Here is a 144,179-nt window from a genome sequence, read left to right on the forward strand (position 1 = left end):
TATACAGATATAATTTATTGGTTTGTAATTATCTGAGTTAATCTATGATATCTTATAAAATATTGATATGAAGTTTGTCACTTTCTATTCTTCAGGTAACACAACTCATTTAAATGACAGATTATTATTCACAGTTAATATTAATAGTTCAGCTGTTGCTTATTTCGGTTGCTTAAGAATTCCTGAGGGAAAAAATCCTGTGGGCTTATCCTCCAGAAAAGAAAAGCTGTGGAGTAGGAATCTCTCTGACCCCTTCTGGAATAAATGTTGACACAAATAATTATTTTTTTTTTTCTCCAATAGCATCACCTTAGTGAATGCTTCTTTTACAATTTTATCACCTATTGGACCTACATATTTTCTTGAAGGCTTTTTGTTCCCATTTTAGGAGAAAATAGAAAAATAATTTTGTTATCTTATTAGCTTTCCTTCTCTTCTGTGTGTTTTTATGTGTGAACTCTTATTTGTTGGGTTTTTTTATTTAAAAAAAAAAAAAAGAAACTGGAGAGAATTCTGTTCTGTGACAACAGACAACAGAGCTGAAGAAGAACTTTGGAGATTTTAGCAGAGAGTAGATAGCAGCAACATGGTTCTTGCAGGTCAGCTATGGAGCCCTGAGATAAGAGATTGCCACTGCAGCAGCAGAACAATAGTGAAACTCAAGACACTTCTGTTCACCCAGCAGTGTACATATTAGGCAAAGACTCTTTTCCATTCCTCCTTTCTTTGAGCTTGTCTTTGACCTTGAACTTTGATCCTTATGCTAGCTCATTTGAACTGTTTTGGTTGGCTTTTTTTCCAATAAATGCAACCTGAAGTCAACATTCAATATGTAAAATATCATCCCAGAAAAGCTGGCAAATTTAGAAGTCAGTGAAAACAGATCTTTATAATGGAAAGTGAGAAACTGACATAATTAGAGACAGCACTACCAGTTCTGCCTAAAATTGCTAGTGTTAAAGGAACCCATTTCTAGCTATGAGCTTTCAGGAAGTTTCAGCTTCCAAACTATAACCAAATCTAAATAAAATTATTTCATCCAGGCAAAAAACATGTCAAAATTCAACACCTTTGCACCATCACTCCACATGCCTTTTCTGAAAAAGTTGTTCTGCCACAAAAGGCTCCTAAAATTTCCTTTCTACCACTCTTTCTTTCTCCCTCTTGCTGAGATTTACAGGAGCTTCACACTGGAAATCACTCCCCAACTACTTATTCATACAAATGCTGTGCTGTGTGCTATGAACCCTTGCCAGAGACCTCTGGGAAAGGATTGGTGCTTTCAGAGTCCTAAATTTCAGGGAGGTCCTCTGCAAAACTGTGAAACTAATCTGAATCTTACACTTAGTTCAAGTTTCATTCTCTGACCTTGCGCTGCAGATCCTATGAATAGAACATTGTCCTCTCTGTGCATTCTCAGTAACTGGACATTTTCTGGGTCTGTGGATTTGTACAATGAGATATCTACTCCAATCTGTGTGCATAATGCTCCAATGCCTGCCAGGAATGGCTGCAATATTGACGCCTTTCAATGTAGATCACATCATTCACAGAGCAGAGTTCAATAAAATGATACTGTAGTTAACAAGTTTTATAACACAAAGTTACTTTAAAACATGGAACTAATCAGGAGGAAGCTTGTTTATGCATGTCACGGTTACACTGAATTGTCAATAAATAAACAAAGATTCGCTTCACATATTGTCATGTATATCAAGTAAGTCATTAATCTAAACTAATGAAGCTTAAGATATATGACAGGCAGTTTTTATGGGGGTCTTTCTTAATGATATGTTTGCTTTCCATTCTAACACCAAGAGAGCCCATTATCTAGAAGGTAGCACATTATAGGCAAAAAGCCTCGAATCCATTGCTTCTGTCTTTGTTCCTGGCTCACAGTAAGTAGTGCTTACACTCACATTTCCATACAGTTCTCCTAGATGAAAAGCATTACTCACAAATTAATTAAAAAATCCAGATAAGAATTGCAACTGGAAAATAGTGTGTCCGTTGTTTGATCTTTAGTCAGTTAGTTATTTTCTTAGATAGCTAGTTAGTTAAGGATTTTAGATCTGGCCTGGAAGCCAAAAATGAAGGCTGGATTCAAACAGTCTCATATGAATGTCCATTTTAAATTTATGAGAGTATCAATTTTACAAAGCTTTAAGTGATTGCTTGCTGTTGACATGAACCTACCTTTGTTATGAGGCAGCACAGAACAAACCCATTAAAAATGCTTCAGAAAGAAAATAAACTCATCTGCTTTCCTGTAAATTTCCAAGAATAAGACTACTGTCTTCTTGTCATGAATTTGCCAGTTTGATATTACAGAACAGAAAAATGAAACGGTAAGCTGTTTTTCATTTTTTTCTGAAAATGGTCAGAATTAATACAGGAAGACCAGCTATTAACAGATCAGCTTTTTTTCCTGTTATGCAAGGTGCTCAGACATAAGTATCTAGTGCCAGTCTGGATGCCTCATGGTATGAGACAACCACCCAGGACAAGCAGCTGTGACACCAGTGTGAAGAGAGACCTGTACTTGCGCAACGCCTGGAGACCAGATCACATCTAGAGCTTCTCAGATAGCTTTAGACAACCTAAATCAAGCACGGGATGTTTTCCACATTCCTGTGTTTGAAGGAAGGTGTTTCCAGAGGTAGATACTAAATCTTGGAAGGGAACAAAATCTCCCTTCAAAACCTTCATATTCCTCTTGGTAGTCTGTATCATAAATTATTTACCTCACTGTTAAAAAGTGTTGCCCTGTCTCTAATTTCACTTTAACTCTTTTAACTCCTAGACATGATATTTTGCATTGCATTGCCAAAATAAAGACCCTGATTGTCTCTCTGTTTCCCTGGAAGTACTGAAATGCTTGAGTGTTTAGTACTCACATCACTCTGGGGCCACTGAATTTCATTTCATGCAAAAGAAAATCTTGTGAAGTGTTGCAGAAGATGCTCTTTTAACATGAAACATAACTTTGCACTGATATTACAATTTCCATTGATCCAGGTTGCACGAAGATGGTGTGACCATTTGTGGAATACATATATGCAAGTGTATATATCCCATTCTTATGTTGTGAGTTCTTTTCTATAACAACCTTTCATTATGGCTTTGCATCTTCTTTTTATAACAAGAATGTGACACCTTCTGGAGTCACTGTTCCTGGTGAGCTCTGAAGTGACTATGCACAGCTGATCATTGTTGACTTTGAAGAGGTAACAGATAACAACAGAAGACTGAAGTATGAAATTCCTTGGCGAAATTTTAGCAGACCATTCAAAAAAAAAAAAAAGTACAATGCACAACTCTCAAATGTAAACTTTCCAAATCAATGGAAACCAATAAACCACCACATGCAAGAAGCTGAGAAGCTAATCAGGCTAGAAAGACTGAGAGGCAAAATGGCAAATATGACTCAGATCAATATCAAGACTTCTGTGGGTGACAATATTCTGCATTAATGACTGTGTTTGGGAGTTCAGTGTCTTTCTATCTGTGTAACTTCCCTGTTCTTGTTCTACCGTATACTTTGTGTGTGTGCATAAGTGTGTGTGTGTGCACATATAGGAAGTTGCTTCACTGAGCTTAGCTCCTTGCTTTGCTGACACAATCGAGGTTACCAGAAAAATTGGTTCCTACAGCCAAGTGAATGCAGAAGGTATTGCAGGAGACAGGCTGAGATCTGGTCTGATACCTAGGACAACTCTTTCTATGTCTACACAGCTGCACTATGGTCTTTTTAAAATGCCTCCAAATAGTATCAGGCATGCCATCAATATCTGAGAGATCCAGAATTTAAGAGTCATTAAACAGACAAAGAAGACCTAGATGATAATGGACTCCATGTTTTGAATTCATCATAAGATACTCTTGTCACCATTAAGGCCAGGAGGAAACAGGCTAGATGAAACAATAAAAGAGAAAACTTAAATGAAAAAATTATAATAGTGTGTTTGACTCCTAGCTTTCAAAAGAGAATATCTAATGATCTCATGTGATTTGGAAACTTCCAGGAGAGCACAGCCAACAAGAAATTAATTGTTCAGAGTTTGCTTCTTTTATGTCTATAAAATCATACCTCTGAACAGTTGTTGATAGTACCAAACTGTTCCCCTGTCATCAGCTGCATTCTGATTTAAGGTGTCAATACATGCCTATTAGAAGGTTAAAACCTGGAAGGAAATATCTTCCATATTAGCTGAAGTTTAAAACAAATCTTCTGATGGAACATTCAGGTTTTACAAATTAATATGTTTCATGTGGATTTTTTAATTAGAAATTAGAATTATTTCAGATTGCCTTGCAAGATTGAAATATTTCATTGAACTAAGGAACCTTAAAAATTTTGCTTGAAACACTTCTTAAAATTGGCTGGATTTCTTTGGAATGTTGGAACCCTCTGGTTCCTAAGGACTGGTCTTTGCAGAACTATTTTTCCCATCCAAACGTCATCCAAAATCTAGTACCTCTACAAAACTCGAGGCATTCTGGTCAGCTTGATGTTTGATCACCAATGACTTTTATGGACTTAGGCCATTGTCTGACAGAGATTGAAGTGTGCAGTTAATGTCAAGTGTGGATGTATGCCATTAGATTCAGTTGCATATGTGTTACACAGATGCAGCAGAATGGATGTGTCTTGGGATATTAAGGCTTTAGTGCCTTGAGTAATAGCACCCTTTTAGGAATATCTTTCAGTATAAAATAAATGTGATGGCAATCAAACACTGAGATTATCATAGATTTTCAGGCCTGAAGCAAGAATTCAAAATAAGTTGTCCTATGCACTGGAAATATCTTATTATAGGCATTAGATATCCAAGGATCATTGTTAGGTACTTACTTTACAAGAAATATCACTCTCCAGATTCTAAGTCTGCATAGGCATTTACCATTGTTAAGAAGCCTTCCACTACAAAACCTACCTTCCCTTTAAATGGTTGTCTAAAATACCTCTTACTTTTCCTGTTTTGGATCACAGAGAATTATTTGTGCTGGATCCTTAGCTCATAAGAAAAGAAATAAAATGTTATTTATCCGATCTCTTTCACTAAATAGAAAATCTAGCCTTTAGAACTGCTGTAGGACTAATTCAAAGTATCTGAGACTTTCATTTAGTGTAAGCCATCTGAACACCTCATTCTCACACAATAAGGTTCTGTGGATCACTATAGCAAATATGTCTGATATTTGTTCCCATTCGTACACACTTGGCCACTGATGTAATGCATGCTGTTATCAAATTCCCATATGTATAAAGTATAAATATTGGTAGTTGTTCAGTATGAATGGATATCTAATCGATATCAAAGAAAGCAAGCTTTGGAGAGAAAATTTTTTCAAAGCTTTGCTGTAACTTTGCAATAAGAGCGTTTTTTCACTCTTTTACTTTATTTTCTGGGATTAAAAAAAGAATCTGTTGTATTTACTACATAGCCATTTACATTCTGGCTTTGGATTTTCAAGAAGATGAAAAGTCTGTTTCCATTAGCACTAAAACCAAAGAGAGGCTTTCACCCTAGAAATGTCAGGCACCATTACTTTCTGTAGAGTCTGAAAGCACTGCATCTGTTGATGTCAGAAATGGGCAATATGTCTATCCATAGAAGAGCAATGAGGCCTGTGAAAAGAAATTGAAAAAAGTAAGGCAAAATTGTTTTAATTGATGGCAAGTATCGGCACTGGTAAAAAAAATACCTAATTTCTGTTCCTTGAGGAAGAAATATATGACTGAAAGAAGCTACTTGAGCAGAGTTATTTATTTTGGGGAAAGGAAAAATATGGTTGAGGCGATGTGATTTCCAAAGTTTGTAACACATTTCAGAAGCAATAGAAGAACACAATGTTGGCATGTGATATTCTACTTCAAGCAGCACTTCAAATAACTAGCACTGACTTGAGCTTTATTTGTTGTTGTTGTATACTCCAGAATCTATTTTTTCAGAAATATATTATCCTTAAGAGATGGATGTTAAATGTTTATGAGAAAGTACTGAAGGAGTAAAACACCGTAATTGTTAGCATGTTAACTTAACCATACATTTTTTTTTACTATTTAAACAATTCTCATTCACATCACATACTCAGCTTGGTTTGGATAGAGGTACTAATGTATCTAAGGCTTTGCAAAAGTATTCTACATACATTTTCAACATGTATTCAACCACAAATACATGCATCCATCCTTTTGTTCTCTTTCATCTAGCCTGGACACTCAGGAGTAGCTGCTATGTACTTCACTTTTTCACTGAGACCGTATTCTTCTCAATAGTCAGATGCCTTACCTGTGTGAGTTTTTATAGATTCTGTGTCTGAAAATAGGCCAATGCAGGATAACCAAGTCAAAAATTATGTGATCCAGCAACATATGCTCTCAGATCTGCCCTGCTATTTAAACATGTTTTAAAATATAGTCTTTACATAATAGCATTTTCATGTATGTGGACTAAAAACATTAAAAACCCACAGATGTGCATGGGAAGTCTGGTATTTTTCACAGCTATTAATTATTATAAATTTATTTTATTCAGCAAACTAAACTGACAGTGATTTTAGGTACGTACTCATATCTATTGCAAGTACATTTGATTACTGTAGTTGCCATCATGGCCATGAGTCATATCAAAAAGGGATTTTTTTAAAACATGTGCAATTCATTCTCTTCAGCCTAATTATAGATACTTCACTTTAAATATAGGCTTTGCTTGGAAAATTCTTGTAACACAGCTCTGACCGCCCACACAATAGACTTTATTAGTTTTGAGTTTAAAATAAATGTAGTGAAGTGAAATTCAGAAATTAGTAAAATGAAAGGATAATGCTGAAATACAAGATGTCCCTGAGAATTCAAATAAAGACCTAACCTAATCTTTTTTTTGCAGTCATTAAAGATAGTGTGATATGGGACACAAAATCACAGCCCTCAGAATCAGATTCTTGAGACAAAGAACAAAAATACCATTATCAAGTGTGCAAAGGACTCTCTGGATTGTGCCAGGAGCATTCCTCAATTGTCCCATAAGCTCTTAGCATCTCTATTTATAGTCTATTGGAGAGAGAGAACTGGAATATGCAGATGTTGGACCCACTATGTATATCGTAAAAGTTGCCTTGATTTCACTCATTTTGTCTAAACGGCTAGTAAGAGCTACTCAGAACCTTTGATAAACATTGCTTACAATTATGGAACCTCTCAGTAGGGTTATTTAAAAAAAAAAAAAAAAAGAAGTCACAAATTCACAAGTGCACTCTGTGTTGAATGCATTATGGTAATTGAATTGTCATCATAGCATTGTCACTGTGCATCCGTGGCTAATTGAAAATATATTTCATTGCAGTTTTAGCCATAAACAACATGTGAAAAACCTTATTTGGAGGACTGGGGTGTGGGTTCTGCAGTTTCTGGTACTTTTTTGGTTTCGATGTGAGCTGTAACCAGAAACACCAGAAATGAGAAAGAAGAACACATAAATGAATAAATTTAGATACATACTTGTGAATTTCAAGAAACTTTGGGTCTAGCTGAATCTTAAATTTATTTTCCTGTCACTGATACTAGCATTGATCTAAGCAGGAAAAATTTAATAACAATTTTCTATTGTCAATCATTTTAAAAGAGTTATGTACTTTAGGCCTGAATAGCACATGCAATAACTCACAGCAGAGCAATCCATATGCTACACATCTCTGTTAATCTGTCAAGTAAAAATGCTAAACCAGAAGCAGATGAGAAGTATAGATTTATTGTGACGACATATTTTGGACTCCTTTTTTGCTTTTCTCACCTAAAAACTTCAGCATGCTAGATGTTATTCTTAGGTAAATACTTATTCATGACTTTATGTCATGAATTCCATGGAATCCTGCACTTCTTTCATGTTACCCATGTTTGGCTTATTCATTTCTGTTAAAAAAAAAAAAAAAGAGTTATTATTTTCACCTTAATCTCTGGTTAAGGAGATAGGAACATCCTAACCAAAGAGATGGACAGGGTTTTCAATGGCAGTCTTTCTCAATTCTCAATTCTCAATTTATTCATGACTTTATGTCATGAATTCATCTTTTCTTACCAAGACTCTCAGCAGAGACTGCCAAAATCACCAGTTCAATATTCATTGCAGGTCATCCTATAATTAATGTAATATTTATTGTTAGCTCGAAAGAATCATAAATTAATTGAGTAGATGCAAAATACAAACATAAGTCTGCAAGGGAATAAATAAGAAAGTATTGTGGGTATTGCTTTAAGCTCTTGTTACAAATTAAGTTACAGAAAGCTGATGTAGTACAACAAGATATTTTTGGCTCACTGATACAACCAAAATTACTTAACTTTTAAAATCTGAACAAAATCATAATTACTTATATTTAAATCTAAATAAAATGAGAAGCATTGATGAGTTTGCCTCAGAAGGGCACACATGCAGATTGGTCTCAGCCTTCTAGGTTGGAGACCTAATCAGAGCATGAGTTGCTGGCATTTCATATCCCTTGTCTCCATTTTTGCTGACTTAGCTGAATTTAGGACACAGCCTATGTTCACACACCTGTCTATGAGCCTGCAAATGGTCCTAGTTTCCCCAGCTTAGTCACAGACTATGTGAATGTCAAACCCTCAGTCACGATCACTAGACATAGCCAGTGTGGTTAAAATTCCTATTTTATGGAGCCCATTTCTGGTTGCAATATTAAAAATCATCAGGCAGTTTCCTGTTCTCATGTAAAGTTAATCTTGCTATAGCCAATGTGTAACAAACAGGGTGTGCGGCTCTCCTTGCAGCAGCTAGCCAAGAAGTCTTCTGTTGCCTATCAGAAACCCGTGGAATCCTGCACTTCTTTCATGTTACCCGTGTTTGGCTTATTCATTTCTGTTAAAAAAAAAAAAAAAAAAAAAAAAAAAAAGAGTTATTATTTTCACCTTAATCTCTGGTTAAGGAGATAGGAACATCCTAACCAAAGAGATGGACAGGGTTTTCAATGGCAGTCTTTCTCAATTGCACCTAACCGAGCAATGAAATGCCCAAGACACATGTTGACCATTTTGATTCATCACTCAGCATTTCACTAAGCTGCTCACTGATCATGTACTGATATGCCTGATTAAGACCAATTGCTGTTGCTGTGATGACTTTTAGGCATACCTTCACTCTTCCATCCATCTAGAGAGTGAAATTATACTTCCACAATCACCACTTAGTTCCTTATCAGTCAGTCATGGCTGTGGGCTTTATTAATGCAAAATAATTCTCTCATCCTCTTGTCTCCTGACATCACTTTCCACTCTGGTTTAATGGTGGAAAGCAATGAAGAAGCAGTATAGATATAGTGTGTGTCAGATAATCGTGGTGGCTACCAGGCAGCCAGATCATCAGACCCTTCAAAGAAGGAAATAGAATTACTGATATGAGAAGGCTGATATCAGATGAAGATGCTTTGTCTAGGAGAATCAAAATGAGCTTTTACTGGTTAAGAAGAAAGATAGCTGATGAAAATATACACTAGAGAACATCCACAAGTCTGCAGAGGAATATAAATAAACAACAAACAAATAATGAAACCAAATGTCAAAATTTATACATAAATTGTAAGCAGCTCTATGAAACCTACATACGTGGTTATATTGGAATATTGCTGTATTTCCATACCACCATCTATTTCCTTGACATATTTTTCAGAGAGATATAACCCCTTTTCTGACTCTTAGCACCAAAGGCATGCTTAAATATTGGCTGTTACTAGAGAAAGAGATTTCTGGATAAAAATGTGACAATGGAATCCTAAATTCCATATTTAAATACTCAGGAAATTCTAAAATGAAGCCTACTGCTTAGGCAGTGGTCCTACGTTCATGAATAACAATTAACCACCTAAGAAAATCAAATTAATTTTAAAAACATTGGTTTTAATGTGCGTGATATACATGCATGTTATAAGCAAAATATCTGTTTTGCTCTCCAGACAAATTTGGAGATTCCCAATGAGCTTGTTATAGAGAACAACCATATTTCTATAAATATTACAACTTCGATATTTTCACAGGTATTTCAGAATTAAGGTCCTTTGGTAAGCATGTTATATCTTCTACTACTTTATATATCCGCCATTTTTCTGATATGCAGCTTTAAGTACTATAATGGTATATCGTACAGGTTGCAAAATTGTGCAAAACTATTTTAGTGCAGTCAGTCAAGATTTTTATTTGGCATTAAAAAGGTAATATGGTCTACAACCCATGTTTTTCTCTATAAGTTCTTTGGAAATGTAATAATGAAGAGACTAACAAATGACCTAATAATTGCTAAGGTTTCTGAAGAACCTGCACATAGCTGTGCAGAAAATGTAAGCAGCAACTACAGAGTAAATACAGCTAAACTTCTTGCACACTTAAGTTCTGCTAATGGTAAAGACTCAGGATTTAGTAACACAGTGTATTCCAAAAAGTCAGAGCTATCCTTGTTTCAACCCTATATAGTATTTGTTACAAAAAAGTAGTGGAGTAGTTGTTCTGGATGAGGGATTAATGAAAGGACTGCTTCTATGGTACCTCACCTAGGGTATAGATATTCCAACAGCACTGCAGAGCAGTGGCAGAAGATCACTGAGTAGCTCAGGACGAAGTAGTGAGCATTTCTGGAGGAACCCATAGCTAAACAAGGACAGTATCACTGACTGGTGGTTACTGATGATGCAAGAAGCTAAACTAATTCCCGTGTCAAACCACACAGAGAATGGAAAGTTAAAGATTTCAGACTATCTAGTCCAAGGCAGAAAGATGGCTAACAACATGAGTGGGTGAGGAGAAGAGGAAAAGGGCATATTGCTAATTGATATTTAATTTATTGTTTGAATGTGCAGCATCTGTAAAAAAGGTGACAGGTTGCTGTCTTCTACTGAAAGTACTGGTTTAGGTAGCCGGGGGGCTGTGGTGTTGGATTCCATGTAAAGACATCAGGAGCTACCTCCATTTTTGACAGAGTTCTAGACAGCTTTGGGATGGACCCACCGCTGCTCAAAGCTGAGTCCATTAGCAATGCTGGTGGTGCCTCTGAGATAACATATTTATTGAAAGGTAAAAAATGCTGCATGGTAGATGTGAGAGAGTTAAAAAATGTTCAAGGCACTAGGTAGACACTAATGTAAGAAAGAGGAGGAGGAGGTGCACAAGGCAGCAGGGAAGATATTCTCCTGGTGAAGGCCATGGTGACACGCATTGTCCCCCTGCAGCCTATGGAGGACCACAGTAGAGCAGATATCTACCCTGCAGCCCATGGACAACCCCACACTGGAGCACACGGACATGCCCTAAAGTAAGATGCAGCCTGTGGACAGTCCACGCCAGAGCAGGCTCTTGGCAGGAACTGAAACCTCTGAAGAGGTGCCCACGCAGAAGCAGGTCTTCTGGCAGGATCCACGGCCCATGGGGGACCCACGCTGCAGCAGTCCATTCCTGAAGGACTGTATCCTATAGAAAGAACCCATGCTAGAGCAGCTCTTGAAGGACTTCAGCCCACGGGAAGGACCCACATTGGAGTAGCTGGTGAAGGTCCGTATCCCATTGGTGAAGGACTGTATCCCATGAGTGGGATGCCACACTGGCACACTGGAGCAGGAGAAGAGCGTGAGAAGGAAGGAGCAGCAGAGAAGAAATGTTACGCACTGACTGCAACCCCCACTCCCCATCCTCCTGTCCTGCTCAGAGGGGAAGAGATAGAAATGCTGGGAGTGAAGCTGAGCCTGGGAAAATGGTGGAGGGTGCAGGGGGAAGGTGGTTTTGGTTTTATTTCTCACTGTCCTTCTCTGTTATTAATTGGCAATAAATCAAATTATTTTCCCCAAATCAATTATGTTTTGCCCAAGACAGTAAATGGTAAGTGATCTTCTTGTCCTTATCTCAACCTGCAAGCTTTTCATTGTATTTTCTCCCCCTGTTCTGCTGAGAAGGAGTAGTTTGGTGGCCACCTGGAGGCCAGCCAAGGTCAACCCACAGGCATATGCAAAACATTAATTAGCTCTCATCCTGAGAAACCATTTTTGTTACACTCTAAAGAATTATGTATACAAATTAGGAGTAAGCAAATTCTAAAAAAAAGCTCAGCTTCTATGCATGAGTAGAACAGGAGTCTTCACAGGAAAGTGTGAGGTGGCATTAGTGAAGTATTTAGCCCACCAAATGTTACTACAAAATAAAACTTCATTAAATGCTTGTGATAGCTCAATAAATCAAACAAGGTGACTACTGTTTAATTGAAAAGGGAATACACAAGAAGAATGTATTAACTTATTGTATAAATTTATAAGTCTGATGAATAAAAAATTTACCTGTTGTGATACCAGCTAAGTACTGTTAGTGTAATTAAGACAAAATTAGAAATATTTTTTGTAATCCATTCACTTAATTATTAATTAGTTATGCTTGGGAATGGTTTGCTTTAGTTTGTTGTGAAGAAATTTTAATCAAACTTTTGTATTTAATTTTTGCAACAAATTTTTCTGCCAACCAAAAAAAAAATCAAGAAAACCCACAAGTATCTCCTTATTTTCTTTTTCACACTAGCTGTGACATATTTAAGAAGATAATAAATAGGTAAAGAACTAGTCAGGTTATACACCTGAGCACACGTAGATAAGTCTGAAAGAATGACACATTGTCCATAAGTGATCTTGGTGGAAGTAACAAATCTGAAATCTTCTGTAAAGATTGTGCAAATGGCACAAATAAGCTTCAGTAAGTAAAAAACCTGTCTATGTCCTACATTCAGATTGGATCTATTCTTCCTGCAGAGGACGTCAATAAACATCCCCTGCCTTCAGAGCCTGAGGGTAACTATTTCCCCTGATGAAGAAGCAGAACCTCTTCTCTCACACGTGTGTACAAAAAGGCAGCCAGAAGTTTCAGTAACCCAAGGTACAGCTGATCCTGTTGAGGAGCTGGGCAGATGATCCTCTGAGGTTATTTTCATCTGTGTTTTCGAAGATCTTGGGAAATCTAATGATAACATCCATTTCTTCATAACAATGGGTATGTGGGCTGCAGGAGGGCAGTGAACAGCCTGAAAGTGAAGATACTATTGCTGATGAATTATATGCCTGCTGAAAATCCAATCTGTAGCCAGCTTGTGACTCTCTAAGTCTTCTTATTGAGCATTTTTATTTAATTTTGGCTACATTTTATTTTTAAAACTCAATTCACTCACAGCTAAGTAGTTCATATTCTAGTTTTGTAAATAGCTTGCCTGGTAAAAGCGTGAGAGATCCTGGCAGCAAGCACCCACCTTCAATGTTTTGATTAGTTCTGCTTGGCTTGTATCATCAGTTGACTGAATGTACAATTGTGCACACTAAACAGAGTAATGTCTTTATGGTGACTTGACAATTATTTAACCACTATGTTGTACCCCAAACTCTATCCTTCCCAAATAAATAAAGCAAATCTGTCATTATCCATCTAAAATAAGATGCAATTATTATTGTGTAATTCCTGTAATTCATAGAAATTCATGTAATTCAAAGAAAGACATAATAAAGTACTTCTAACATGCTTTGAGTAGAACTGGCAAATGCATGTCCTGCTGTGCAAAGGACTCCACACAGACATTTGATGTTGGTTTTCAGGAGGTATTGCTGTTCAAAAGTACTCAAAGTCTGTTGGATCTCTAGACATTTTGAGTCTCTAAATCAGGCCCCACCTACTGTGATATCTGTAAAGGAGAGGGTGAATTGTCTGAGCTTCCCTGCAAAGGATGCAGAGTTATTCAGCTCTTTGTAAAATGTTGGGGTTTTGTTTTCAAGTAGTGGATAGATTAGTTCTTCTAGATTGTGGGTGGAGGGACACAGACCACAACTTGTGATATGTCATAGAAATCAGAACATAACTTTTACTATTCATCTGTGCTGAAATAACACACACACACACAAAAAAAAAAAAAAAATGTCCATGTCATTGGGGTTTGGACTAGATGGTATTTAAAGGCCCCTTCCCATCAAAACCATACTGTGATTCTATGATTTTGGAAATATCTTCACAATTTTTCTGAACTTCTTTGCAGATAAACTCTCAGCTTGAGTCTTGTAGATGTGCTGATTCTAGGAAACCAGACACAAGGAGACAGTGACACTGTGTCACTGAGGTACCTGATTTGTACCTGAGCTGCAGTGCTCATCTCTGATCACTGAATGAAGAGAGGGAGGAAGCCTCTCCAAAACCAGGAGATTAATTTGGTGTCTGCGGAGACTGACATCTTAAATTTGATGAATAAGTAAAGTATTGTGTTTGGTCCTGTCTCCATCTTGCTTTCCTTCATGTTTGCTTACATTCTCAGGACATAATTAAAGCATTGGCTGAAATAACTTGACATTTCACAGAATGCTGGTCCAAATGGAGAAACTATTTTCCATGAGCTATGTTGACTGTTCATTAAAAAGAACCAAGTGCTGAAAGGAGTATTCATTCCCTACATCAGGTTAAACTTACCTGGTCTTTCATCTGCCTACTGAATTTATTAGGATTTCATAATAACTGAAAAAGAGTTTATTAAATTAATTTAATTAGAATTAGCAACAAAAGTGTTTAAAACTTTATTACCTTTCCTTTTGAACCATTCTGTCAAAATAAAGAAAAAAGATCAGTACTAAAAAAATGTCTCTGTAATTTTTTAATAATCTGTTGAAAGATACTTTTCTCAAAAAAATATTTGAGGTAGCTACAGGAGCTACTTGCTACCCAGTTACTTTGTGTAGGTGGGCTCCCAGGCTGTGCACAGGCTTGTTGAAGACAAGCTCATGGTACCTGTGCTTTGCAATTCTCCTTGTACATATTTGCCTGCAGGACTGGCACTGTATCTCATGTCTTCGAGAAATGCAACTCTTCCAGGAAAAAAAAAAAAATTATATATATATATATATATATATATGTATATTTCCAGTTTATCGCTGTTGCTTTAAAACTTCAGAATCTGGCAGCTGTATGAAAAACATATTTCACTCTTTGTCAGTGTTCGTTTTAATGCTTTTTTGGAGATGTAGCAGCAATTTGCAATCAGACAGCTCAATGCAGTTGGAAATATTTGATTTCCAGAAAGCTGAAGATCTGGGCTCCTGTGGAGCCTTAAAGCCTGAAGCTAATATATAGGTCCTAACCTTACTTTCATTTAAGTCATTGGCAAAATTCCCATTGACTTCAAGTGAAGTAGGATTGGCCTCATTTCAAAAAAGGACTATTATTAAGTTTTACATTTTAAATCCACAAACATAAGGAGCAGACAACATTATCGTGACTGAGCATTTTATTTTCAAATGCATTTGACAGTATATTCGAACACAGAAATGTAGCTTATCTTTTAAACTTTCAAATTGCTAAGTTGAGGAAAGTGGGAGCTTCTTTCAATTAAATAATGCAGTGAAAATTATTGGGAGAGAATTGCATTTGGCAGAACAAAATACTGTATTTATCTCGGTCTAATCCATTCATTGGTTTATGGCTCTAGAATCCTCAAGCAAATATCATAAATCCACATTACGTCCTTACATGTTCTAGCAGATTTTGCATTTGGGTCTCAGAGTTAGCTGAAAGGTGTGTTAAAAACTTGTGTAACCCCACAGTTTCCTGTCAGCCACCCATGTGAGAAGCCTCTGGATTGCTAATGATTACAGTGAAGTTTTGGATGAAGGTACAGACCAGAAATTGGCTCCAGACATGTCCACTACAGAGGAGAAGACTACAACAAGTAAACTGAAGTCTCCCACAACAAACAAAAACACTTTGGAGGTTTCTGACATCACACTTGTGAGAGAAACTCAGTTTTAGAGGCATATATATAAAACCCAGAGCTGAAAGTGTTGCCAGGATGAAAGGTTGCTCTGGCTGGCGCTGTTCACCTGGGCGATGTCATTTCTTACACATTATCCTGCTTATTGCATCCTGTGGGGGGTTGCCTGCTCTTCGGTGACAGTACCTCCTTATGAGCACTGTGCCAATGAAAGGGCAAAAGAGACCTGCACCAGGTGCTCCAGAGGACAGTGAATTGGATCCTGGTTTGGGTCTAGGCACGGTTCAGCAGGAGAGAGGACTGGCCTGCATGCTTCCCGAGCCCTGCTTGAAGGATCCTCTGGCAGTTGTGCTGCTTTGAGGCTCAGGTGGAAACTCAAGAGGTGTGGGACTGCGCAGCTGGATCCATTGTGACAATAAACAGCTGCTGCTTCATCACAAGAAATGGCTGGATGAGACCAGATGTGCCTGGCTCTCCAGTGTCTGCATGGACAGGGATCTCAGAAGCAATCTCTTCACCATCTACCCTGTGGAGCCTCTGTTGTCTGCTTACCCAGTGCTTCTGGCTGTAATGGACTTGCTTGGGGTACAGCTGAGCATGCAGTCCTGTGAATCCAGAGGATACCTTCTCCTCTACCCCAGCATGTTTGGATCTGTGCATGAATGAGGAAGGATGTGGTTAGGGTCTAACAACAGAAAAACACTAATATTTGAACAGTGCTCTTCCTCTCTGCCTTAGATGATTGAGTTTTGCTTGCTCAGCTGTGTATACATATGTATGACTCCTACGTTGTGCTTGATTTCCTTTTGTATTATTCAAATAAAGAAAACAGAGAAGATTCAAAGGCAGTCAAGAGTAGAGATGTTATATCCTAACTTCTCAGAGCTAACTGATTTCCAAGAACACACCATGAGAAGCTTGTGGTGATGGCTTGTCAGATGCATGAGCCAAAGTGTAACTTGTGCTGCCAAGGCCTCCAAATTCCCCGATCTGTCTCCTCTCATAGAGACAGAGGATGAATAGTGACTTACCACTTTCAGAGGAAGAGATCAAGGCACCTGACGTGTTACAGGTCTGCCAGAGGCTCCAGCAGTCACGGACAGATACTTAACACTGGCCATGAGAAGATGAGAGTATAAAAAAGCCCTTGATTGTTTGCCATTAGGAAGAAGTAACAAAAAATACTCATTTTATAATTGGCTGCTCAATAAACAAGTTTACTACAACATTCAAGCTTCCTACCACTTGCATGCTGAGTTCAAAGTGACAGGATGAAGCATCTAGTGAAAGCACCAATAACTGAACAAGTGTTGATTGGTTAAAAAATAAACCCTAGTATGCTGCGGGCTGAAAGAACCTGACTGTGTTTACAATATGGAAGATTAACCTGTTCATCCACTGCTTTCTACTACAGCAACTACGGATGTTGTGAGCACTATAACTGAAGGAAAACTATTCTGCTAATTTTTATACTGATGAGCCTGTTCAAGCAAATGATAACTGCAATTTACCACATATCCAGAATAACTCTTCTCTGCAGACTTCAGTATAGACCAATGACACTTTCCTTAATCCATCTGATTTCATGTTTGTTTATCATAATACAGAGAGGACATGTACTGAGTAAACAGGTTGTTTTAGAAAGTTAATAACTCCTGAGTTATTAGGTGAGACTTCGTGCCTAAACAAACATAGAATCATAAACAACCAGTCATAGTCAGTTCTAGGAAGCAATCACAACTGCATAACTCAGTTTATCCATGTAAGATAAAATTCCTGTAAAGAGTCAGTTTCATTTCAAGGTACAATGACAAAACACTCATTTAAAAATATTTTTTAAAGGCTTGATCCTATTCCCCTGAATGGGTGATTTGCCACTGAACCAGACACTGAATCATCGGAGTCAGAACATTAACAAAGTCTGAAAAGAACTAACGCAGAATGTGTATTCGTTAATATTTCACTATATTATACACTTTTAGAATTTGCGTTTAGAAGTACACCTGTGGCTTCCTAGAGATATTCAGTGTCTGTAATAAGGGGAAAAAGTGCTGGGAGGATATTCATTCGTTTTTCACTGAAAAATGTATACTTTCTTGTTGATGCAGGATGTAGCAACTAAGTAATCTTCGATGTTTCTCTTTGAGAAAATTACAAATCTCTCTCTAGAACACCAATTTTAAATGCTGGCCTGTTATCTACAGTTGCTGTTTCTTACCATTCCTTTTTATAGCAACATTTTTTTAAAATGGCTTTTGAGTCAGTGCCTCAAACTAGTAGCCACTGTCTCTTTGAACACTCTTTAGTCTGCCCAGTGCCTAAATTGCTGACTATGCCTGATCTAGAAGATGAATTACTGCAATGAAAAGTATTCAACCATCAAAATGGCTGCTGTCTTTGAAAAAAACTGCATTAAAGACTGGAAGTGGCCTAGCCTAGATATTCCCAGTCTTAGCAATGTATTAAAGAAATAAGAAATGCATTTACCATTTAATATGTTAAAGATTCAAGAGCTGGTGGGATAAATGCATCAGAAAATACAGTGTGTAACTTCCTTGCCTCTCTCTATGTATTTGCTTTTTCATGGACTGTTGTTTACACTGAAATGTCCTGTCTCTATACAGAAGTTATGCTACCTCTGCTGGTAAATCTGGCTATCTTAATCTGTTTATGTGTTGATCCGGCAAAAATGTGCCTGGTACATCCTCTGGTGGCAACACCTGGAAACATCAGGTGGGTGTGCAAAGAACTGGCCCTCCAGTTTCCATCCTCCTATATTAAAGCCACCTTTTCCCCACTTAGGGACAGGTGACCTGGTGGGCAAGCGTGTCCAGAAGGAGCTGTTGGGAAGCAGCAGACCACCTCCACCCACAACTGGGCTGCCCCGGGATGGGCTGCCAGCCACAGGGCTGTCCACTGCATGAGTTTTAGGGACTGATGGTACAATCACACCACAGCTCTCCGTTTGCACCCCTTTCTGCAATCCTGCCACCTCAAACTATTAGGGTTTCGTGGAACACAAGCTAAGTTCTGTAAGTTTTGGTTGTGATTCATTTTCCCCAGTGTGCCCCTCATGCCTGAGGAAACCACAGCAGCCATTTGTGAAGCGCTGGCATTCAGGGCACACACAGGTGGCAAAACCCCAAACCAGGGAAGGAGATAATATAGAGGAGAACGTGCTCTCAGTTCTCTGTATTTAATGCAAAGAGGAGAAATAAGAATTATTGAAGCAGTTTTCCACTAAGATGGATGAGCTTAACTGAGCAGAAGGTGACAGCCTGGATGCTGAAAAGCAGCACTGTGAGGTCTCCTCATCTCTCCATGCTTCCCAGGCAGCCCAGGTGCTGCTCCTCCTCACCACTGGAAGCCAATGAGCAGGACGGTGTCACTTACAGATCAATAACATGCACAAGGAAAGAAGAAAGAGCTATAGAATAGGTGTGAAATGATGCTAATTTAAAATTGGCTAGCACGTGATCACCTGAGGAGCATGTCTAAATAATTCCTTTTCTGACCAGGAGGTTTTTTTGTTTTACCCAAAACATTGTTATTTCCTTTTCTTCTTTTTTGCTCTTTTAACTTCATGAGACGGACAACATACAAAATGTTTTACTGTACTACTTTCCACTCTAACAGTGAAGAGAGATTAATTATTACTTAATCAGCTGCTTTCTTCCTAAGACATGTTGACGAGGCCCATGAAAATAAGCTGTGCACATTTTTCAGTCCCAGAGAGTAGTTTGGGCTGAGGGTAAATTTCTGTCCCCCAGGGGTGAGTCCTGGGAGGGAGACAGAGCAGATGGGAAAGAGGGGCATCAGGAATCACTGGAGATGGTGCCAGGTGGGATCAGTAGCACCTGGTCATCACCACAGTCCTCAGGTGAGATGGTGGCTTCCCTGTACCAGAGAGATTACAGACTAAACAAGATGAGGAAAAGTGCCTGGTACAGAAACTAGTGGAGGTGTGCACCAGTCTTTCTTCCAAGGAGAGGACTGCTGGCAGATGAGATCACAGCCTTGAGGTGAGTAACAGGCTGTTAGGAACAGGACAAATTTCAGCGTCTCTGCCTGCGGCAGCTGCCAGACCCATCCCTGTCCCCAGGGAGGTCCCTGATGTGGGACAGGAGATGCCCTGGTGCCCCTGGCTGCTTCTGACTAAGGTGGTGCAACAGGAGGGGCTGCCAGGACCTGCTCTGCCACCCTGGGGAGCCCCCAGTCCTCATGGTGTCCTGCTGCATTACCATGACCATTCCCTGAAGGACCCAAGAGGGATGGGGTCAAAGTAAGAGAACATGGTCACTGAAGCTGAGTGTGGTCAGCATGGAGGAAAAGCTTTCTAAGGAGACAGGGAAGGCTCACATGGGAAGTCCTCTAAAGCGAGTTACACAAATACTCATCAGCCACCCTTGCCTCAGTTCTGGGACAGGACTAGACAGGGCAGCTCAACATCCCTGTGTTTTTACAGCAGCAATAGGCTTGTGCACAGCAAGAGGAGACCTCTGGGAGCAAATGCTTTTGTCCAGTCTGCTTGGAAATGCCTCATCAGACTTCACCCAAGTAGAACCCATGGGAGAGTAGATGAATCATTGTTTTGGCTACTCCTATACAAACCTCCTTCCTGAAAAGAATGAGCATTTTTATTATGTCCTTCCAGCTCAAGACCTGAGCACCTGGATCCAGCAGTGAAAATTCAGACCTCCAAAAGACCCATCGAGGCCACTGGGATGGCTCTGCCTTTCTTTCCCAAAGCAGAGCTGATCTGACTGCAGGTAGCATTGAGCCCAGCCATTTCCAGCCATACCAGCAATCCCTTTTTCAAGAGACTGACTACATGGTTTGGCAGAATCAATGCCATTTTGTAGTAACTTGCTGTGAAGAATCAATGAGAGGTGTCTGTAACCCTGATATTTAAATATTTATCTGAGAATTTAAGTATTTGAACTTTATTTTATTCAGAATTCATTATTAGAAGGGAAAACTGTTAGACACTCCGGGTACTAGATTTTCTTACCACAGCTCTGGCAAGAGGAAAACTTCTGCAAGTGCATAACAAACATCATAAGCAGACAAGTCACTTTTAGGCCACCTTCTATGGCTCAGAGATGACTTGTCTGAGGTAGCATGTAAGACACAGGTCCTGAATAGAGCTTTGAAGGAGAGAAGAGTTTGGACCATCCCTAATGATCCTCCAGTACCTGGAAAACAGGAAATAAACAAAGATATTCCTTGTTTAAAAACACATATCCTGAAGATCTGTGAGTCAGAAAAAGAGAACAGACCCATTTGTCCCGCAGCTGGAGCTGAAGGAGTAACAGAAGCAAGAAAGACTTATTTCTGTCAGGTGATGCCTGAATGTGCCCAGAGTAGAGTATTTACAGAGGTGACTCAGTCATTTTCAGAGAAATGTGTTACACTTTGGCCAAATGCAATCCATATACCATCCGATCAAGGCATCTTACGCACTTAAGTGAGTAGAAAGGGATAAACATTTTTCCCAATAAGTGCATAAACTCTTTTATATATCTATAATCCCCTGTTTAATCATTGTATTAAAAATGTATAAAAGCAGAAAGATCTTTTTCACTCCTTTTACGTCCACAAAGAGATTCCTGTGTCCCTGTCAGGAGTGGTCAGCACCCTTTTTTGGCTCTTCACTTAAGACCCATCATCTGATTGCAGATTCTGCATTTGTTTTGATTGATTTGTGTCCTGTTTGTTTTCCTTCTCATCTTTTCACTCAACTGCCTCCCTAATTGTATGCCTAATCTTCAGATATACAAATGAGCAGGGACAAATTTTATCTCATGAAGTTCAGAGTTCGTCATCAGTTCTGGCTTCCCCCTGGTAATGGTTGGAGGAGCTTCTACTTAAGCTGCTCTCTTTTGCAGTTTCCAGGGCTGGTGGTGCTCTCTTAGACTGCATCTCCATCTTGTGCCTGGCTGAGGTACCAGCCTGGATGTGTCGAGCCTGCTAACTCCTTGCAAGATCAGGCAGCTTCCAATGGCCGAACACAGATCTCAGCTGGCAAGTAGCAGGCAATGGTGTTACCCAGTTTGACAACCATGAGCCACAGCTGTCTCTTATCCACAGTTGGTGCCTTGCCCTAAGCTACAGATGCCAGCCAGATGTGGGAGGCAGCCTTGGCATCTCTCATCTCCTATCCAGGCTGATGCTGGCAGCCACACCACTCAGCTTGTGGCACAGCAATGGCAGAGAAGAGCTCCCGCAGACAGATTGAGCACAGGCAGCTGCTGATGCCTGCCTCTCCCTGATCAGACCAGTGCTTGTCTAAGCTCCTCTTTCTATTCTACTGGTGGCTGTTTGGCTGCCAGCACCAGGGGAGCAGAGGGCTGCCGAGCCGAGCCAAGCAGCACACCCACTCTGCCCCATCTCTGCTGGAAGAAGGTAACAGGCAGTACCGTCTCTTGGTGAGGTCCAAATGAGTGACTTCTCCTACTCAGTCCACACCCCTGTCTCCTAGAAAGCAGTTTCCCAGAAGAGGCTGAGCAGCAGAGCCTTCTCATACCATGCTCCAGGGCTGAGGTGCAAGTAACTGAAAGGCAGCTGGGAGCAGCATCCTAGGGCACGTGTGTCTCACCAGCCCCTCCCCACAGCACAGTATGGATCAGTGTGCCAGGCTAAATACCCTCTGAAAGGACACAGTGCCAAGGCTCAGGCTGAGGATGGCTGTTTCTAAGCTAGCAGGTTTGCCAGGGTTCAGTACAAGTCCCAGACACATACTGCCTAAATGACATGGTGACTGTATTGGCCTAACATCATTGTAATATTGGATGCTTCACGTATTTTTCTCTCATGGGTCCTTGATATTAGAGAATGACAGCAGGTTATTGGACACAATGTGGATTAATGAAGGAAATTCTACTTTCCGGGTTGTTCAGGGATCAGCTGAAATTACCTGAAGTATTCGTTCTGGTCTTAATATCATAAACTTTATTACTTCACTGACGTTGGTGTTACTGAGGCTGTAGTCAAACAAGATGGTAAACTTGTTTTAAGATGCTTATTACAAGATCAAAAACCCTGTGGCCATATGACACAAAACACTAAAACAACTTCAGTCTGTCAGTTCAAATTTGTTCCAAATATTTTGAATTCTTAGTACAACTTCAATCTGTCTTGACAGATCAGTTTTTAGCTCATCCTGCCCACTCTAATTTTATGCCGAATACACATCATCTGTTTACCCATAGTTGGGATAAAGCCTGGCATACATCCATACCCTGTACTCTGGCTAATTCATCAGAAATATGCCTGTTCCTTATTCGAATCAGATTTGTACCACGGGATGATCCAGGAGCACACAGATCTTACACTGTGGAAGCACAGCCTGCATGCACCCTGTTGACAGAAATGGTATGTGACAGAAAGAATCTAGGAAGAAAGTTAAAAGTAAAAAAGCTGTATGAATGCTGATAAGCAAAAAAGAATGAGATCTGACTTAAAAAGAAAATAGCACGTGAAACAACAGATGTGAAAACCATGCACAAAACTGCATGTAATGCAAACGTGGTTACACATAGTACCAGATGTAAAGCATTGAGAATACAGATTAAAGGTAATTCAAGACTAGGCAGAAGGTCAACGCAAGCTTCTCGACTTGAAGAAGGAATTACTGGGTGAAAATCTGTGGTCTATTTTATGAAGACCAGGCCAAATAGAGTGAACCTTTCCACTTTAATGTTGTTGATTGGAAGTAATTGCGAGTCACTTGAGTGAAGCAGTCTGGATTGCACATATGGACTCGAATTTTTTTTACTACAGCTCTGAATGTAAGGCTGTACAGCTGGAAACAAATAGGGAAAATGCACCAATAAAATGGGAGGACACTATCTGGAGGAGATGAAGAAAATCTCATTAAAATCTAATGAAAGACAATTTAAGAGACTAAGGAGATAAAAAAAATACCACATGACCTCATTAAATTAGTAATCGAAAAACTTCTTGAGAGCAGATTTAGACTTGACAGATTTCTAAGTCCTTTCCTTCCTCTAGCTAAATGTCCTCCTCTTACATGTGCAACTGTTTTGTTTCAGGCTACAATAGCTCTACCCCTGCATGTAGATGAACATCACAGCTAAAATGTCAGTTGGAATTTGCTGGTGGGAAGGAGACCATGTTTTGAGTTTTTTTCTCACCTTCTTCTGGCTGCTGGGGAAAGGAACAGGCACAAGGAAAGTGAGGAGAATAGGGGTATCTCATCACCTTGTCTCTTGTTGCCTAAGGAGCTTGCCAAAATCAAAGATATTTGGGTTCTTCTTTCTTAGAAACTGGGGAAAAAGAAGTATTATAAAATAAACCATAAGAGCAATCTCATCATTAATATGGATGTCTTTCTATATAAAAAGATTAAGAAAGTAATACCAGATTGCTCTTTTCTAACTGGCTAATTAGTAAGATGAGATGTGTATTCAAGATCACAAAGTCTCTGCTGTTTAGACACAGTAATGTAACCACACACTGTCACTCTTGTCATTTACAGGACAACTGCCAAATACTTTCTCAAGGAGCATTATTTCTCTCTCTCTCTCTTTGAGAAACAAAAACAATTATTTAACAAAACAAAGGTAGAATGCGGGTTGGTCTAGAAAGGAACTGGAGACTAAATGAAAAGAGAAATTTAGCTGATGTAACAAAAGTCCTATAGAATGTGACTAAAACTCATTGAAATTCAAAATCTTGGTAATTTAGAGTATACTGACATATAATAAGATTTTGTTCTGCTTCAGAAAAGTACTAGAAATATCAAAAAGGGCACTCTTTCCTTACAGGTAAAACAAGGACCCATCTTCCAAGGGCTTCACTGGATCCTTACTTTCGAGACTCCAAGATTATACACGCTGTAGGCTCTTGTCTCAAGATAGATTATCCATCCAAAATAATGTCAGGATTTTTGTAAACTAAAACATTTTGACTGTACAGAAATGCAATGAATGCCACAATTTACCACTCACATAAAAGGACATGGGATTCTGCTTATTCAAAAAGAAATGCAACCTACTGGTTACACCTCCACTTCTTAAAAGTGAAAAAATGTCCTCGTCACTCTGTCCTCCAGCTTCACGAATTTGACACCTACTATTATGGACAGCAAAAGTTTCTGCAACTCATAACTGCAAGACACCAATTGGATCTTCCTTCTCTGCATTTACCAAATGAAAAGGGTTTGAAATGAGCTTGTTAGCCTTTTAGTGATTAAAAACAAAGTTAATTGTGATGGAACACTAACTACAATTATGGTAATCAACTCTAAAATGAGAATGAATCCTTAATATTAGATTTAATTTTGTTAATGAGAAAGTGGATTTAAGAACTGTTACTTGATTAGCTAACCAAGAGATGTAAAGCAGCAGGGAAAGCCTGAACACAATATAGTGCTAAAATCCTTTTGGGAAAGGGTAAATAATATAATATCAAGTGGCTCACAAAAGGCTGCTGTGCACTGTAGCCACTCACTACTAAGTGCATTTGAGAAAGAACCCACAGTAGCAGTGGAAGGCGTCTGGACAGGAGAAGCAAGAGGAAGTTGTATCTTGGGGCAAACAAACAGAAGCAGCATGATGCAGGTGTCAAGAGGCCTTAGAGGGAGGAGGCACAGTTCAAATTTACGGGTTATAGGACACAATCTGCCTGTATACTGGTGCTCATTTGAGGCGCTGCAGGCACTACCTTGTGTAAACCAGTAGTATTCACAAAACTTCACAAACTTCACTTGTTCACAGTTTGTGAACACAGATAACAGGGACATCTGAAGGTGGGTGTCTAAATCCAAGCAATACTTGCTTTGCAGGCAGCAGCAAGGGCCCTGAAAGCAGAGGATTTTTTTCCCCATCCCATTCTTGGCATTTCAGCACACTGAATACCTAGGAAAGGCTGCCCATCATTGTGCCTTGGGGAAATCTTGTGAGAAAAGTGTTTATGCCAAACAGGTATGTAAACATCTGCCCATGCAGTGCACACTCATTCTGGGCTGTCCTATTGTTCAGGAAAGGGGTGTTCATTGCTTTAGAGTAATAAATTATTACCTTATCTTTATTATTACAGAGGAAGCCCCTGGGGTGTATACCTGAGCTCACAGTGCTCACAGCTCTCAGCTTTGCATTTCCTAACAGCACTGACTGCATTAAAATCAAAATTAAATTCCACTTCACAAGTAAGAAGCATCAAAACCAACAGGACTCCCTGAAGAACTGGAGGCAAACAAGCGCTGGGACTCATGGTGTTCCTCAAAGCCACTGGTGGCTCTGCAGCCACCAACTCGAAGATCTCTGATGCACCTGCAGCCATGCCAGGCGAGCAATGCCCCGAACCACGGGTGCACTGAGCACCCACTGGGGTCTCAGGATTGTCTTTGTAGCCACCCTGACTTGCTGCTGTCTTCAATGCGTGTTACTGCTGCTTTGTGGCACCACATGACCTGCATAGTTGGGATTCATAACGACTTAGGTAGTGGCAATTTGGATTTGATTTCCAGCTTTTGTTTGTGAATTTTATCTGAGTAGGTGTGAATTCAACAAATAGCTTAATCTACCGTGTTTTTTTTTTTCCATTTTTAATAGAAACTAGCCTCAATTTTCATATATGTAATTTTTCTTGCAGAGTATTTATTTCCCCACAGATCCCTCCCTGAACAAGAGGCACAGGTTCAAAAAGAAAAACAGATGCCAAAGTATGGTACAGAGAGTTATCCACAGATACGAATTTTCTTTCTTTGCCTTTAATGCTGGGGACCAAACTCTGCCTGAAGCTCTATAGTATGCAGACATCTAGTGGCTGGATAACATAGTGCAATTAAACATCTTTACAGGACACTTGTAAAAATCGTGCACAGTTATATCATAATCTAAAGGCCAGATATCTTGAGTCCTATTGAAAACATTATTTGGCTCTGCAACCCCTTTCTTCATTCATTATGGCTCTAGCCACAGGTATTTTGAGATGCTCTGGCCTCATGTGTTTCTAAGATTTCATTTTAAATAGTGTGGAACTGAGGTAGTCATCACATAAAATGCCAGGAAATCAGGAAGGTTCAAAATGCTGCAGCACATCTGCTAAATCACAGCCTATAATTCCACACTGAGATTCATGCACTCGATAATCATTACTGGCTTCCCTGCCAAGAGCACACAGCTTCAAGTTTTTTTTCTGTTTGTTTTTGATTTGTGTCTCAAGTAAACATCTCCTTATCTATGTGAATTACTACATGTTTCTAAGCCACAGATAAATCTCTGCACTACCTTTAGTTTGCTTTTTTTTTTTCCTTCTTGCTCAGCCACACATACGATTGTCCAAATAAAGAGACTGAGATTTTTTTTCTAATTATCACAGCATCACAGAGTCACAGAATGTTAGGGATTGGAAGGGACCTCAAAAGATCAGCTAGTCCAATACCCCTGCCAGAGCAGGAACCTAGATGAGGTTACACAGGAAGGTGTCCAGGTGGGTTTTGAATGTCTCCAGAGAACGAGACTTCCCAACCTCCCTGGGCAGCCTGTTCCACTGTTCTGTCACCCTCACTGTGAAGAAGTTTCTTCTCATATTTAAGTGAAACCTCCTGTGTTCCAGTTTGCACCCATTGCCCCATTATGAATCAAGATAATGAAATTCACTTTCAGCTGACATATAGTACATGAAAAAAAACATACGGTATCTTCACGACATGATGTTAAACACACATTTTCCAAAATAGCTTTATACCTTCTATTTAAATGCTGCTGATATAGTGTATCATATGCAGTTCCATGTGTTTCGCTGACTTATCATAGCTTTCATCTGTTTCGTGCTCACCACTGTTGTATGTTTACATGGGAGGCACTTCAGAAAGCATTGTTTGTAGTGTATATTTTTAATAAAGCCTGAAGGATGCATGGAGTTTGTATCTATGTAAGATCAAGGTGTTTTTGTCTCCATCTCAGAAACAAACATCAACTTAAATAATAAGCGCAAGAGTTGCCTGTGCCCTTGAAGCTCCAGCTTTTTCAAGTGCTTCACTTTTTAAGAGAATGGAGTTTGTGTTATGACTTTATTTCTTTATTGTCTTCCAGGGGTGGGTGGGTAACACAACACAGGGGATGTAGTAAACAGTCAGGGTTTGGGATAAGGATTGTTGTGTCCTGCCCAAGGATGAGCAGCCAGCTCCCTGGCACTGGTGGAAGAGGGATAAGAGAGCATCAGGTTTAGGAATAAGGCTTGCAAGTTCTGATTTGGGAGTTGTCTGTGAGGAATAACCCCAGGCACCAGTACAGGTTAGGGGTGGACGTGCTGGAAAGCAGCACTGCAGTGAAGGACGTGGGAGTTCTGGTTGAAAACAGGTTGACCACAAGTCAACAATGTGCCCTTGTGGCCAAGAAGGCCAATGGTATCCTGGGGTGCATTAGGAGAAGTGTGCCCAGCAGGTGAGGGAGGTTCTCCTCCCGCCCTGTTCTGCCCTGGTGAGGCCACATCTAGAGCACTGTGTCCAGTTCTGGGCTTCCCAGTTTAAGAAGGACAAGGAATTACTGGAGGGAGTCCAGTGGTGGGCTACAAAGATGATCAGGTGCCTGGAGTGTCTTATAAGAAGAGACCGAGATAGCTGGGTCTGTTCAGCCTGGAGAAGAGAAGGCTGAGAGAGGATCTCATAAATGTTTATAAATATCTCAAGATTGGGTGTCAAGAGGATGGGACCAGACTCCTTTCAGTGGTGCCCAATGATAGGATGAGGGGCAATGGACACCAACTGTGGCAGATTGCAACCCCCCCCTCCCTCCTGCAGCACGGCACGTCTCCCTCTTCCTCTGCTACTTGAGGCTAACAGCTTCTTTTGTCTGGCCCAGAGCACCCTGGCTCCTGGGACATTAAAAGAAGGGAGTGCCAAGGCACACTGAGCCGCGCCCAGTGTGGGGGATGTTTGAAGGCTTCAGGGGCACCCACACTCAGTGTGGGGGGTGCAGAGAAGCTTATACAATGCCTACAGTCAGGTCTGATCAGATAACAAAATGGGACTCTCGTCGAGACTCCGCCTATTGCCGCGGGTCTCTTGGAGCACGAGCTTAGCCACTGCCACCAGGAGAGCCCCCTCCCTGGGATGGAGACTCCGCTTGCCTCGCCGCCACAGGTGTAAGTAAACCTCTCGCAGGATTGCGAGTATATTTATACTTTTCGCGGACATTTGCACAAGTAAATTTATTCCTCGCACAATCGCGAGTGGCCGCCGAGAGCCCCTCGCACAATCGCGAGTGTATTTTCTTTCCGTGCACATTTGCACGTGTAAAATAACTCTCGCAGGACTGCGAGCGTATTATAAATTTACTCTCACACAATCGCGAGTGCACATTTTCCGTACTCACTACGAGTACGTGTATCTCTATAAAAATAACCCCACACCGTGTTCAGGCAAGTGTGTACTCCTCCGGGACTCGGGGACGGCTCCGGCATTGTTTTGGTGAAGCCACGTGCATGCACTCTGTGGACCTCCTGTTGTATTAGTGGCTGCCCCTCTCAATAATTTCCTCCACTGATATCCGAACCTGTATTTAAGTCACTTTTGGAGTGCTAAAACCCTGTGCCTCGCTGGTCTAATAAAAGTTGGTTTTGGACCTTGTGGTCCCTAAAATTGACCTGTGGGTTGCCTCCGTGACACCAACTGAAGCACAGGAGGTTCCATCTGCATATGAGAGAAACATTTTTACTTTGAGGGTGCCAGAGCACTGGAACAGGCTGCCCAGAGAGGTTGTGGAGTCTCCTTCTCCAGAGAGATTCAAGATCTTCCTGGACGCATTCCCATGTGAACTGCTCTAGGTGAACCTACTTTAGCAGATGGGTTGGACTAGATGATCTCCAGAGGTCCCTTCCAACCCCAGCCATTCTGTGATTCTCTGTGATTCTGTGATTCATCGGCTGGTTTTACCCAATGACTTCCAACACAATTGAGCTGAGATGAAGTAGAGAAGGAGTATTTCAAACCATATGCCTGCTAGAGAAAAGGACACATAAGGAAGTTTCTTTATGTTGTTTTGACTTTATGCTGTCCTCATGCTTTCTTATTTCTTTGTTATTCAAAGCCTGAATAGCTCATTGTGTACTATATAGGGAAAGTTATTTTCAAGATTATCTAATATTTTCCATTCTCAGACCCCATCTTCAGTCATCTGCCTGATATCTGGGCCTCTTCAACATGGGGTCAGGCTCTAGGGAAGGCCAAGCAGAAATGAAGAGGTGCCACTGCATCTGGACACAGTGTTGAGAGGATGTGAAGATGCTGAATAGAAGAGCCACAAAAAATGACCTAGCACTGAAAAACAAACCTTTCAATGGAAGTCATCATCTCAGCAAATTTGTCACGGAGAAGACTGAAGAGTTGACCTGACTACTAAGTCAATGCCTCATTTTTAAGTTTGCAGATAAGGTTATAGCAAGTTCTCCTAGACAGGGACATCATACATTACAGGTCAAGATGAAGAGTCTCTCTTTAACATGGCTGACTGCAGAGTCTTCTTCTCATGTCTGGCACCATACGGATAGCCAGTCTGTGATCAGAGAGGAATATCCCCCAGGTGATACAGGGCAGAAGGCATTTGCAAAGTGTCAGGATAAGTTCATTAATACATCTGAAGCATTCAAACAAAAACTGTAAGAGAAAAAGCCCTGAGAGGAAAAGAATGATTATGTCTTCAGAGCAAGTCTCAAACAGCATTCAGTATAAAGGACTTGGAACTGAATAATGAACAATAAGGGAAAAGAGAAGGCACTTAGCAAATGCTCACTGTGCAAAGAGAAAAGTATCCAATCATACAAATGCCATCTGTATAGGCACAGTGCTGGTGAACTGATGCTAGGCACACAGTCTTCATTTTAAATTGTCTGTGTTTCAAAACTATTTTTTTTCTATGTGTATAATTCTAAAGATACGAATATACCCACAGATGTTTGCTTACGATGACAGGTACAGTTTCATAGATAAATGTGCACATAAACATTTCTAAACACATCCTGCATGGTCCAGCCTCAGGTGTGGTGGATAGTCCTCCAGCTGCCTGACATTTGGGCAGGCAGCACAGGTATATAAAGGAAGAGCACATCTCAAAGGTTGACTCCATGGCTGATGATACCACCAAGAAACCCAGCCAAGGAAGAAAAGGCAGGCCAAAATTTGCCCACTTTCCAGAGTCCTCAACCAAAGAAAGGGTTTTCCCTTTTTCCTCTGCAGCTATCATTCACCATGAGGTTCTCCTATTTCTACAAGGAAGGAAGCTTCATTCACACTGGAGTTGATGTGAAAGCCACAAAAGAATTAATTTGCACAAGGCCATTACTGCACCAGAGCTGTGCCTACCAGTCAAACTCAGTGAAGGTGAGCCTGAGCTTACAGCAGCTGTACCCTGACAGGTTCCAAAGAATACTGGTGTATATGATGTCTTGTGAAGCTGCCTGTGCATGGATGTCCCCCTCCTCGTTTCTTCTGCAGTCTCAGCAAAATCAGCTGAAATTTCTCAGTAAAATTATTTTTTTCTTTATGTTGTCCTGTTGGTAAGCACTTCTAACTCTTCAGGAATGGTAGCCTTTGCTGCAGGGGAGTAATTTCAGGGTTGTGCATACTGCAGGACAATGTTTAGATTACCTAAAAAGCAGTGCAACTTAAAGAGTTTGGTGGTGGGTTCACTCTGTTATTTACTGCATGGGGGAAATATGTCAAGCTGAATGCTGCTTACCTTCTCTCCAATTGCCCATACCCATTCATGAAGCAAACTTTCAGGCACTTTCCCTCCCTGAAAACCGTTTACTCTGGGGGCTGTGTCTTGGAACTCCGGAGACAAATTTTCAGGCAAGGCATGATAACCATATGCAGAGCAGTCTTTCAGGAGACAAAATTCTTAGAAAATAAAAAAATTAATGGAGTAGAATAGCAAAAGGGCTGGCTTAGGCTGGGTACCTGCGCAGAGGTCCCCCTGAGCATAGAAAACTACAAACCTTTATAACTTTACAGACCATTCATACCATGATTCAGCCCAATGGCAATATTTCACTTTGGGACCTTCTTGCTTCTCATTGGATCTTTTTCATTGATTCCATGTGGGCCTTTGCTTTGTTCAGCTGTTGACATTGTTTATGGTCCATAGCCTTGCAGATACTGTTTTCTCTGAATAAATCCTTTCTTCTCAGCGAAGTGCAACATACGCCTTATAAGTGTTCGGTGTAGTTTGTAATTGCTTTTGGTAAATATGAGCAGAACTTTACAGCTTAAAATTTTAGCAAATCCAGCTTACTAAGTAACATGAAGCAAAGAGTAAATAGAAAATCAGACAACCTTATGTCTCTAAATAATTCATTACATTTAGTATGCATCTACTTAAACCAAATTATTAATATTGAGCTTGAATTGGGCTCATCCACTGACCTGTGAATAGTAAAACGATTGTCATACAGCTCACTTATTTAGCAGGGAGAGCTCAAAGTGAGCTCATCCAGGCTGTTGTATTTATAGAATAAGGTGGTTGACTCATAGTCAATTGCATACAGTAGGAAAAGTATGCACAAGACTCCCTGTGCCCACAAGTTACCGGCGTTCAGTGTGCTGTCCTGCTTCTTGTGGGTCTCCTGGAAGGAGTTCTTGGCCTGGCTGCAGCTCAGGCCCTTCCCTCCTGTGGAGCCTGGACCAAACTGCTGCTGGTGTGGCTGGGGGAGGTCGAGTGCATGCACCACAGCCTTCAATTAGCCTCTGGGATTCAGGAACACCAATGAATTGGCCTTTAGGAGATAGACAGGGTTGCTGGCCAGGGACCACCTTTATTTTCTCTTAGATTCAGTGTCCTAGTTCATGCCTGTTTCTATACACAGCTACCCTACCACGCTTGCCACTGTAATGTCTGGGATCACATCTGTCCTTTAACCCACACCAATTTATGCCTGGTCATCTGCCAGGCCTATTTTGAGGACAGCCCTAGTATTCATTATTGCTCTGCCTGTGCCTTGCTCTTCACACAAAGGAAGAAACATGGGAGCCAGAGCTGAAGGCAGACACATGGACATGTGGTGCTCTCTGAGAGGGTTCTCTGATCTGAACCGTCAGGAGCTTGGGATTGCAGCCTGGGGTGCAAAGCCCATTGCACCATAGTCTGGATACAAACTAAGAGCTTAAAGCCTCCAAATTTTCAATGAAGCTCCGGAAAACTGCAGAGAAACCCAAAGAACAAGTCAGCTGCAGAGGGAAGGTCATTGACAGCAGATGTCCTGCCCCAGCTCACCTGCCTTCTCCCAAGAGCTGGATTTCTTCTTATTCCTTGTACCATCCTAAAGTGTAACAGGTGGCTGCACAGCCAGTTTGCACCTTGTGAGGCCCATAGCTGCTTTAAAGTATTATGTCATTAATTTCTTGATCAACAAGTGTGCAACTGCTCAACACCTCCTTTGAAACTTCTGATTCACGTTTCTAATAAATCTTTTAAATTATATGGAGCATCACAGACATTGATACTTACCTTTAAAAATACTACCAGTGCAGACAGCAATCTGATTTGGAAGAATTTTAGCAGCTGAAGGTTTGAAGAGGAAATTATAATTTTAGGGCCTTATACCACCCTCAGAACACCTTTATCAGTTTTTATGATTTCTTAAAAATGTTAATACAAAAGAAGATGTGAAGAACTCTAACTGGAGAGTAGCAGAGCCTCATCACACCAAATAAAACCTCTCCTGGGCGCAGTGTAACTGAAGCAATACACAGAGAGCCCTTCCTGCAAATTTCTACCAGAACCAGAAATAATTTAATTTTCCCAACACACCATGAATGTGGGTTGACCAGTCTGTAATTAGAATGGGTGTGTATTGTGAATGAGCTTGTTATAATTAGATCTACTTCTAAAGACAAAATACAGTTATAGGTATTTTCACCAGTGGTTTGTTTTTGTTTTTTTTTCTTTTTCAAAGCCAAGTCTAGAAAAAAAAAAAGAGTCAAAAGAGTCTGACAAATGTTGAGACAAATTTACTAACCCCAGTTCCTCAGTAGTAGTATTTATATGACTAGAAGTTCACTGCATAAGGCAATGCGGGAAAGAACAGCAAACACAGGAAGAGAGTACAGGAAAGGGAAATAGTGGACTTCCATTTTTCCGTGGAGACATTACATCATTTGCTTTGCCATGTATCTGTATTTCGCAGCCAGAATAATATCAGCCAGCTCCAAGATAAGGAACACATTTATTTAGAGAATAAATCTAGTTCAGATTTCATCACAATGTCAATATTTGCTGTATTAGTATTACAGTTCCTCTCAGTTAATACTCAGTAGTTAACAATGTGTTTTGTGCAAAGGGAAAAGATCTTCTAAACTAACTGTGCATATAACCTGGGAATTGCCAGGTTCAGAACATGTTCCACTCCACTATCAGAGGATTCTTTCACTGCTGTTCATTGCTGGGTGCAAAGAGATCAGAATAAGTCTTCAATCAGCAGAAATCAGTTTACTTCCACCTTGTAGGGCTCCGTCTTGCAGTGTTTTTTCCAAGATTTTAGTGCCAAACATGACAACTAGGATAAACGAGGAGGCTCCTGTCAGTAACTGCGGACAGTCCAGCCTGACACCCACAGGCCATTGCAGCAGACTTCATGCAGACAGTCCTCCCTGCCTTGTGACAAGACATGGGCTGGCAGGAGGCCAGGCTCTGGTGACCAGATCCTCGGGGAGCTTGAATTGCTTGACTAGGTAATGGGGTTCATAGAATCACAGAATGTCCTGAGTCACAAGGGACCCACAAGGATCATCGTGTCGGACTCCTGTCCCTGCATATGACAACCCCACAGTTCACTTCAACCCCCCATGTGTCTGAGGGCATGGTCCTGTTTCTTCTTGAACACTGTCAGTCTTGGGGCCATGACTGCTTCCCTGGGGAGCCTGTTCTAGTGTCCACCACCCTCTGGGTGAAGAACCTTTTCCTCATGTCCAACCTAAACCTCCCCTGGCACATCTTCCTGACATTCCATTGGGTTCTATCATTGGTCGCCAGAGAGATCAGCACCTGCCCCTCCTCCTTCCCTTTTAAGGAGGCTATAGACCATGATGAGGTCTCCCCTCAGGCTTCTCTTCTCCCTGCTGAACAAACCAAGTGACTTTAGCCACTCCTCATACGGCTTCCTTTCCAAACCCTTCACCAACTTCATAGCCTTCTTCTGGACACTCTTCAGTAACTTTATATCTTTTTTATCCTGTGGTGCCCAGAACTGCACGCAGTGCTCCAGGTGAGGCCGCACCAGTGCAGAGCAGAGCAGGACAATCACCTCCCTCGCCTGGCTGGCAATGCTGTGCTTGATGCACCCAGGACATGGTTGGCCCTCTTGGCTGCCAGAGCACACTGGTGGCTCATGTTCTACTTGCCATCAACCAGAACTCCCAGATCCCTCTCTGCAGAGCTGCTTTCCAGCCCCTCGTTCCCCAGTCTGTATACTGTTATATTTCATTAAATTTGGGCAGCAGGTAGAGAGGGAGTTCCTTAAACATAACACGAGGAATACAAGTTTCTGTAGACCCAAGGAGCAATTTGCCAATTGCTACTCTGTTAAGCCCAAAATAAACAGATGACTTCACAGTGGGCTGCTTGCTATACATTTTCTACCCATTTATTGCAACACATACTGTCAAGGGAAGTTGTGTGTCTCTCCAAAGGAAATACGTTTCTGCAGTACACACAGTTACGAACACGTGAGCATTCAGCAGTATCCCTTCCCCCTCACCCAGCTCACATGTGGTGTTTATGTGGGTTTGTCACAATCAGTCACTGGAATAATCTCCCCAGGGAAGTGGTGGATCCTCCAACATTGGACACTTTTAAGATTCAGCTGGACAGAGTGTTGGGCCATCTTGTCTAGACTGTGCTTTTGCCAAGAAAGGTTGGACCAGCCAATCCTTGTGGTTCCTTCCAACCCGGTACTCTTTAATTCTAGGATTCTGTTGTTTCTGCTGTCCCTAATATACACATCAATGACTCAGAGAACTCATAACTCATTATTCAGCAGCAGCTCTCCCCACAGCACTTGATGAGGTGGATTAGGCATGTCCTCTGACACTGCACTAACCATGGCCTGGTGATGACTTGGTGATTCATTACTCACTGATCTGCACCAAGGGAGTGACCTGCCTTTTGTGAACCCCCAGTTTGCACCTCCATTGTGCCCTGGCCTGGAGCTTGCCATCTGTCCCTCTGGTGTTCTTCCATTCACACAGGTCTCTGCATCAACCTGTCCTCCTCATGCTAGTAAACTGGGCCTCACCAATAGCTATGGTGACCAAAACTATAGCCCACCACATTACTGACTCTGTCCTTCGGATTTTGGTGTTTTGCAGGAATCAGAAGATATGAGTTTGACTAGCTGGCTTGGACTACCGTTCCCTTAATTGTTCTGTCAGATATATCACGTGTGGCCCCATGTGGCAAGCCCCACACTGTGCAGTGAGCTCAGGACATGCAGAGCAGGTCCCCAGACCACCATCCTCACCAATGTACAGAACAAATGAAACTGTCATAATCCACAGGAGAACACAGGCCGATCATTTTCTGCCTGAATTAAACATTTCTTTGCAAAGTTCCATGAGTTGCCAAGTAGAAAATAATCCAGATTATTCTGTTTATTGTTATACTGGTTAATTTTCCTTATTTCAGAATTGTCCTTTTTTTCACTAAACTTCCTAGTAATGCAAATGTCATTCAGCTTTATTCAGATAAACCATGTTAACTACATAGGTTTGGCGGAGAAGTGTTCCTTTCTGCCCCAAAGTTAATTCTGAATTTGTGGAATACTCTCTGTGAACAAACAATGTTTTTATTAGCTTTATAGAATGCATCTCCCCTCTACAGAAAAGACGGTTACTGACAGCACAAGAGATGATACAGAAAAAATTAAATCTAGCATTTAAAACAATAATGAGTATTCCTACATATTAATATTCATACCAAGCTTAAAATTCGTACTATTCGGATCACAGACCACTATTGAATGCTATGGCAAAGAAATTATATAAGCAATGATAATTACCATTTAAAAATAGCTACTAGTGTGAAGTGGAAGATTTAACGTGTTTTCTTCTTTTAATGTACAGCCCCATTCCCAGAATTTCACTGGACCGTATGGACAGACCAACTGTCACAGCTGTCTATCAAGGCTGAATTAGATGAAGATGAACAATACAGGCTTTGTGGTTCAACTGAAGCAGCAGCCTCAAAAGTTTCCATTTCTCATCCACTGGCACTGTGGGAGCATTGTCCTCCCCCACTCTGAAAAGAGAATGGAACAATTATGTTACTGAAATTCCTCCGCAGTGGGTCTGAAAGACTGTTTATGTCCAGCCAGGGAGACAGGGAAAACTAAAAGCAGGGATTTCATGACAGCAGGTGGGGGCACTTTCAGGGTATGTACTTCAGTGACATAATGGCCCTGATTCTTCTTTTTTAGGGTAAAGCTAGTGCTGAAAGATTTACTAGCAATGGAGGAAATGGCAATAAAAGCAACTAATTAGATGCAGTAGTAAAATTAATAAGTTGAAACAAAGCTTCACAATTGGCTTTCTGAATCAATCAGATAATTGATTCTAATGTGGAGAGCATGGTGGTAAACTATTATAAAAAGCAAAATACACTTGTCACAGAGAAATTTTTACCACTTACTATTTTAGGGGCCCTACCAAGTGAAGTGCTGAGTACATAGCTCTCATGGGAGTCAGGTGAGCTTGGGAGATAAAAAACAATCACCCAATTTGACCCTCCTAATGGCAGCAATATTCATTAGCAGCAGAGATAAATCAATACTTGGTTTCATGCAAACACATATTCACATGCTTCAGCATAACGTTACAAAATCAGCTGCTCAGGTTGCCTCAGGCTCCTGTGGTTATTTTATTGCCAACTGTAGCTCAGTATGTACACACAAAAAATCCATTAGTGCTTGGGTGCAAATGGTCACCTGGGGCTACAATTGCTTGCAGGGTCAACACATTTCTAGAGAGCTCCCACTCTTCTTCTTAAAGAGGAAGGGTGTGTAGAGGCTGTCAGTCACCAGCAGCGTTGTTAAGAACTCAGCATCCACCCATGAGACAACCTGTGCCATGATTTCCATGCGTTTCCTGGCTATTGTCCAGTACCCCCAAAAGCCACCTTCTAAGGGAGGCTGTAAGCCCTTCACAGAGTGGCTGGTTATAGCCACAGTTACAGTTTATCTACCCAGGGTTTGGTATAAAGGTGTAATGTTAAAGAACACGTAATAATAACAAGTTATTCTCCATCTCTGGAATAAACTCTTGGTGTGTTTCTCTGTGGGCTGCTGATATGAGGGTGCAGGGACCAACCCCCTCCCTTAAGTGAAAAGAAAAGCCCCTCTTGTGTGGACAGAAGATAGTGGATCAGGGAATTAGACTGAAAAATCTGACCAAGTAAGCTCAAAGAAACAATAAACTTTGTGTTCTTAAGGTTCTGCGTAGGCAAGCTAATGCTGTGACACAATGACACTTTCTCAATCTCAATTAGTGCTGAACTAATTAACAAAACTGTTTTATACACTGCAGTGAGTAGTATCTCTCTTCTTTCTTGGATAATCCCTAGTGTGATATAAGGGTGACTGAGTATCTAATTACTCCTTAATTGAATGCACATTTTGTATGTTTTTCACTAGTTCGAGTTTAATGCTTTTGGTCCAAAAATCAAAGTCAGTGAAATTAAGTTGAACTGGGATTTGGGCAGCTATTCTATTAATGGATTACTTTTGGAAAGGAGCCTAATTATGAGCCAGTCTGGAGATTTCAGTTGTGTTTGTTATAGAAATGTTTAATGTATTGTCTGGCAAATGACTGATTGTATTTATTGATAGTGTCATTATTCATGTTTACCCTTTACTCTTGTTTAAGAGTAATTTTTCTACCATGTTAAATTATTAGTACCGTTCCACAATATATGTAGTCAAGTAATACACTATTTAGGCTAAAGATCTATGTAGAAACGAAGATATCTGCTTCTCTTAGTCTTCTGAAAAGTTTTGGAAATATAATATTTGAGTTACAATTGCACAAATGTGCGTGTGTATTATAATCAGAAAATTGCCTAGATGCCTTGCTTGTTTATGGATTGTATTTCTGCCTCTGAAATCTCCTTTGCTTGGGTTGAGTCCTACATATACTAAATAGAGCCCCACTGCTTCTGGTGCAGACTTCTACAGATCAGACAACCATCCCCAAAGAAAAGCTTTCAGCCATAATGTGTATATACCTGGGATATGTGAGAGCTATTATTTCAATACCCATGGTTTAAAAAGAAAAAAAGAAATATTAACAAGGTCAATCAAAATTCAGAAATTGTCATCAGAATGCAAAAAAAATCATTATGCTTCTAATAATATTTCTTTCTAATTCCTTCATATAATAATTATATATATATATATATAAAAATATATATATGGTGTGTGTATATATATATTTATATACTTAGATTCTTCACAGAGAATGAATTTTCTTGTACAAAGCTGGGATAAATGCGAGACTGTAACTTTGTCTCAGAAACAAGGAACAGTGGCAGGAGCAAAGATAGGGCCAAGCTGGTATAATTTTAAGAACCAAAAGTCCCAATGTTCTCCAAGTAATAGACAGACTACATTTAAAAGAGAAGATATAAGAAATCTTCAGTAAAAAGGATTATTTTTCAAAGTCTTCTAAAAGTGTTGAGAAAGTGCAAATGAAATAGGATGGCCATGATAATCTGCCTTTCCCTCTGATAGGAAGGAAATACTGTAAGATGTCCCACCGCAGCAGCCTTAGGTCAAGATCACTACACAAGATCAAAAACTGTTCTGCTGCTTGAAAGTAGTCAGTTTTCTTTCTGAGGAGCTTTTCCACCACTTCTTTTGTCTTACCATGTTCCTGATCATTATTGTTTCACACAATGTCTCTATTTTTTCCTTGTAGAAGCATCTTGCCTCCTTTTCCTTAACAGCAGGCTAAACCAAAAAGTTTAAGAGCTTAAAAAAATCAAAGGACATGGGTGGCAAAGCCACACATGGGTGGCAAAGCCACACATCACCCTTATCTGATACGTTTCCCAAAACAGCACCTCAAAGTATGGTCAGGCATGGATTCATAGTCTCTAAGAAAAATTAAAAAAACCGACTACCTTATGAATCCTTTTCTTTCCTGAAGCACTTCACATTTCTTCCATTAAAAGGACACAATTTATTGAATCTACATCTGTTTCTGTGGGCATTTAACAAACTTAACAAACAAACTTAAGTTACCTTTGTTTCTCTTGAGCTCTTTTAAAAATTACAGCAGGTTTTGCTTTGTAGCCCTGCTCTGTCATAAATTGTTGTGTTAGTCACATAAAGCTGTGAACAGTCAATGCTGGTATTTTCTTCCTTGAGTGACAATTATCAGTTGCAAAAACATTTTCAGTAACCCAAATAACTTTGTTGGTTTGGTTTGCTATTTATTTTCAAACTGTCACTGTCTGCTTAGCAAGAGTTTGTTTGCATACTTTCACTGCATTGTTTTAATCAATAGTAAATAATTAGAATAACAAATTCTGTAACTACCCAGATCCTCAGTTCCAATGGAGTAATAATGTCTTTGACATTTGAGAGCTGTTACACTACTATATTTTACATGTAGTAATCTAGAGTCTCTATGTTTTAAAAAACAGGTGTAGTTTTATCAAAGATGATTTAAGCTTCCGACCATTTTGCTTCAGCACCAATGTGCAGCATTTTCCCCTTAAATGAAAATAACATGGTGGAGATTCAGTTTGCATTCAGACTCCAGCTTTTGTGTTGAAATTGCCAATAAACATGCTGTGAGCGTGGTTTTTATGACAGGCACTCCCAACTACATCATCACATCCCAAGTAGCAGTGTACAAATCATACATGGTTTCTAGTAAGCAGCTGGAAGTAACACTCTTAGAATGCTTTTAATAAAAAAGCTGATGATTAACAGTGCATTGTGGATAGCAAAGAATGTGTGATGCCAATAGAGAGTCACAAGTGAAGAAATGTGGGAGCCCTTGTCATCATGAAGTATTGTATTTCAAGCATAAGCAGGGTCTGATTCCCCAACTACCTTATGACTTTATTAGTTTTGAAAAGGAAACACAGTATTTTGTTTCTTCTTGGCATCTTCTTCACATGCTAAGGAATTCCAACTGTTTTCCATTCCTCCACCAATATTTGTGTACTTCTAGAAGAGCTGAGTAAAGGACTGAACAAGGGCAATTCCAATGTGGTACAAACAAATTCTACATTCTACAAACAAATACAACTCAAAATGGTTTTCTTCCTCTTCCATCCTACGATTCTTGGGCTGCCTCGTCTACCATAGGCCTAAATTGTGGCTCCTGTGTCAGAGATATGTCACACAAGCAACAAAAGTGCTTTGCTGCTCACTAATTTGAATCCTCAGCAGAGGGAAAACAAGTCAGACTGACATCACAGGGTTAGCCTAAAATCTCAGTGCGCACCCCCTCCCATTACAATGAAGTAGTGGGAAGCAACCTGAAAACGCACCATGTTTCAGCCATTCCTAGAGCTCTTGGTCCCATGAACGCTCCAAAAGATTTGGTGTGTTTCCAGCAGGTCTCTGATTATGGTGTGTGGGTCAAAAGCCAAAGGTGTTTAGCCCTCTGTCCTATAGTCTCGCATTCAAAGGTGAGCACATTCTCAAGTACTCTGAAGTGGCAGCAGAGTGCTGGGCACTATACATAAGCTCTTAAAAACAGAAGAACAACAGTCAGCTTTGTTGATAACACGAAGCTGAGTTTCTTTCAAAGACTGAAACCTAACAATTAAACCAAGCACCTTTTAAGCACAAAACCTAAACTCATGGAGGCAAACAATGACTGATGAAAAATCACTCACAGAAGCAGCATAAATACTTGTATTTTATCAAATCTAGGAAATTGGTGTTTGTATTTCTAAAGAACTAGTGTTGATAATCTTTGTGTTGGTTTTGGGGTTTTCGTGGGTTTTTTTTAAACCAGGAAGAAGAGAAGAATAGTCATAGTAGCCTAATGATGGCTGCTGAAAGCTCACTCTGGCTCTGGATCTACACAACAGGAAAGCATAAAATCCCCAAGTACTGGAACGTCAGCAGAGAAACTTCTTTCTGAACTTCATGAACTACAAAGGCTACTAGTAAACTGAGAATAAAGGTATACATTGACTGGTAAAGTAAACCTCCACTGAAATGCAAAGGTAACCGAGATCTGCCTAGGTGAAGAAATACAGACCAGAGCATCCTGCTACTCTTCCCTCTGTTTCTCAAAGGCAAGGCACAGCTCCATAGCTTACTCTGTATTTTAATTTCCCTTCATATTCTGTAATGTAGTTACCATACAATATGCAGTGCCAGACAGAGGGGAGGGTACCACTACTTGTTTAGTACCAGCTCATTCCCACTGGCAACACTGTCCAATGTCCTACAGAAAGAGCAGTGTAGTTTTGTGCCACAAGAGCAGCTCAGCAGCTTCAAAAGCAAGTTATTTGCACTGTTCACTCCCTAAATGCACCGGCTACAGTCATCACATTGCTCCCTCTCTTCGCTGTGAAACTAATGCTGTGCTAATTTCTGCTTCTCTGCTCAGAGCTCTCAATTTCACGCAGATAGTCTCTGCAGTATCAGTCTCTGTTCCTCTCACCCTAAATTACTCCTTCCTGTTCCTCAGGCCTAGCACAAGCCTGGTATTTTAATGATGTCATTTATTTGTTTTCCTCTAATCTTGAATGTACGACTAGGAAAATGGTAATTATATTAAGAATGGGTTTTAATCCAAATTAATTTCTGCTATCCTAAGTTACGGGACATTGGATAAACTTGGAGCTACTTACAAGCTGAAGTCTACCAAATACGTATGTGTATGTATGAATGTGTACATGCATTTGTGTATATACAAATTGATGCTTTTTCAGGAGTTTCTGAATCAGTCCCAAAAAAATGTTCAGGAGAACTGGAGTAATGTACATAGATAGATGGAGTAGGTATAAGCCATCATCACACTTGAAGGACAATTCTTTATTCACAGATATGAAATAAATTGTGTCTGAGATGTGCACTTTTCAGACAAGACACTGGAAATAAAATTCCTTAGTTTATTAATTATGCTGAGTGGAAAATAAATTAAAGTTTATCACTTTCAAAAGATAATATTCTTACAATATTATTTTAGCTATTTTTTAGAACTAGTTCTTACTGCCTTCTCAATAGTCTCAATGATTTCAATGACTTCTGTAACAGGTATTTATTTGACCTCCTCATAGTAAATAGGAGCAATGCCATTTAATTATCCTATACATGGAATCATGCTTATACACCCTGATGTATAAAGGGATGAAGACATGGAGGCATGTCATACTGAATTCAGTATCACCATCAATTCAAGTTGATACTCAGGTGTTTGAAATCAGACATCTTGCTCATTCAGAGATAAAGCTGTTCCGTTGATATAACAGAGGAGAAAGGGATGTCTATCAAATCAGTTAGATAGGAAGCAACAAGGATTAAAGAGAGGGTAATAAAACCATTGGAAACCACAAATGATGCTGTCTTCTGTGCCACTGGAAAAGTACTTATACATTAGGTAAGGTGGCAAGCCCCAAAACATGATAGCCTGCTGGAATACTCACAATACACATGTTAAAAAATAGTGAGTCAGGACTCAAATTGCCAAAATATTAGCCTTTAATGAAACAGAAGATTTAATGTTCTCCTTATTTGATTACTAGGAGTGGTAGCATTTGTTGTCTCCATGGGTGAGCTTTGCTGCATAACAATAAGAATTACAAATCTTTTTCCAACATCTCCTGAGATTATCAAGATATAGCCTGATGCCCACAGCAATGGCTCTGAGTCAAGTATGAAGTATCTGTGGTAACACTGATGAAGTCACAATGTTATCCTTTCTCTTTTTTTCCTTCAGAAAATGATCTGGGAGTCCTTGTAAACAACAAATTGAACATGAGTCAGTAATGCACCCACATGACAAAGAAAGTCAAAAGCCTCCTGGGCTGCACTAGGAAAAGCATTGCCAGCAGGTAGAAGGAGATGATTCTTCACTTCTGTTCAGCAATGATGAAGCATCTGGAGTACTGGGTCCAGTTCTGGGTTCCCTGATTCAAAAGAAACACGGACACACTGGAGTGAGTCCAGCAACAGGCCACAAAGATGATAAAGATGAGAGAGCTGGGACTGTTCAGCCTCAAGAAGAGGTTTCAAGAGGGATCTCATCAATGTGTACAATTTTATGAGAACATGTATAAAAGATGGTGCCAGACTCTTGAGTGGTATCCAGTGAAAGGAGAAGAGGCAATGTGTACAAACTTAAATACGGGAATTTTCATCTAAAATTAAGAAAAATCTTTTCCTGCAAGGGTGGTCAAACACCAGGACAGGTTGCTCAAAGAGGTGGTGGAGTCTTCATCCATACAATATTCAAAACCCAGCTGGATGTGGCCCTGAACAACCTGCTGTAGTTAATGCTGCTTTGAGTAGAGGATTGGACTAGTAGGTATCCAGGGGCACCTTCTAACTGCAACTATTTTGTGATTCTGTTGTTCTTCACTGTCTAAAACTGAACTCAATTTTTGCACCTTGCAGGCCTGAAAGCAAATCTGCACTGAGCTTTCCCTCCAAATTCCTTGACACCTGACTGAATCTGTCACTACTGGATATGATTTAAAGAGGTTAGAAATGAGAAAAATAATGGCTTTTTGGAAGGAAACATAAGTGAAAACTTTGGCAACTGCAGGAGAAAAAGGATGTAAAGACTGTTCTGTAAGGGATGTATTTCAAAAACACCCATACGAGAGAGTCTAAAGGTGCATTAACCCCAGGCTAAACAAGACAGATGCATTTTTAGCAGAAAAATCAGAGCCAGAAGAGGCCAACTAGGTAGCAACAAACTTATTACAAAGCCCACTGCATTAAAGAGAGCAGTGAAGCTACAAGTTTCATCCTCCTGAAGGCTCCCTCTAGTGCCTGGCCAAACTTTGTTCTAGAACTGAAGGGTGATATTTCCAGATCCAGGCTTTCCCACAATAAAGGAACATTAAAAAAAAAAAAAAAAATCAGTTCTTTACCTGAGATTACACACCACAACATATCTCGTTTGTGTCACCTCTGCTTTCAATTTGACAAATTACCGTAAATTTCATCAAAGATCAACATAAGCCAATTGATCATGAGCCACATAGGGTTCAGTTTCATCATGGTTTAAACCAATGCTGAAGAGTAGATGTTCTGAAGACTTTGAGCACAGCATGCATACAGCCTGCATTTTGATTCCGTCAAAACGAATTAGACCTTTCAAGCAACCTCTTTCTACTCATGTCTACTGAACACTTCTGGAAACATTTGTCTCCTCCTTTCCCTAACAGAATGATGAGGCCATGGAGTCCTTCAAGTGGCTGTACCACACTGGCTTGGAATAAAAGAAAATATTGAAAAGTCTATTAACAGGAGTTCCAGCAGCCTTGGCAGAGGTACATCATGTCAGAAAAGAGGTCCACCAGTGTGTTAGTAATTGTAATATTCAAGACATGCCAGACCTTTAGAATATAAGGTAATCTCCTCTTTGAAAGGAAGACATGCTCCCTCTTGGATCACTATGCAGATGCCACCCTGCAAACTAGTACCTTCATATCTGCTACTGAGTCTTCACAGAAATATACAGCCCATATCAGCAGCCCCAGTTTAAGGTCCGTTACCCATTCCCATGAATTAGGACAAGTGTCTTTTCTGAGGATGCCTGAGGTCTGTGTGAGCAGCTCCTGCTACTCAAAATCTTCTTCCTGGAGAGAACTCTGTGAAAAAATCACTACAAATAGGCAGGATCGTTTTCTTCCCTTTCTCCCTTTTTCCATAGAAGAAAGGTGATCAAAAGCACATGATTTCTTTTTACACTTTGTATATCTAGTATCCAGCTCCCCAGAGATAAACCCAATACCAAGGACATATTGTCAACCCTTGATTGGTTTAGTGCTATTTGGACTGATGCATTCAAAACTAACTGGGCAAAAGAATTTCTGGTAAATAACTCAGCCAGGTGTAGAGAGCCAAGTGCCATTTCTCCTGTGGGCTACACAACACCAGGAGTCACAGTTCTTTCTCAGTGCTTGGGAGTCCGTAATTAGCATAGCCTTACAGTGAGGACTATCATTTTACATTAAAAATTCTATCATTTGAGAATTAAAACTGCAGATTATTTTGTGAAGCATGGCCAAGATAAATCTTATTATTTAAAACAATACTTTTAAGTATTGACAAATGTAATAAAATTTCGAACATGAAAGCAAAAGGGAAATTTTTACATTTCAATTCCAGCATTGTAAAGGAAACCCTTTCATGCTTAAAATTCAAACTCAGCATGTCAAGTAATTTCACTGTTACAAACGTGAATTACCTGCACTGGCCTGAAGGTATTATTCACTCTCTGAGAAAAACTGTACTTTAATATTGCTACAATTTTCCCAAGTAATTTCTATGCAGAAGCCAGGATGAATTTGAATCATCCATTTCAAGATTAAAGTGACGACACTCGGTGACTGCAGAGAACCATGTAATTGAGAATTGGGCTTAGAGATGTGTCCAAAATTAAATATGGGAATGAGAAAACAATATTAATACAGGGACTAATGTTTCACTTTCTTAGATTAAATCTGGAATGCAGATATTAAATAGGGTTATAAAATACAAATAAACCCTTATTTTAGAAATGTTTAGATGCATATTGAATGCTTATGCTGTATGGAAAGACCATGAAATTGTTGGCCACTATCTCAGCCCATTTAATAATTTCTGTCACATGCAGGAGGAAAGATGATCATCCCACTTAGTTTTAATGGATCCATTTTTGGAAGCATCAAATTATTAATCTCTTTAAGGGGTTATCTGCTGCCTGATCATTTGTTAACTTCATATGAAGTTGGTGGTCAGACCCAGAGCATGCTCTGTAGAGGCTTAACTCTACAGCAGAGCCTGATGTGAACTAAGGAGTTCCACCATTAACGTAGACAAGGCAAAAATTTAAAGTACAAATAAAGGTCCTTACCCAAAAGTGTGTATCAAAAATCTTTCAGCAGCATGCCTCCAGGTGAAACTCTAGATGTATTGGTTCTCTTGTGAGCATACGGCTTTGAAGAAATGTGCTGAGTGAGAAACTGACACTTTTATATAATGGATCCTACCAGCAAAATAGGGTAATGGAGAGTACCCAATGTTTTTATTATTTATGTTGTAGGATGGTAGATGAAAAATTTTACAATGTTAAAAAGTAGCAGGACTTATTAAAGAAAGCAAGTGAACAGATTTGTTCTTTTCTTGAAGACTTCCCACATTAGCTGTCTTACTATGTGTATCAAGCTAAGGTCACTTCATTACAAAATCAGCCATGAATGTCGGTGTCTTGACTCACTACCTTCAAGGTAACTAGTTGTCTTGATAGCAAATTTTCTTTAACTCTCTAAGAATCTCATTACCATGTTTTTCACTATAGTAAAACATTGACTGACTAAGTATAATGAGGTTTAGGAATAACTGTTGGGTATTGAGGGAATTTACCTTTACTTGACAAAGGCTAGGGGAACATGATGTGGGAGGTTTTAATAACTCAAGTGGGGATAATGCAGGTTCACTTGTGTATTAACCCTTTTGCACTGAATACAACATCATCCTTAAATTCTTGCTCTCTGAGCCACTGAGAAGTAGCAACTACTTCAATGACTGAAATACTAAAAATTAGCCATGACAGAAGTTAATAAGTTTCCTCTTTTATCTGCACTCATTTTGCTCAAGATTTGGTCTGGCTGGGAAAGAGAAGCATTGTGAAGCAGGGAGAAGGGATCCAAAAAAAAGGCCTCCTTTGAGAATGAAAGGCCTCCCTCCAGAACTACACTGCGGTTTTCAACAGATAACAGTAGAAAGATTCACCAGTGACCGGTCTTCTAAAACACAGTAAGAAATCAAACAGTGAACCTCAGTTAGTGGGGGAATCTGTCACATAACCTAACCATGCTGTGCTGTTGCTCACTGCAGTAGGAGAAATTTAAAGCTACAAGAAGTAATTGTGATCTGACTGTGTGATCCACTGCCTACTGAAGTAAATATAAACATTTTAATTAACTAAATCACATATTACATTCCAGCTACTGAAGAACATAATAGTAACCAAACTATTCCAGCCACTAAAGAACAAATAGTAACCAAACTATTATACTAGAGATAAAATAAATTGGTACAGTGTCAAAATTTGAATTGTGACAATATATCATAACATTAGTTGAAATGAACTCAGTGCATTTTCTCCTTTAGCTAAATCTCCCCTATGAAAATTATTTAAATGTTTTGATTTTTCCACTAATCTTCTACTTACCTGAATAAAGATTTATTTCTCTTGTTCTCCCTCTTCTGCTACTGAAATGCAGCCCTGATGACTCTGTCACTAAGTGGCTGAGTTGGTCTGAAGTTATCTCCTAGGATTCCATCACAGCCCTCTAAAAGTTCTGCACCTTTAACATGGGTCCTCAGCCTACGAAATTCCTCTATCTGAAAGGCAGAAAAACAGACATGAAGATGCTGAGACACATTCTTCAATATGGGTTTAATAATCAAAATAAGCCCTGCCCAGCCACTTCTGCAGCTTTGAAAATTGGAGTGTTCAGGCACTATATGCTAAGGTCAATATACATCATTAATAACATTTTTAAATAGTTGTTAGTACTGTCAAAACATTTAACATATAGAGAAAAATAAGAATTTTCATGCAGATGGTTTGGTAAACACCCTTTCTTTTGCGTAACTTATTTCAGGATCTGTAACTTTCTTAGCCATTGTAGATTTCATACTATTAATCAATCTCACAGTTGTGACATGAGAGTAATCATTCTGGTCTTCACCAAAGAAGCGCATTTCAGGAATAATTTAGTCAACTATAAATTGTTTTGAATTTCTTCCAGTGATTTATTTATTGCCTAAAATTGTCGCTTCAATTAAATAAAAATTATTTTCTAAGTCAGGAGAATTCTGAAAAGACTCTCAGCTTTAGAAGAAGTCTGTTGACATTTTATATGGAAAATGTGGTTTGTTCAATCAAAACAACATACCACTCCAAAATTTCTGTAGATGTGGGTGCTAAGTGCACTCAGAAAATCAAATACAGTCAAAAATCAACATAAAACATTTCAGTTGGTGCAAATGAAAAATATTTCTGGTTTATAGACTCCTTTGAGATTTTTCTAAACCTAATCTGTTGTAGGGAAGAATATGAGCAGCTTCCATCTCCATCGCTGGTATCAGCATATCAGCATCAAGCTCTGTGCAATAAAAAATTGAGAAAATCCATGTGTATCTCAGTAACATCAGACCTTATTGTTCAACAGTGCCATCTTTAAGAGTCTGGTATTCCAAATAAGTAGTTAAACTACTAACAAAATTGTGATTGTTTTTGCTGTGGTATATTGGCAAACTCTCTTAGCTGGATACAGCAAACCTGCCTGAAGGCTGAAAGGCCTCCCTGGCCCGAGCCTCTGCTCTTGTACTGACCCTGGGACACCTCTCTGACCAGCTCAGCTGTCACTGGAAACTGAAGCTACACAGAATGTGAAGTGGAACCTGAAGTATTTAATCATTTTATCACGTAAGAAATTACAGAGAGTGAATTTCTCCATGAAAAGCACTCTATGAAGGATTACAGGGAGAAAGGAAGTGTGATTCCACAATTAAAAGAAATGAGGTACTAAACAGCAGGTAACGGTATTTTTATTCTTATATTGTCTTTAGAGAATACTTTCGTACTGCAACATGGAAGACAACTGCCTTCATTGCTTTCTGCTCTACAGCAGAATTGATCCAGACTTATTTACTTGATTTAGAGGCTAGTTCTGCTCTGTCATGTCTTCCCAAAAAACAGTGTGCTTGGAAATCAACACTCAGCTTCCCGCAGCTGAGATATAAGGCAACAGCTTAGACTCAAAATATGAAAAGCAGATCAAACTGTAAAGCTCCCTGAATGTGCTCTTAGAGGCAGATCCTTATTTTGGAAGGTTGGGGTTTTTATGTTTATTTAAAGCAAACTGAAAACAAACCCAATACAGGCTAGGAATTGAAAAAGCCTTCAGGAGTCATGTGCTGGTAAATTGCTGAATGAGTTTTGTAAAGATACTGTCTTTTACCATCTGAATCAACTCCGGAAAGCCTGAAATAATTGTAGTTTAGGAAGGAGCTCTTTACAAAAATGTGGCTTTTGTTTGATCTTCTGAGAATGAGAGACTTCAAACACAGATGAAGGAGAGGGAAGAGCAGACTCTCTGCAAAGCTGGCGTTTGTGAACTGTCGCCTACTATAACTACAAATGCTCTGCCCCAGTTCCCACAGTGAAATATTTCTCCAGGAGAAAGCAGCTTCCAGTTTCTTCAGTCAGGAAAGTAGGACTGACGCGATCCCTGTGCCTGCTCTTTAGTCTTTAATGCAGTCAAGAAATGTAGCCCTACTCCAAGGGGCAATCATCAGCCTCCTCGTTCAGTCCTTCACATCATGGTTCAGACCCCTGTGACACTGATCCTCTATACACATGGTGCTCTGCCTCACCCTTAAGAAGTGCTTCTGTCAGAAAAGGACACTAACGGTGCTGACACTACTTTCTCCGTTAAATTTCCACATGATTAGGCAATATGTGTGCCCCACTCACTCTTCTTCAACTCATATGGAACACTTATCATTTACTCGCAACCCCTTACAAGTCAGAGCTGTGAAGTACACCCTGTAGGACTGCCAAGGAAATAGATATTTTTAGAGGCACGCAGCTAAGCGCCCTTGGATATTCACACACTTTCCAAAGGAATAGCCATTTATAAAAGTTTTTCTCATGCCCAGAAGACACTAAGGATGACCTAGGCCTGTTCATATCGAAATTCAGGATCAAATTCCAAATGGCGAAGGGGTAAATCCACAATGTTAATAGTCACATTTCTATGAAGTAAAAGCTTTTAGTTTATATTTTGTAGAATTTTGTGAGAATGGGTTTACCACTTCCCTGTATTCAGATCCTGAATACTGCATTCTTTTTCACTTAAATATTTGCTGAAGAAGAGAACACACAAAACAAAGAATTTGCATGTTTTCTATACAAAGGTTTCTTCTGTATGAGGAATAGAAGCATTATCCTTCTGCTTGAAAATTTCACGTGCCTCCATGATACCTTCCCAGGCCACAGACCTGCTTCCCAGTGAACAGAATACCATGAACCTCTCAGAGGCTTTATTTCACACACTACATAAATTTTGCAGAATTCCAGCTCTGTATGCTAGTTACTATTTATGTCCTTTAGGAGGTCTTGATTGTGAATGAGGTGGACAAAAGGACCAGAGACCTTGCAGTCCAGTACAAAACCAGTTTACTCTGACAATGAGTACCTCAGAACAGCTCCTCGCTGCATCATCGTTTAAAATCCCTACTCTGAGTGGCTTAGACAATGCACTTTATCTGTATTTCAGTGAATCACAAAGCACATTATTCACATATGTCAATTTTTTAAAAAAATTAGCAGAGAGAAGCACAAGCAAGTCTTTTCCAATAATTTCCTGCTCTTTACTGGCCTAATAGGAGGGAGTTTTCTATTTTCTCCCATTGCAATTCAGCAGTGTACATGCATGGGTGAGGTGTCTCACAAAAGCAATCAACACAGTTCCTTCTGGGTTGGATATTTCAACACAAGAAAAGTGAGAATGATAAAACCCACAAAAAGAGGGCAGGAATATGCAAAAAGAGCAATACAGGCTGCAGCTTTCCAGATAAGCACCTTTCCAATGAGGTCACTAATAAAACTCCAAGCAGCAGATTTGCAAAGCCCTTATACTCCAGGGGAGAAGAGGTACCTGCACGCTTTATCCAGACCTCACAGAAGGACCCACGAAGGAAACAGCTCATTGGTGGAAATGAAGCTTCATGTTGAAGAAAATGACTCCAGGAAAGCACATCCTGGTGCTACAGCCCTGGCTTGCTCTTTTGCTACTCATATAATCAACAGACACAGATCCCAGCCGCTGAAGTGAGGTGCAATATGGAGATGAATCTCCTTTCACTTAACATTGACTTAGTTCAGTAGAAAATCAACTCATGAGTTGAACTTTACTGTCTACAAATGCCTTCAAGAGAAACAGAAGAAGATTCTCTACTTTGCAATGGTCAGCCTATTATGCCTATGTCAAATCAAAAAGATGGGCTCAACATGTTATAATTACACTAAAATTTACAGCAGTTTAATGAGTTATCAAGTTTTAGTAACCTTTTCATAAATGCTCTATTTTCTCTCCACCTGCTGTATGGACTGTAAGAGTTTCATTCACGGGCGGTTCATGGTTGCAGAGATACAGTGATTTCAAATGGGGTCCATCTTATTGACACACCCTGTAGTTCCTTCGGCATTGTTTCAAAATAAGCAAATGGGAAAATAAATGAGTGATTATGAACCAGAATTGCAATTTTATTCATTTTTCACCTTATGACCCACAGTTTGTTAAGCTAATCAATACTGCTATGTTAATTACAGAAAATGAGAATGTGAATAAGTATCTTATCTCAAATATATTAACTAGCTTCATCAGAGCAAGGTAATAAAACCCCTTCCATATCAGACTGTGTTGTTCTTTATTGTTACTTGTTATTGACACTCCAAAGTTTATTATTTTATGGACTGAAAGATGAAAATAGAAAGCCTCGAATTTGTCTCTTACTGGCTACAACCACAGATGCTACTAGTATTTATAGAAGTCACTTGAAGTTTCATTAGCTATGTTCATTAGTATCCCACATAAGAAAGTTCTACGAGTTAATGACACATGTAAAAATAATGTATTTAAATCCATTAGAAATGCATTTGCACAGAAATCTATGCTTTAATACTACAAGCAAGCTTAATAAAATTAAATGCCTTTACCAGCTTTCCATGGATGATTCAGAATGGTATATGCTATGTTACATCTTATTTTCCACAGACAAAACCCCTTGCATTTCTAATCTCCCCTTAAATGGAATCCCTCATAGGCACTAATGCTCACATGCACAAAAGAGACCAGATAATTGCAGGCAAAATGCTAATTACAAGTTAAAATCTTGGATGTCTACACTGTAACGAAATATTCTGGCATCCCAAAAATATTTTAGGCATCCTGGAGAACTCTCAGTCCCTTTTGACTTTAGAATCTCAGAATCATCATCTCTCACTTACTTGTCCTCATATTTATTATCACCTGACATCTGAAAGCAGTATCTGATATAAGTAAAAATTTTATTCAACTTTGGCCAAAGTCCTTAATATGCTTAATAAGTTTTTTTCTGCACAGCCTTAAATCTAATGCTGCTGCATTCATAGCTAGCAGTGAGGGTTTTTCTTCTAATTGATGCTGATCTACAAGTACAAAGTTTTGTGGACCATCTTGGCATAAATCCGGTCCAATCTCTCCCTGCTCAGGTGCCACATCTCACCCACATACTGTGTCAGTGGCAGGAAAAAAAGCCCCTCCATGACTTGTGTGCCCTTCATCACTGCAGTGTTCTTGTTGGATTGGTTTATACCAGTCAAAGTAACACAGCAACGGAAGCCAGCTACCCCTCACCCCAAGGCAGCCATGGTTACAAATCACATTCTTTTACCCACACACTATGGGTCACTTTTTTTCCCAGGCACAGTATTCTCCTCTGGAGACTTATCCCCTTCACAACATATTCCAACATCTTGTTTTCTTGTGGTAAATGAGTACATAATAATATTAACTAAAGTTGCACCTCTCTGTTTAATTCCCCTTCCTTTCATACTCTCACCATCTCCTACCACGTGGATGGCTTGAACTGTGCCCTCCTCCGTGCATTGATTGCATTAAAATAGAGATTAAAATTGGAATAGAGACTACAAAATCTGCAACTAGCATGAAATAAAACATCATACAATATCTCAGTGTAATCACTATGGTCTTTATACTTCTGATCAAGTCCTCTTATTTATCCATATCATATCTGGAAAACTAGCTGCCAAGTTACAAAATGCATTCTGTCTTTAAAAGTTATTCTGCATCTAATAATGCCAACATTTACTCAGTAGTAAGCAGCCACAAGACTTATCCTTTCATAAGCATGTAAGTACCAGATCCATGATGGGACACATAGAAGTTGCAGCTACCATACCAATAAGCTTATTGGGAGCTGTTGCTTTTATCCTATTGTAAGAATGAGAATTTGTTCTTCATATGAAAAGAAACACTGCCAATTTCAGACAGTTAATTTTTTTAAAATACTGTGCTGGGATTCCTAGCAAAATTTCAGGTTATTAAAACTGAAATGATTCAAAACTGAATTATCACCTTTTATACTTTTTTCCCTTCTGTTTGCACATGCTTCAGAGTAGGCAATGAAAATTAATGCATTCAGCTTCAGGGATTCCCAATAGTTTCACTTAAATTAAACCCACATTCCTCCAGCTGGGATTCACAGACTGTGGGAAAATATTCATCAAGTGTTTTCACTGGTTTTACTGGGCTTATTTGTAGAGAGATTTCAAATATTTTCTATAGAAAGGCTCACATGACTGTCAGATATAATTAAAAAAAATACCTTTAGAATACATACGTGTGAAATGAAATTTAAATAGGTAGTTTCCATTTGACATTTATTATAAAACAGAATTTAAAAAGAGCAAGGTAAGTGTTAAATATAGTTCAATGCAATATAGCTAGCCTGTACTATGTTAATATTTTTCATTCTCCAGGACATAGTGTCCTCCTGTGCTTTTCTGTTCCTTTAACATCAAAAAGCAGTGATATTTGAAAGCTTACAATTACAAAGAACTGAACTTCTTTTGCCCATTGACTTCTTTCTTTCTTCTTCTTTCACTTAAATAAAGAATTATTTTAAATGCAGATGATAAATGGTAACAAGGTTTTTCATCTCTGACCTTTGCGTTGCTTTCAGTGACTCAAAAGGCTTAACCTTTACTTGAAAAGCCATGTACTGATCTAATGGGATCTTCAAGGAGAACAGATATAATGTCCTGATATATGTATCTGCACGCTATAACCTTTAGCTCATAACCATATTCCAAGGCCACTTTAAGCACAGCTGTTACCTGCACTTGGGACACGGTCAGAGGATAACGAAATAATATCCAGGTGACACCTTCACTGCAGGGTGGAATGGTCAGAGAGCCCTCATACACCCAGTAGTCACGCAGAAGAGGGTCTGAAATTAAAAGAAATGTGGAATTTTAATGACATTAAGGAAGGTAATTACGTCTTTCAATTATGACAGCTTATGATAGCCATGGGCTTGCTCGTATGGTGAAGTTAGTAGGGAGTCAGCTAAGGTGTGAACTGATAATCTGTCAAATTTTGTCCGCTACTTTCTCATGTGAATGTACATGAGCTTGTGGTCATTATATTACAGTAACTACCCCCTGCAGGTAAGTATTTAAAAGATAAAAATGCCACTTCATACATAATGAAAAATAACATGTACACAACTCCTTAAACTAACATAGCAAATAGATGTAATAATACAGTGGGAAAGAACTCCTCTTAGTGTCAAAAGCTCCAAGAGATATCCCATTTTGAATGAAGCGGGGCTGTGGTCACGAAATTTTAGCTGACTTCTACATTTATTATTTGTCTCAAGGATGAATTTCTTTATTTTTTTCTAAAAAACAGTGAAAACAGCTCAAGCCAAACATTTCAGTTTGCAGTTCTTGTGACATTCTTTGAGATGCACTGGTGCCTTCTAGGTGTGGAAAAGTGAATGGAATTTCACAGGTGAAAAAAATCAAGGCTTATTTAAGAATAAGTTTATTTTAATAAGTTTACAAACTTACTAATAGGTGTATAAATAGAATAACTGTTAGAATAAACAGTTGCCTAACAAGAAAACATGCAATTTTTTGTCCAAGCAGAGTTTACCTCTACATAGAAGTTTCATTTTAACGATTTTAATTTTAGTTCCTCAAAGGTTCCAGTCACACCACACTTCATAAGTGAGACTGCACAGGGCTGCCCTTTGCTGCTGGAGGCCATACTCACAAATGACTCCCTGACACAGCTAAAGGAGTACAGAGAGGAAACTGCCTGGTTGTAAAAGAGGGAACAAGAAACAAACCTAGAGAGGAACGGGAGGAAAAGGGTGGTTAATCACGGCACGGAGAGCTAAGAGGAAGGTTGTGACTAGCTTGACCAGGACAGAATGGAAGACTGGAAAGGAATAAACCTGCTTGGTTGACCTAAGCTGTTACTGCCATTTCACTACTAGCTCAGAGGAATATCAGTACAATTAAATCTTGCTAGTGAACCCTGTGATTGCCAGTGAACGGATTTGGTTTGTTGGTGTAATTTTCCTTCTCAGGGAGTTACACAGCAAATCCATTGAGAGCAAGTTGCATTATCAAACACTCAAAAGTTAAGAACTGCAAGAATTAATTCAGCCCATCCTGTGCATGCATTGTGACACCATCTTGTTATATGATCACCTATGTCTTTTCTAGAGAACCTTTCATCATTTACTTGCAAAGATGGATGATTTTCTTCTGAAAAGCATCTAATAACATTTGGATTTCTCAGTACAAAATGCGGTCCTTGGTCTTCTTTCTCCCATGCTATTCAAATCCTGCTTGTTAGAAGGACCGCATTTTCCCATTTTTCATATTTCTAATGCACTCGTTTCTTCAGTGTCTGAGTGCTTCACAAACATGAATTAATTTATCCTTCCAACATCCCAGCTCGGTGAGGAAGGACAGATTACCCCCACACTTTAAAGCTGGGGAACTGAGGCACAGAGGAGTTAAGGTCAAATGCATCTATTCATCTGAGGTGTTCAATATGAGATGCTTAGAACCTGATTTCTCAGAGTAGTTAACTTTCTATAGCACTTAATGCAGTCAGAGCACTGCTCCCATTGACTTCAGTTGGAGGTGTAAGCACTCAGCACTTCTGCAAATCAGACCCCATGATCTCAAGTCGGGCACCTAGAAAATGAGGAACACATAGTTAGAGATGACTTATGAAAATTTTGGTTTAGGTGACTTGATCAGCATCACACAGGAACTGCAAGGCAGAGGTCCTGTAAAAAATAACTTACGGTCACACAATCAAAAAGATTTTTTATAATGTATATGCATGAAGGGGCACAGGCAGCCTTAATTCCTGCAATTCCTAATTGCTGAGCACTTGACTTTGCAACCTAAACAATATTATTTCGATATCATTAATATAGTTTAATGCAGACCTAGATAATTTGGAAAATTAAAGATCTTGCCATGGAAATCAGCTCAGGAGGATTCCTTATGAAATATTTGCCTCATATAAACGCCCATTGTCACTACTCATTGTATGCAATACAAATGTCATTGCATTATGGCTTCTCTTTTGATGCTGCCAAAAGCTACCTTGGTAAGCTGGTAACCTTACACTTCCTATTTTATGCTGAAGTAGAGAAAGGAGGACACAGAGCTCCCCCTCTAGGTGGGACGATAAATCCTCAAGAATGCTATTAATAGCTGCAGCGTTGCCAGAAGTGCAGAGACTACAGCATCACATCTCACTCATAACATGAAGGTGCAGATTCATCCTAAATTCCAAATCCTAAATTCCCTATCCCCGTTAGCAGCACTAGGTGCAAAATGCATTACTGCCTTAAGGGATATGCTCTCAGGCTTGCAATTAGACTATGCTTCAGACCAAGATGGTCTCAGCCTCTGCAATTAGCTTGTAATCCACCCACACAAAAGGAAGCAAAGGCACCTACCTGGCAATAAAGAGTTGGGATTAAAACAGGGTATTGTTTTGGACTTTCCCTGAAAAAATGAATACAGATCAATCTCATCTCTGGTTTCTTATTAAAATGATGATGAATTGAGAGGTAAAACACACTGTGTCTTCTTATAACATTAAGCCTTGAGTTCCTGCGGCAAAGCAACGTCATTAAGAGCCCCTATTTAATCACCATTGCATTTGTCCTTGCAGCTACACAGACACCTCTTTTTTTAAATTCTATTTTATATTTTACTTCTAAGATTATCTCAGCAATTTGTTAACTTTCTGCCTTTAGTACCTGGGCTTCTTCCAGGTCCCAGCCTTGAAATTCTCTACATTAAATTCAGGGGTTCCATACAAAATGAGATTAAAAAAAAAAAGGGCCAAAGTGAGCTTTTTCTTGACTGATGTGGATAATACTTACTAAATAAAGCTGGTTACACATATTTAATGAAAGAAAATTTTATGTGAGCCAAAACTATGTTTGATGCTGACCCTCTGAAAGTCATTAGTATAACAGGCTCACAATGACAAGACCTTTCATGGCCCTCCTCTACTTGGCTGTCCTTTCAGTAATAAAACTACACAGTTTCATACACTATTGTTTTCTTTGACACCTTCATAAAAAATGAGTTTATAATATTAAGCATCATGCCCAAAGTTTAACCTATATTATTTGACAGAAAGAAGATTTTCAGCTCCCTTCTAATAATAGCTTCTAATTTTTCGACACTTCAGCATCCACTTAAGTGCATGTCTAATCTCTCCAGACCAATACAGAACGTCTCATTAATACATTTCAAAATCCTCTGAAATCAAAGGTAAGTATGATTATTCCTATGTCACAGACAGAGACCCTGAAGCAGAGAGATGGAAGTAACTTGCCCAAGGTCATTTAAGATAGTATCAACATTCTGGAGAGCACTCATATCTCCTCAGTGCTAGGCTTATTATCCGTCCTTCATGTCCTTCAGGATCACCAGACATAATCCACCTGACAAGGCAGCATTGTGTTTTTGCTGATTACCCACTGTGAGTTAATATGGGTGCTCAGTTCATCTATTCTTTTCCACTACAAATTAAAACCAGATAAGTTTGAAGATACTGCTGCTGGTGTTCACTAAGCATGTTGCAGTGCTTGCATTCACACTGACTCTGTGATAATCACTGAAAAGGCAGTATTTGCAATCAGTTACTAGCATAAGAGATCAAACTTCTTGGCCACCAGAAAAGGAAGTAACTACAAAGACTGTATTTTATCTGAATACCGTAAAATGCTGAGGTTCTGATGCAGAACACCAAATGATGGCTTTCACATGTGGCTTTACAACAGGTACATCCGAAAACCTTCTCTTGGCTCCATGTAGACCCTTCGCTCCCTTTCTCTCTGGTCAGTGAAGGAAGCATTTCTTCAGACAATGCCTTACCTTGTACTGGATGTCCTGGAGAATTTCAGTTACAGCCTTTAGGCCCACATGCTCTTTTCCTATCTGAAATACAGCAAGCGAAGATGAGTTTCAGTATTGTGCTATTTCAGAAACCGTGAGGCAAGACAGAGGTCAATCAGGACAGTAAGTTCTATACTTGTTTTTAGTTAAGCTACACAACCTTGTGTTAACCAAATACACTGATGGATGGCAACTCCTAATAATTAAATCATTATAAAGCCACCAGTCAGAAGTAATCGAGGTGCAGACAACTGTAAAGCAGAGACAGAACCCCGGAGAACAACAAAGAGTCATAGTTGATTCTGGTAAGTTTTGACTAACCCTGTTTTGCAGCATATACTGCATGTGGAGTCAAAATCATGCAGCATTATGGCATATAAATGCCAAGGATACAGTTTGTCCTTACCAGTTTTTGTCAGAAAAGTACACAGAAAGGAACAGAGTGAACAAGCACGACAGACATATTTTTGAATTTGTTCCCACAGTGTTGCAGATCTGGCCCAAGGTATCTTGGGGGTGTTTTTTCCTGCCTGCAGAGCATGGAATGGCAGATCCTCTCCCTCATGGCAACTCTGGGATCCTGCTGTCAAAACCAGGGTCCCGGCAGCCTCCAGCACTGCCTTTACTGAGCAGCTTTAGGGCACAGAAGATGAGGTTTCAAAAGAAACCTGCTATCAAAATAGGAGATTCTTCTTTTCCATGAACATTGTCCACTCTGCCCACTGACTTCAGCTACTTCTGGTCTAAGTCACCCATCCTAGGACCCTAGATTTTACCTTCAGAAAATTGTCAAAATAGAAAGAATGGGAAAAATAGTATTTATACTGTGTATTAAAGAAACGGGGAAAGAAAAGTACTCTTTCCAACTGATTTCTTTGCCAGTGTGTACATATATGAGGTGAGGAACGAAGTAGGCACGAGTGAGAACTGGAAAGCTGGACGCTGAAAAACGTGTTTGCTCCTTGTTTCTCTTGGAATAGAATGGCACAGTAGTCACTGGAAGGAAACAATTAAACACCAACAAAACATATTTGCTATTTCTAGGAATTTTAGAGTATTTTGTTTCAGAATGGGGTTTTAATTTAAAATCTTTGAAGTGTGTAAAAGATATTTAAATCATTTGAATGATGCTGTTTCTCAATTAATAATCACCAAGGGCTGTCCCTTAAATCAGTGAAAATGTTTTCACTGACCTTATAATGATGCGTTGGAGAACAGTGGTGCAAAACTACTGTATTTCCATGCTTTTAACAGGAAAAAAATGGTCAGCACATTTTCTCTCCCTGTTCCTTTAATAAATAGCATAAATACTATTTTTTCTTGGTCAACTTTAACTATAGGATGCCTTTCTTGGCTAATGAAAAAGCCCTTTGGAATGCTTAAGAACTCTTGATGAAGGTGAGACCAGAAATGGAAAATATATAATTGAAGTTTCAGATTTATTTAAGAACTTATATATAACTTTCTAACTAACTCAAAGGTTACCTCTGCTGGAATTAGAAGGTGACTTACACAAGCAATTATCACACAGCCCTCTAGGATACAAAACCAAAGACTTTCTAACTTCCATTTTTAGCAGTTCTGAGCATTGGAGCTGTAACCAATGCACCTTTAAATTCAAACAGAGGTAAAGCTCAAAGGCACTCAAACTCATTATGAAATACAACAAATTAATAATATCACTGGGAAAGAAAATCCATTTGATCTATGCACAAACTCTAAACCTCTTCCTCCAAAGCCATTTAAATAGAGCAGTTTGCATTTCTCACAAAGAGAATGAGAAACGGATGTTTGAGGACTAAAACAAAAAATCTTCTTTATGGGGTGGTGCAGCCCTTGAAAAACCTCTAACAGCAATCAGTTTATGGGGCTAACTTCCCAGATTGCATTACACCTTTCCCCCAGCAAGCTCTTAGCCTCCTTGTCGGAGGCTTTTCTGAGGGTCTGTGGCGAGACTCGTTACACTATGTCTGGTGTCTCTGAAGTAATATGACCCCACCTCACATTGTCCCTGTGTTCAGAAATGCACAATCCTATTATACTACCAGTTTTTGGCTGTGCCGATGGGTTAGAAAGGGCTTTTTTATCCTCTTTCTTTCTTTCTTTCTCTCCTCAGTACATTTCCTCACTCCCCGGACAGTAGGCCAGGTCAGGAACGGAGAAAAACACACTATGGATGTAGTGACGCACCTGTACCTCCTGACAGCCCTCGTTCTGCCCTCAGAGGAAAGAACAGTGGATGTCTTCCCATAGCCAGAGTCACAGAGAGGGATTGCCCACTATGCATTATCCCTTCTTTAATTAACATATTTTCAATATCCCATTTAAAGAAGAAATACTTACATAGCACATACGCAGAAGACAGGACTTGAAAAGTATCTTTTGAATATAGTACCAGCAGTCATACGCTGTTTTATTTTATGAAATCATTAAAAATGAAAGAAAATGAAAGGGATCACATTTTCCTCAGACAAATGATAGTGCATTATAAGAAGTGCAACACAGGAAACTTACCTGCACAAACAAAGCAATAATAGCTATGCCGTGCTTCTTCCCTACAGCCTCATCAATGCTGCTGTACAGTGTGGAGTTCCAGTGCATTAGATGAAGCTAAAACAAAGCAGTGCAAATAGACAAATAAACATATTTTGTTATTAAAAAAACACCAGCAATTAACTTCAATTAACAAAGGCTCAGCATGTGTATATGCATGCATGAATATACATATGTGCATGCCTCTGGCATAAGAGGATTCCCCACTGCTCTGGCAGGGGGATTGGAGTAAGTGATCTTTCAAGGTCTCTTCCAGTCCCTAACATTCTGTGATTCTGTGATTCTGTGATTACTATTACAAACATCAGGAACCTGCCCCCAAAAAATAGCTGCAGAGAAAGGGATGTATAGCCCGTTACCAAATATCTACAACAAAGGTGTGGATAACTATGCCAGTGATGCTAATGATGATTTACCAGCTCACTCACTTTCAAACCACCAGTGTTGCCTCTCCGCCAGCCAGCTCTCTTCCACAGCAGGGGCATGATTATGGACACCAGCTGTGCAAACACAGGTCTGACTGGCTGACTGTACTATCTTAATGTCACTTGTCTTACATATTACCCAGGATGAGTCACTCAAATGTCAGTAGTAAGAGAAGTGACTTCAGGAAAGGTTAAACATAGAGAAAGTCAAGCAGAGTAGAATGGCTGGAGGACCACCTGAGGGCCAGCAGTGAAAGGGATGCTAAAGTGTAAAACACGAGCCCTCAACTGCCTTCTTCTGCAGGGTAGCGGGGCCTGTAGGAGTTAATGCATGAATACAGGCCAGGCAGCTGGCACTGGGTGGTAAACACGGAGTCTGTTATGGTGAGGAGGTGTCACCGCTGACTTGAGAATCGGTGTCTGAGAAAAGGGCTGGAAGACAGACCAGCAGGAGGTTGGAAAGGGAGGGAGGGAGGGGACAGAGGAGAGTGGGAAGGGAGACAGGGGGAGGAGGGGAAAGAGAAAAGTGCTGGAAAAAGGAATGACAGCTGGAAAGAGAGAAAGAAAGTGAAGGAAAGAAAGAAAGCAAGAGGGAGAGGGAGAGGGAGAGGGAGAGGGAGAGGGAGAGGGAGAGGGAGAGGGAGAGGGAGAGGGAGAGGGAGAGGGAGAGGGAGAGGGAGAGGGAGAGGGAGAGGGAGAGGGAGAGGGAGAGGGAGAGGGAGAGGGAGAGGGAAAGGGAAAGGGAAAGGGAAAGGGAAAGGGAAAGGGAAAGGGAAAGGGAAAGGGAAAGGGAAAGGGAAAGGGAAAGGGAAGGGAAGGGAAGGGAAGGGAAGGGAAGGGAAGGGAAGGGAAGGGAAGGGAAGGGAAGGGAAGGGAAGGGAAGGGAAGGGAAGGGAAGGGAAGGGAAGGGAAGGGAAGGGAAGGGAAGGGAAGGGAAGGGAAGGGAAGGGAAGGGAAGGGAAGGGAAGGGAAGGGAAGGGAAGGGAAGGGAAGGGAAGGAAAGGAAAGGAAAGGAAAGGAAAGGAAAGGAAAGGAAAGGAAAGGAAAGGAAAGGAAAGGAAAGGAAAGGAAAGGAAAGGAAAGGAAAGGAAAGGAAAGGAAAGGAAAGGAAAGGAAAGGAAAGGAAAGGAAAGGAAAGGAAAGGAGAAGGGACAGCAGTATTTACTGAGAGGTAATAGGCATTTCAAACGCAGGTTTTTCCAGCACCAGTGCTAAAATGTAATTGCTGTGGCTGGGTCTGATAAAATTGCAAAACTTCAACAGCCAAAGCACAGCTGCTTTGCAGTTTATCTGCCAACAACTTTTGCACATTTCACATAGATAAAACAGTTTAAAAAGTACAAGCTCTTAGATTCAAATCCCATTGTGAAATTGTGATAAATGTTTTGCTCAGTCACGTGTCTAAGCCAGGGGTGTCAAAGTCATTTTCACCGGGGGGCCACATCAGCCTTACGGTTGCCTTCAAAGGGCCAAATGTGATTTTAGGACTGTGTAAATATAGGAGTAGTTATATTATATTTGACACCCCTGGTCTAAGGAGTTAAAAATGTCACTCTGTTATCTAACACTGTTTCTTCCTTCAGCAAAATTAGTTTTTAAAACAGATAGTGTCTCTTCCTATTTTGTGTTTCATTTCTAGCCTGTAATGGCCTTATTGCCATATACAGCAGGCGTTCACTCAGGCACCTCAATATTTCAGAAGATCAGTTCCTCAAGTGATCACTCTCCCCTTATTTAATCCCTGACGAGAATTTTGGGCACTCCTCTTGATGACTGTCATTTCAAAAATCAATACAAAATTTTAAATGAACGTATTATAAATCAAATTAAATTCCAAATTATCACACAAATAATTCTATTCATGCTGATCAAAGGCATCAGCTGTGGTAAAAACATGAAATTTTTTTCTTAAAAAAAATATAACAATTCATTTGCACATGAGAAGTCTAATACACATGTACTTGCCCAACACTACAAAGCTTCTAGACACAAATTTCCCCTGTAAGAATGAAGCCATCTCACTATTGCTGATGCCATTACTTGGTGCCAGGTATTTTATCATCAATAAAAAGCTCTATTACACATTTGATTTGCTTTTGGCTTTTAAATTAACAAAACCAGAGGATCAAATAATGAGATTTCAGTCTCCAGTGCTCACTTTAGCAGACACAGAACTACCACCACCCAAGAAGATAAAGAGAAAGCATTGCATCTTCCAAGACAAGACTGGAGTTTGCATCAGCTATCCACTAGAGGGGACTAAGGGAGTCCCACAAGCCTCCCCAAAATCTTGATGTTGGAAGAAAAGGGGAAAAAATAAGGCTGGGGTGACTGCAGCGGGGATGGCAATGTCCTTGGTGAGGCAAGAACAGCACCGCAGGGCACCGCGACTCGGCTGGTTGGAAATGTCAAAGAAAGCTTGTCCTTTGGAGGCTGGGACAATAGAACTGAGGGCGATCGCCAAATGTAAAGAGACCATGACTTTGGCTGTGTCAACAGGCGGGTCTTGGCTAAAGCTACCATGGCATTCAGCAGCATGTTACGCTCCTTTGGAGGTGAAGTTTAATCTGGCATTTGTCTGCATTCTGACAACAGTGGGGATTTTCTTAAGATTTGAAAGGAAAATGTCGAGCCTCAGCATGAGGAAAATGATCAAGAGCTTCAGAATGTACCAGCAATGACCCCAGTTTATCCAGAAACAAGTTATTGTCCTGTCTTAGGTAGCAGGCTCATCAGGGGAGAGACTTTCCTGTGATACAGCTTATCTATCAGCTAGAAAAATGACAGCAAAACCTCTGTGTAATACTATAAAACATTAAGAGGTCTAGAATTAGTCTGTGCAGCGGCATGAGCAACCTGACAGGAAGATATGCTGCAAAATACACTTGGCTGCTGCATGCAAGGGGAAGCACAATGCCAAATGTCCTGCAGCTGGAACTGTTTTCCAAGGAACATACTCACTAGCCAGCACCTCTTCCCACATCTACAGGGGCACTGGGAGAGTAAGTTAAGTATTAGCTACCCATTTTAGAAGTATCTTTAGGTCTCTGCATTCTCTCTGGGTCTCCATCCTTTCTACCCTCTCAACAGAGGTTAGGATGGTCTACAAAAACAAAAACTAAAACACAAAAATAAATAAATCAATCAATAAATAAACTCAAACAAAATCAATCAATCAATCAATAAATAAACTCAAACAAACAAAACAAAAACCCAAACAAACAAAAACAAACAAAAAACATAACACAACGGCAAAAAATGAATGTACTTAAGGCTAATGTAGACACCGTTTAACTAGCTTCAGGTGTAGTAATCAACATTACAAAAGGTACTGAAATGGGCACTCTGCATTTCTGGTCAAATGCTTCCTGTAACTTTGAGGTTCTGCTGAAGGAGGCTTTAAATACCCAGTAGGCTCCTTGGAACAAGAATCATCATTGTGTACTGGGTTTCTAAAGCCCAAGGTAGAACTGACTTCTGGTCTGCATTTAAGATTCTCTTGTGTTACTTCATCAGAGGTGGCAATAGTTACAGATTAGTGATCTTCTTTTATTACAGCAGGTTGTAAACTCACTCTTATAAACACTGTGGTGCCAAATACTATCAGCAGGTTCATAAATGAATTGGACAAATTATGGACAAGAAGTCCAAAAGCAGGCACTGAAGAGAGCAGGCAGAGCTGTAGCCTCTAGCACTCCTCATACTACGACTGTATGTGACTAGGGAGTACAACAAGAAGTGGTCAGGCTTGTGTGCTCTCCCTACACAGCATCTCCTACTGGCACTGCTAGGGACAGAGCACAGGCCAAGTGCAAGGTCCTGCACCTGGGTCAGGGCAACCCCTGGTATCAATCCAGGATGGGAGATGAAGGGACTGAAAGCAGCCCTGCAGAGAAGGACTTAGGGGTACTAGTGGATGAAAGATTGGACATGAACCAGCAATGTGCGCTTGCAGCCCAGAAAGCAAATCGCATATTGGGCTGCATCAAAACGAACATGGTCAGCAGGTCGAGCAAGGTGATTCTGCCCCTGTTTGCTCTGGTGAGACCCCACCTGGAGTCCTGTGTCCTGCTCGGGAGCCCTCAGCACAGGAAAGACATGGACCTGTTGGAGAGGGTCCAGAGGAGGCCACCAAGAGGATCAGAGGGCTGGAACACCTCTGCTATGAGGACAGGCTGAGAGAGTTGGGGTTGTTCAGCCTGGAGAAAAGAAGGCTCCAGGGAGACCTTTTTGCAGCCTTTCAGTACTTAAAAGGAGCCCATAAGAAGGATGGAGACAGACTTTTTTAGAAGGGCCTGCTATGATAGGACAAGGGCTACTGGTTTTAAACTAACAGAGGGGAGATACAGGCTAGACCTGAAGAAGAAATTTTTCACAGTGAAGGTGGTGAAACACTGGCCCAGGTTGCCCAGAGAGGTGGTAGATGCCCCATCCCTGGAGACATTCAAGGCCAGACTGGATGGGGCTCTGAGCAACCTGATCTAGTTGAAGATGTCCCTGCTCATTGCAGAGGGGTTGGGCTAGAGGACCTTTGAAGGTCCCTTCCAACTCAAACTGTTCTATGATTCTATGATGGACTGCTGGCCTGATTCAGCAGTGTATTTATTATGTTCCCGGGTTCTGAATCAAGGTGATACTCAGAATAGCTATTCACAGAAAAGGTTCTGTCATTAGGGATTTACAAACTGAAATTAGACAACCAACCTAATGGAAGAATAATAATTAATACCGTAATATTTCCTAACAACAGGTCTCACATCTTTTGCTCTCCGATAAGCTCATGCACGGACATTTAAATAAATGAACGGATGTCAATATGCACTTAAATGGAACTCAAATCAAATGAATTTTTCTACTGAGTAGGAAAAACATAGCTTAGATAGGGGCTGGGTAAGTAAATGAAAAAGTGATTCAGAAAGTGAAATATTAGCAAGGAATCAATAAGGCTGCAGCATTTGTAGCAAAAGCGTTGCTTTCAAATCATGGTTTATCCTGTGTGATTGTGTGGTTCTCTGGAGCTCTTCTCCCTTTTGTCTGCTCTTTTTTTATTTGTAATACAACATCGGATGAAAACATCAGACAACAGCTAAAAAAATGGCAAAAGGTCTAAAAAATTACAAAATTTGACCTCTGGAGAGTACAGTACAAAAACAACATGGCCTGTAACTCCTGTTAATATTTATAGGAATCAAATGTGCACAGACAAAAGTCCCAGTGCTTTTACAAATCTTGAAACAGTCAATAGAATATAATGCCTGTGTACACTGACAACTTCATACCCAGGCATCTGTATCTTATATGTAGCAAGAGCCAGAGAGATTAATTAGATTAAACACTGTATTTTGGTAACATTCAGTTTTACATTGATTTGAGACAGCTATTTAAAAAGTGCACACTCACAAGGGGTGTCAGTCTCTGATATGAACACAACCATGTGGTTTTGTTGTTTTTTGTTTTCATTTCTTTTAATAATCAGCTGCAGTGTACTGGCAACTCATCATTGTGTGGTTTTCATCTGGAGTACAAACAAGATGCACATGTCAGTAACCCAGGAGAGGCTCTGCTCAACTTGTTAGCTAATGTTTTGATTTTCCATAGTTATGACTGTTCTATACAAGCAAAACGAATCAGCTATATTGTTACCAATTATCAGAGGCTGCCTAACCATGCCAGGCAGTATATTTTTACAAAATAATCAGAAATCTGTGAGAAACTTCTTAGCACCCAAAAATCCATTTTTCTCTTGGAGAAAACAAACAAACAAACAAACATGGAGCCTTTTAATATTCCAGCTGTTAATCAAATTGCAGCAGTGACTTCATTAAAATCAGATAAACTGAAAACTCATGAAGGCAAATGATAATAAAGTGCTGATGAAGCTGATTTGTTCTGTGAACAGCTGGAGAGACTCTCCTTCAGAGGGAAGATTAAGAAATTATTCCAGAGCAAACCCTGCAGGTGGATTATTCTGTATGGAACAAATTCTGAGGATCTTCCCAATTTTCATCCAGTTCCCCCCACACCAAAAGACTGCTGATCCCATTCCTGATGTCGTTGCTTAGGAAAAGTTGACACTGATATGAAAAAGAGGCTTGTCTCAAACCAAGACTTTCTCAAAATTGAGTAAGGACCTGCGATTCTGACTTTAAAAATGATAAACAAAGGAAAACCCTACACTTAAATACATTCATTTCTCTAACACAGAAATATCCTTTATGTCAATACAAAAAGCAATGGCCTGGGATGGTATATTTTTTTTACACAGAATCAGAGTCCCTGGGATGACAGATTCTGGTAGGAATTAGTCACTGTATATGACATAGAATATTTATCAGTTCTGGAAGCCAGTTTCTCTCAATGAAAACCATGTATATTTTTCCCCTGTCTGGGGCACTGACTGCTCTGTGGAAATCTGCAGGGTCTTGAGCTCACTGAGAACAAAAACGATATTTTAAGTTCTGTTGCTGACTTTACTTTATTCCCAGCTCACACATAAAACCATATAATGACAGGAAAATTTAAGTTGGAAGTGGCCTCTGAAGTTCAAACACCTCCTTCCCCTATTCACAGCAGCATCAACTCCAAAGTCAGCTACTAATTCCAAGTCAGATCAGGTTGTTCAGGGCCTTGTCAGACTAAGTTTTGCATATCTCCAAGGATGGAGACCCCACAGACTCTCTGGGTAACCTATTCCATGTTTGACCTCCCTCATTGCGAAGAACTTTTTTCACTTTGTACCTAATCATAATCTCTCTTGTTGTAACCTGTGTCCCTCGTCTCTCACCCTTTCATGCTCCCCAGGAGTCTCTGTTCAGGAACCCAGGCATGAATTGCTCATGACCACTAGAGAGACCTTTCTTCATTGACTCCTGAATGACACATCTTTCTCAGATCCTCTGTCATTCACCTATGTGAGTGATCATGTTTCACCTAAGTTTACCCAACTCTTGCAGTATCAGGAAAGTCACTACTAGCTCTGTGCCTTACTGTGATATGCGGGTGTGCATCTCTCACCCAAGTGTCAGACCAAACATAAGACGGGCTCATTCCTTATAGGAAAAGAAATAAGGATAAGAAATCACAGCTCATCTTTTGTTATGACATATCTGATTAATGCTAATGGGAGAAGAAGGTCTCTCTGCTCCAATATTTCTGCACTCTCACATGATCTTAATGTTACAGATTTGCTATAAACCTGCACAATCTGGAATGACTTGCTACCAGAGAAAAAAGAGTCCATACCCTATAACTGCTTTCTTTGTGGATACTTATTGCTACACTACTAAATCCCTAATTTGTTTTTGGGAATCTCTATAAAACAATGCAGTGTTTCCACTGGCTAAGCCAGGCAGTTTGGAACAAAGCACAAAGCCCACACCTCACCAGACTCAAAGGGAATTGTAGCAACAGCCAAATACTTCCTAACCTCCCTGACACCAGACCCAGACTCTACAGGGGACTTTATGCACAATAAAATCACCAGCAGCTGAGGCAACTGGAGGAAACATGAAACACCTGCCCAGCCTGGATGTAGATCTACTTCAACCTAATGGGCAACCAGAGTCCATTTTGCAGGAAGTGGTGATATGGGGGGGATCCTTCTGTTGCACAGGCTTCTGTTTGTGCTCTACAAACAGTGGCAGACCACCATTTTTAAATAATTCCTCTTTAGATCTGCATGTTAAACTATGAGAACATCAGACTCCGACACCATCGTCAGTAGCTTTGCTTGAATCCATGCTGCTGTTGCAATTGCCTATTGTACTTTCTCGACTTTCTACACTCTTAACTCTTTACTAAGGAGCTAATTATTACAAAAGCTTCTTTCTTCAATGCATGCTGCATCATGTGTAAATTAATCTTCTGGAAAGCTTTGTTGCTTGGTCAGAACTAGGTTATACAGCTATTTCTTGTCAGCTGTGCAACTAGCAATTACAAGCACCAGAAAAGTCTGCTCAGTCTGGTAACATTACAGGACAAGAAGGCATTTAAAGATGAGAGATATGTTATTGCTCTCATATCTTCCCAACTCCTACTTCAATTCACATAGGCTGCACCTCAAAAGAATTAAAGTTATTATTAAAGAATAGTGCATCAACACATCTTAAACAGAGTTCCATCTAAAACCTGTTAGTCTGGGAATTTTGAGCACATTGCATTTGTTATATTTTTGCCACTGCTGAGAAAACAAGCAGAGTTGAAACTGTTTTGATTCCACATAAACGCCACCACCGAGACAAATCTATATCCTTAAGGTAAAGTAAAGCAGCTTTAGCGCGGTTCTGCTAACAACTGTAGAGCTAAGAACTGTTCTCCTGGACTCACCCAGGTTTGTCAGAGACCAGTATATTCCAGTTTCATTCCAAACATGCCACAAAAGCTGAAGAAGGAACAGTACAAATGGAAAACTCTGGCTACCGAACTAGGGCCAGCAGAACGTCTTTTTCCTAGTTTGAGAGGGATGAAAAGAAGCTGAGGATTTCAGCTAGTAATAATGGAAGGCAACACTGCCTAGTTGTACAGCAATTACGTGTAATTTCAACAACACAAGTATTGCACAAAAAAAATCTCATGAGGACAAAATGTGGAAAAATTGTGTCTCGCTATTATACATGTGCACAAGAATTTATGAGTTGATACTTGACTTGGCACCAGATTGTTTCAGGAAGCAATAGACTAAGCTGTTGGCAGTGACCATAACACAGAGTAATTAAGTTCCAAATCCCCATAAGGGGACTGAACCAAGGATACGGCCAGGGCACACAGCTTCAAGAAAAGTTATTAGAAAAATAGAAAGTTAGTTATTAACAGCCTGAAGGAGAGGTTTAGGAAATTGAAGTTAATGGAATTGATAGAGAGGTTGTTTGAAAAATATCTTAGGAGAAGTAGAGTACAGGCACATACTGCATGCCACCAAAAAAAAGAAACAAAACCCATAAAGTAACAAAGCCTGCATTGTTAAACATTACAGTTCAATCAAGGTAAATATGCTTCCTCTAAAAGTGCAAATACAAATAAAAGCAAATTACTACATCACGAACTCTGGGCAAAATCAAGAAAGGGATGACGAAGTAGCCAAGGGAGTTTGGTTTTAATCGGTGCACTTGGTTTATACCCTAGACTGGAATTTTTCAAGGCTTCTATTGTGGATAGGTGCCAAAATGGCACTGAATTTCAGTAGAAATTAAATCTTCTTTAAAACTTCATACATAGATCATTGTCATAAAAATGACATAAAGGGAACTCTGTGCCTATCTTTGAAAGCAAAGCTAATTTCATCACTGAGACAAGCTGAAAGCAGTGCCAAGAAACACAGATGACAAGACTGTTAGCATTAAAAACGCCCGATTAATGTAACGTGGGAGAAGGGAAAGCACAGCTTCTGCTGAACTTCTGCTTGTTGCAATTTACTGGAAGCGATGAAGACGTAGCAGGTCTAGTCTGTGGGTTTAACTGTCAGGCTCCAAGTACATACAGAACAAGATGACATTCCCCAAACAAAGAAGTCTGTAATCTAAAATCAGAGAAATTAAGTGCAAACAAATAAAGTTGGAGCACAGTACAAGGTATCCTGGAGATACTGTTTAAACAACTTCACAGTCACAAGTGTGAGATACTATGTCTCAGGTCAGAAGCTAAATTCACAGCTAAAACATGCAGAACAAATGGTCGACTGTGGCATCTGGGTAGTCCAGAACCCTTGCTGACTGGTGCTCTCCTCTCTGTGAACATCTTTGAAAGAGGGCTGAACTGTAATGTAGCTGTAAATGGAATTATTTTAGTTAGATCAGAAACGGAAGAGTTGCAAAGACACCTTCCAAAATCTACTCTCTTTCCAAAAAGCCAGCCAAGCAACAGCAAAAGTAGTCTAGGAAATTGTGTGGCATGCCTTTAGGTGTGCCACTGAAAAGGTAAGAAAAAGTGGGTCTACTGAATTATTTGCAGCATCTCAGGAAACACTCTCACAGTTGCTGTGACCTGGGAAACGGCAACACTGGCTGTACATACAGACTGGGGAATGAGATGATGGAAAGCAGCTCTGTGGAGAGGGATCTGGGGGTTTTGGTCAACAGCAAGCTGAACATGAGCCAACAGTGTGCCCTGGCAGGCAAGAGGGCCAACTGTGTCCTGGGGTGCATCAAGCACAGCATTGCCAGCCGGGCGAGGGAGGTGATTGTCCCGCTCTGCTCTGCACTGGTGCGGCCTCACCTGAAGCTCTGTGTGTAGTTCTGGGTGCCACAGGATAAAAAGGTTATAAAGCTACTGGAGAGTGTCCAGAAGAGGGCTATAAAGTTGGTGAAGGGTTTGGAGAGGAAGTCGTAGGAGGAGCAGTTAAAGTTACTTGGTTTGTTTGGTCTGGAGAAGAGGAGCCTGAGAGAGACCTCATAGCAGTCTACGGCTTCTTCACAAGGGGAGGAGAAGGGGCAGGCATTGAACTCTTCTCTCTGGTGATCAATGGCAGAACCCGAGAGAATGGCAGGAAGATGTGCCAGGGGAGGTTAAAGTTGGACATTAGGAAAAGGTTCTTCACCCAGAGGGTGGTGGACACTGGAACAGGGAGGCCCCAAGCCTGACAGTGTTCAAGAAGAGACTGGACAACGCCCTCAGACACATGGTACAAACTGTGGGGTTGTCATATTCAGGAGCAGGAGTTGGACTCAATGATCCTTGTGGGTCCCTTCCAACTCAAGACATTCTATGATTGTATGATTCTAAATCACTTGTGCTAAAGAAGTATCTACATTGGTAAGCCATGCTAAAGAAGAATAATAAAAACATTGCCACATCTAATATTAATGAGGGATCTGTGTTCCCTTTGAACAATCTAATCACATGTAGTAGCCTCGTTTCATGTACGACAAAGATCTGTTGGTCTATTGAAGAAATGAAATTAACAGTGGAAGTACATATGTATATGCAGAGATTCAAAAGCCTACAGCTACAAACAGCAAGCTGAAAAAAATAATGGGAACCATAAAATATCCAACCAAGTGTTCTTCTTTCTGTTCTGGCAAAAGAAGCTAAAAGGCTAAAATAAAATTAATTTAAATGTAATAAAAAAGGGAAAAATGGATTTTGTGTCCCTCTTCTAACCAGACAGACTAACTCTTAAGGGAGAGGCTTCATTTCCACAGTATACAAGGTTAGGAATCAGAAGGTGGATGCAAGGAGGCTGACACAAACCCAAACACCACAGCAGTTCTCTCAGCAGTCATGGGGAGGCAAGATATGGGCATAAACTTGATAAATCTTCATGCTTAATGCAACCACAACACCAATGTCTTTACCCATCCCAGTTTTTGTGAAGGACACCAGTTGGCAGAAACCTTTGCGAATGACACCTAGACCCCTTTTGTCCAGGCCTTGAACAGAAGATCAGAATGTTTCCTGGTTTGCTCACAGAGGCTGCTGGCATGTGACATTAGCTTCCCTGCTTAGGAAAACTGTTGGCAAAATATTTAAGGGAGTGGGGGAAACTGAGGATGCTGTAATTTTTAATTTGTGTGTATTTATTTTTTCTTCCCGTTCGAAAGCACCGACACTGCCTATTTCTACTGGCATGCACAGAAGATGAAAAGAAAACAGGAATTAAAAAATGAACATTTTTCCAAAAACAAAACAGGAATTAATGAAAAATGATCATTTTTCCAACTATAATAAAATTGTACAGGCTAAGAAAAGGAACGAAAAAGCCTGAACAACCTAGTCTCTAGATTGCTGACTTTCACTATCAACCCAATCAGCAAGAAAATTAAAAGTTCCACAGTTATTACCATCATTCACAGGGTCAGACCCTTCACTGTGCCAAGTTTCTGCTCAGCATGTGAAGCCAGGACCACCACAGAGCAGCTTATTGTTCCCTGATACCACAGCTGGTCCCAGCAAACATGTAGGCTGAGGTGTCCTGGGTCTGCTCTCACCTGTGGTAACAGCAACAAATACACATTCAAGACTTTCTTCTTCCTTCTGTTGAACTGTGAAGGCCAGGAAGTAAAAAGCAATTTTTAGTGCAGGACCCATCCTGCTTTTACTCTGGATTCTTGCCACCCTGAGTGGGCGTATGTGTGAGTCTGCATGTGTTTTTATAGCTCTACATTTAGAAAGAGTGAAGCCTGGAAAAAGGACTGGCCCATGACAAACAGTTGATATTACAGACTGGCGATGCCAACAAGAAGACAGAAAACACAAAGTGCTATGGGTTAAGTACTTAATTCCTGGAAGTATTCATATGACTAAGCATTTAATATAGGCATGTCCAATTCCACAAAGTGTTGCTGCAATCTGTTGTCCTGGATTTAAAACCAGACTGTTTGTATGCAGAAAGATTTAAATCACTGATTTAAATTTCAAAGATTCTCTAATGGATTCTCTAGCTCTCCTTCCTTGCTAATTTAGTAACTTTTATTAATAACTGATTTGAATCCCACAGTTCTCTGTGTTTCAAAGCTAAGGGTCTCTCTAAAGAACTGAGAATCTGTAGCTGCATATTATTGTCTTAAGTCATAATCTTGACTGGTCTCCAGTGAAGAGTCGCTCTTTCACATTACACTCCTCTAGGAAACTGTCAGGTTTTTTTCTGTAATGTTGGCAAAGCTTCCATTGAAATAATAAACCTTGTTATGCATCTCTAGCAGTTTTCTCTTGACCTGCAAGTTTGTAGGTTGCCCGATGGCATTACTTTTCTCCTCTTCATAAGAAGAAGAAAAGTATCTTAAAAACCCCTAGGCCTATTGTAACAAGACTAGGCATAATGTAATAGGAACTTCATAGAAAAACAATAGCTATACAGAGACTGGACATGAGGCAAAATGGCCTCCCATAGTTCCTTAAAACCTCCAAATTGTATTAAACTTACTGTTTCCCAGTCCAGTTCATTACATGGCCTAATGCTGGCACAGCAAAAAGGCGGGAATGACCAGTGAAGCCATCTCACTGGCAACAGCGTGGCTTATGGAAGGGCATCAGATAGCCCTGTGGTTGAATTGCTGAATTGGGATTTACAACATAAATTAGGTATTTCTAGTATTTCTAGTCTTACTAGAATTCAAGCATCTAGGAATCACAAGTCAGTTCTCTGTCAGTTCTGAAAAAGGCATCATGTGTGACCGTGGCCAAACAATTTAATCTCTTTGAACTTGTTTTCTACCAGTTCATTGGCAATAGCAAAATTTGTCTCCCTTGCACTTATGTCTTAAGGATTACATGATTTCTCCTTGTGAAGCACTCAGGCATGACAGCAAATACTTGTTGAAGCCTTCAAAGGTTTTCAGCTCTTAGATGATCTGTAAGTTTTATCCTTTACCTCCTAAGAGCTTTGTGTGCACCATTAGCATAAAGAATATAAAATTTGGCAGTGAGCATCAGAAAGCTATTACCTCCCTCTTGAAGTATTCACTGATGCATTGGAGCCAACCTAGGAACTGGTCCTGACACAAGCATACTAAAGTGGAAAGAGAGAAAATAAGGATTCTCACAGCTTAATCCACAAGTGACAGGTCTTAGATAGAAAAACAGGTCTAGTGGTTGGGGCAAAGTGCCAAGGAAAACCAAACAGGAAAACCAAGGCACCAGGAAACTGAGGCAAAATGCGAGCAGAGTGCCAGCAAAAATCATGGCAGAAATTAGAAAATAATGTACTACTGAAGCAATTCACATCAAGGGCACACAGCCAAGCAAAACAGCAAGGAAAAGACTTCAGCAGCCTTCTTGTTGTGCTTAAACTTGGGTTTACCTCATCTTCAGAAATCCTGTCTTCTAAGTGACTACAGAAGCTCTTTTCCCACAGGAGAGTGAAAATGTCAGTATCAACCTTGTTAGAACTAGGAATTATGTTTGCAATAAAGGATGTCATTATAGCAACATCTGTATCAATGTATACAGGCAATGCCACCATAGAATCACAGAACAGAATCATAGAATAGTTTGGGTTGGAAGGGACTGTCAAAGGTCCTCTAGTTCAATCCCCCTGCAATAAGCAGGGACATCTTCAACTAGATCAGGTTGCTCAGAGCCCCATCCAGCCTGGTCTTGAATGTCTCCAGGGATGGGGCATCTACCACCTCTCTGGGCAACCTGGGCCAGTGTTTTACCACTCTCACCGTGAAAAATTTCTTCTTCATGTCTAGTCTGAAGACACCAAGACACTTCTGTGAAAAACCGGAGTAAGGAGAAGACAAAGCTGTAATTCTGCTCAAGAAGTAGAAAAGATTCACATATTTTAAAAAAGTATCAGAAGCTACATTGTTTCCACTGCAGACAGGGATTGCTAAGGGCTATTTTGCCTTCAAGATTACTTGCCTGTCTCCGCGAGGACACAGTGCCACCAAACCAGTTACTAAATCTGAATGTTGCATCTTAGCCCAGCATGACTGCAGGAAAATTTTGTGCACAATGTTCCTTAGATCAAACTGCGAAGACTGTCATCAACTCCCAGAAGAAATAAACCAATAAGCTGAGGTAAGATGGAACAGGAAGCCCACAGAAGGGCTTCCCTCTTGAGTCAGTCCTCATTTTCTTATTCTCATTTCCTTCACCCAACTTCTCTCCATTATAAGAGTTTTTCTCACTAGAAGAGTTTTTCTATTCTGCTCAGTCATTTGTAGTTTGGACCATTTATTTCTTAAAAGAATACTGACATTTTGCATCCTGGTAGAAGATACAAATCACAAACTATCGCAACTTCCACCTCAAAAGAGTTGTAGGTGCCTATGAGCCACAAAGCTTCTGCACACATGACCGACTGTAAATAAGGTAACTCTTAAAAGAGAGACAAAAGGATAAAGCAGCTTCGGTATAGAGTGTTAATGCCACACTTCTTTGACCTGGTGTCTGGCAGCTTCTATGTCTTCCACAAAATCCAATAAATAAATTGCAGGCTTTGCAGAGAAGGGAAATCACATTTGCTACCTCTCTCTGAAGATGTGTATAGCTCTTCCACAGAGCTTAACTGAGCACTTCTCAGGCACTAGTCAAGCAAAAACCATGTATGTGCCAGCACATCAGGCTATTTTTGCACCAGCGTTTTTTCATGAATCCACAATACAAAGCACATAGATAAATTCTCTGAAAAATTCAAACTATATGTGACTGAGCAAAACAAGGGCCAATCCAAGCACATCCTGACAAATTACATAGAAACAAAGCATACCTCAGAGACTTCATGTACTTATTTAGGTCAAATTAACTCTCAACCACAATAAAAATATAATACAGAAAGAGCTTAGCAACGAGCAATCTCAAGAGTCATAAGTTGCTCATGTGTGCTTTTACAATGACGGTAATTTTGTTTTAGCTTGTTGTTGGTATTCTGTTTCCCAGTATATGGGAGGGGATGGAGACCTCCCGGTTCTGTACCACCAGAAAAAAATCCCAACAGAGGTCACATCAATTAGGGGACCACAGAGCGTATGGTATATAGAAAATGCAGAAAAGTACTTAAACAGCTGCACGTATGAGGCTAGGATCCCACATCATACAATTCACTGGCAGCCCTAGAACTGGTGCTAGGGCCAATTTTGCCCACAGAGCACTGTGTAAAGCTAAGTATTATTGTTATGTTTGTAAGTGGCATCTACATAATGAGTAAAAGATTCTGCTTCTGTATAAATCAGTGCAGATTCAGAAAACTGAAACATCTGCTTAGATACTGGCCTGATTTTCCTGTGTTTTTCCACAATTCTGCCCTCAGAAATTAGATAATGTCCAATGGGCATATCCACTTTTAACTGTTACTAATCTGTTATTCATAACCTGTCAAGGCTATAGCTGTTACATGAATGTCATCATTTTCTTATAAGACACGTTGTTTTAATCACAGCTCACAGTATTCATCTGCAATTATTCCAAAATTTAGAAAACCAGCCAAGCCTTTGAGTAACAAGATAATTTTCCACCAGAAAACTTGGACAATTACTGAGCAGTTCCAGACCCCAGCATGAAGCTGCATAAACTTTTATGGAATCTGTTCTTTTTGCCTCCTGTTAAATTCATGACTGCCTAAGCAAGATATTCTTCATTCATAGCTCTAGTGCTGCCAAAGCGAGAGGAATCAATTTTTGTTTTTTCACAAACAGGTAATCAGTGCAATCAGATAAGGCAACAGGTTTTAGTCCTTGGTTTAAAAGCTTTTCTTTTAGGGTTTATGACCAGGATCATAGTCCCATTAAAGCTACTGGCAAAAATCCCCAAATACCCGAACTGAACTCACATATTAGAAACTACTGTCATTATGGATTAAATCCTGCTTGCTGTTCACACCAATCCAGCCCCCATGCAGTGTGTAAGATTCTGGGTTAGGAGGGAGAGGCACACGATCTCCCACGCCTTCCATCATCATTACAAATACTGTTCCATATTTTTAACCGAAATAATTTGATAACAAGCTAATAAGAAACTGATTAAAACAGCAAGATTAAATAACGTTGGCAAAGAATATTAAAAGCTGGCAAAGAATAAAATTTCTGTGATGAAAGCATGACACCTCCTATCAAGAAATGACAGAAAGAGGATGCACAGTGTGCAGGTATCTGATTTCAGAGAAGGGCACAGAGAAATTCCCACACCAAGACTGTAAAGACTTGAGTAGGTGAACTTAATATTAACAGCCTAACCTGAGGCCCTAAAGCTCTTAACTCTGTTTGATGATATCCTTAGGCAGGTACATGAACAAAGGAAAACTTAATGGTTTAAATCAGATAGAGGGTAGGATATGGTTTTTTGTATTATATTTAACATTACTGCAGCAGGTATTTCAGTAACTCTGAGTCTACAGAATGAATTAGCCTGCTCTTCCTTACACAATAGAAAGGAACATCTTTTTTCTCTGTACAGAACCGATTCTGGCCCTTCAGGCAACTGGATTTTCTTCTGTTCTACTCAAAACTGTAGGACAGACAATAATACAGTTATTAATCTTCCTGCACATCTTGGAAACATTTTTTTTAAGGATTTTCTGCCAATCCTCTTCTACTGAGAGTTTTCACATGGTTCACAGCTAATATAATCCTACATTTTAAAGAGGATAGATTACAGAGAATTATCCTCCTGGTCATATTATGAGTGGTGAAAGGAACCTTTTTATTTTCTCAGATACAGTTTATTTCAGAGCAGGAGCCTGGAAACAACTGTTCTCTCATGGCCAGATTGTGCCTTTGGTCACACCACCACTTGATTAACTAGGAGGAAGAGACATCTTTAAGGCATAATATTCCATTTCTCTTCACTGTAGAAACAGTGAAAACTTTTTTTCTTCTCATAAAACAGCACTGAAGCCATCATACAGCCCATTTTCTCATGTTGTCTTTCCTGACTTTTTTGACTGTAAATTGATTTTGCCTGATACTATAATATGCTGTGTTTATACAGAGATCAGGTACAATGGGCCTCCATTTTTAGCTACCTCTATTTTAACTTTGTTAATAACAAAAATAAACAGCAGTCATTTGCTGTTTCTGTCCCACTCTATCTCCCTCTTATCTATCAAAGGTAAGGGAGAGAGTCAGAGCTTTCTTAGTTCTTCATTTGTTCTTCCTCCTTCTCTAATCCATACTCTAGTCATGAAAAAGAGCAATAAAGATGTCAAATAGTTCCTCTCTTACACCTAAATCAGGTTCGGGTAACTCACATGTGGGTGTGGATTTTACTGCCCTGTGGAAATGTGTGCAATAAAGCACAATCTAATCTTTGGTACCTTGTTTCATTTGCTGGCAAGAAACAGTCTCTCAATATTAAGACCATGACTAAATATTTAGCACAAATGGTGGCCAGAATAACTTTGGCCAAAAGGCAAAGGAACACTGTTTATGTGCAGCAGAAGCACTTGGTGAGAAAGATCTCTGGAGAAGGTTGTACAAATGTCTCCTTCCAATTTCTGGCCAAAAGGCAAGAACAGACTTCATGCTCTTGTTTTCATGGAACAGAGAGAGGAATATTGTACCGATACATAAAGCCCTCTGCTTCTCCTCTGTTTAAAAAGATGTGCTACAGTATTTACCTTTGACAACTATTTATTTTGTCCTGCTTTCCTGACTGATTGCAAACACAGATGTTTCAGTGAAAATTATAACACTGTTGTATTAGTGTCAACATTCTGGTTTCTTCAGTCAAGGAAACTGGAAAACACATCTTTGCTGAACTTCGTATAATAACAAAAATAACGGTGAACTCAGCCTCAAAGCCACATGAACAACTTTTTTTCAACAGTGTGAATTATTTCAAGAACCTGTTCCAGAGGTTACATAAGTTTAGTAGTCCAACCTAATTCACCAAGAACCTATACATCCTAACCAGCTGTCTAGTAAGAAATAATAGATTTTTGAACTAAGATACACAGGATATTACCCAACTAATACAGGATATTGCCTAATTTCTATAAAAGCAGTTATGGTATCAAAGGTGAAGTGACTATGGAAGTAACTGAAGCGTGCTCTTCCAAATTTTGAAAAATAACACTCCTTTTTAAAGTCAGGCTTTAAAAAGCCCATTAAACTGATAATCTGAAGCTGTTCCACAACCATTTGATCCAATGTAATAAAATAAAGCCTTACAGTCTCCAGTCCTAAAAAAAAAAAGACTACTGCTCTAGTCAATAAAGAGTCTTAGACAGTAATCTCGAATAGATCTCTTCAAAGTCAAAGTTGATATCTGTAGAACTGCTCAGGTGTTACAGTAATAGTGTAATGGAGTATATAATCTGGACCTAGTTGGTTGTATTGTTAATGTACATGCTTAAACCAAGCACCTATGTTTTCATATTACTGATTATCCCCTTGACTTGTCTTTCTCCCATAAAGAGAGGAGAATTTAAAATCCCCATCACTTGCTTTGTACATCTTTTCTAGTTTCTTAGGAAAATGTCCTACTAGATTTGTTCCACTGGCACAAGATCCCAACTTACACACTTGGTGTTCAATGTATTCCTAGGCATGCATTTGTGCACAAAAAACTGACAGCTTACATTGCATTTAGTACAGGACAAGTGCACAAACTACTTCAAACTGCTTGAATATAGCCAAAATAGGCACCCAGCGCTGTTTGTGTTCAGTAACTAACAAAGCCAGCGAAAATCAAGCCAAATATACGTTCAGAATAAGCTGATTTCCAACAACTGTATTAACTAATGCTAATGTTAACAGTTAAGAAAATAGATTTCCTGGTCCCTTGATCAAAGGGATTGTTCTCCACCAAAAAAAAAAAAAAAAAAAAGAAGCCAAGGGGTGAGGGGCAGCAATCCCTGGAATGGAAACCGAAAATCTTCAATTCTGGAGTCTCAGATGCATTTCATAAACATTTATAGTGGTCACAAGCACCTGTTTCATTTTTGCTCGGGTATAATATTTGATTTGGACAACTGGAGATGGATTTAATAGAGCAGCTCTTTGTGCATATAGCAGAAGGAAATGCAGCTCAGCCATCAAACAAACTGCCCATCCCTTACTTGCAACATGGGGCAGAAGATGATGAACTGACTTAACGAATACACCTGTGTGCAACTGACCTTGGATACGACAAGCTCTGCTGTCATTTTCTGCCAGAAGACACCACCTGCATAAGGATCTTTAAGTCAATTTTTTTCTGCTACAGAATTTTTGCATCAGTAATTATTTCTTGGAGATCTGTCTAGCTAAAAGCTGCTTAGATGCAAGAGACAGGATATCACCAGCCTGTGCACCTCCAGGTGACGTTCTTCAATTGTGCCAGAATTCTGTTTGTGCAGCTGCCATGCTGCTTTTAAAGTAAGCGAAGAATGAAATCCCTTCATGACTGACTAAGTTTGTTGTTTTGCATATCTGGGTCAAGTATATTTTTCTCTGGACTGATTTGGAGTAGAGAATTCTGGGGTTTCTACAGATCATCAACAGACTGTTACCATACACCACCAAGACTGTTCGCAAAGTGATTGTTAAAAAAAAGGAGACAGGAGAACCTCATAGACTTCCACGTATAGTTCTTGACATAGTTCATATCAGTATTTCTTGATCACCACATGCTGAATCAACCTTGAGGAAAAGCACTAAGCAGGGCTGTTTCATAATGAACAAGCTACTATCTGCCTCAGAGGAACACTGCAGTATCCTGAAGATCTTACTGCCCACATTTTATATCCTATGCCAGGTAACCAGGATGCAGAGGTGGTTCCTGTACTTCCCTTTGGTTGAAGAGTCTTCTCCTGAGTTGCCAGAATCTGCCTCTAATCAACCTGCAAAGCCTCTGTGAGTCACTTAAAGGGTTTTTTCAATGAACAATGCAAAAATAGCAAACAGCAGAGACCAAGATCTGACCCACAACTCTTAAAGAAAGTACCTGAACAATCCTAAGAATTAGATTGATGGTGTAAGTGCACAGGCTTTTTACACTTAGCTCTGCAGTAGTTGCTCTAATCTCTTTATACCCTTCTCTGTAAAGCAGTTCTGTTCCAGTAGTCTGGCATTCATTAATATAACGCTACAATAACAAATTTCCTAGCACCAAACAACAGAAAGAAAACAGCAACAGAGTTTCAGACTCATGAGGGATTATGATTGACTGATAGATAAAAAGATAGATAGGTAGATAGGTAGATAGGTAGGTAGGTAGATAGGTAGGTAGGTAGGTAGACATGGCAAAAATAACCCAAAGAACTCTGAAAAAATCTTGAGTTTCTTTGAAACCAATAGCGCACAACAAATAAAAGATGCAAAGCTGAAGTCACCGAACATCAGGGTTGGCATCTGTTAAAACCAGTCTTGTAGCACAGGGTCTAAGGGATACTCCAGGCCACTTTACAAGTGTAAGGAATGGTACAGTGGAAAGTGAACATGATGAACTGGGGGGCAGGAAAAGTAGGTCCCAGCATTTTGGGTTGCCTAGGAGCCCAGACTGATACCCATGAACAGCTGAATGTTTTCAGGCTGAATTATGACTTTGTGTTTCAAAATTTTGTAATTCACTGAGATATTACAGAACATACCCTTGAATATCGTATAATCTTCAATTTTCAGGTATGTAAAGCTATTTCACGAACAAATTGCTCCACACTTACTCCAAATTTACCTAAGTTGTTATTATTCACCATGGAAATATTTCCAGTGGCTAGTTCTCCCCATCTATAGCTATTAGTCAAGGTGACATAGGAAGTGTTGAAACAGCAGATCTTGTTAGAACACTAATATTATTAAGACAGAAGTTAATAATTCTGCAAGTTAACTTTATGACCAATTAATCACACAATGTGATGAGTGCTGGAGGCATTCTATTCCAGATGCATATCCTAATTTACCTGCACTAAAGCACACCTCAGCAAGATAGCTTTGTGGTTGAAATATAAAGCAATAAAATGCTGAGCTCAAAGAAACTCTCTTTTGAACTACCAGGAATCCAGGCTATGAAATAAAATCTTTTCTGTTTAGCAGGTGTTATGCAATGCAGTGTCACTCTTACCTCCATGGGAAAGGCCTTAAAATTAACCGTGTGCTCAGAACCACGCTGGTTTTCTCTCCCCCAGTGAAATCGAACATCGTGTAGTTCAAACTCATGTCCTCGAGGTAATGGCCCCCCTATTAACACTGTGAAAGAAGACAAATGGTAATGAACTTGACTTTCCAAAGCAGACAAGCCACTGAACATACTCTCCAAATACAATGGGGAGATTGTTGCAAGCTTCTTTATTATCAGCGGTACTAGAGAGGAGAAAAATTGACAGACTTGACATCTTTACTTTTGAAGTACAGTGCAAGTACAGAAGGCAACTTTAGGCACTGTTTTATGAGGCAGAACAGCTGGTCACAACACAAAATAAACACACTGTACCTTTATCAGCCAGAAGAGTGAATGTGTTTATTGCTCCTATCAAGACAGTAGCTGTGTGCTCTAAACAGATGGCGAGGTCTCTGAATTGAACTGGTAACTACCTCCAGCTTGTCCGAATGCTTAATCTCCATCACCTGTTATTTGCTGTGAGTCACAGAAACTGACAGAAAACTTTTGAATACCAATATTCTGCTAGGTGTTCAGTCATATACCACCTGTCAGGCTTCTGCAATACAGAATGCCTTCATGTCCACATATAATCAAACCTACACACAGGAGCAACAACATACCTCATCTACTTAAAAACAGCTTCTAGGCAGCCATGACTTGTTTTTTTCCTTCAGTTATGTAAACAGCAGGAATTTCTTAAAAGCATCTATCCTCAATTGCAACATACACAAAAAAATCATATAACAGCTCCGTACTTTTGCATTAATAGAGACTTCCACCATAAGTAGTAAAAGCACTCAACTGTACCTCGCGAGGCCCAATCTACTTTGGAATTAATCAACGGAAGCATTTTGCCCAGGGATTTGTGAATATGCTTCAGATCATAACCTGTAGGCAACTTCCCACTGAAATAATTGAATACTGGCTCCTAGGCAAGGTCAGATTTTACTTAAGGGCAATTACAATCTTCCCTAGAATCCATTAAATCTAGCTTACATTTCATAGACTTTGAATGAATCTTTTACAATCTCTGCTAATTGATTAGGATTATTTAACTGCATAACCTATGGCTTCAAGGAATTACAGTTCCATAATACAAAGTTATTTTGACACACAAAGTAAACAGTCTTTGTTTGGAGCACAACACATAGTGAAACACTAAAAACATAATTCAGCAACTGTACAAACATAAAAACAAAAGTACAGAACTATTAAAAATCTGAAAGGATACTGATCAGTTATGGTTTTCATAAGCAATTACGTTGGAGAAAAAAGTAAAATATACTGATTAATCCTCCTTTAATAATTCTTCAAAACTAATCTAACAGCCATTAGGGTTTCTAAAATGAAATGTCTGGAATATAGTTACAGATCAGATTTGCTTCTTAAACTTGTTTTATCTGTATTCTATCTATATCTATATCCTACAGGGAAAATCTACAGATCTGATGAACATTGTGGGGAAACAACCAATTAAAAGTATTTAGGGAAATCTGGACAAATAGAAAGAAACATGATACTTAATTAGTGCTGTTTCTTAGGAAAATGAAGCATTTTTTTCCTCTGTTTTAAAATGTTGCTCTTACAGAAAGTGTAACTAGAACTGATATTATCTATATGATGTAGTTCTGGATCTGCAGGAGCTTCAAAGAGTTTATTTCTGAGGCTTAAATTACAACATTGATATAATGATAAAAGTATTTCAAAGCATTGAAGCACGTTTATCCTCCCTTTGCCTTTCATCCAATCTTGATCCTTGTCAATGCATGAAACACATTTAACTTTGCTTTGCCTTTCAGCAATAATTGATCTGCATTAGAAAATTATTCTGAAACCATCATCCACTGTGCAACCCACTGCTGTCTTAAGAGAAGTCCCTCTGTTAACAGGATATCCTCTAAAGCATTTTTAAATATACAATTGCGTTACAGAGTTGGTCATGCTTCTTCCACCTAACGCATAACATATGTACAATGATCAAACTTGAAGCAGCCTGCGAAAATGTTTGCAATTAAATAATAAGGATTTGGGAATTCCAGATGGACTGCATGTCCTGAATTAAAGGATAAAACCAATCACCAGTAATGACAAATTGATTTTTAAATATGTGTCTTAATCAGTTTACTTTTTTCCACAAATAAGTTTTTCTTTGACTGTTAACATTACAGAAGATGAGGATCTCTTGCACATAATTGCACAGAGTTTCAAAAGCATTTAGCGCTCAACAGTTCCCATTAAAATAATCTGGCTAAATGGATTTGTCATCAGAGATCCCTCGTGAGGAAAAGAAGCTGCAGGAGTTTCCGCAATCCCTGAAAATTTGCCAGAATACTAGGTCAAACACAGCTTATTAACTCTTTTCTCCTCTTGGCAGGGTTAACAAATGTTGTCTTCTCCCTCCCAAAAACGGAAAAATTATCCCCAGTTTACAAATGGGAAATGGGAAATTATGTAACCTGAAATCTATGGAAAAGCTGAAACTAAAACAAGATTTCCTAAATCATAATTCCATACTTCAGTCATAAGCTTTTATTCTATTTCACATTTTCTCATATTTCAAGACTCATCAGTCTGGCATCACACTACAATCAAGTCTTTCCTTCTAAGTCTCCAATGGTTTTTGCACATGCATTTAGGTGTGCTGGTCCCATCCTATTAACTATTACTTCTGAGTTACAAACTGCCCTTCGGAAAGGTAGGGTTGAACAGTTGCATTGTGGCATGCAAGTGATGACAGCGTTTTCGGTCACTCTCACTCCCTCCACGGCAGAATTCAAGAACCTTCCTGACCCTGCAGACAGAACCTGACTTCTTTGGAAAAGAGTTTTGCTCCTGACGAAGGCAGTAAAGCTGACTGGAAGTACAAAATTTCTGTTCTATTGAAAACCTGCAAAATTCTGTGGAAAAAAAAAAACAGAATTCATCGTGGAAAGGAAATTATAAAGAAAAGTACCATTATTAAAATAACAAACCCTTCCTTCTTTAAAAATTCAGTGTAGAACTGGACTGAGTCCCTCACTCCCAGGACTAATGGGATCTCAGAAGGAAACACAAGTGGAATGTCTCGTGGTTTGACAATGTTCAGCTGCTTAAATGCCCCCCAAAGGCTATTACTAGCTAAGAGTGGTTAGAATAACTTGGATGCTCTTCCAAACACATGGTAAGAACTACCACAGTGCTGGAAAGCACAAAGGACTTTTTTTCTTCCTACTTTCTTGACACTTGTCTCCTTCATACAGAATAGCTTGTCTAGATGAAAGGTCAGAATAAGATACTGTGATTTGACTTAAGTTGGAATTGTTTCTTTTGTTATTTGCTTCTAATTCTTATTTGATGAATGAGAGCAAAAAATGTTTTAAGAAATGCGGACTGCCTTGCTACCTGCTCTTCATCAATACTGTAAGCATGTATACCTGGAGTATCTAAAGCCGCCCAATTCTGTAGTTTGTATTCACATGCCACCCAAATTTATAGAAGATGCTCTTTTAAATTGCATAGTCTTTGGACCAAGGGCAAATTTTGTCAGGTTGGCATGACAGTGGCTGAGTAATAGTCTGGACGGCTTCTGAATGCAGACAACTGTTGATGCCGGTGAACTGGAGGACACCACCACAAGAGGAAATTCTGGACATGCTTTGAAGCAATCTGACTGACCATTCAGTTCGGCGTCAAAACTTGGAGCTCTCATTGCAAGCTTATTCCTTTTTCTACTGAAGTCAACAGCACCAGTCTGACCAGCCCCAAATGCAGATATTGACCTGACCAACCTTTGCACAAACCAGCTTCAAGAAAAAGGATTGAGACAATCAAATGGAGATTTGTGGCATCAAGTGGCATCATCTAAGCTTTGTTGAACATCAGTGGGATTTGGTGTCCTTTAGTGCCCAGTGAGCACAATCACTCGCTGCTGGGCACAGCTGCTGTTCCAGTGCGCCGGGATACATGTACACTCTGAAGGCAAGATAATCTTTAGCAGGGAAAGCAAAGGCCGCGTTACCTGATTTTGACTTCAGGGCAATCTGGATCGAATGCCCGTCGTTGATCACTTCACAGTCACGACACACGACGTAGTTTGGTGACAAACGCACTTCCAGGAGCGAGGGATCATATTTAGCTTCTCTCGAGTTCAGGTTAATGGGCGACTGGTACTCCCCGTTAGCATCAGGGAAAATGAGCCCCCACTCCACTCCTGAGACACAAGGGAAGGCTGTTACGGGGAGACCCGGCTGCCCCGCCAGCCGGACCCTCTCCGCCCGCACTGGCCGCCCCGCCGCTGCCCACCGGTGCGGGAAGGGGCGGCCGCTCCCCGCACCTCGTCCCTCCGGCCCCGCCGACCGCTACCGGGCGGCCCCGCGGCGCTGCTCTCCCGCGGGCGGTGACGGACCGGCCCCCCGCCGCGGGCCGGCGCTTCCCCGCTTCCCGTGGCTGGCGGCGGCCGGGGGGCGAATTTCCCTCCGCTCCGCCACCGAAATCCTCCCACCGCCACCACCTCCTCTTCCCCCGGCAAAGTTTCTCCCCGCCGGAGACGCCGCCCGCTCCTCACCTTCCTCGTAGCCCCACTCCGGAGCCTCCTCCCGGCGCGGCAAGGGCTCGTCGCCCTCGATCAGGCTCCTGTCAGCCATGGGCGGGCGTCCTGCGAGCGGCCCCGGCTCCCGTCGGCCGGGCGGTGTGCGTGTGAGTGCGTGTGTCTGTGTGAGTGTATGTATGTGAGTGTGTGTGTGCGAGGGGCGAGCCGGACTGCCGGCGCTCCGCAGCGTGTACCGGCTCACCCTCCGCCCTCCCGCCCCCGCCGGCGGGTGTCGTCGTGTGGCGGGGCAGGGGGCGCGGCGCAGCCGCCGGGCGGGACCGGGAGCCGGTCGCTGTCCCAGGAGTGCGGTGGGGCGGGCGAGGCTGCAGCCGGTGGAGGGGGAAGAGGGAACCGGGCGGCCGCGGGAGCCGCAGCTCTGGGGAAGTGTTCCCGCAGCTCCCGCTGCCCCTCTGTACTGGACACAGGCGGCCTGTGTGCCAGGGGACACCCGGGAGAGCAAGTTCAACACGGGGAAGGGCAAAGTCCAACCCAGGCACCAGCACAGCCTGGGGGATGACTGGCTGGAAAGCAGTTTTGGAGAGCAGGACCTATGAGTCCTGGTGGAATATGAGCCAGCCATGTGCTCTTGCCACAAAAGAGGTGAATGATATCTTGGGCTGCCTTAGGCAACATATTGCCAGCAGGTAAAGGGAGATGATCCCTCCCTTCTATTCAGTACTGCTGAGGCCACATCTGGGCTACTGGGTCCAGTTTTGACCGCCCCAGTACAAGAGAGGTGTTGAGCTACTGGAGAGTATCCAGCGTAGGGACATGAAGATGATGAAGGAACTGGAGCGTCTTTCACATGAGGAAAGGCTGAGACAGCTGGGACTGTTCAGCCTGGAGAAGGGAAGGCTCAGAGGGATCTCATCAATATGGTACCAATACCTGAAGGGAAGGTGCAAATAGGACAGGCTCTTTTTGGTGGTGCCCAGTGACAGGGGCAGAAGCAATGGGCACAAACTGAAACACAGGAGGGTCTCTCTGAACATCAGGAAATACTTTTTCAGTGGGGGGGTGAGCAAATGCTGCACAAGTTGCCCAGGGAGGTTCTGGAGACTACCTCCTTGGACATATTCAAAAGCCTTGTGGACATGGTCCAGGGCATCCTGCTCTGGGTGGCTCTGCTTAAGCAGGAGACTTGGACAAGGTGATGTCCAGAGGTCCCTTCCAGCCTTACCCATTCTGTGATTCTATGGAGGGATGGAGGCCCTCAGTGATGATAAGGGAGTCACTGAAAAAGCAGGGTAACCCTGCTCTGTCCCTTCTGTTCTGAAGGAGGATCAATGCCTCCACAGTCTTTATAGTCAGCCCTTCATTTAGGCAAAGCCTCCTGCAGAATATACAGGAAAGTCTCCCCCCAACAAAGGAAGCCTCAGTTTTGGCATGTGAAAGGACTCTTCCTTCTTCCTTAACAACAGCCATGTATGAACGTAGGGAACACTCATTCTATCAAGGGAAAAAAGGACAGAAGAGACCTCTGTAAAAGAGATCTCCCCTAGGCAGCAACCCAAACACAGCAAGACGAATGGAAACCCAGCACTCACCATCTGCAATCCCTGACAGCAACCAGGAAAGGTAAAAGAGGCAGTCAAATAGAGTCGCTACAATGATAAGTGGAAGTACCCTTTGCTTACCGTCCTTGCTCACTTACAGATAGAGGACAGACCTCCCTGCATTCTAGTATCCCAAGAGGAAAACATCCCGATCCTGTGCAGTTGATCCACAGACTTTGATCTAGGTGTGCACCTCATTGTGCTGTACTGTTCCCCAGCTCAGCAGTGGTATCTGTGCAGGGCTGACATTGTAGTAGAAATTGTCATCAGTGTGAAAGTGACATGGAAGGAGAAGGAGGACTGACCTGGAACTTCATTACTGAAGGAAGAGAGTACTGATCCCTGAGTGGTGTGCAAGGTGAAATGAAAATAGGACAAAAGATGTAGAATGTACTGGGTTGGGGGTTTTTCAAGATCAGAACAGAAACACAAGTTTCCTTCTACAGGATCATTAGTTACTGTCTTCACTGTTGATGACTGAAAGGAGTATATACTGCCCAAGCAAACTATGACCATGGTGCAGCTTATTGAGGCAAGAAATCAAATAGACCTTTTTCTTCATATACTGAGCACCTGATATCAGTACCAACAGAAGACTCCAATTTTTTAACATGAACTGTAGTCACGTGAGATACGTTGTATATGCATACCTGTCTCCTCTACCTCCCTGGCTTTGTTGGTTGCTGTTTTCTCTCCTAATCACTTGTTAAACACACACACTAGTTGTTCCTATTCATGTCATTTACTTTGAATCATTGCTCAGCCATATGGAGGAAAAAAAAAGACCAGATATTCCCCTTAAACATCCCTGACTCTGTTCCATCTGACTGGAAATTCATTTTCCTCTTCAAACAGTCACACAATTTGAAAAAAAAAACAGTCCTAGGGGGCTGGGTTTGTCCCCTTGCTCTTTGAAGCACAAGTACTTCATTCATGCCCTCTATTAATTCCTTTCCTGCAGTAGCTCTCCTGTGGGACATCTGTTCTAGAATTTCACAGTTATGAGGGGCAACATAATCAGACCTGAAAGTTCCTGTTTTGTGATAAATACTTTTCATGGCTTTCCATACTTTCCATTGCTTCCATTCATAACGCAAGAACTAAGCTACTTGATATTAGTTGCCCTTCCTTTCAACCTTCCCGTTCTTCCCAAATCTCTCTTCGATATTACGCATAGCAGGTAAAGCCTTGCTGAATGATGGGCATTCCTTTATTGTTATATGTCTGCTCAGTATTTTCTGTGCAAATATCCTTCTGTAGTTGATGTCAGGCATAGCATGACTGATCAGCAGTTTAGATCTGCTCAAGATTCCTACAACATATTTGATGGTAAAGTGTGTAAGTAACAGAGGAGTTCAAGGGTATATCCCGACAGTGAAACAGAGCATGGGACACATTTAACTCCAGCCACAAATACAGATATCGACCTGACTGATCTTTGCACAAACCAGCTTCAAGAAAAAGGATTGAGACAATCAAATGAAGACAATGGCGTGATCTAAGCCTTGTTCAAGATCAGTGGGATTTGGTGTCCTTTAGTGCTGTAGGCACTCTTGAAAGTGTTGTGTTCTCTGTGAGTCCATTTTTGTTCCCACATACAGTGTACTGGCGGTGCCCTACGCACTGGCTTTTGCCACATGTTGTACTGTGCAATCATCTGGTTGTGGTGTTATGTCACCAGATATAGCTGTCCCAAGGCATCCACTTCCACGTTACAGGTCTTTCCTCTTCAATTAAGTGCACTCTTTGCAGGGATCATATGGTTTATATCAGCTGTCTGTCTCTCTCTTAAACTAATCTTCTATTGATCTTCAGAAATTTAATTATTGCTAGATATCTAAAGCTTAATTTTGTGCAGAAGCTCCCACTAGTTGACTTTACTGTAAAAAGATGTTAAATATATAACTATAATACACATAAATACACTCTTTATTCTGTAAAAATGCACTGCTTGTGGTATTTTTCCCCAGAGATTGCTTGCTACATTGGCTCAGCGTATTGAAAAACGTGTAGGGAGGCATAGTTACAGCTCTCAAGCTCGTATCAAATTGATAGGTGAAAAGAAGGAGAAACTCTGCCAGCATGACCCTTGTGACATGTCACCTCACCAGCAGAAGCAAGAGCAGGCCACCTCTCCCCTGAATCCCAGTTCAGCCTTTAATTCTGTGGAACACGCTGACGTCTTGTTTAACTGGGATTAATGATCACACCCTTTGATGATAACGAAAAAAAAAAAAAAGAAAAACAAAACAAAGCAAAACAAAACAAACCCTCAGGCATAGATCCAGGGCCTAACAATCCCTCTTTAAACTCAGAGAACAGTAGTTCAGAAGCAGCAGAGCTTCTGATATTCCCTTTTGTAAAATAGTAAGCAGTGGCATTTTGAAACATGTTTGGGATAGTACTTAATCCTGTTGAGACTACACACAACAATTCTTGTATTTCCTATATCTAGATATATATATTTTTTTATACATATACAGTTACTGTTTTTTTTTCAAAAGACAATATAGCTTTCCTAAACACCTTAAAATTTATATACTGGCAAAACCAGGCCTGAACGAAAATTCCGCATCCAAACACTGTGACATTTATATGCATAAATTATCATTAATGACTAGCAACATTTTTTAAGGCATTCATTTTCAACAACTGTACTTACTGCTTTCATCACTCTGAAGGGGAAAGAAAATCCAGTGCAGAGAACTGTACAGGTCACAACGAAGTCTGTAGAAAAATAGAAGCAGAATTCCCTACAAGTTATTTTAAACTATAAAGTCTTACCTGCAAGATTCTCTGCAGGATGCAGAACTGATGGTTACTTCTCTGATTTGATGGATGAAAAATTCAGATTGTGAGAGGATCTTTTTTATTATTATTATTATTCATTTTTTTCTTTATTACATTAATGCCAGAGAAGAGTAGCTGATGGCATACAGAACTTCATATTAGAGGTAAATATTCTCTGGGATATTAGACTATTCCATTTGGGACAATTTAGGGTACATTTATTCCTCTCTAAGCCAGACTTCAGCTCTTGCCAAAGTGTCCTGAAAGACAAGGCAGTGTCCATACAGCAGCACAGACAACTGAAGGGATCAGCAGCATCCAGCTTTTTCAGTGAACAGGGCTTCCTATTTTGTGTTCTATGTTGGACTACGAGGTTTGCCAGCAATCACCTCTCACGTAGTCTTGTTTCTATATTTATTTTTTGCCAAGTTACTCTCTCAAATAAGTTTCCAAACTTAGAAGCATAAGCAGAAAATTTCTGCATATGACCATTAAAATACAAGCTTATTTATAACAAAATTGAAAATCTCTGCACATTTTAAAAGGAACTCGTTCATTACAAGGAATAATATTTCAGTATTCTTGGAATAATATTATTTGCCTATCATTTTTCATTTTTTCTGCAGCTGAAGTAATGTGTTACAAAAAGGAAAAGGATGGTCAGGTAGTATAAATAGTCCAGAATTAAAAAGGTAAAGAGAGAAGATTTTCAATAAAGGCACCATTTATAGCAAAGAGAAACTGTTTCCAGTGAACTACTCCTGTAAACCTGTCAGGTTTACATTGGCAAATGTCGTCCTGCAAACATTGCAAAATATGTCAGCTGGATCCTGATTTCCCCCTTATCCACACCAAAGGGTAGTTTCAGTGGCATTGTGTGTTTTATGGTCTGTAAGTGTAAATTTGTGTTCTTGGCTTTGCCAGCTAATAGGATAGAAGGCTGGTCCTGTGCACACTTTACATGTTTCACTTCATAATATACATGGTTTTGGGTGGAATTTAAAGATCAACACATTGATCTGATAGTATGTACACAAGTTTTTCTACACTAGAAGTATAAAAGTCTTACATGCAAAATTGTGTCTATAAGAATGCACCAGAGATGAAGGGAAAATGGGAACCAGCTAATATTTCTAAATCAATGGGCATAATGGTCTTATGTTGTCCCAGTGTTCAAATGTGTAAAACAGGACTGTTATGGGTGCCCACAAGAATTCACACCTACAGCTAGAGGACACTAAAACTACGACAGAATAATTTCAAGTTCTTTAAGGAAAACCCAAGGAATAGGAAGGCATTTCTAAGGACTAAAAATACCACAGTCAAAAGGGAAGCAAAGAAATAATAGAAGATACAGTGTGAGTAAGGGCACACTAAAAAAATTAGAGAATAATCTAGTGTAGTCTCCTGGAGTTTTTCTTTTCCCTAACAGGGTCTAGCCCTGGGGAAATCTGTAAAGAATTATAAAAAACTGGTGAAGACAACAGGAATTGCTGATGAAGTAAAATAAGTACAAAACTAAAGTGAAATTCTGCAGACAATAGAAGCGTTGAAGGGAAATTAGGTTGTTTTTTTTTTCCCCCTAGTGTGCTAAAAGGAAAAAGAGTTAAAGGATGAAATAGGATCTCTCTGAAACACAGAATGCAAGTGATAATCAAGGGCCCTGACATGGCAAAACTCCTATGTAGGTAGTTTTTTATTTCTTTAGGAAGGAAGTAGAACTAAAGATATACCCAGAACCAAATTCAAGGAAGAAGATGGGAAGCTCAGAGGAAAAATCTGCAATGAGGAGATGATGAATATTATTTACCTAACTGTAATAATCCGAGCTCTTTAACATTAGATGAGGTGACTGAAGGATTACAAGTTTCATCTAATACCTATTGAAATGAAGTGGCTCTTTTTCAGTGGAACTGATAGATGTTAGATCCACTACATGCAAATTAAATGTTTAAAAAAAGAAGCACAGAATCAGGGAAAGGCATAATATCTTCTACTTTTTAAAACAAAAAGAGAGAATGACCTAAATAATGAGCCTGAGCAGTTTTTCACTATAAGAGCAAAAGCAGGTATTGGCTTAAAGGTGTTGGATTTTCACCTGGGAAGCTCATGAGAAAGGGGAAGCACTGATCGGGATAAAGTGGCAAGGGAATAACAACATATCTGAGTCTGTAAAATGATGGCAAAAGGAGAGGCAGTTCTTCATTCATTCTGCCGAGTTTTTCTTATCAATGTGTAAACACCCATGGATGACAAAGTGCTCACATGCCCCGTTCTGGCAAAGCTGTGAAATCATACATTCGGAGAGCAATCTGGCTTCCTATATCACAAGCTATTACATGTCATGCAGTTACTCATGTATTAAGTTAATTATTTGGCTTTCAATAAATAATAATTTGCGTTTTGCTACAGCACATTTTCCAGGAATGCATGACCTAAAGACATCAGGAAATGAAGAATTAATTATTTTGACAGTTTGTTCCAGTGGTTAGTCCCCTTCAGTGTTAACTAATGGGTAGCCAATTCTAATTTGAATTTATCTGACTTTAACTTCCAGCCACTGGTTCACGTTATGCTTGTTTGCCTTGACAGAAGGGCCTTTATTGCTTTGTGTTTTCTCACTGCCTTTGGTCTGGTCACCTCTGTGTGGTCTAAACAAGAGGAGCTCATTAGCACTTACTAGAGGGCTAAGACCGGGATATCTTGTTAGCTTTTTTCCACACATTTTCCCATTTTCCACATTAAAAATACAAACACCGGAATTCTCCTGCATAGCTCATGTTTTCACCCCTGCGTTCTAATTAATTTCTTTTTTTTTAGCTGCACATTGATGATCCACATTACTCTTTCTTTGCTGTTGAATCAGACATTGGAGCTCTTGTTCTGCTGCTGTTTAGTATAAACATTAAATCCTCTTTCTGAGTCAGGGTATCCAGGAGCCAGTCTATGGAATGTGGACACAGCCTGCATTATCAGTTTGCATTTAGTTGACCTAAAATGCCATTCATTTGAAAGATTCCTAGTGTTCATTTTCAACTAGAATCTTGTACACTGGTAAATCATATGCCTCATAAAAATCTCTAATCTCGTTATGGATGTTTGTTTGACAAGACATATTTTCAGTAAAAGTATTGTCACTAGCATTAATTATATTCCTTTCCATCAAGCTTTTAAGACTGTAATCCCATATCAATGTTTTTTGTATTTTTCCTCGAACTGTTGTCAGGCTAACCAGACAGTAATTACCTAGATTATCTCATTTATCTCTTTTTTCTTTAATATTTACATCATGTTACAATTCTTTAAGTCTTGTCACATTTTCCTGGATTTGTTAAAAATTTACAGAAAAGACAGAAGATCCCTTCAGCCAATTCTTAGAGAACTCTAGGGTGTGAGTACATAGATTTAAATAAGATTTTAAAATTCTAAGTTTTATGACATTGTAAAATACCACTTAGCTATTAATAAACTGCAAAATTCTTTACCCACACATGATGTAAGCAGATCAAACTCCTCTCCAAACATGGAACCTCCAGAATATTTATGAATATTTTCTTTCTTTATCATCATTAACAAATTCAGAGTCTCAGACAGTAATTGACTTTTGGTTTCTTTTCCTACTAACATGGTTAGAAAACTGTTACTTATTTGTGTGAAACCTAGTTATGGGTTTTTCCTGAAGTATTGATCAATATTTTTATAGTCCACATTTTCTACTTCATCTCAATATTTGTTTCTTTCTTTTTCCACTTATTATATTTTTTATTTCTAAATAGTTTTCCCTTCACCATTGAATCAGCACTAGATCCTAAGCACAGCTGTTCTTTTTTCTTTTAGTTGCAGAGTTGTGACACTTTGTCACATTTTATAGCAATCGTAGGGCTCCCTATTTGCATTCAGTGTTGCCTACCTTTTTCCTCTCAAGTCTTGTCACCTGTAATCTTAGTGACAGAAAACAAACAATATGATTTCAAAGTATATATGGCAAGAAGCTAAAGATATGCAAAGCAATTTGGTTTGCAGTTTCAAAGTCCAGTGGTCAACTGCAGATAATAATTATGAAGGAGCAAGTATTTAAAGGGAGACCAGGCAGTAACTGATAGAGAATGGTGTGAGATAACACTGTAATGCTGCTAGAAAGACTCTTAGCTCACATTCTGAATTTTGCAATTCAAAACATTTTAGCTGGAACCTCAGAACAGGACATGTTTCCATTGAGATTTAAATTGACCATTTATTAATCATGTTTCAATGTCGGTAACTAGGAAGAAGCAACTGATTTTGTTCTAACTGAAATGTTTGGAGTAGGAATACTGAATAATGATTTATTGAATTAGTATTCTTCCAGGGTGATGATACAATAAAACATAATGTAATCATACCTGCCTTAGATTAGATGTGTTGTAAAAAAGATCAGCAAAGGGATCTTTGTATCCCAAACCTCAAAAAACTGAGATCTTACACAGACACAAAAATGTTCATATTCACAAGTGCAAAGGGACTGTTAACTTTCAAAACCACCAAACAACAACAGGCAGCTGCCAGTAAAAATAAAAATCCCTTTACACACTGAATATGAAATCTTTGCCCAAAATGCCCCAGATTGCAGTGTTATTCAGTGGTTCTAACATTTTATCAATGTCCTGTAATGCATCCATATACGGCAGTTTTATATAAAAGAGGGGAAGAAAAAAGCATCAGAGAAGACTCCTTCAGAAAAAAAAAAAAAAGATTGATGTAACCCTTTTTCTTTTTTCCCATAAGATTTTGTGTTTCACAGTCTCGACCTTCCTGTTTAAGAATCTGAAAGCAGGCATTTTTCTGGTTTACACTGAATCATAAATATCTCTTCAGCTGCTTCCTTATGTTTGTTCCACAGGAAGGGAGTTAGTTCATTAGCACAGTGTGTTTTGTTGGATCTGCACCTCCAAAACAGACGAGTTTAGCCTCTCTTCATCTGGAAAAGGAGCACCCGGAGACAGTGCAGTCCATCAGGATTATGGTGAAGATTTCAGGGAACAAAATGACTGTTAGGTAAGCCTGGAGAAGAGAAGGCTGAGAGGGGATCTTATTTATGTTAATAAATATCTCAAGGGTGGGTGTCAAGAGGGTAGGACCAGACTCCTTTCAGTGGTGCCCAACAATAGGAGGAGGGGCAATGGGCACAGACTGAAGCACAGGAGGTTCCATCTGAACACGAGGAGAAACTTCTTTACTTTGAGGGTGCCAGAGCACTGGAACAGGCTGCCCAGAGAGGTTGCAGAGTCTCCTTCTCTGGAGACATTTAAAACCCAGCTGGACACACTCCTGTGCGATCTGTTCTAGATGAACCTGCTTCAGCAGGTGGGTTGGACTAGATGATCTCCAGAGGTCCCTTCCAACACCAACCATTCTGTGAAAAGGTCCTCTGCTGTTTATGTTCCTGTGCTTCTTCCCAAACTGCTCATCTGTGTGCAAGCACTTTCTCTGAATTAGCTGATCTTTGGCTCCCAGCTGTGGGTCAGTATTCCTCACAGTGAACTGAAATTCTCCTGAATTCTATTTTTATTCCTGCTTAGCACTTAAAATCTCATTTTGGCACTGAAAACCCCTGTCTTGGGTATGTTAACACACCCATTTGAGCACCAGGTATTCCCTTCACGCAGAAGGTGGCCCATCTCTAGCAGTTCTACCTGATGCACTTGGGCTGGCGTCATACAAAGGAGCCAGCAGGGCTTTTTGCTGAAAATTTGATGCTCCATAAGATTTGGCTACCTATATGCTTTGATTAAACAACAATTCATTCCAAAGAGACCTTATCATGTGAAAAGGCTGGCTCCTCGTGAGTCCCCACGCATTTTTGGCTCTGGCAGAGCCCTCCTTGGCATTTAGGGAGGCAGAAGATACTTTCCAGGTTGAAAGGCATCATTTTAGTTTCTTGCAGCTTTTCCTGGACTGTCTACATTAGCACTAAGTAGAAGACCTGCAGCAATAAGACCAATGGCACTAAATCAAAGCATCTACAAAGTACAATTCTTCTGTGAGTTTCCTGTGAGTGCTTTCTCCCCTACCATCACACTTCTTTTAGCGTCTGTGTTCAGGGCTGAGCTTTTGGCACAGTCATTGACACACAGCTTTGTCAAGTTGCAAATTACAAACTAGATGTGTGGAAATACAAGATTAAAAGCTTGTTTATCACAGAGCTTCTTTGCTAGCATGGGGCATTGAAGCCAGTTGTTCTGTGACAGGAGGGCTAGTGCTTTTTCAGCATCATGGGGAAAGTTAAATCCATGCCAGGCAATGCAGTGCATCAAGCCCAGGAAGCTGCAGGAGTTTACAAGAAAAAACTTCTCCTTTCATAGTTGAAATCCCAGAGATTCTACAAAAATCCCTGCGGTTTGGTGTTTGAATGAGGTACTGCAAGAGCGGCAAATAAAAGTGGGCATGCTCTGCTAATGAGGGCAAATTGTGCCAGCTCTTCACAAAGAACAGCCTGTTTCCACCCACATCAGACCAGCTCTGCTTGATAGATATGGTAACAGGGGGAAAAGAGGCTATGGCACTGTTTATTCCTTTCTACTCACCTCGATCTGGCTTCTTGTAGAGACTGTTGATCATATTTGGTCTAATCTTTCCCTTATTGGAAACAGACAATGATGTTTTGCATGAGAGCTGGATGGCCTAGTGGGAAAATGGCGGTATCCAAATCCTCACTACCCACCCAAACATAACATGCTCTCAGATTACATTGCTGTTCACCTTAACAGCAATAATATGATTGGCAACAATAGGATTGTGGCCTTCCATTAGGTTCGGGAGTTAAGAAACTGTTTGTTGTGAATGGCAATATTTCAAAAGTACTACTTCGGGACATTTATGTGCAGATTCAGACAGTGCTGCAATGTATGGAGAGTTTCCATTTGGGGTATTCCAGCTTATAAGAAATCTATAGCTCTAATAGCATTCAAATAAGGCAGACATTTTCTCTAGTATTAGACCTCTTTTCGTAAGTACTTTCTCCAGTAATTTAATAAATCATTCCTTATATCCTCATGTTTAAATTATATTCCCATACAAACCACATCCATCAGAGCTGATGAGAGTGCAACAGTGTATGCTATAACTTCCAAAGAGCTGACGTCTTACACCCTCATGAACAGAAATGTATCTAGAAGTTGTAAGTGCCTTTCTAAAGATACGTACAACACACCTCACTGTGACTTGTTCACTTTCTGTTTTCCATCAAAAACAGCTGAAAGAGGCACTCTGCACCTGCTTTCTCCTTTTACTGCCATCTGTTTCTACGTGAGAAAGGAAGCAATGAATGTCAAGCTGAAGGGACTTATTCTAGTTATGATTGCATAGATTCTTGGCTTGAAAAATCAGTTCAATTCCAGTGCCTTTCAACTTGTACGCTAAGCAGGGAGACAAAGAGAGCATTCATAGACACAACACATGTGACATGGGGCAGTCTAATGGCATTAGAACAGTTCAGTGAAGCATTAATGAATTTACAGTGATGACAACATAACAGTGCTAGGATCTAATTTGCTCTGTGGTAAGTGGTTTTCATAAGTAACCTCAAACACAAATAACCAGTCAGGACTCTAACTAAAATCTTTTGTTTTCTAACAGAACATAATCAACTGTTTTTCTTTTGAAACCAGTAGCCATTCACTTGCTTGCTCTGTTGCTGGTGTTTCTCCAATCCATGCAATATCTCAGACTGTTCTCACCAAGATGAAATGCCAGCTATTCCTACCATCTGATATTTCAAATGCGTTTTTGACAATCATCTCCTGCGTGTGATGGCACTAGCCTCAGCAGCTGCTTGGAACCGAAATCCAGAAAGAAAAGAGCCTTACAAAGGAAAAGATGTGGTATGATCTTGTCCATAATGCCGTACTTTTATTCCAACTTCATATTCACATCCTTTTCTTCACCATCACAGCTCCTCTCTGTCACATATCTGTGCCTACTCATGTATTCAGGTGAGGTGGACATAGAAGGTGTTGAATCAGATATCAACAAGGTTCTTGAGACGAGGAAAGATGTGAGTGCTGGCCATTTACACAAGATCTTATCCTGTCTCGCTGACATAAAAATGTTATTGCCATTGACTTAAATGATCATGCTGACAGAGACAGCAACCTCTGCTAGACTGCCCATTTCCAGAATCCTAGAGAGGAAGGTGTTGGACTTGAGGAAATAAATATGTGTGGGAGCTTCTCTTCACATTCTGCCAGGAATGGTGGTCAAAATTCACAAGATTAGTAATTTCATTGTAGTCATTCCTCTTTAAGGAGAACTATGAGTTCTGTACTTGAAGCAAAGTAAAGCAAAGTAAAATTACTTCAAGTATTTCTTACATATCTGTGTTCTTAAATATATCCCATGACATTTATCTGAAGAAATAGGTGTTCTTCCAAATGCTATAAGGATATATGTTCTAAATCCCATTCTCCTTTCCCAGGAAAACGGGTAGCGAAACTACAGTGGAAAAAGGCAAGGAGAACAAAGAGGGCAAAAAGTGCCTGTCTCTGTAAGTTTTCAGGGATCTGACAAATCTCACTGAAGATGGATTTTGGTTACTTAGATGAAAGCAAGCTGGAAAATATGACAGTAAGAAGTTCTGACTCAAAGAAAATGTGGCTCTGAGGACATTGTCACGAGAGGGGAACCACGTAAGTAGGGCAGAACAGAAGAACATCCACAGAGTTTTATTTACTCCACAGTGTGCTTGTCAGTTGATTTCAGTGGGACTTCTCATGTCAGCAGGGAAGGGGTTGCTGGGAGGAGAAGACAAATCTGTCCTTTTTCTATCAGAAAGTCTTTGAGAATCAGATTTACAAAAACAAAAGATTATACAGGATTGATTGGCTTCATTAGCCTCATTACAGTAATATTATTAGCTATAAATCACAGGACAGTTTCATATGGAATTACATTTTTATTAATATCACAACATCCTCATCCCCCACCACTTATCATATTCGTTCATCATATGCTAGAAGTCTCAATAAAATTATATAACCAGAGACTAATAGCATGACTGTATCTTTCTTCTTCCATACAGTCTGGTAGCTTGTTTTTATCTTTCTTTGGGTTTTTTGTTGTTGTTGTCAAATAGTATTACAGAGCACTGAATGCTTTTGTGGTCCTTACCATGTCTTATACATTAAAAATGCATTAGGGAAGATATCAGCCACCTCAATTTGCTTTAAAATGTTGTCTTTCCCTCATAGCTACTGAAAATAAGACTCATGAATGCATTAATCCTAAACAGAATAAGTGGTGGTTCCTCATTTATTAAAATGCAAACCAAAACTTACTATTACAAGGATGATGTAAAAAAAAAAAAGTGTAGTTTGCTCCATATGCTTGATATTCAAAACAATTCATTGATGATAACAATCATAACAATAATAGGAAGCTGAAAAAAAAAATAAAATGACCTTGTATAATTCAAACCTGTGAAGAAAATGAGTTTTCCTGAACTACCAAAAACTGCTCTCAGAAGCGTTTTTTTCTCTGTGGAATTGGTGCAAAAGTCATGCTGTTACATATTCCTTCTGTTCCATACCTAAAAGGCTGGGGGAGGTATTTTTTCATATATTCCCAGCCCTGCTCTATTCCCTTTGTGCTTTGTGGGATCAGCACAAAAGGTCTCGAAAGTAGGATGGAAAAATCAGCTGCAGGTTCTCCTTGAGAGAAGGGCTCCCCAGCTGCCGCAGTGCTAGCACAGCCAGCTGTTCCCCACCCGCAGCTCTCTCCTCTCCAGCACACTGGATGGACCAAGGTCATGATGCTCACTGTGCTCCTTACCTGGGGATGGGACAGCCAACCCTCTAAGGACTGCAGCTGGTGTCAAGTGGCAAAGCCTCTTCCATCTTCCCCAGAATCAGGTACCACAAAGTCTCTGCTGTCTCCCTGTTTGGATGCCAGGATCATGCATGCTCCTACATCCCACAGGCTTATGCAGGAATTCTTTCTGATAGAACTTATTAACTGCAGAAGAGCATGACTATATCTGTGCCTACAATATGGGGCTTCCTACAGAGAAGGAAGTTTTAAATTTTTTTTATTATTATTTTTTTAAATTATATAAGCAACGATTTCACAGAATGGCTCAGGTTGGAAAGCACTTCTAGAGATCACGTAGTCCAAACACCCTGCTCAAAGCAGGGCCTTCAGCTGACCTTGCTCAAGATTGCTCAAGGCCATGTCCCATTGAGTTTTGAGTATCTCCAAGTTTGGAGACTCCACCACCTCTCTGGGCAACCTGTGCCAGTGGTTAACTACTTTCAGAGTTAAAAAGGGGTTTTTTTCTGAATATTTAGGTGGAATTTCATGTATTTCAATTGCCCTATTGCCTGTTGTCCCTTCACAGAGCACCACTAAAAAGAGCCTGGCTCCATTCCCCCTACTCATCTCTATCTGGTATTTATTCATGTTGATGAGATCCTCCTGAGCCTTATCTTCCAGCTGAACAGTCCCATCTCTCTCAGCCATTCCTCATAGGAAGGATGTTATAGTCTCTTAGTCATCTTCCCTATGTTGGACTCTCTCCATTATGTCAAAGAGTCTCTTATACTGGGGAGCCCAGAACTGGGCACAGTATTCCAGGTGTGTCCTCACAGGATCATCTCCCTTAACCTGCTGACAACACTCCTCCCAGGAGGCAATTGGCCTTCATTGCATAGGTGCATCTTTGGCTCATGTTCAACCTGGTTTCCACCAGGATCCTCAAGTCTTTTTTGTTAAAGATGCTCTCCAGCTGGTTGACCCCACTGCCTGGTACCTGGGGTTGTTCCTTTCCGGAGGCAGGACTTGGCATTTCCTTTTGTTTACTTTCATGAAATTCCTGCCAGCTCATTTCTCTAGCCTGTCAAGGTCTCTCTGGATGCCAGCACAAACATCTGCTGAAGCAGACACTCCTCCCAGTTTTGTATCATCTGCAAACCTACTGAGGGTGCACTCTGTCCCAACATGTAGGTAACTTATGAAGATCCTAAACAGCGTTGGCCCCAGCATCGACCCTCAGTGTACACCTCTGGGGACCAGCCTCCAGATGAACTTCATGTGGCTGATCACAATCCTTTCAGCCCAGCAGTTCAGCCAGTTTTCAGTCCAGCTCACCTTCCTCTTACCTACTCTGTACTTCATCAGTTTGCCAGTGATGACATTGTGGCAGATGGTGTCAAAAACCTTGCTAAACTCAAGACAAACAACATCCACTGCACTCCCCTCATGCACCTAACTAGTCATTTTGTCACAAAAGGCTACCAGGTTGGTCAAGAATGGTTTTGCCTTCCTAGACCCATGCTGACTATTCCTAATCACCTCTTCTTCACATGTTTGCAAATGGCATCCATGAGTATTTATTCCATCTCTTCCCCAAGGACTGAGGTCTATAGTTCCCTCTTGAAGAAAGGAGCATTATTTGCTTTCTTCCAGTCCTTTCTTCCAGTCCCAGATTGCCATGACCTTTCAAAGATTATCGAGAGTGGCCTTTCCTCAGCACTTGTGGTTGCATCCCATCAGATCCCATGGACTTGTGTGTGTCAAACTTGTTTAAATGTTCCATAACCTGGTCCCTCTCCAACAATGGTAATTCTTCCTTGTTCTGGATGTTCCCGTAGGTCTCAGAGGCCTGGGATGCCTGAAGTTCAGTCTTACTAGTCAAGACCAATGAGAAAAGGGCACTGAGCACATTGGACTTTTCTGTCTCCTCAGTCACTAGGTCCCCTGACTCATTCAGCAGTGGGCACACATTTTCCCCAGTCTCTTTTGCTGCTGATGTACCCTTAGAAACATCTCTCTCTGCCCTTCAAATCCCTGACCAGATTCAACTCCAGATAGGCTTTGACTCTCCTAACTGGATCCCTGCATTCTTGGGCAGTGTCTCTATATTTCTCCTATCTCACCTAATCCTACATCCACCTCTTGAATATTTCTTTTTCTATCTTTGAGTTTTGCCAATAGCTTGTTATTCATCCATGCAGGCCTCCTGCCACCATTGCTTGACTTCTGGCACATGTGGATGGACCGCTCTTGAGTCTGGAGACGGTGATGCTTGAAAATCAGACAGCTCTCGTGGCCTCCTCCTCTCTTCTTCTGATGGTCTCACATGGGATTCTTCCAAGTAAATCCCTGAACAGGCCAATGTTTGCTCTCTTGATATCCAGAGTTGTTAACCTGCTGTTTGCCTTTTCTCAGGATCCTGAGCTCCACCATCCCATGGTCCAGGTGGACAGGGCTGCCCCAACCTTCACATTTCAAAACAGTTCTTCTTTGTAAAAATCAGCTCCTGCAGAGCATCTCCCCTCTTCATCTCCTCAGCCACCTGTGTCAGGCAATTGTCATCAGTGCACTACAGAAACCTTCTGGATTTCTTTTGCCCTGCCATGTTCTACCTCCAAAAGATATCAGTGCTCCTGTGAGGACCTGGGACAGTGAACATGAAGTTTCTTCTGCTTGTCTGAAGGAGGCCCGATCAGGCAGTCTGCAGCAGACATTCACACCAAGGTCATCCACATTGCTCTGCCAGCCAGCCCGGACCCATCACCTCTCAGCCGGCCCTTGGCAGAGCTCCAGGCATCCCTGCTCCTCTCTCAAACACAAGGCCACTGTTCCTCCTCACCATCCCCTTCTGGCCTTCCCAAAGAGCCTGTATCCAGCCACTGCAGCACTCAAGTTGTGTGAGTGTGATTTACCCACTACTTGAAGATTTCTAAAAATTTAGGCTCCGCCTATTGAGGAATTCAAAGGTGATTTCCTTTTTCATTTCTTTTCCAAACAATTTACAACAAACAGAAAGTCCTTTTCTCAGTACCACTGCAAAGAGCATGTGTCAAATATGTCCTATGCTACTGTTAGTTTTGTAACAAAGAAATGTTTCTATCAAATGGTTCTTATCAACAATATTAAATAGAAATGATAAATGGCTTGCTAATATTTTTCTGCGAGCCCATTTTTAAATGGGTCACATTGTTCTTCTCTTTACTAGCAACCTAAAATAGAAGTTATTATATCAACAGTGGTTTGTGCATAATAGAATGTTATCTGAAATGGAGTTTGGTAATGTTTTTCCTTGAAAATTAAGGCCACAGTAGTATAGTTATTGAAAATTGTTGTAGTTTACTTTTTATTTTTCTATTTAAAAGCAATATTCTTGATAGTAAAAAAATGCAGTTGGAGTTCTGACTAGAGAAAATGATCTCTTGGTACAGGCAATGAGGAAAATGAATGTTCATGTTGAAAGCACAGTATTATTGAGGCTTCTTTTCTCTTCATGGGCCAAATTCTGTGCCAGAATATTTGATGCAATTCCACAGGCTTCAGTGGAACTGCACCAATTTATTGTTATATTTATATGCTAAAGGGAATACAGGACATTTATTATTTTTTGTTAAAATTGAAGTAAGTTCTAAAATAAGGATAGAATTTAAGTAAAAGCATTGACAGCATTTTCTTTCACAAGTCTTGGATTTGAGAGGCTATTTATAAAACTCAAAATGTGACCTGCTGTTTGTGAAGTATCTTGCAGATGTGCAGCTGCAGCTCTTCCACATCAGGGCAAATATGAGCTACCCACGGACACTAGCAAACAGCCGGACAGATGCAGCCCACCCCAGGCACACGGGGCCATCCAAGAGTCACGAGCATCTCCAAGGGAGAGGTTTTTGCACTCACTGTGGAACACCCTGCAACAATGGAAATTCAGGATGTGCACAAGGTGCAAGCTGTTCAGCCCAGCTCATGTTTGTGCATCGCTGCAGCGCTGGTGAGCAATGTGTTCAGGCAACGCCACATACAGCTGTGGAGAATTCCTTCTCAGAGAATGAATTTCCCCACTATTGTGTAAGCAGCTTCTCCTCCCACTTAGCTCTCATTTCAGGATTAAAGGGCACCTGAGGGCTCCACTTTGGTGGCTTAAGTAGAGCAATCCTTAAAAACATTATAAGGAAAAATAAAGAGGTCTTCCTACCACCACCTGCTGAGGAGAACAGAAGCACAGCAGAGAACAGACTGGAGTAGAAGGTCCTGACTATGCCTGGCACCGTGCATTAGACTCTTTGGGATTTCTTCAGAGAGGTGAACTTCACTTGCACTGAGATCAATGAAAACCTGCGCATTCAATCTGTTTCTCGTTAAATAAAAAAAAAAACAAAACCACCTCTATGTCTCTCCAGTGTGCAAGTCAGAACTGTCTGAAAGTCAAAGGGAAATGAAAGGCTGAAAAGGCTGAGAATTTTGTGCTTCTTTTTCTTTTCATATACTCTTTATTCCTGCAGGTCCTAGGGGAAGCATAGAACTTCAGCACAGGGACTGCCAGAAAGATTCATGGCTATTAAATTAGTAGCTTGTTTAAATCCCCAGGTAATCTAGTTGTGCTAAATTAATCTATGAACCTTCACATGAGATCTAGAGCCTCCAAGCAGTACAGATATTTTGAGATGATCTAATTGTGGTTGGGGAGAAGGGAGAGTATGGGCACAAGCAACGCTTACTGTGTGCTGCTGTGGGGTTAGCATGCAGCGCCATGCAAAGAGCTGACATGGGCAACACAGCCATAACACTGGAAATCAAAGATGTCTAGGCTTTTCTAAAAATTAATTGATGAAATAATCTTAGAATACCAGATTTGAAATGCTTGCTAGGAAACTGAGGAAGATGTGTAAAGCAAAAAATGGGAGTTTCTGAAAGTGATGGAGGGATTGGAAAGAGCAGGGGGGGCTACTGCTGCCAGTTAAAGAATCACAGAATGGAAGGGACTTTAAAGATCCTCTAGTTCCAGCCCCCTGCCATTGGCAAGGACACTTTCCACTAGATCAGGTTGCTCAAAACCTCATCCAGCCTGACCTTGAATACTGCCAGGGATGGGGCATCCATAACTTCTCTGGGCAGCCTGTTCCAGTGCCTCTTCACCCTCATAGTGAAGAATTTCTTCAGGAGCCTGCCCTTCTTGGGAATTTTTCTGGCTCTTAAGCAGGAATCAGAGGCATCCCAGCTAGCTTTGTTTTACAAACTCAGGTAGGACCAGTTACCAGTAATGTCTCTCACCAGAGTAAATTAGGGGTTACAGGTAATGCTATTAACATCATATCGGGAAACAGGGAACAGATCTTGACAAATGGCAGGTGAAAGCTGTGCCATGGAATCAAGCGAGATCAGCATTCAGGGTAACCCCAAGGTCCTTCTGGACAACACTCTTTTGTGAGTCCAGCACTGGCAGACACTGTGGGGTGGAAGCCCTACAGCCCTCCCTGCTCCACACCAAGCCTAATGTCAGCATTATGAAAGTACACACAGATTGTCATGGTATTGTCAATTTAATCTCTACAACTGAACAAGAATAGAGAAGACTTCCAATGTGCTGCTGGTAAAGGTGGAATTTGTAGTATATTGGCATATCTACCTTTTTTAGGTACATGACACTGATGCACTGAAATTGACATTTTTTATAAAATTCTTGAGATTACACTCTTGCTTTTACCCCTCTGCATGAAGGTAGAAAACATTTTTTAAATACTATGCTGCAGACAGAAAAGAAAATGAATAAGCATTTTGCAGTTTGTGACTCCTTCAAGATGTGATTGATCATTGTCCAGTTGCTGCAGGTCAACTGCTGCCATAGAAAACTCCAGATAATCTTCAGCTGCATTTTCTAAAACATTAATAGGATGAACAAGGCTAAGATAACAATGCACGATTTATTTTCCAAAAGCAGCTGACAAGAGGAAGTGGATACCAAATGAATTAACTCATTAGAACAGTACAGCACATTTGGAAATTCAAAACAGACTGCCTGGAATGATTTAAATCTAGCACAAGGTTAACATCAGTCCCTTGCTGAGGCATCTCAGTGTTGTAATCTAGTGCTCCAGTTTCAGAAAGGTTGACGGGTGCACACCCTGGGGCTTGTACATTAGGGTGAGCCTGGACTTCATTAATTACACTAGAACAACACCCACCATGGCCACACACAAGCTGCACATTATGTGCAAGGGCTATATTCACATACAATGACACACAGACACACACAACACACAGACATACCAACACTTTCCAATATAAAGAAAAATGTATATTATTTGCTTGTTGAAAGGTATTATTAAAAATAGCAGGGATCTTACAGGCTGTAAATACATTCTGCCTTTAAGAATTTGCATCTGTATCCAGGATGAAAACTTGCTGGTCATCTCGAAGCAAGGTTTCTCTCATGCCTGATCTATAACCAACAGATAATTTCTCAGAAATTGAGTTTTACCATTTCTCAGCCACAAGGTGTCAAGCAAGCCCATTGTCTCCCAGTAAATTTCCACCTGTGTCTCTTTCAGAGTTACAGGAGTGTATTTTTAGAAAGATGTGGACCTGTATTCTTCACACCAGATTCCATTTCAGTACTGCTAAAGTAATATGTACATTTATAGCTGGCATTAACAAAGTCTATTTAAGAGATTTAGTTGCTTTTTATCCTTCATGGGGTAATAAACTGTAATTAAAGGAGTAAAGGGCTGTATTACAGAAACACTTGCCATCACATGTAGCACAAAGATTACTTTGTAAAGAGAAAACTGGCAGCTAAAGCAATTCAGGGTATTTCTTCACATTTACATGGCAGAGGTGTGATAGCACTTTTCATTTAAAAAAGAAAAAAAAAACACAGAAACCAAGCAAAACACACACAAAACAAACAAACAAACAAAACTCAAAAAAAACACAAACAAAAAAAAACAAACCAAAACAAAACAAAATGAGCACTAGAACTTATTAAATCACTGTATCTGAAAATGTGTCAAATTTGATTAGTGTGAGCAGATAATTAAGATTAGGCAACACGATAAAAATGGCCCTATGGATGGATATCTGATGAGTCCACATAGATGGTGTCCAGCATTTGTAAAAATCCCTTTGCATTTCTCTTGGTGCAGGAATCACTTGGAACAAAGGCCATCCCCAAACAAAAGCAATTTGAGCAGCCCAAGAGGAAGATAAGGAAGGAAGGAGGAAGGTTTATTTCATCTTCTGCACTGTCAATCATTTTTAGATCATTCCAGATTACCCAATATACCATAGCAGGGACTGTGAAGCGTGAGCACATCAGGAAAGGGCAGTCTTCATCAGCACTGTCTGCTGCACAATGTGTGCACTCGGATGTATGAGGTGGAGAGGTCACAACCACAGACTTTACAGCATCTCTAACCAGCTTCAGTCTACACCCATCCTTGATTATCCAGGGTTATGAGGAAAAGAGGTTAAATGCTTTCGTGTGAAGTCTGTGTTTACCCTCATGGCATACAAAGAAGAATTCAGTTAAAATCAAACTGAGTAGCTCCCTTCTTAAGAATGACAGTACAGATTAAAATAAAATTCTATGAATTAGTGAACTGATTTCACTTTGCAATGATGTTTTACAATGTGTACGGTCCAACAATATAGAGTGATAATCCTAAAGAGGGTACATGAGGATTTACAATGTATGATGATGTGTAATGTCTTTGGCCCTCAAACTCTTGTTCCTTTGTCTGCATGTAAAGTGTGATTATACAAACTGGCTTGGCATAAAGCACAAGACTTCTCATCTCAAAAAAGAACCCAGTTGTACTGGAATGAGGTAAAATTACAAAGGTAAGGGCAGAATTACTTTAGTGCCAGAGACTGCATCATGTGATCACAACCCTTCTTTGCCTTGAGTATCTGGATTTATTGTTATACTCCAATAATGTTCAGAAAAGTGTTGAAAATCCCCTTTTTAAACCGTATTGATCTCTCTCCTTTAGTTGAATTTCCAACATACACACACATACGCAGACACTCTCTTAACCTTTTTCATTATGCACCAAAACACTTCAGCGGAACCCCAAGCCACAGCACTTCTGAAATCAAACATGTTGGTGTTTTGTGGAAGCTGTCTTGCAAATTCTTGCAGAACAGATGTGTGATCCCAGTTCAAGGCAAGCTCCATGCAGCCCGCCAGCTCTGCATACAAATTGAGAGTCCAAATCAGATACAATCCTCTTCCTTTTTTGTTCTGGCTTAAAAAAGCTCTCTGAGATCAACCTCATCCATGCAAATGTCCCAAAGAGAAATGCTAGATTTAGCGGACAGATGCATTAAATCTCATGTTATCACAGAATTCCCCAGTGTCTACTCAGCACCAGATGTCAAAGAATGCAAATCTGCAGCTGGGTCTGGTGTTCATTTGTGCTCCAAATTCCCTCATTCACAGCTGTTGTTTTCCACTTCCATGTAGATAGAGCCAAATTTTCAGAAGCAGGAGATAGACCATGGATCCCTATATTGATGTGAATATACATGTTTCTTTATTTGCCTGGAAAATGCCTGCTTGAGTTGAATAATAGTTATTTGTGAGGGTGTTATCTGAGTATGCTTACCCGACAGTATTGAAAACAACCTTGCTCATCTTTCAAACACAATATCTTTTCTCTGGAACTGGAGTTGTCTTTCCAAATATCTATTTGGAGGTACAGAATAGGGTTTTCATCCTTGCTTAGGCCTCCTGGACACTGTGGAGATAATAATCATAACCACAGTCATACAAAACAAAAGACATGCAGTCAAGAGGAACTGCAGAGCAGCATTTCTTCAGTTATCGTGGGGAGCTTTGCTTGGCCATGCTGTGTGCTCCTCAGGAAAGGAAGCTCTAGTCTGGAACTATAATTACTGTTTAAAACTTTTATTCTTCCTTGTGTAGATATTACCAGCCTGCATACCTTTGGCAATACAGTCAGCGAGTGCCATTTAAAATACTATGTCTGCAAGAGCTGAACTTATGTGAATTTTTCCATATTTTCTCTCTAAATAGGGGGAAAATTTGAACAACAGGTAAAGGCAATTGCAACAGGCCACATTTGTTTTCCTGAGCTTCCCTCAAATTGATTCAGACTTCCAGGGTTCACCCCTATTACCCTCAGTAGTAGTTCAGATTTCATTTTCTTAAATGAATATAAAATGTACATGGAGACATCTCCTTTCCCCTTACTCCTGTAACACTCTTCAATTCACTGAGTTCCCAGTTTTACAGACAGTAATCATAATCATGCCAAATGTTTGTTTACTTACACCTCTGATTTTCAGCCAAATCACTAATTTATACTAGAAAAGGTTTGTTTCTCCTAGAGCTGAGATGCTGCCTTACTGTTTTTAAAAGGGATGAGTCTTGCGTGAGGGGAGGGGAAAGTTCTCCAAACATGCATTCAAATTTAAATAAAAAGTCCAAATTGGACAATCACATATAAATACGTCATTTTTAAGGAAAGCATAGCATGCGCTTCACCATTTCAATATGACTTTTATCAGACTCCATTAGTTTCCCAGAATGTTTATTTCTTACCAAACTGTTTTAATTGCCTCCAGCTAGATGGAGATATTTTTGCCTTAGCTTTATGCTCCTGAATATTTTGATGCCTGCACTAACATCACTGTCTCCGCAAATTCATGGAGACCTAAAATGGCAAACCCATGCTACGAGTAGTCATGTTGTACTGATTTCTCATCCAGTGCATGTAAACACTATAGACCAGCCTCACCAGAATTACCACACACTTCTTCAGGTCTTGCCCTGGCTTGTGTGCAACTACCCCAGCTCTCTCCACAGCGCTGCTGCCCAACACTTCCAGCTATGGCCCTGGGGCAAGCAGAGCTGCATCAGATACCTGCGTCTGCTGTACGAACACTCTTCTAAATCTTCCCGTTGCCAATAAGATTGAATCTGGTAAACAAATCTGTCTACAAAATACTGAAAAGTTGACTCCTGAAGTTGCATAAGCTAATGCCAGAGTCGTATTGTTGTCATGAAATGTTTTAACATAATTTGAATAATAGCTATGAAAGATGAAATTGGAGTGGAGATGTAGTGAGTCATCAGTTATTTCTGTTACTGACTCTGGCCATAGGACAGAGCATGGTAACGAACATGTTAAGAGTTAAATGCACTTTTGGGCAGTCTAGCAGTGTTTTTTACTACCATTATTACGTACACATCCAGAATATCAATTTTTCAAAGTAGACAATAGTATCAATTTAGGAAAGCAGTGATTTAAGATAAAAGAAAAAAGTGGTGTTTGTTGATCTTACAGTAAACAATAGCAGAGCTATCCACCTATCAGATAAGAAGGAAGGGAGGAGAAGAGTTTATAATACTCCGTTTGAAGCTATATGACCCAGCACAAATAGCTCTAGTGACATTTTAAGAACAAATAGTCCAAGCATCAAGTACATTTACTTCAAACCATAAGGGAAAGTTGTGACATGTTCAGTCTGATCTGCCCAAGCAAAGGACCTATTGCCCAGGGTGACAGAAATTTTATTTAATTCTTAGTTCCTGAAGTTTATCCTGCATATTGTTACAACTTTCACCAGGTTGTATTTACTTATTTATGTGGTTTTGAATATTTTCTAGTGATAACATCCCAATGAATTGTTTTATACAGTAATTAAAAATGCATTTACCAAGTTACAGTTTAGGTTACTGAAGGTTTTCCTGAAATAATGGAATGGAATTACTACCAAGGCAAAACAAAATATTTCTAAAATTATAAAGATATACATAAGGACATGGTTTAGTTCTAGAGTTAGGTTATGTTTGGACTCTATGATCCTGAGGGTCTCTTCCAACCAAAATTATTCTATGATTCTATGTTCAGATCTTAAAATAAAAATTAAAAAAAAAAAAAAAATCCAGAGACTACATTTAAATACGATACTTTGTAAAATAACATTTAAAATGTTGAAAAAATACTAAAGAAAGTGGAAGTGCTGAGAAAGGTAGGCAACTCAGGGAGATTATCAAGTGGTCTGCACCTTCAAAGATACATTAAGTCTGAGACTACCAGATGTTGAGACCCAAGTTGTGAGAAGTCAGCAAGAAAATAAAGTACTAATTGTGCCCAGAGTAAAGCACAAGAGGTGCATGATTTAAAATCCTGCTTAAAGTTTGCTTGGAAAGTTTGGGGGAAGTGTCATTCTGAGGCAAACAGGCAGGCGGGCAGCTACTGCATAAAAAGTAACCATGGGCAAAAGCAATGTCACCTATAAAAATCATTGGAAAACAGGATTAGAAGTTTCATCTGTTGCAAAGGTTTAATTCATAGGAAATAAATAAAGGACATCTGTGCAGTAAATGCAGTCTGTCAAAGCCTGCTCCTCACTCCCCATGCAAAATTCACTTCTGTTAGAAAGGAAAGGTACATTTTAAGCCAGCGCTAGTCTCCAGGATTTAGTGTGCTGCAGGAGATCACAGAATCATGGAATGGTTGGGGCTGGAAGGGACCTCTAGTCATGTAGAACAGATCGCACAGGAATGTGTCCAGGTGACTTTGAATGTCTCCAGAGAAGGAGACTCCACAACCTCTCTGGGCAGCCTGTTCCAGTGCTCTGGCATCCTCAAGGTAAAGCAGTTTCTCCTCATATTCAGATGGAACCTCCTGTGCTTCAGTCTGTGCCCATTGCCCCTCATCCTATCTTTGGGCACCACTGAAAGGAGTCTTGTGCCATCCTCTTGACATCCACCCTTGAGATATTTACAAACATTGATGAGATCCCCGCTCAGCCTTCTCTTCTCCAGGCTGAACAGACACAGCTTTCTCGGTGTCTCCTCATAAGAAAGATATCCCAGACCCCTCATCATCTTAGCCCTCCACAGGACTCCCTCCAGTAATTTCTTGCCCTGAAACTGGGGAGCCCAGAACTGGACACAGTGCTCCAGATGCAGCCTCACCAGGGCAGAGTAGAGGGGCAGGAGAACCTCCCTCCACCTGCTGGTAAACTTGATGGCACCTCTGTGAAGCACACTGAGCTGCGGCAGACCCTGGGTGAGAAACAGGGCTTGAGCAGGGCAGCCAGGCTATGGGGAATAGGACCACAAGGAACAAACATCACTGCTTGTTCAATGCTCAGTGTATAAAAGCAGATACCTTTGGGTTAATTATATTGTATGCCTGCTTTATGTTCATTATCACAGAAATTTATCTCAGAAGCAATGCCTTCTGCCTGGAAAATAAATGTTTCTACTTTGCTTCATTGCCTAATAGCTGTAAGAGTCCATTATCCTGGGAAAACATTTTTTCCATTTACACTGACTCTTAAATATTTTATGATCATTTTCCTCTCTAGCTATCACAGTATATAAAACAAATACATGACAGACACAAGATGTTAAATAGTCACCAATGTATATAATTTAGTGTATACATTGAATGCTCACCTATCTTCATCCTGACTTTCTGTAAATTGTGCTGTACACTATACTGCTTCTTTTAATTATTTACTTCAGACTGTCAGTGCTTAGTCTGACTACCAGTCAGTCTCTGTGCTTTCAGTACTTCATAGTGGGCTTCAGGAGCTAGAGCTTTTAAATGATGTAGCTCTGGGATTTGGATCCTGGTGTTTGAAAGGCATTTAATTATTACTTCTCTTCTGTGAGAACTGCTGCAGTGACATTTCAGTGTAATACCTCTGCCACTAACTCACTTTCAGTTAGTTTAGAATCTAACATTATTTTCATCAGTCTGAAAAAGACAGTAGAAGATTTCTTTTAATAATCAAATGCAATATGTTTTGTAGTGCTGTACATACAGCCCAAATATAATAACTGACATAATCCAGCTACATTGGTTGAAAGCAAAGAGGAGGGAAGACTCAAAGATATCTTAGGGATGCACATACCCCTGAACACTTATTTCTGTAGCAGTGTTTTGTTTTGCCTCCTCTCTGTTTTTGGGAATCGTGATGAAAGAATGACAGTATGACCACCTGCTTTCACTTGTGTGCATCAGCTGCATGGAAATGTCCAGGTGTGTATGGGGAAACGGAGCCAAGAACTCCCTATCACAGGATTACTTTGCTCTCTACGCTGAAGCACTTCAGTGACAATAGGCAGTGTCCTTGCTGCATATGCAAAGCACAATGTACATGCCTGATGCCATACAAGTAAAGGGCTGATCAGTATAATAATCACAAATGTTGCATGTTCGATTAAATCAAGCCAAAATTCTGCAACATTGCAGGAAAAATACATCTAGGCTGATTGTGGTCTGTAAAGTCTTATAAAATCTAGCTTAGTTTTTTGAGTTTCAGGTTGAAAACACTTTTAAGAGACATGCTTCTCATTTTCTGAAAAGGAAAAAAGGAGTGGTCCCCTTTCACACTTTATATTTCTACTACCAAAGCCAAAAAATAATTAATCTCTCTGAAAAACCTCATCCTTTTTTCATAAAATCTCTCTGTTCATTTCACTGGTGCAAAATATGCATTGATATTGAACGCAATGCTTCAAGAACTTTGTGAAACCATCAAATTTACTATGTGCAGGATATATATTCAAAGGTCAGGATATGAAATATTATGTTATTAGAGCATATTAACTGTACCCACTGACTATCACCGTCCGTACACCACAGACTAGGCATCACAGCATTAACATTTTTTCTTGACAAAAAAGTGAAATAGAGGTCTTGAGAATAGTCTTTTACCAAACTCCCTTCTCTGAATCTTGCAAGCTTTAGAAAGTTGATCTGTTTCCAAGGAGTAGTTACAAAAGAGGTGAGATTTAAGGCTGGCATCAGAGCTGGGCAAATAAGCTTTTGTGTAAAGTAAATGAACTCTGGGGGGGACTGGAACTAAGGAACTTTGGATAAAATCAGCTAATAAATTCAGCCAGAAACAGAGACTGACTGCAGAGAATGAAAAGGTCACAATATTTTAGTTTCATATTTTTCTTTTTAATGAAAGTCCTTATTTTGAAAGCACTACATATTTTGTTATTATATCTTTTAAACAAAACATTTGACATCATGTTTTTATACACTACTTTTATTTTATTTTTTTTAATTTTAATAAAGCAATAAAAAGTCTTAGCCCAAAATCTTAAAACAGCATTTTGATCTTAAACAACAAAGGACCCAAAATGGGCTTCTCAAAACCCTTGGAATATATATGTTTATCCTATTAGCTCTGAAAAAAATGTTTGCTCTTCAGATGACTTTCTCATAGTGAAATACAGGTTGTGTAATCTGCTGAGCTGTGGCTTGAGCTACAATTGGATTTACTTTTTAGAACATTTTCTGAAATGTGCTTTATAGATATATTCATTTGACCCAATTTTTATCTAAATTCCCTGGTCTATTGTCTCCCATTGGCCAGCCCTAGGCCTTCAGAGTCACCTGGTTAACAAGGAGCACTACTAATCCAAAATTCAATGGGTGATTAGGCTGTTTGAAGGTGGTCCTAGATTTATTGCAATTCCTTACATTAAACTTTCAAAAGGAGATGTAACTTTTAATTCCATACTTGACATATGTTTTTTTCTTGGCTGTTCATATGGTTCATTTATGTCTTCACTAAATGAATACGAATATTTACAGGATTGTTTTCTGAGACTGTTTACTAGACCATCATACTGCGGAATTGTACATCATGAGCACATTTATTTCTTTTCATACTGAGAAGCATGACAGTGATGCTATTATGAAGAGCAATAGAACGTATCCAAAATATACATTCAGTAAATACTACAGAATGCTTGTTTTTTGCAAACCTGGATAGACAAGTAACTCTGTTTACAATACTAGAACTTAATTCTCTTTCTATCAAAGAGTGGTAGCTTGCTTTATGACCTACTGCCTTTGCATGACAACTAAGACATAGTAAATAGCAAACTGAAACCCCTGAGTGCCAATTGCATCACTTCATTTCCACATCACCCAGAGATAACATGACTTTATTACCACAGGCTGCCATGACTCATGGTTTAGCTGCTGTACTTTTTCTAGGTAACGTATATCAAAGGTTCACACAATATAATGGACAAGCTCTATTTTGCAAAAGCAGAGAAAAGTGTGTGGTTTCTGTGTAATGTCAGAAAGATTTGGGAAAAGAGATTCCTTTTGTTGCTGGGTTTCTCCGTTGAAAACTTTTCCATGCTGCAATTCAGGGTGAGGCAGTAGCATTGGGCATAACTTCATTGAAATGCTGATCAAGGAAATATCCTCAAAACCTTTCAAATGTTTGTTACAGTATGTATATTTTCCTCTTATTTATAGAAATTATTAAGAACCAAATCTATCACTTTAGATATCCGAAGCAACATATTCCTTAACATTGCCTTCATCCCATGGCCAGTAATCATCACACAAGACCAACTTGCACTTTATTCCTGCTTTCCATCCCTTCCTTCAACTCCTGAAAAGGAGTAAAGGAGAAGAAAGGCTTTCCATCATGCCCTGAGGGAGAAAATAATCCACAATTAAGGTCAAGAGCAATTTCTAAAGTTGAGGAGGGCACAGGAAAAAACATTTTCCTCCGGTCCCAGAATTTGCATAGGTATAGCTGCACTTTCTATTCTTCCACAGATGAGCAAGGTACAGTGCTCTGAGTGCTGAGTAAGCAAAATCCACTTATTTCTTCAAGCCAAATGTTTCTTTAGGAGTGATATTTCTTTAGATTGTCCAAATCACCTGAAAAATTTGCATTCTTTGATATTACTATTCCTTCACCAGGCTAAGAAATATGCAAACTCTAAAGGAAGAGATATTATAGACTTTATTATTTACTTGCATTATTTATTTGTATCCTATTGCTAGTTTGGGGGGTTTTTTATATAACTTCAGCTTAATGCAAAAAGTACTTTTCAGGTAGTATCCACGCAAGCAAAATCCCTCTGGTTCATCCAGGTTTTGCACAAATAAAAGGAACAAGTCTTTGTCCTCTTAACTTGAACTGCTCCATCTTTGCTACATATCCTCAGAATCTATATGACAAACAGTGCTATTATAACCAGAAAAAACTAGCTACTGATAGTAAAAAAGATGCAAGCTTTGAGTATTGGATTTGTCATGCTGGAATTTAGCCCCAGTGTATTTCATCTACCCTCTGACAGAGGCCTCATCAAGATGTCTCTGTAAAAAGCAATATCATCACTCTCAGCGCCTACAAAAATTCTCCAAAGTGCATCAGATGGGTGTTTATTCTCACAGAGTGCTTGGGATGGAAACACATGAATGATTCTAACCAGAAGCGTGTGTACAAGAAGAATATCATCAACCAATTTTCCCTTCTTTTTTATGTTGTTTTGTTTTCCCAAATCTCACAGCTGGAATCTGCTTAGTTAGACAGATATGGTTGTTAGAGATTTACAGAAAATGTCTAAGCACTATATGGCATCATTTACCCTACACCAGTTCTCTCAATGTTTTTCACAAAGGGTAGAAGCTTAACTTTCCCTCAGCACTGGGGACGGCCTTAAGCTTCTGCAAGCCCTCTTTGAGTGTCTTTGTCATACGTGATCCCCAGAGAGCATTTTTGCTTCCTTCATCCTCCCATTTCAAGCTGGTATTCACTGCAATTTAGCTTCTGGGAATCCCATCTATATGAGTGAAATTACTACAATGAGAGTGTTAGCTTCCTTTTCTACCTACATAACCCAGCAGACAAACCTCTATGTTTAATGCAAACACAAATGCATGAAGCAAAGGATGTCTGTTCAACACTGACTTTGTTTATTTCCTATCACTATGTTTCACCATAAATTTAGGATCTAAACACTCACTCTGAATCCAGGCAGACAGAGGCATGCACTAATACATTTTTTATTACTACAAAAATAATTTTCCCACACCTTGATCCACTTGCTAATCTTACAAATACTTTCTATGTAAAAGATATTTATTTTAAAGTTAAATTTTATCTATTTAACATAAAATTATTCATCAGAAACATTTGTGATAAATCTTACATAGCTTAAGGCAAACAAAAACATAGAAACAAATGAGCAATATATGTTGGCCTGCATTAATATATGAGCAGTTCCATCATTCCTGTACCTCTCCCACCATTCTGAGTACCTCTTCCCCAACCAGATCTTTTCCCTACTTTTGCTGCCTTCCACTGGCTCTGTTGCCCTCCAGCTGTAACCTACTCTTAACTGCATTCATTCTTTCTTCTAGGATCTTTGGTATTCCTTTAGCTGTATTAATAAGTCTTGCTTTCCCCTCATTTGCCCTGTTTTCTTGATGATGAACATTGAGAGTGGAGGTCACACAAGCTTCTCCCAGCTTCCACTTTCATTTCTTAATCTGAATTGTTTCTTTATAAATGAGACTAAAAGGAGCTCAGCTTCTGGAATACTGCCAAATGGTCAAACATCCCAAAACCCCACATATCTCAAATTCTTTATCTGTCTGTTAGACTTCACTGTTATTTCTTCGCCATTCTTCTCTATTGAAAAAAAAAAAAAATCTACTTCTGGCTACAAAAAGTCTCTTCTTTGAGCATCTCTCCACGTGTGGCATCATTCCTTGTCCGAAGCATTTATCAAGATGTATAGCATGGCTGGGAAATTCTATCAATACTATCAGTGACCTCACACCTTTGTTATACATTTCTGTTTCCTGCACCCACATGGCAACAACCATCTTAACAAAAACCCAACTCTATAGATTTGTCTCTCTCTCGTATTTGTGTGACCGTCTTTTTTCAAACTGCAGATAAGACAAACTTCTCAGAGAACAAACAGGAAATGTTTTACTAACAAAAGTGTATGAACAGTGTAACTCTCCTGATGAAGCTCAGACAGGGTGCATTATGCAGACAATACAAGCTATTAAAGCAGAAAAACAAAATTACCTCTTATATCATTCAACTGTGCCTGTGCCAAAACAAGAAGTAAATCACTGAAGCTGTGTATTATGCATGAGGTACACAACATTGTTGCAAATTGATTTTTTTAAATGATAAAAGGGAATTTGCACAGAAGTGAGATGTGATTTTAAATTCTGAGCCTAATATCATTGCTAATTTTAATTGCCATTAGAAGAACCTTGTTTTCCTCTAAGGCATTATTGAAAGAATCATTCTAGCCCAAATATGAATGGGAAATGTTTTAGGGCCATTACAGAACAAACAATGAATATGAAAGCAACAGCAGTAAACTAGCAAACGTCCCTAGCTATGATGCCAGGGCTTGGCTGTTAAGCTATCAAGCAGACGTTAACAGATGACAGATAAGTAATTATTCAACAAAGTTGGATGAAAACTGCTCAAATGCATCCAAACTATAACACGAAGTAAAATCTAAATGTTGATGAATGGGAAAAATTAGACATAACATAACAACATAATTTCTGTGTAATAATCTTAATTATGAAATATTAACATTTCAGCATGCGAGGTTTTAGCAGCAGTTTGGAATCCAATTTATGAAACTGAGTCCCACACATTTACGTATAATTGGATCCATGCAGAAGATTCCAGCCTGTGCCGAAAGCAGACTTGGGCGCTCGGTGCCTCAGGGGGAAAACAGCACAAAGGCCGCTGCATCCTGCATCTTGCCCGGACGATTTTTCTGCTCAGCAGAAGAGTTGTCCTAGATAACAAAAGCAACAACCAGAAGTTCTTATCACCTTCCAGGAGGTGACCTTCGCAGGAAGGCAGAAAGGGTCTTTAAAGGCACACCTTTTTCCTCTCTTGACCTCAGGAAAGCCCCGCTCATTGCTAAAGGGAGAGAAATTACTTTGGTGAAGGACAAGGCACAGGAACCCAGAAGGAGTGCCTGAAGGGGATACTGGCACAAAGATAAGATGGAGTGCTTTGTAAAGGATGGGGATTTTGACACATCTAACAAAAATACGTGAAATTACAGAGAAAAGGGAAACATTACATTTTAAGTAGTGTGTAACTGTGATTCAATGATGAAAAAGCAAAACTAGAAGTGGCTGAATATTCAACTAAAAACAGTGGAGATATGCAACCAAAAAGATATTTATTAATGTGGTTGAAGATGTAAGCAGATGCTGTGTTCACTGGAAAAAGGTAAAAAAAAATTAAAAAATAATAAAATAAAATAAAATAAAATAAAATAAAATAAAATAAAATAACAGAGCAAAAATATTTTTAATGAAATTTTCTTCACAAGTGTAGCTTTTTCATAAGAATGCGAGTAGGGATAAACCAGTGCATGTAACCAAATCCAGTATCAAAATCTTGATCATTGTGATGGCACAGACTGAAATGCTTTCTTTGTAAGTATCTCCTTGCAAAGTCAATTACTAAATGAGGGAATAAGGAAGCAGGAAAAAAAATATAAGAGTCCAGCTCAATAGCTGAGGCTTTCTCTACTGAAGGACCACATTTGTGCTATTTGGCAATATAAACTCAGAGAACTATCCAAAGTAGACAGATTTTAGCGTAATTTGTGAATCAATTACTTACTTGTTAACACTGTTGTGGATAACACTTTGGACATTACACAAACATTTGCCCAAAACAACAACCAATTTGGGTTTAATAGCAGAGCAGTGTCTGTAGCCAAACAAACACACAGGCCATATGTAGAACAATTTCACGAAACTAGTAAGTATATTGAGTCAATCTATAATCAGTTAATTTGAAGAAAAACAATAATTTAAAATATCCTATGAGACACATAGGTGCTAGAATTTTTGCTGTATGCTCTGTATTCTAACTGGCAGGAACAATTTGGTCATAACAATTACATTTTAATTAGCAACAAAACAAGGAGGCAATGTAAAAGACATCATGACAAGTAACAACAACAAAGCCTACAGTCTGAAAAAGAACAAATAGAAACCATAAAGCATTAGTCATAGTAGCCACAACACTTAATTTTGAAATATTTGAGGGAATGAGAACAAAACTGACTATTGGCATAAACATTTTTTTCTAATCGAGCTGCACAAATCTTTTTGTGGATAAAAGGATGGAAAAATGCTTAGACTGAGTTGGGTTAAACACAATATTCTTAGGTCATAAAAACATTTTATTCACATTTTTTCATCATAAAATGCTATTTATGTATAAATACAGACTGATTGGTAATGTCTGGAAAAGAAGTCTACTAACTCATTAAATGCTTATCAACATGGATATGGATATGGATATGGATATGGATATGGATATGGATATGGATATGGATATGGATATGGATACGGATATGCATATTTTTTGCGACCCTTGTTGCTCACTGCTTTGCATATTTCATAGAAATATAAGACTGGAAGCCCCCCCACCTTTAGTCCCTAAATACATTCCCTGTTGACAAAGACAACCATGTGAATAGTTTGCCATCATTCAGTTATTATTAGATATATTAGACAGCTTCCTTTTTCTTTTTTTTTTTCTTTTTTTAATAATATTGTCCAGGGAACTTCTGTAAATCTCATTATGTTAGGTTCACTGCTAATGCTCATGAACAAAGAGGAAAGACACACAATAAAACCAAAACCAGTTATCTTTTAGCCACATGTGAATTCCTGGCGTGACTGAAGGCAATGGGTGCCTTGCCAGTTGTGTGGGATTTCACCTTGCAATTATAGAAAGGGGCTGTTCTCAGTCTTTAGGGCTTCCCTCATTTAGCAATTAGAAGCACGAGAGCAAGGGTGGGAGTATAAAGTTAGATTCATAAAAATATTAGGGTCAAGGATTTACACAATGAATTTAAAACTCACCAACCTGAAGCCTCCACTCAGCAGCTCCTTGCTCCAGAAAGGACTAAAGTTTCCAAATACCTAAATTTTGCCAATAAAATGTCTGGGATGCACCCATAATTGCTTATATTCTCAAAGGGAATTCCCAAATTATAGAAGTGCCATTGCCTTTCTCCTTTGTGAGACCATTTATGACTCATGTTCTTCTGAGGAAAAAAACAAAACGAACAAAAAAAACCCTGTATCTTCTGTCCTCACCTTTTAATGTCCTCATCATTTATTAAAAATTTAGAAGATGACTTGAACTACACCACCCACTTCCCAGGGGAATATATTATCACCATTTCTTTAAAATTCTCTCAATTAGTCCTCTTAAATTTTCTCCACTTTGCATATAGGAATCCGAGAGGAGTTCAAAGACCGGAGAGATCTGAACAGCCTAAGTCCATTCAACTACTTCATACAATATGGAAAAGTTTCCTCAGCAGAAGTTATAGAACCCACTCTCAACTGTTCCCACACTGCCATGTCCAAAGACAGAAAACTGAGTCTGAATATGGTAGAGTGTTTCACAACTCTGAATAAATAGTATTTGATCTGCCTCCTGCCTGCTTTAGGGATTTCTGAGAAAGGACATCTAGTTCCAGGAGAGTTACTAAAGATGGAGAGCCTTTGCTTTTTTAAGGAGTGAGGATTACGCTCATTTGGGATTTCTTGTTATCACTGCATGCCAACAAGTGGCTCCCACAGACCCCACTCTTGCACACCTTACCCTCCACATATATAGTATAATTGTTTAACTGCTGATTTCTCTACATTGAAAAGACAATCCCTGCAAATTCTTTAATTGACAGAAGATAGAGACACAGAGAATAAAAGAAAATAGAATTTCTTCCTGTCATTCTTTAGCTTTAAATTACTAATCTTACTGATCAAATGGGATATAATAATGCCAGTGTGAAACTGGACTGTTAAAATATTTTCCAGGGAAGTAATACCTCTGAGACTTGCATAAATGTTCTTGTATTCATGAAAACATGGAGTTGATGAAGTACTTTTGGACTGAAAATCAATATTTCCCTTACACAGAATAAGTCACACAGACTCTTTTAACAAGTTGGAAAATAAGCAAAAAATGTCAGCTTGAAAACATGTTTGAACTGACAGGCTAAGGTAAAAGACACTTGCATTTGCTGTCATCTGAACACAAAATAATGCTTTCACTTTCCAGGGGACAGTGATTTTTCTTTTTCTGTTATCATTGTGTTGTGCATTGGTATTGCTGAGGTCCCTTTTACACAGCTGCTCTGTGGCAAGAGGAAGGAGTTCACAACCTTCCTCCTTTTGAATTTGCACTTGTTCCACAACAAAAATCTCCATCATCATCTTCACACCTCAACCTTGTGTTCCATGATTTTATCTCTGACTGTGGACATCTTGGCTCCTGATCTCTCGTTTATATCTCAATTAAACAGAAAACAATTACTCAGACTATCCAGCTATCAGGAATGTTTCCATACAGAGATCTGAAAACAAGAGGGTTTTTTTTCTCAGTCTGGCTCTCACTTGTGTTGCTTTGAAGTGCAACTTAAATAAACTATTTACGGTTCTTTGTCCATCACTTAATATGTCAATGTCCTGTGGCATTGCCTGTACTGGCACACACAGGCGGTTATAATGGTTACAGGAGCTGGCAGAGCAAAATTTAACAGCGAAGAATTGCCAAGAATACTCTTACATATGGAACATAGTGCTAGAAAATGGACTGAACAATTTTCAACATAGCAAAGACAGTAACAAACCCTCCCTACCTGTGTTGAAATTAGAGGATCTTTTGGTTTCCTGATCATTTTCACTTTCAAAGCTGTACCATAAAAAAGAAAAAAAGGCAATTGTAACTACTGTTTTATTAAATGTTGACTGTAGACAGACCATTCTTTCAAAAAGCAGATAATGGAGGTGATTTGTAAGACATAAACACAATAGCACTCCTTATGCCTACAATGTTAATTTGGCACACCCAGATGTGCCTCATTTAAACACTTTTGAGCACCTTTAAGCGTTTATGAAAACAAACAGGGTATGTTTTCTCAGAAAGCAAAATGAAAAAGCTGGAAGACTGTATTTTAGTATCACCAAACCAGAAGGTGCAAAACTGGTACAATGCAGAAGAGTTACTGTGATGTGGGTTTCTGAGAAGCAATCTGTGCTTACTAGACCTTGGGATGGGTTGAACTAGATCTTTTTGCTGTAGTGATGATCCCCCCTGTCCATGTCCACCCCCCTCTGCCCCCTCCCAAAAAAAAATTACATTTGAAGAAGTCCATTTTCGTTAGAAAACTGCATTATTTGGTTTTATACCCAGGAAACTCAAAGTGACTCAACCAGGCAAAACAGAAATTTTTAAAAGTTTATAAAAAACTCTCCGTTTTTCTTCTGTACCTTGCAGAGGGGCCTTCTTGTGTCCAGGCTTTGTGACAGCCAGCTCAGTGACCTTCTGAACCAGAGAAAAGTGCAGAGTCTCCTGTGGATCCCAGGGAATTTCTCTTTACTTACCTACAGATGCTCCCTGTCCCTCTTGGAAGTCCCTCAGCCTGAGCAGAGGTGCCCAGCTCATGCTGCAAACCCTTCTCTGCTCTTCTCCCACAGGCTCCAGTCACTGGATTCTTTGCTATCCTGCTGTGCCCAGATGTTCTCATGGGAAGGAACCATCTTCCTCCCCCTCAAGGATGTCCCTCTGACTCAGTCACCCTTTTACCTTTTCCCTAACGCGCAAGCTGAGAACAAACAAACCAGACAGATTCTGTCCATAACATTCCTTTGCTCTCTGTCAATATTTTTCAACTTGTACAAGAAAAAGAAAGAAAATAATAACTGGAAATAAGACAAATCACTAAATGTTGTTGTTACAAGCTAAAAATATTAATAAATGGCTGAAGATATCTGTTCATTTATCTGCCAAAGGACAAGAGATCTCTGCCCTGCCCAATTTTTGCAGTATCTTTTATACTGTGAGCATTGCAGGCTGAGTGAAGAAAAGGCTGTCATACCGTTCTACAGCCTACGCATCAAGGTCTACACTTGCACCAGTCCTGTTGATCTACATGATTTTGATGGTTTCTTTAAACAACAGCAAAGCCTTTCTTTGGTCAGCAGCCTTAGCTGTATCTGCACCGCCACAGTCCATCCACCCGTAGGAGAGCTTTGACCACCACTGCAGCCAGAGCAGACTGACTTTTTGTCAGTTTTCCCTAACTTTATGACCCTTTAGCACTGTTTTGCCTGCATCTCCTTCCAACCAGATACACTACCACTCAGCCCATGAACATAATTCCCGTATTTGGGTTTTTTTCCAGTTCAAAGTGTACAAATAACGAGATAGCCTTCTCACTGGCCACCAGTGTTACGCAGTATGTCCTAGAGAGCAATACAATGGGATATGGGGACATGAGCAGCTGTTGGACATGTGTCCTGGAAGACAAAGTCAGATTTAGTGCAGCCCACTCCCAAACTGTCTGGGAGTTACCTTAAAGCAAATTATCAACTGAACCTAGATTTATGTTTGGGTGAAATAATTGCCATCTTCCGAAGGGAGGTGGGCATGATGACTCATCAAGGAAAATGAGGCCCAGAAATGGAAAGAAGGAAAGAGCAAAATAGTGTAAGAACACCTTTGCATTCCACAACACTAATGTAAGCCTCCATTGTACCCATAAGGCAAACGCATATACAAGAAAACCTGAGTCTTAACTGCAGCTGTCACATGTCTTCTGTGTCACACCAGTTCTTGCAGCTTGTCCTGTGTCACTGCCCCAGCCAGGAGCAGCCAGGGGGTACCTAACCCTCACCTTGACACTGGCTTTAACTCCTGGCAGGAGTTCCCTTTCATTGGTGGGAAGAAAATAATGTGTTGTCCCTTGAAGATTAATTCCCCCTTTCTGGCCTGTAGGGTCCTAGAAAATGCCATAATAAACTCAACTCTTCAAATACTGGGTTTCCAAATTATAACTCCAGCCCTAAATTCAATCTTAATTAAGTTTAATTAAATATGGCCTTTAATTCCAGTAATATCTTTAAGAAATTGCCCTTTCCAAACATACACATACCTCACATAAGAGGAGAATATACTGTAGTTTTGAAGCTTTAGGTTTCTAAGCTCTAAGTTTACCTAAACTTAATTATTAGCAAGAGTCCCTTCCATATTCTTCCCTATCTTATTTAATAACATTTGAAGCTATTATTTTATAGTAATCATTACTATAAATATTAGTTAATGATAATTCTTTATAAATCATGCAAAGTGCAAATCCTAATGCAAAATTTAATTATATTAATAAACTGAATGAAGCCTAGCAGTAAATGAGAACATAAAGCATCATCCCATCCAATTATTTTCTCTATTTATAACTACCTAGACTCTCTAGAATGCAAAAAAAACCAAAGAGGTTCCTTCAAGTATTAAGCCCAAAACTTTAGCCCTAGCTCAGATCCTAATATTAACATAAATACCAGCAGTGAGCACAGCAACGAAAGAAAAAGAAAAGCCTATAGACATATTTCTATGTCATCTTTGTATTTCTCTAGTCCTTGGAGAATCCACCCATAAACAGGGAACAGTAAACTTCAGATTCCTGATTCCTAACACTAACCCTAGCTCATACAGCTATAAAAATCTAGCTTCTACAAGACAATGTAGAGCATTGATCTCTTCCAAAACCTCCCTGCTTCCAACTCCTTAGTAATCGTAAGATGCAGCAATTACCTGGGCCCTTAGGAAGGAATGTGCCAGTAGGAGATAATGTCTCTTACCCTGAAACCTAACCTAAATTTAAAGCAAATTAGAGCCATAATCTAACACAGGCCACCGTTAGCACCTATCTTAGTTATAACCAGGCATGCATCCAAACAATAACATACACAGCATTTGCCTTCCAAACTCTGCAAGCCACAGAGAACAGATTACAAACTGGAGTCTTGAGAATGCAGTTCCAAACCCCATCTCTGACCTTAATTATTCACATAATAAAAGAGTACACCCATCCTTCTATCCTGTCATCACCTGCCCTCTTCCTAGCTCTGTCAGACCACCGCAATAAAGGCATGAACAAATATCCAGAAGACTTGCATTCCCAAATCCAAGCTCTAAAACTTGCATTAATTAAACATATATGAAAAGAAGGACATAGAGCATTTACCCATTTCTGCTGTCTTCCTGATTCTTCACACCCCTGAAAAGAAAAAAAAAATCAAATTCTCTCTTATACTCCAAATCAAAATGTTCCTTGAAGCCTAATGTTAGCTAGCACAGACAAACAAGCAATGGCCCTTTCTGAATTGTCCCCTTCAGTATATGTGTGTCCCAGAAGCCTTGCACTCTGACACTTACCCAAGCAATATACAACTTTTCAATTATTTCCAGCAGACAAATGTGCAGATTGCAAATTCCCAGCAGATTTGTCTCCACAAATTAGTCCCAACAGGTTAAAAAAAAAATGGCCCCATTAATCTTTATTCTCCTCCCACCTATAAGGGACCTACAGAATATTGTAATACACCTGGCTCCTGAATCTGCAGAAACTCCAAAGTCTATTTAATGATTGGGATCTATATCCAAAAGAAAAAGACAGATTAAGACATTTCTTTTTGTCAGCATTTGTCTTCGTCCTACTTCTGAGGAACTTGATAAATTAATATTGGCTATGTTTACAGAACCAGGGAAAATAATAAAATATTACTTCCCCTATATTTATGATTAAACGGGGGTTTTGGCTGTTCACTGTTTTTCACTGTTTTTTCCCCTGGAAAGCCTTCGCTATCAGCAACTCATTAGAATGAGCTGGATGGTGAAAAGAAATATTGTACATGAGCACATTTCAAGGAAAAGTTGATAACTACTGAAATCAACTTCCTCAGCTAATATATCAAGAAAGAGATGTTAATCAGTTTATTAATTTTTAAACATAAATGAATACAGCGTTCTACAATTTCACAGAATGCCTATGCTACAAATTTAAAAGTGCTCTTCATCAGAAGTGATAAAAGGAATGTATGATACAAAAACTATTTGGTTATTAGGCGTTAAATTTTTGCAGCAACAGCGATGATTTCAGTTCATGCCAACAATTTCAGATACATACTTGGTGCAAGTTCTCCACCTAGTGGAGTAATTTTTAATGCTCCAAAGGATCTCCATTCCTTGCATGTCATAATTTTTAATCTTCCATTCATTTAAGGAGAAATAGCAACAGTTTCCTTACGTAATATTTTATAAATATTTACACAATAAGTTTTTCCAAACTTGAAATTCATGTCACACAGTGACTTTGAAAAAAAAGATCTTTGAAAAGCACAAAGGTCAAGAGAACTATAAAAGAAAACTAGTCACAACAATCAAACTGTATCCACAAAACTGTTGGGAAAAAAACAGCCTCAAATCTTTTGTTCATGTAGATTTTGGCAGCTGGGTAATGTTCTGTCTTTAGAAAATCCTATTTTAGAGCAGCTAAATAGACCTAATACCTACTCATACTGCACCAACAAAACAAACCCCTCCAGATGCCAGAGCAATGGTAGCAATTCGAACAACTTATCATGGTACACGGGAAATTCCAAATCACTTGAAGTTCTTCCTTTCAGTCTGGGGAAAACTGTAAAATATGTATTCTGGTCTGACCATGTACATATGTATGTATGCACATCATGCAGGAATTCCGGGGTAAGTAGAAGGAGCATTGTCATGCAGAAAGTCAAACAGGTGAACAAAACCATCACCCTGCTTAAATATATGAATAACGAGAATACTCCTCCCTGTGTTGATGTAGAACAGCCTCTTGGGGAAAAACAAAACAAAATAAAACAAAAACAAAACAAAACAAAAAAAAAACCCACACAAAAGTAAAAATAGCTCATGCAAATACACAGTTCACATCTCAGACCTATTGAAACTTAAGCTGGTCCCAGCTCCAGTACCTGTAATCACAACTGTAGCACATAGCGCAGAGAAATAAATGTCCCTTCAGGTTGGTCCTGAGCCACTTTGGGACAAAAAGGTCAAACCAGAGGGTATGAATTTCACCTCCGTTCTTGCTGGTGACGGGTGCGCTCCCAAAGCAATTGGTGTAATGCACTGTGCTCCTTGCATGACACATTACTTAATAATTGCACGTCTGCATTTCAAGTCACCTTCGGTTCACATTAGTTTTTAGTTGTGACTTGACAGCAAGAATGGGTTACAGTTATCCTGCACTTGGGATAATGAAGGTATAGATTATAGTAAAGAGCTCGCGTCAGACAAAAGAGGTCATACGTCCTGACTCGATACACATCAACATTATAAACTTGGTATCATATAACGTAAGCATCAGAAAGGTGCCTTGACTCATTCAGCGCACTTACCAGAACTCAATTTGCCAGTACTGGAGATCATATTCCCTTGAGCCGATGAAGTTCCAGTTTAATCTTCCTTACTGTATGGGCTGACTTCTCCACGGCACCAAGTCTTGCAGATGCAGGTAGACTTGCTTGGGTAAGGTAGCTCTCAGCACCATCTCACATGCGCTCTACTCTGCTTGCACAGCAGCAGCAGGCAGACGTCCCCACTGCACAGAAGGGGAAACTGAGACAGCAGGAGGCGAAGACTTATCTGAAGGGATGGGAAACAAGCAGCAGTGGGGGAAAGAGACTTAACTGAAATATTTTCCTGTATGCTAGTAACACACAGCCTTCAAAAACAGTGCATTATCCTTCCAAGCAGGGAGATAGTACTTAATCCAGCACAAAACATTTCTTAATGCTATATGAGGCAGTACAAACACAGTATCCTGCAGGGTATGACAGAAGACAAGAAAAGACAGGAGAGTTTCCTTGTGATCATAGAACATACACATGTAATAATGTCTTTTACAGTGCCTGAGTGTCAACTGTAGCACAAACCTTAGCACATGAGTTTAGTTGTATTTACTGTTCCTTAGAGAAAAACTAAGATGCAGAGCTATGTAGCTTGTGGCATTGTGCAGCTATGTTTGGTGTTTTGGGGGTTTTTTTTGGCCACTCAGAAGCAAGGAACATTCACAGCAACTTCAGTGCACTTTTTACTGTGATTCTGTCATGATCCATCACCAAGAGCAAATCCCACTTTCTCATTTCTGAAGATCATAATGAGGGCTTTAAAAGACCAGCAGCTCCTGACTGGAAAGAAACAGGTTAAATTGCAGAACCCACCACCACCTCCCCAGCTGGAACCTGTAAGAAATAGAAGTGTATGGCAAAGGCTAGAAGTGGAGATAACAGGCCCCAAACAAGAAATGTCATGATCTGCTCAGCAACCTTCACTGTAAGCCTTTCACTTGGTTTTCAAGGCACAAGGGGTAAATTTTGTGACCCCTCTTACTGCAGAGGGCTGCTCAGGGACCATGTACCCTAAGCCTACCTTCTGGCCTTTGGCACATCCCAGTAGCCATTTGCACAGTCAAAATCAAAGAATATTGCTTAAGAAGGGCTGCCAAATAGTGAAGTGTAAACACTTCAAGCACAATGACAAGGGAAGGTAAGGCTTAGTAACTAAGTCAAACTACATGAGCAATTGGGCTGAAGCAGGAGGGCAAAATTCATAACGTTCTTCACTCTTCTCCTGCCTGGGAACGTGTCTTCTGCTCCTCAGTTGTAGCCACTCTGGCCTTTTGCCAAGGTACTGCTTTTCAGTTATTCTTCTACCGTGTCAGTAGTCTACTGATTTCACCTGCTACTCCTGCTTATAAATTCCCTTTATTTCTTCCTGAGAAACAATAAATATTACTGTTCTTCACAGCCAGGAAGATAGACCAAGCAATGATGTTCTCTGCTTGCTGGGTTCCTTCCACTGAGATTGCAACAACAAGCTTTCTGGCAATGAGCTAGGAAACCCCTACAATATTCTTCAATCCTGCTGTCCACAAAGGAGGGAGTTAACACGCTGTACGTTTATATTCAGTTAATCCCTGGACTTTTTGTAGTCTGACTGAAATCAGTTTGTTATCTGAATGAAAACTGAACTTACATTTCTTGCTAAAATGAAAATAACCAGGAGAAAAAGCCTCAGACATTTGAAAAAATGCCCTTAATTGAGGAGTGTGCTGTGATTTTTATTCCTGTTCATGCAAGCACTGCTGAGAAATCTCTTGATACTGAGAAACTAGTAATTTATAAGGATGTAGGTACGAGACACTGAGTCAAGAATAAGAACTAATGCAAGTATGCAAGTGCACAGCTCTGGGGTTTCTTTTTTTTTTTTTTTTTAATTCCCTTATGGAATTGTATGACATTTTCAGTATGGCAGCAATGCAAACCAAAGGAATCAAAATGAAGTTTGGGAGCACAATTTAGAGCTCCTACCCTGCCAAATTTCATCCTGCTTACCACCTACTGCTTTACTGCTTTGGTGATAGGATTGCAACAAATTTTAAAATAAAAGGGAAGAAATATTTTTTACTTGTCATGACAGATAAAAAAAGCTGAATTCTTCTATGAAATTTGTGCAAAAAAAAAAAAAAGCCCTTTATGTATCAGAAAATGTAGCTGAGGCAAGTGGAAGTTTCTAGAAGTGATTAATACACGGACATATTGCTGGAGCATGTCACGGAAATATTGTTAGTCAGACTTGCAACTACTGCACCAGAGTATGCAAGCTTGCTATGTACCTTACTTTGGAATATGGTCACAACTATCTATAATTCATACTATTATCAATTCTGGTGCCTTTTTGTTGGCTGGTTGGCTGGTTGGTTTGTTGGTTGTTTTTCAGCTATATAAAATTTGGCTGGCATCTGGTTTTGACTTTGGTCTACTTGGTACTTTCTCAATAGCACAGCAGATTCTCCATTTTTAACTGCAGTTCATGAGAGTATCCCTTAAAAAACCTGTGCTATTATAAGAACACAGCTTACTGTTAGAAAACACATATTCATATATCTACAGCTGAAGGCAATTTTCTGCAGATTGCCACTGTGTAGCTACAGGAAGAGAGGGAACATTTCTTCATTATATTCTCATTATAATTAGGGTCATACTGGACACAGAATAAGTATCTCTTGGGATTGAACAGTGATTCCGAGTTCATTTTTTTTTTCCTAAAGATGATAAATGCAAAACATTTGAAGTAACTGTTGTTCCTTTTTTTATCTTGGGTACATGGATAAAATCTGTCACATTGTTCTTTTATGAATTGACCATTTACTGAGCACTTTGGAAATTCTAAAATGCCTTTCACAGACAGACACTGTTTGTTGGCAAGAATTATTTTCAGAGTTATGATTGTGGATATTGTGGGAGACATGCAGTCTATTTATGTTTACATTACTTGTTTTTTGTCCTCTCATCTGTTCCACAATCCCTAACCAAAGTTTTACAAAAGAAGTTTTAGAAAATGGAAACTTTCAGCTTTTATTGGATAGTACTACAGATGCATCACTTGCTTATTACCTGATAAAATTAAGCCCAGAACACAAAGAGGTTGATTTCATACTGCCCATAGTAAAAATTGTGGCTCTTTATATAGTTAATGGTGCAAGACAGGTCAAACTGCTATATCTGAAGGAGCTCTTGGAATTGTTGCCTGAAGATGTCTGTCTTTCTCCGTTGACTAGAGAGGAAACTTAGAAGGGCTGATGGCTAAACCAGGACAGAAAAACATGTTAGATGTTTGGGGGAAGATTTTTATGTAAATTAGGATAGCCTCAAGGCTAAAGCGAAACTGAGTTTGTTATTGGGGCAACAACAGATAAACATTTCTATTGGCAAGGCTGAGATTGTCTTTCTTAAGAAAACAGCAATGGAAAGCTGTAGTTGGGCAGAGAGGTGGCTGCTACTGTCATGACATGAAGATTGTGATATGCGGATTTGTTTGAATGTTCTTTCCATTCACAGCTGCAGTCTTACAGTTAAGCAAAATGGATTGCCATCCTGTCCTCTGAATTGGCCCTTCAAATCCTTGTGTTTTCCTGCCTCCCTAGGATAGGAAGAGATTAAGGGTGACTGACAGCAGAAAAAAATAATGCAGCCTCATATATGTTAATCTTGCCATCTTTTCTGCAGGATTTGGAAGAGAATATTTATAACTGTTCCTTTGTCTTGCTTTTGGACTAGCCACTGATTTCTCAGCACCCTAGAAAATGTTTCTAAAGGTCTGGAACAGAAAAATTATTATTTTGATACAACTAATCTCTCCATTCATGTCATTCATATGAAAGTAATTCTACACCTTTAACATTGGCCATGATAGTAGGTCTTGAGTCTCAGGTCAAGAAAAGACTGGAAGACTCTGATGAACATTTCCTTTATCACAGTCTTAACTAACCCAATTTAATGTAACATTTGAAATGAAATCAGTATACTTTTCCCTGTTGGCAAACTTAGGACAGCAACCTGTTTCTGGCCAAAGGCTGCAAAGGGTTTTTTTTTTACCTCAACACAATGAAAGTCTTATCTGAAGGTCTCCTCAATAGAGAAGGATTCCAAATCTTTACTTGTGTGATCTGGCTACTTAACATTTATTAATTCAAGATGTTAACCTGGTTTATAGGAGCTGAGATCCAAGCTGTTTTTAATAATAAGTTAAGACCTATTGATTTATTAAAAAAAAAAAAAATACACCAAATGGTCTCTAACATTTATTCTACTCCATGCATTTTCAGCATCACTAGGTCCCAGTTTTTTGGAGTTTACCCTCAGAATATTGTTACATCTCCATCTGAAACAGACTCCTGTCTTTGCCTATTCAACCCAGCATTAGGTATCAAACTGGAAAAGTAATCTGTTACATACCCATAACCACCCTCATTTGTTATTACTACTTTTTTGACATGGCCATATTGGATACCATGACAACATATTCTGGACAAGAATGACAGGACTTATAAGGAACATAAATGGGTACACTTTGTTCATTTACAACTAAGTATGATCACTTCAATTTTTCACTTTATTAATATTTTAAATACATAAAGATCCATTTGTCCTTATGAATTCCAAAGCAAACCATTAGAAAAGGAATCTGAGTGATTTAAATATTACTCCTCATAATTGGGTTATATGTTCCTTGCTTCTATGTTAAATTACTGTAGCAGTTCAGCCTACAGATGCCTGAAGTCTCTGATTTCTCAGTTGAGAAACAGTCTTTTCTTTGAGCAACAGACTTGTAATTGTAGCACAGAATTTGTCAAAAGATCCATTCTATCCTCTGCTGAATTAAACTCATAAAAGATGCAAGAACACATTTGTGCTGCTGATAGTGACAGCACTAGCTCTGCAGATGTCACTGTTGCTGTCACTTTGCCTCACATAGCTCAGACAGTCTTGGGTATCTTTCCAGAAATTAGCACAAAGCCTGATTTGGTCCTTCCCTTTTAAGCACACATGAAATTAAAGCAAGCAGGAAAGGGAGGATGCCATTTGCAGAGCATTTTCTAGTTAATTTATATTTTCAGTGTCTAAACTACAGTTACAGCAAGCTATATACATCCTTAATTTGGCCCTTTGGGGCTGAGTGCCTTTAGATCTTTGGTTTTGGAGCATGTTTCTAAGCCAGTAGGCTCAGTGTGAAGTGCTGACTGGTACAGAACAAGGTTTTTTGAAAGACCAATATTCAATCATATTGTAGAAGTCCTGTGCTGTAAGACGACAGTGGGATAACGACAGGTCCTCATAGCATCCTTCTGGACAAGCTGTCCAGTTGTTGGATGAGTGGGCTCACAGTGCACTGGGGAAGAACTGGCTGAAGGACAGTGCTCAAAAGGTTGCAGTGAATGGGGCTACATCCGGCTGGCAACAAGTCAGTGGCGGTGTTCCTTTGCATTCAAATAGGGCCAGTTCTGTTTGATACATTTATCAGTGATGTGGAGGCATGAGTTGAATGCACCATGGGTAAGTTTGCTGATGATACCAAACTGGGAAGTGCCGTTGACTCTCTTGAAGGACAGGAAGCCTTGCAGAGAAGGATCTAGATAGATTGGAGCACTGGGTTATGATTCATGGGACGAAATTTAACAAGTCACAATGCTGGATTCTGCACCTAGGATGGAGTAATGTGGGGCACAAGTCTAAACTGGGAGAGGAGTGGCTGGAGAGCAGTCCTGCAGAAAGGGATCTGGGGGTGCTGGTTGACAGCAGCTCAATAGGAGTGAGTGGTGTGTGTCCTGGCAGCCAAGAGGACAAACTGCTTCTGGGAGGGCATCAAACACAGAAGGGTCAAAGGAGGTGATTATCCTGCTGTACTCAATGTTGGTGCGGCCTCACCTTGAGTATGGTGTGCAGTCCTAGGCCCCACGGTTTAAGAAGCACATTAAGGTACTCAAATGCATCCAGAAGAGGGCAACAAAGTTGGTGAAAGGGCTGGAAGGAATGTCCTGTGAGGAGAGACTGAGGACTTCGGGCTTGTCTTGTTTGGAGAAAAGGAGGCTGAAGTGTGGCGATCATGGCTCTCTGCAGCACAGGGGGACATGGAGAGGGAGGTGCTGAGCTCCTCTCCCTGGTATTCCATGGCCAGGTGCATGGGAATGGTTCAAAACTGCAACAGGGGAGGTTAAGACTGGACATTAGGAAGCATTTCTTTACTAAGAGGGTGGTCAGACACTGGAACAGGCTTTCTAGAGAGGTGGTCGATGCCCCAAGCCTGTCACTGTTTAAGAGGCACTTGGACAGTGCCCATAACAACATTCTGTAACATCTGGTCAGCCCTGAATCGGTCAGGCAGTTGGACTAGATGATCATTTTAGGTCCTTTCCAACTGAAATAGTCTATTCTAGTCTTGCCTAGTCTACTTCTAAGGGTAAACCAAATTATACTTATAGATATTCTATTTCGTTCAGTATTGGAACACAGGGAAAGAGATAAAAGGGAGTAATCACAGGAATGCAGCAGTCACATTTTGTTTGGTTTTTAGAAACTTGACAGGCAAGAGACATAGGTAAGCTGTGGTATGAGGGGTTTTACATGCCTCAAGTTAATAGATCTCTGGTTCTAAAGTTGCCTCTTGTGACATTTAACTGGCCTGGCAGGAAAAGCTGAGCTGTTGAGAATCTCATTTACCTGATACAGATTGTTCTAGAAGTTTCTGTGGAAGATTTAGTTACTCACAACTATAATGTAATGAACAGTTGAAAGATTTTTGCTTTGGGATAGGAGGACTCTTACATCAGCTAAAGAAAGAACATTTGAGAGAAGTCTTTGAGTATAATTTAAGGGGAAATGGCACAGAATTACAACAAAAATCCATTATCACAGAATCAAATATTGAATTACTTAAAGAAGTAGATAAATTGAAAATAACTACAACAGAAGAGGGGAAAAAAAGAGAGAGAGAGAAGGTAGGATTCAGAAACAGTATAATGAAAAATTAAAACTGACATAGTGTTCCAAGAAAGCATAAAGGAAACTATGTGCCAGTGGAAAATCCGTTAACTGTCAGCAACCAAAGCCAGAACAAATAGAATAAAACAGTTAAAATCACAGCTACCTGTAAATGGACAGATAAGTCAGTTTTAACCGGTTTGGTTTGGTTTATCATAATTAAAATGGGACTTGACTGGAGTATCCTGGATCACCGAAAAAAGGGAGTGTTAATTCTGGGAAAAGTAGTATTTGGAACCAGTGGCTGAGATACAGGATTACAGAGTAATATAATCCAAAATGCCATGCAGAGGAATAACAAGTGAACAGACACAAAGCAGAAAACACTGGCACCTAAAACACTGTAAATAAATTAGAATTACTAATTCTGCTGGAAAGAGAAAAATAAAAGATGAAGTTTTGTGGGACAATGAAGCCCATGGGCAGATGGTTTTCTATGATATTACCTAGAAAGTTTGGAGAGTAAGGAAACAGTGGACATAAATATATTAGAAAGTATAGAGGGAAATCTTATTTTAATTAAGCACAAAGGCTACTGAGTTAGTCATTAATTGTCCCCAGCTAGATTGGACACTTGATCCATAGCTCCAATATTCCTGAAAATATAAACATAGTGCAGTAAAGCACAGATAGTAATATGACTGCAGTTCACTAGTGTGGTATCAAAACTGACCTTGCTAAGAGAGTGGAATACGTTCTTCATCAGGCTGGCACTTGTGAACGTCAGTACATTCCTATAATTTAGGCAGATTGAAAAGAAAAGAGAATTAATTGTCTCCCCAGAGAAAGTCCCTAATGTGACGTGTTGGACTTGTGGACCTGATTATTGAAAATTTAACAGCAGTATTTTGGAGGAGTGCTACTGCTCAGTGACTGGAGAAAATAAAACATACCAACCTAAGTATCTGAAAATATTATATTGGCATTATTTTGAAAAGACAAGACTGTTGGTAAGTTTACAGACATGAAATTGTAGTGAACACTCAGCATGTATAGGTGGAACCTATCTGGAAAAAGAAAGAATTTGCGTCTTGGATTAGTCAACATAGAGAACAGCTGCTTTGAATCAGCAGTAAGCCACTTATCAGAGACGCACAGGAAAATAGCTTACAAAACACTCAAAGAAGAGTATTGGAACCTCGTTGAGGGTTTAGACTGGATCCCTAGTCTTCATGTGAGAAATATGACCAGTAACCTGCAGAGAAGACTTACTGATGTCTTAGCTAATATACCAAATGACCAAGGAATACAAAAAAGAATGATAAAGTATGTAAGAGTTGGGCTCTGAGAAACTGGAGGAAAACATACTGGTATAAAACAGATGTCTCAAGTCCTGGCATTTCAGCAGGTAAGTCTTGCTACTCGCTCTTAGAGCAAGAAAAAGCCACCAATTAAGGGTTAACAGGTGAACAAAGCACAATCTTCCATAGGCACAAAATTCCTATTTGGTTGAGCAAATATACAGGAAGCTAGTAACAGTGGATAAAAATATCATGGGTAACTTCAAGATGAATTATGTATTCCAAATATGGAATAGCTTTATTGTTGTCATGTCATTCCTGAAGACTATGCAGTGAGTGTAAGAAAAAATGTTGCAGACATCATAAAAATATCAAATACATCTGGAAGTTCATGGGCCTTCAAAGAAATCTCTTTGCTTGATTAAAACTGGACTGATGAAATTCATGCTCCTGTAAGGGATTTGAGCTTCATTGGCATAGTATTGACGCAAGTTGTTAAACTTGCTCATCTGCTTTCAGGAGTATACTTCAAATTTTTTTCAAGTACCAATATATACAAAAACACTAAAGGAAAGAAGCGGGGGAGGGAAAGGATATATACTATCAAAACAGTTACCTGTACTGGGAAACTTCAAAGAATTTTAAACCAACTAACTTAACTACACCTTGCAGCTAATCCCTCCCTAGGTTCTGGCTTGTAATTGCTAATGGGCCACTAATTACAGCTAAAAGAAATAATTATCTCATGAAAGCTGGAATTCCGGATATTGAATTAGTCTGCAACTGACAAATATTGTAACCTTCTGCAATGCAAATCCCCTCAGGAGTTCCAGTGATGGCAGCACCTTTTCCTGTGCCTTCAGTTCCACAAGGCTGAAAGTCACTGCAGAGTCAGTCGACTTAAAGGTTACAAGGGGAAAAGATATTTGTCTGCTGAAGAGACAAATGCTTTCCCCAGATTGTTTCTGATTACGAGAAAATGATTAGAACCTAAACAAATTGCAAAAAGTGATAGTTCTGTTTTGCAGTAAGGAGATGGGCAAAGAGATGGAAAGGTATCTTGGTTAGATGTTATTAATCTCTTGACAGGAAAAAAAAAAGTTGCCTGATTTAAAGTCTTCTGCATGAGGAAACATTGCACTACCCAGAAGAAAGATCTAGACTTCTCTAACTTTTTTTCATAACAATGTGTTTGGTCACAAAAACTCTTAGAGTTTAAAACACAGTGTGACAAAAAGTCGACATACTGCTTGAGTTGTATGGCTGAGTACCTTCTTACAGAATTTAGATTATAGATAATTTGATCAAGTGCGTTTTTTCTGAAGTATCTAAAATCACTTTATTAAATCTTGGCCCTGTTATAATAAGTATATTAATAAAAATGTATGACTCCAAATAGTTTGTTCTAGAAGCAACCAAATATTGTGGGTTCTTTTTGTTTCCTGATGAAGGTTGCTAATCTTAGCCAGTAATGAAGAAGAAATGCTCAGTTATGGAAAAGGAAGAAGAACCACCGCCCCTAAATAAATTTATTTTAAAATTAGCCTGTGCAATTGGTCAGCTCAATAATTACTTTGCACAGATTTTTTTTCTAGATAAAAGGCTGGTACAGTGCACTGAGTTTCTTGATGAAAATATAATGAATAACTGAAAATAGTAATTACTTCTAAGTTGTTAGGAATTCATTACCTATTACAAGAGTGATAAAATTTTAGAGAGGATAAGTTTCATCACTGTTTTAAGTGAAAGACTGAATTCAGTTCTGTTACAGAGTTTCTGGTTACATTTCACAGTAAATTCAGAGAAGAGCTGCTATTATAGCTGTATCTGATATACAGACAATATTTATATAGACAATCCCAAATTCTGAGAATGTTTATATAAATAACATAAGATCCACCTGTCTCTTGGATAACACTCAACAACAGCACAGTAAGATGTCTTACTGAGGGTCTAAATTTGGGAAGAATATAAGGCTGCTGTTAGAGGATGTAGGAAGGCAGCTAGGATAGCCAAGGCCTCCTTAGAATTACAGCTGGCGAGAGGGGTCAAGGACAGCAAAAAGAACTTTTTCGAATACATAGCAGATAAAACTAATACCAGAGGCAATGTAGGCCCACTGATGAACGGGGTGGGTGCTCTGGTGGCAGAAGATACAGAGAAGGCAGAATTACTGAATGCCTTCTTTGTCTCTGTCTACTCTGCCAGAGGCTGTCCTGGGGAGCCCTGTACCCCCGAGACCCCAGATGAAGCCAGGTCAATGGAGGAGTTTGCTTTAGTCGATGAGGACTGGGTTAGGGAGCAATTAAATAGTCTGGACACCCATAAATCCATGGGTCCAGATGGGATGCATCCGCTGGTGCTGAGGGAGCTGGCTGAAGTCATTGCTGGACCGCTCTCCATCATCTTTGCCAAGTCTTGGGAAACGGGGGAGGTGCCCGAGGATTGGAGGAAAGCAAATGTCACTCCAGTCTTCAAAAAGAGCAAGAAGGAGGACCTGGGTAATTATAGACCAGTCAGCCTTACCTCTGTCCATGGGAAAGTAATGGTGCCATCTCAAGGCATATCAAGGATAATAGGGTTATTAGGGGCAGTCAGCATGGCTTTACCAAGGGTAAGTCATGCTTGACCAACCTCATAGCCTTTTATGAGAATGTAACAAGGTGGATGGATGATGGCAGAGCGGTGGATGTGGTCTACCTTGACTTCAGTAAAGCCTTTGACACAGTCTCCCACAGCATCCTCACAGCTAAGTTGAGGAGGTGTGGTCTGGACAATAGAGTAGTGAGGTGGGTTGCAAACTGGCTTAAGGAGAGAAGCCAGAGAGTGGTAGTCAATGGTGCAGAGTCTAGTTGGAGGCCAATATCTAGTGGAGTGCCTCAGGGGTCAGTACTAGGGCCAATATTATTCAATATATTCATTAACGATTTAGACGAGGGAATAGAGTGTACTATCAGCAAGTTTGCTGATGACACTAAGCTAGGAGGTGTGGCTGACACTCCAGAAGGCTGTGCTGCCATCCAGCGGGACCTGGACAGGCTGGAGAGTTGGGCGGGGAATAACCTAATGAAATTTAACAAGGGAAAGTGTAGAGTCCTGCATCTGGGCAGGAACAACCCCAGGTTCCAGTATAGGTTGGGAAATTACACATTAGAGAGCAGTGTAGGGGAAAGGGACCTGAGGGTCCTGGTGGACAACAGGATGACCATGAGCCAGCACTGTGCCCTTGTGGCCAGGAAGGCCAATGGCATCCTGGGGTGTATTAGAAGGGGGGTGGCTAGTAGATCGAGAGAGGTCCTCCTTCCCCTCTACTCCGCCCTGGTGAGACCACATCTGGAATATTGTGTCCAGTTCTGGGCCCCTCAGTTCAAGAAGGACAGGGAACTGCTGGAGAGGGTCCAGCGTAGGGCAACGAAGATGATTAAGGGAGTGGAGCACCTCCCTTATGAAGAAAGGCTGAGGGAGCTGGGTCTCTTTAGTTTGGAGAAGAGGAGACTAAGGGGGGACCTCATTAATGTTTATAAATATATAAAGGGTGAGTGCCATGAGGATGGAGCCAGGCTCTTCTCAGTGGCAAACAATGATAGGACAAGGGGTAATGGGATCAAGCTGGAACACAAGAGGTTCCGCTTAAATTTGAGAAAAAAACTTCTTCTCAGTAAGGGTGACAGAGCACTGGAACAGGCTGCCCAGGGAGGTTGTGGAGTCTCCTTCCCTGGAGACATTCAAAACCCGCCTGGACATGTTCCTGTGCGACCTCACCTAGGCGTTCCTGCTCCAGCAGGGGGATTGGACTAGATGATCTTTTGAGGTCCCTTCCAATCCCAAACATACTGTGATACTGTGATACTGTAAATGATCTTGAGTCATCTAAGCACAGTCCAAAAAATCATTGCTAACCTGGCCCAAATATAAACTGAGACTTGGTCATTCCAGCTAGGGAATCACAGTAGATGATGGTGGCTCCTGTGTGCACAATTAGTTATGGAAGTACATGCTTTCTGCTGAGTTGTCTAGTTGCAGTTGACTACATAGCTAACATGGTTTCATTGCCCCCATTACTCTGATATCACAGCTGTCCAGTCTTTATTGACCTTGATAATATTTGCATAATGCAAGAAAGGGCTAACCATAATTTTACCAAAGCAATAGCAAACCTGCAGTAGAGCAATAAATTCAAGACACAAGCTAATGTCCCTGTTCTTAAGCTAACTTTCCATGATATAGCCTAAGTAAATTTAAACTCTCCATCCTAAAAATACCCTACTTTCAGTTTGAAGTGAAGTTTTGGAGTGAGAGGAACTTGCAGTAATAAGCTTCTTTGCTGTTTCTATATTATTTAGCCAGGAAAATGGGACTGACAAGATGGTAAAAGTGACATTGAAACTTCTTTGTGTATAGTAAAAGTAAATTTTGTAATGTAATTAACACAAAATATTGCAAAAGAAACACTGACTTCAATAACCCATGCTAGCCTAAATTGTTTATTTTGACAGTCACTCAAGCAAGTGATGTTTCAGCCATGACTGCTGACCTTCCTCAAGGTTTCTTCCAAATGAGTCAAAGCAAATTCTCCAAATACCTAGAAGAAATGCAATGTCAAAACAGCGTACTTCAGAATAACTGTCAACACGTATGACTAAATTAAATTAACCTGAACCAAAGATTAAGCGTCGTTGTTCTGAAATGCATATCAATCTTTGTAGTTATTGAGGGAACTGCACCAAGATAACCTTGGTAATTTCTGTGGATTTGGGGAGGAGAAAGCAAACATAAAGCTCCATAAAATCAGTGGTCAGCAGTCAGTCTTGGCCCATGGAAACAATGAAAAGCCAATACTGTGCTAAATGAAACAGCAGTAGTTTCAGTTTTAAGATTTAACATGTGAGGTATTGACAAAGTTAACCATAAATCATCATTTGGGAAAAGAAGCTCTGTGTTCTGAAGTATCTTATCACCATAGTCACTGAACTGTATTTGTGTTCTGGAGGTTTTTAATGGTTATCTCAGAATTTCTTTCTGCAGTTAATAAGAGCATCCAAAGACTGAAATGGTAACCTATAGGAAATAACTGCAGTGCATTTAGATTTTAAAAGCCATGATGTTATTTAGATCACTTTCATTGTAATATAATAATTACAGTAAAGAAGGAGTAAGTCCACTGAAGACTAAACTACGGGGGTTACTATAGCTGCTATTTACAGAAGCAAAGCCTGGAAAGATTTTATGTAGCTATTATTCATACATATGATCATCTCAAACATTTAGGCTTCCTCAAGGGAGTTGGTATTACACTGCTTGGCCCTGAGTTAGTTATATAAATTCAAACTATTTCTCATTTCTTTTAATTCAAATTCCTGGCAGTATAACTGTGAGACTATATGTCTGCTTATACACACACAATTTTTAAATCATTTAACTGAAAACAGACAACATTACAAATTGGAAAAACAATACCTAGAACAAGCTGTTAGTAGTGAGACAGTCATCACCATTTAGTATAGGCAAAGCAAAGGCTGGGTTTTTTGGTTTGGGTTTTTTTTTTCCTTGATGTTCACAAATAGGTTTCTTGCTATATAAACTCTCAGCAATTTCTGTTTTAAAGATGCAGTACAACTTAGCATGCCAGGAAAATTACGTGAGCCAAAATGCATCTTCAGGGAGGTGTTAAGCTGCTCCAAACAGTTGACTGTTCCAACATTTAGCATCTATGGTTCTGTACTTAAATTACAGCTGACATTAAAACCTTTGGGGTCTGC

The 144,179-nt window shown here is 39.9% G+C and overlaps 1 protein-coding gene across 4 annotated transcripts; it reads right to left on the minus strand.

The window, feature by feature from the left end:
* Nucleotides 1–20,770: 20,770 nt before the first annotated feature.
* Nucleotides 20,771–88,393, minus strand: CA8 (carbonic anhydrase 8). Of its 4 annotated transcripts, none has more exons than XM_065053623.1 (9): nt 87,985–88,393; nt 87,439–87,630; nt 83,403–83,527; nt 61,522–61,617; nt 58,987–59,049; nt 57,552–57,600; nt 54,892–55,004; nt 48,151–48,323; nt 20,771–20,971 (listed from the first exon to the last, which is right to left on the minus strand). In XM_065053623.1, the coding sequence occupies exons 1-8, from the start codon at nt 88,061–88,063 to the stop codon at nt 48,189–48,191; spliced, it is 852 nt and encodes a 283-aa protein (XP_064909695.1). In that variant the 5' UTR covers nt 88,064–88,393; the 3' UTR covers nt 20,771–20,971; nt 48,151–48,188. The 4 variants fall into 4 exon arrangements, with proteins under 4 accessions (XP_064909695.1, XP_064909693.1, XP_064909694.1 ...); XM_065053621.1 differs by lacking the exon at nt 20,771–20,971 and adding an exon at nt 36,564–37,033 and having other exon boundaries at nt 87,985–88,389; XM_065053622.1 differs by lacking the exon at nt 20,771–20,971 and adding an exon at nt 37,040–41,494.
* Nucleotides 88,394–144,179: the final 55,786 nt, after the last annotated feature.

The sequence above is a fragment of the Columba livia genome, chromosome 2 (genome assembly GCF_036013475.1).
Source record: "Columba livia isolate bColLiv1 breed racing homer chromosome 2, bColLiv1.pat.W.v2, whole genome shotgun sequence".
Taxonomy (NCBI): domain Eukaryota; kingdom Metazoa; phylum Chordata; class Aves; order Columbiformes; family Columbidae; genus Columba; species Columba livia.

Coding starts and splice junctions, on each gene's coding strand:
- CA8 (XM_065053623.1), bottom strand. CDS start 88,063: ATGGCTGACAGGAGCCTGATCGAGGGCGACGAGCCCTTGCCGCGCCGG. Junction 83,528..87,438: donor TGCCCTGAAGTCAAAATCAG/GTAACGCGGCCT, acceptor CTTCTTTCACAG/TGTTAATAGGGGGGCCATTA. Junction 57,601..58,986: donor TCCAGGACATCCAGTACAAG/GTAAGGCATTGT, acceptor TCATTTTTTCAG/GGAAAGTCCAAAACAATACC.